A 144,179-nucleotide genomic window follows, 5' to 3' on the forward strand; every position below is an offset into this window, starting at 1 on the left:
ATATGTATAGCACTATGCTGGTTTATTAATTCATTTTCAAATAAGTTGTAGCATTCCAATAAGAACCTGACCTTAAAGATCAAACACACATATATTTCAAATGATTGTATTTATATACATAAATGGAAATTGAAATTACATTTTAGCTTAATACGTTTTGTTTCCATTTGTATAAATGAATATATGAGTACAAATCTAAATTTAATTCTAAAGTCCAATTTATTGCTTATCTGTACACTGTGGTTTCAAGTGGTAGAACACTGTTTTAAAAGAGACCTTTCCATTTTTATGTCACTCAACACTTTCCAAGTTCAGAACTGTTTCTACTGCCGAGGTTATAAACATTGATTGCTTCGGGGCATCGCATGACCCAATTTTAAATACTTTGAAAAAAATCTGATATTTTGTGACATTTTTTCAAAATGATGATTTCTCTCCTGACCTGAACTAGCCAACTTCCAATCCTCCATTGGCCAAATGACTTAGGTTTTCGATTCGGAGTCTGCCAATGAGTACATGGCTTTGAATGTCTGCAAGGCTTAAACATCTGAGCTGACCGAAAGAGAATATTCCCACTGTTTGCTAGCTTTTCCATTTTAGAGAATTTGGATACATCTTACACTGTTTCATCCTTGAGATATTAATTCTAGCCCTCATGCACCACAAATAAAAATGTATCTTAAAAATGTCATTGTGGCACGCTGCAGGTTAAGGGAAAGGAAGGGACAACGTAGACAAGTGCTAGAGAACAAAGGGAGCCATATCAGCTTCATGGAGTGAAATTGGTCTCACTTTGTCAGATTAAGAATGCATCACTTCTCAGTATGTGCTCACAGGTTAGTTATTGTACATTTAGAATTAGTGCCCTTTGTTCCCATTAGGATTATGGAGTACTATATTTCAAGATATTTCAGCCCATAATTTGTTCACTATCCTACCTCTAGCGGGGTGTAATGTCCGCAGACCAGACTACTGAGGGACATTGGGACATTCACCTAACTATTTTATCCAGCTAAGAGGCGGATTGGATTTCATTATTTTAATCTAACAGATCGGCTCTGTTTTTAGTAATGACATATCAGCATTTCCAAGTATATTGATGTGTGGAGTTCCTCTGGATTCCTGTCTCTTCCCCACGCTGTTCAATCTGTTTACGAAACCTCTATATGCGTTGTTGGACGATAAAGACATCTTGTACACCAATTATGCCGATGACACTCACATTGTACTTCAGAAGACGGGTGATTACATTGCTGACTCTGAAAGGATTAATATGATTTTTAACATTATTCAATGCTGGATGGCTCACAATGGATTAGCTTTTAACGTGGCCAAGACCAAGCTCCTCCTTGTTTGGATACAGCTTAGGCTTGACAAGTTAACTCTATCATATAAAAGCTTCTCCATTGGTGGCCATTTAATTGGCATGCTGCCCAAGGTTAAAACCCTTGTGGTGTATTTTGACTCGACATTGTCCATGAAGGGCAACGTGAATTATATGGTCTCCTCCTCTGCTTATTATCTGAGGCTGCTAAGCCAGATTCCTTCATTTATTGCAGAAAACCAGTGTGCTACTCAGAGTGGTCAGAAATGTGTGACGGACAAGTAAGTTGATTTTTCTTATTAAATAATAAGGGTGAAACAAATGCCTATCTTTCACTAACCTATCAAGGATTTCCCTACCTAACAAACTAAGACTAAAGGAAAATGAAATAATGTCCAAATTTATCTGTCCCTCATGCTCATACATGCAACACAATCATATAGGAATTATTTGGTTGTTTAAACTTCCGAAAATAACATATAAATGTAAACATAAGAATCATAACCATGAATCCTTATTACCAAGCTGAATCCCCTTCCCCTGGATCAATTCAGGATATTTCAAACCAACGGTCAAGGTCAGGAAAGTTCATTTCAATAGCCAAGTTCCAGTCCAGGTATAACACAAAGTTCTTTTCATTCCATATGTCCTTCACTTGTAAAACTAAAAACACTTCTTCACACAACAGTTTAATGGTCAAAATAATTCTTATTTTCTCTGAAGGCCAAATCACTTTTCTTCTTCATAAGAAACACATTACTCGGGATCTTTCATTCACAAAGATATATTTTAGTCAGGATGGTTATGCAAATGTTAATCAATGGACATTAGTGGAATTGCCACTTCCTTTCCACCATAACGTTTTAGCACATTGACAGTGCTATAAATCATCATCTTCCTGGTCCACTCATCTGCCAGGACTAACCACTATATGTCCTGTTCCTGGTTTACTCACCTGCCAGGATGAAAAAACTCCTACCACTTCAATTTGTACTTTTTTGCTGAGGTTTGATCCACACTTTCCACACTTTAAAACCTCAATGGGAAAAGTTGAAGAAACAACTGCTTCTTGGTTAAGTCTTTTGAATTACAACACAATGGGCCTCATTCCGAGCTTGGAGGTAAGGGAAAAACGATGCCGGTAAAGGATTACTGGAATCGCTTTCCACTACGGGCTATTCTGACCTGTCAGACCGCTATTTATGGCACCGTAAACTACAATGCCGTAATTATCGGTCTCGGGTCGCGCGAAATTAGCGGCATGGCGTAAACCGGAGCTGATCACAAGTAAGGAACACACGGAACACACGTAAATAACGGCCTCCTTAAGGCCGTAAAGTACCTTACCGGCATGGAGTACTTACAGGCATCTCACAGAAGGAGTAAAGAACCCTGAGCAGTGGTACCTAGAGCCACAGGTGCACACAATCAGCACAGGTGGAGGCAATGGAGTCTGCCATAGCAGAAAAGGATCACACCCACACATCACACCCCCTCCCACACCAAGATGAGACCAATAGTGGTAGCAGTACATGAAGCAGGAGGCCCTGCCAGCAAGGGCCCAACCACAAGAACTATACCAACAACACCAGGCCCCCCTGACTGAGGAGACACAGGGGGAGAAGGAGGGGGAGACAGGCCCAGCATGCAGCACCAGTGCAGCCTCTGTCACCACCCCAGCAGCCCCCATTCCCACACAGCAGGTCCGGACCCTCAAGGAAAACACTGAGCAGATACACACCCCCTACCAGCTTGACAGTGACACCATCACCACCATATTTGGGCAGCGAAATAACGAGATAAGCGAGCAGCATACAAATACACACCGCTATCCCGGCACAACTGAAGGTGTTGCCTGTGCCCCACACCCATGCCACAGGCACATACCAACACACAGTGGGGCCCATGCATGGCATGACACAACCGTCCATTACACAGACGCAGAAACAAGTGCTGGATCACCTCCCCAAGCACACAAGGGGCTACAAATCCCTAACATGGACTACCCAGGAGATGTACGACACAAAAGTTGGCCCCCATGCATTGGCAGGCATGCCAAATTACATGGGTGCCCCTGATAGCACCCACGTGGATTAGGTGGACCAGCATGGCATGCAGGTGGCGGATCGCAACTGCAAGCAATACCACTCCCCCAATGTGCAGACGGAATGCAACGCAAGCAAGAACATCACACATGGGTGTGCCCGACATTAAGGAACAACTCATTACTCAATGGGGCAGCTAGACTCCATGCTACCGTGCCGCATGGGGCGACATGCAGCATGATGTGCCTGGCTGCTTGGTGAGTCGTCTGACTGTGTCATGCCAGTGCATTGGTGCCATGAGGTGGGTGCCTGCATGAACAAACTGGGTCGGAATAATGAAGCCAGTGCACGATGTTCACCCCACCAAACACCGTGCCACAGAACCAGTGTAACGGCACTTGAGTACAGATAACCACATCGATGGAGTAAGGCGCACATCAAACACAACATTACCAACATCTGACAAAGCCAAATCCCACAACACATGTACCACTCTTTGGCGGCCCCCACAACCGTAAGGGCATATAGGAAGACACAATGCATATGCATCATGTGTCTGCCTCCAGCATGTCACCACACCGGAGAGTCATCCATGGGAGTGGATTGAACTGAGGGCAGCAGGGATACCACACCACATCACCGGTTCGGCACACCCATAGGAGTGGTGGAATTCACCATAGTATGGATCAGAGCAGTATGATGAATATGAGCCACTGACTACAGCCAACATACCCAACTATGGATTCACACAGTACACAGTACTTCATGGATATAACAGCAATACTGATGCATGCATCAACGATGCACGTACCACGAGATGTGCGTGCCATTGTTCATGGACCATCTCGTATACGCGCCCCCCTGCTGCATTCCATTGCACTGGACACATATTGTGGCCATGAATGGGCTGAATGCATCCATGGACATGTGCGTATGGGCATCAATGACCTGCTGCCATGTCAGACAAGTTCAGTTCTCCACCATGACAGACCAAACACTTACCTTAATTGGCTAGACATGCAGGTGCTGGTGGCTGTCCCTTGACACCATGGTACGGGACCCTTGTCAGAAACCCACAGAACAGGCCCAGGGAGCACTAAAATACTAGCCATACCCGTGCATGCGTGCAGATGAAGCAGTCACCTGGCTTGCATAAGGCACATATGAGATGCCGAAGCTGGACTGGTGGGGGACCCATCCACTGCAATGTGGTGTCCAAGACCCCCATGTCATGTGTAAAGCTGGACAAAATGTGCATATCCTGGAATGTGGCTCTGTCCCCTGACATGGGACTGCTAGCACCAGATGAAGATGGAGTGAAGGAGGAGGAGGAAGGGGCAAGACAGCATCATGGAGGCGGTGCACGGGAGGGACAGGGCGTGTGGCAAACATTGGTTGGACATAATAACCACAACACAAGTCAGCAGAGGGCGGCATCACATGGGCACACAGGGCACTGGGTGTGTGTATACTTGTAGACCATGCACTGTCAGACGTCATTAAACACATGCTCAATGATGAATGTCCACACAGGTTAAACTTTGCAACTCCAATGGTGTATTGAAAATATAAATGGATGAGTGTGAACATTCCCTCCACCCCCCTACTCACCTTCCCCCCAACTCCACAACAAACCCTCACCCCCCCATGCACCTCCCCCCAACTCCACAACAAACCCTCACTCCCTACCCACCTCCCCCCAACTCCACAACAGTAGTCCCGTGTTCTCCATTAAGGGCACATGTGGCAGCAATGCCGATTAATCCATGCTCCCGGGGCCCGGGGGAGGCATTTCCCGGCGCCGCATGGAACGCAGAGTGCGTCACGCAGGCTTGCCGGGTGGCTTGGCTGGATGAGGGCGTGTCCTCCTGCTGAGGCTGTTGATTGGTATTCGCAGCCTCAAGGGCATCTGCGATGCGTCCTAGGACGGCACATAATCTGTTGCTGCTCTCTGTGACTGCCTGACGCATTTCCCTGAGCTCATCTAGCCACTCCACCCTGGCGGTTGTCCTCCATGAACCCAGTGATGAGGGCAGTCAACTGACTTGCACGTAGTGCATCCATTGATGCTTGTTCATCCCTGCAGGGTATTGGGCCTACATGCCCTGGCATGTCCTCGACTGGGGAACTGGGGCCAAGATCAGTGTCTCCCTGTGTATCGGCACGTGCACCACGGCCAGGTGTTTCAGGCTCCCCAGAGTCACTGCACGATGCCTGGGGGACATTGCTGGGCTCCAGGGTGTGGACTGTGGGGTAGAACTCCTTCTCGGATGCCCCACAGATGGACAAGGGGCTGTGCACATTCTCCTGGGTTGCCTTAGCTGCCACCTCCCCAGCAATGCTAGACTCCTCCGACCCTGGGCTGGCCATTGTGGCAGGCGCCGATGCAGGGAGGGTTTGGGGTGGTGCATCCTCCACTGACCTTTGGGGAGCCGGGGTGGCTGCTTTTGTCCAGGCTGGTATGCGTCGGACCCTGCCTTTGCCCGTGGAGGTGGTTGGACGGCTTGTCTCGGGCTCTCCGCTCTCATGCTCGGTGCCTGTGGGGGTCGAAGAGCGGGACGACATGAGTGATTGTGTGAGACGCTAATTACATTGATGGCTGCATTCACATTTCAGTCATTTGGGGTTTGTGGCCTTTTGAGCATTGCAACAGCACTAGTACATATGCATGTGTATGACATGGACGCAGGTGTCGGAGTGACTCATCCTGCCCTGGTGATGTGCAGTCTGGCTCGCACACTGCCGAACCTGATGCACAGTGTGCATAATGGGATGTGCAAGTTAGTGCACTATGGTTGATGTGCGTTATGTACTTGCACTTGTCCCTTGATTGCGTGGCATTTGGCTCTGCATTATTTGGATGGGGGGGAAGGCAGCATGACAAGGTGGCTTTGACTGCCCTAGAGGGAGTATACATCATGTAAATGCCATTGCCATTGTTGTCTTTGCACACTCACCTCCATCGGCAGACGACGTTGCCCCGCACTCCATATCGCCGACGCCCTCTATCGATTCAGTCCCGATCAATGAGGAGCATGTCTCCTCCCATGGCTCCAGTCTCATTGGGGAACTTGGGCCCCCTCCGGTCTGCAGTGCCAGACTCCAGTTGGTGGAGAGTAGGCTCCGCACCCGCAAGTCATCCCATCGTTTGCGGCAGTCCTTGGGGTAAATTACGGTCACCGTTATTTACAGACGCTGCTGCTTCCATGGCGGTGTTGTTAAGTACGTCTCGAACATGCCTGCAGGGGGTTTTACTGGTCATTTAGCGGCATGCCGCTAGGTAATTTTCCGGCATGGCGAAAAGCGCGTGCCCGCAACGTCGTAATGCGCTGCAATTAGCGGCCTGTCTCCAAGCCGGTCTCGTAGTTTCCGCCATGCCGGAAAGTACCTGTACTTACCTCCAAGCTCAGAATGAGGCCCAATGGGTTTACAACTGCTTTCTCAAATTTAAGTTTCCACAATTACAATGATTCTCACACTGGTCCATTTGCCCCAGACAATGCAGGTTATTTCTCTCCCGCTTAATCCTTTCTGCAAGTAGGGCTTTTCTCCTACAATATCTGATTCCATTTTACAAAATTTATTGGCTGTTGGCAATATGGTTTACAACTTTCTTCCACATTTTGTCTTATGTTGGGATTGTTACATTGAAATAGCATTTATAGTCTTTAGCTTTGACAATGCCGGTTATGATGTCCCCAACCTTCTTTAGGAGACGTGTATCGCCTTTCTTGGCTTTGGTAATGTGGGTTACAATATTTTACTCTTTGACCTTTCTCATTAGTGAGATAGCATTCACTTTGCTTAATTATTGCCCCCTTTTGGCTTTGGCAATTCAGGTTGTAATATCATTCTATTGAACCGTTATCCTAAGGGAAGTTACACTTGCTTTGCTTAATTGTTGTCCCCTTTTGCTTGGATACTGTGGGTTACAATATTCTCCTTTTAAAACTTTCTCACTAGGAGAGTTGCACACTATTTGCTTTGATTTAAAAGTTTGGTATTCGAGAATGATTTCGCACTTCTGAGCACCCGGGATCACCTACATCAGTCAAACGTTCCAGTATGTGCTGACGTCTCCTTCTGACTCGTTGCCTCTGGGCTCATCGGGACTTCCCTTTTGTTTGACAGCTCCGGTCAGCTTTCTGCTGTTCATTCCGTCTGCCAATGGTGCTTACTCTGCTCCTCACACACTCTGGTGAAAAGCTCACACGAGTGCAATATGCAGGACAGGGAGAGCTTCTCTCTCCCTGGAGACGGATGTGCTCTTTCACGCTTGCCGCTGCGCGTTCTCTTAATTTTCTAAGGAATCTGCAGTCTCAGTACAGTTTCCTGCTCTCAGCAAAGCGCAGCACCGGCTTTTGCATCCTCCTGCTGTTTCTCCTGCTGTTTCTCCTGTTCTCTCATGGCCCTCACCTGAAGGGCCTTTAAATGTTTAAAGGTCCTGCTCAGGTGTGGCTCATTAAACCACTAGACGACTCATCAGTGTTTTTATTTTTTTTATTGTGGATCCCTCTTCCTCGTCTCAATAGTAAGAGCATTATGGGACTTGGAGTTCTTATTTGTTTTAAGATCATTTGCTCCACTTTGTTTTTCTAATTCAGAAGATGTACTTTTAATGGATGATTTTAAGGGAAATAATGGTTTTCTCTGGAATGTATAAACAAGAACAATGTAGAATTACAACTACTATCAGTAGTTGCATTAGCTTTCTGTCCCTTATACATAATTTTCAGACTTACAAAACAGGATTTCATACTTAGTACCTTGGGTAAGCCCAGGAGGGGAGGACCTACTGGTGCTACATGCCATTTAATACCCAGGCATTAGGAGACCCTCATCCTCAGAGGAGGATACATACAGAGTCTTTCTCTGACTGAGTCACAAGCTACGCTTGACAGCCTTCTCCTCCCATGTTATCCTTCCCCCTGACACCACCCCCAGGGTTAGGATCAGATAGAGACTATTTCCCATGGCTACATAGGAGGAGACTTTAGGTGGGGATTCTATGATGATTTTGTAGGATTCATCACAGCTACCCTGGTCCGGGCCATCGTAGGATCTTGAATTGATTATTTCAGCAGTCTACTTGTGGGTATCTCTCAAGGCAATCTGTCCAAACTGCAAGTTGTGCAGAATAATGCCGTAAGGATAGTGGCCTGTTTAAATTGAATTGACAAGCCCATGTTACAGAGTCCAGAAGGGCCTTCCAGTGGCTTCCAGTAATCAAATTCCATTAGTTCCGACTGCTTACTATTGGACACAAATCATTGTTTGGCAAGAGTCCAGTTTATTTGAAGCACTCATGGAATTTACCTGCTCAGGAGCCCTCATTATGAGTTTGGCGGTCTGAATATAAGGGCGCCAGTAGCAACGTACCGGCACCCTTTCTGGACCGCCAAACTATTAGTCTACTGTTTGGGGTATGGAACTCCCAGCAGGTCCGGCAGGCCTGACCTGCCGAGAGTTCAGACCCCTACTGGCAGGCTTTTCACTGAAGCACCGGCACCGTTACTAATTGTGCCAGTGCTTCAGGTTTCCCATTCACATGAAGTCCCACGGGACTCCATGGGAATGGGAAATAACGGTACCGCCGCCGCTTCTGATATCCCGGTAGCACTGGGATGTCAGGCGGTGGTAACACTGTTACGGGGTTGTCGGTAACCCACCACCTACAGGCAGGCTTTAAGGCCAACCTCGTAATGAGGCCCGGTTCCCAGATCTAGACTGTACAACATGCTAGATGTATCATGGTGTAAGCTTGAGAAATCAGACAGGCGTGCTTCTAACTATATGATTCCTTATATGTGGAATACGCTTCCAATTGGCTCTGAGTCATCACGTTCCCCTTTTAAGAAAGTTTGAAAAACCTTTTTTAAATAATGTGTTGGTTATGCTGGCTTCTGAATTAATCTTCTGGCATGTTTTAGTGTATTTACCTTGTATTAACCCTGCTTCTCCGTTTCGTCTTATTTGTTTTTATGTGCCTGCTGTTTTATCTTGTGTGCTTTTATCTAATGTTGTTCCTATGTTGTTTTAATTAGTGCCCGTTTACCTTCAGGCCTAAGACACTTTATAAATAAATAAATAAATAAATACAACTACAGACAGTTCCAAGATTCTCTGAACTGTGTGTGTATTGTGTCTGATTTCCAGAATCTCTTGACTGCCCACCTCAGTATCAGAAATAAATAGAAACGTTGCATCAGCTTATGCTCCTAGCATAATAAGTCCCTTCCCTGCAATTCTGTTACATATGTGGCAGATCAGTACATTTTCCAGCAACACATCTAAGGCAAGTGCAAAACAATAAGGGGGATCTGGGGCAACATTGTCTTGTGCTACTTCCGAAATGTTTAAAGGGTGATCTTCCTTTGTTGGCATACAAGCACCCCTTTGAGGAAGAGAACAGTGGTTTCACCCTCTCAATTGTGTTTCTATTGTTGTATTTTAATCAAATTGTTGTTGATATATGATTGTATTCAAATGTCTATTTTCCTGTTGCGTGATGAGAATGTTTGTATTTTGGGGTTGAAAAGTATCAATTAAATCAATCTATCTATTGAGGCAGTGCCACTTGTGCTCCCTGTGCATATGTTTACATTCTAGCCCACTGAATACCTCTTCCAATGTCTAGAGAGGCTACAAAGTCTTTCTCAAAATAATTGTCAACAAGGCCCTTGACCTCACGCAATAACCATGTCCTGGAAGATGCCACTCTTCCCTTCCAAACACTTGGTGATCTATTCTGATTTGCTGGGGGAGAAAATGCTCTTGTCGCACCCCCAACATTTTAGAAAATAATTAGCAATCTCTGTTTGATAGAGGTATTGAGGTATACGTGCTCCTTGTAGGTAGGTCTTTGTTAGGCTTTGTGGGGATAGTTCCATATATCTTCCATAAAGTCCCCTATGACATCTTTACTGATTCAATCTCAAAATAAATCTGTGAAGTAAGACGCTAATAGTGGAGTAAATGCTTCAAAATCATGTATCCCATCCATTGCAACAGGCACAAGGTGCTTGAGAGGTTTCCTTCAAAGATGCATCTAATTTCTGTCTTCAGATCCTCTCTCTGAAGTAACTGGGCGGCCACCCTCTTGGATGCATCACAGATGCTATCTCAGATTCCTGTTAGGTTCCTCCCATCTCTCAATCTGTTTTCTCCAGGGTTGGATGCATTTCTCTTTTCTAGGTGAGCTGGCCTATTATCACCTTTGGTTATGACCTGGGAGCCCGATTCGCTGGGTCTCACATGATCCCCAGCCTTCTGATATTTGTCTTGGGTGGTATCCTGGTAAGTTTGATCATTTCTTATGGTATTGTGCAACCTTTCTATTGGACAATGGCCCTTACCCAGAGAGAGCACGCATGGAGCATTCGGTGTCTCCGTCGACTCAATGTCTTTTCATTCACCGTATGTAATCCTGTCTTCCTTCGTCCCTCAACATGTAGGCATGTTTTGGCATGGGCAATTCCATTCTTGCTATGATGCCACTAGAGAGTCGTAATAGTCCCATTGTTCCATCCCCTCTACCATCATGTGTAGCTACATGCTGGAAGGGGTGATGTCATTCATTCTGTAATGCAGCTGGAGAATGGCTAATGCCCCAATATTCCACTTCTGTCCTTCCATTTATAGCCATGTGCAGAGATAGGTGATGTCAGTCATGTTGTAATGCAGCTGGAGAATGGCTAATGCCTCAACATTCCACTTATGTCCTTCCATTTGTATCCATAAGCAGAGATGGATGATGTCATTAATTCTATGAGGCCACTGGGGAATGGGTATAGTCTCATGGTCCCACCCCCCCGTCTCACCATGTGTAGCTATGTGGTGATGCCATTCATGCTGTGGTGCCACTGGAGAATGGTTATAGCGTCAAGGTTCCAACCTTGCCCCCCATATGTAGCCATGTGCTGGGATGGGTGATGCCATTCGTGCTGTGGTGTCTCTAGAGAATGGTTACAGCCTCACGATTCCACCCCAAGCCTCCATGTGTAGCCATGTGCTGGGATGGGTGATGCCATTCGTGCTGTGGTGTCTCTAGAGAATGGTTACAGCCTCACGATTCCACCCCAAGCCTCCATGTGTAGCCATGTGCTGGGATGGGTGATGCCATTCGTGCTGTGGTGTCTCTAGAGAATGGTTACAGCCTCACGATTCCACCCCAAGCCTCCATGTGTAGCCATGTGCTGGGATGGGAGATGCCATTCGTGCTGTGGTGTCTCTAGAGAATGGTTACAGCCTCACGATTCCACCCCAAGCCTCCATGTGTAGCCATGTGCTGGGATGGTTGATGCCATTCGTGCTGTGGTGTCACTAGAGAATGGTTACAGCCTCACGATTACACCCCAAGCCTCCATGTGTAGCCATGTGCTGGGATGGGTGATGCAATTCATGCTGTGATGTCTCTGGAGAATGGTTACAGCCTCAATGGTCCACATCTGTCCCTCCATGTGTAGCCATGTTCTGTGATGGGTGATGTCACTCGTGCTGGGACGCATTCATGCTGAGTCTTGGATGTTGTGCTCTGCTATCCAGAAGTTGAAGTCATAGAACGAGGGCTGCCACAACAGGGATGACCCTGGCTGAGGTTAAAAATGCCTGCAATATCACTGCAGTGGGATATGGGGTGTGCAGTTCAATCCACGTTTGGAGCTCCTGTGTTGAGTAGCCCATAAACAACTCAATAATTAAATACTGCAGTTATTCACAAATACAACATAGTAACTATGACATCATATGTATGTTGTTAGAGTGACATAGGTGCTCAGCTTAGTGACTTTCATGAGGGGCCATGGATATGAGTCCTGACTGTCGAGTGACAGTAGCAGTGCCATGTTTAGCAGTGTGAAGGATTGCTAAGTAAGGTTGTCTGATAATTTGTCAAGCAAACAAGCTTCATGTATTTATTTATTTATTCTTCATTTGTAATGCGCTTATACACATGTGCTTCGAAGCGCAGCAAGGCAGGAGGTGGGGGGGGGGGTAGGGAAATGTAGCGATCCTAATAGGCCTTATGGCATTCGGATCGTGCATGTGCAATAACAAGATCTGCATGGGGGGAGGGAGGTAGGTAAGTGTTGGAACTTGGTGTGAGGGCCCATAAGCACGGAGAGTGTTGGGAAGAGCAGGTGGACATGGCCAGGGCAAAGCAGAGAGTGAGGTGGGTCCACAACTAAGTGCGAGTTAAGAAGCCGGAATGGCTCCAAGGGATGCAAGCCAAATCAGCCAAGAATAGACGTGGGACCCAAGAGGGCAAGTGCAAGAGTGAGCAGAGTCACAGGGGAATACGTGCAGAGGTAGACTGGCAGGGGAGGGCCTGTAACCCTCTATGACTCTGGAGGAACCAGACCACCAGTCTCAGGCAGAGAGGAAATTAACAGGGGAGGGAGAAGGAAGAAGACAAAGGGAAGGATTTGAGGAGCTTCCAGAAATTAAGAAAATCTGGCTAAAATCTGAGAGGGGCAGGGAGGCCATTTCAGAGGGAGGCACCTATGGAGGATATAGATCTACCCCTCCACTCTCTGCTTGGAAAAACATTTGCAGAGAGTTGGAGCTAGAAGAGTGAAGAGCTCTAGTAGGGAGGTATTTAGGGAGAAAGTTGGATATAGCATGGTCACAGGCCCCAATAAGCCTTGTGGATGATGCAGAGGGTCTTGAATTTGATCCTCGTGGCAACTGGTACTGGTAGCCAGTGGAGACATTTAAGGGTTGGAGAGATGCAGTCCCTGGGCTTGAGGCCAAGGATAAGTCTTGAAGTCCTATTCTGGATTAGTTGAAGGGGGCGAAGGGAGGAGTTAGGAAGATTGAGGACGAGGCAGTTGCAATAGTCCAGCCTGGAGAGAGCTAGAGCTCTGGAGACATTGAGTTTCTGGGGGAAGTTGAGAAAGGCGAGAATGCCTCTGATGAGGTATAGCTGAAAGTGGGACTTCTTGGCTGAGTCCTTGATTTGAGGGGCTAAGGAGAGAGAGGAGTAAAAAATGACACTAAGGTTCTTTGTGTCACACAAGGGTGAGGCGAGGTGGCCCAAAGAGTGTGGCCAGAATGTGAGCAGGAAGGAGGAAACAGGGGTCCCAATGAGAAGGATATCTGTTTTACTGGCATTAAGGCATCGATCATTAGCAGTGCACCATGTCTGGATAGCAGACAGGTAGTCAGGAATGAGAGAGGAAGAATAGGAAGTAGAAGAGGGTAGCTTGAAATAGTGCTGAGTGTCATCAGCATGACACTGAAAATTAGGACATAATGTGGAGATTAGAGGGGACAAGAAAATATTGAAGAGCCAGGGTGAGAGGAAGAAGCCCTGAGGGAAACCACAGGTGAAGAGTGAGATGGTGAAGAGGAAAGGACCCAATTGAACCTGGGATGTTCGTAAGAGAGGAAGGAGGTCAACCAGTCCAGGGCCAGGTCCATGATACCAAGGGTATCACAGATCAGTTCTATCAGGGTGGCTTGACTGATGGTGTCAAAGGCAGAGGAGAGGTCAAGAAGGAAGAGAACAGAAAAAGAGCTGGAATCGAGATTAGTGAGCAAGTGTTCAGGGGTGTTCAGGAGAGTAGTTTCTATGCATTTGGCAGCTCTAAAGCCAGAAAGGTGGTCATGGAGGCAACCAGCAGATTCATTGTGGAGGACAAGCTGGGAGATGGCGAGCTTCTCCAAGTGTTTGGCCAAGAAAGGGGTGGTCGAGATGGGGCAGGGTAATTTGCTGGGCAGGAAGGATCAGCTGAAGGGTTTTTTGTGCTGAGAGGGTGCACAATGGAGTGCTTGAGGAGTGAGGGGAAGGATCCAGTGGCAAAGGAGTGATTGCAGAAATTGGCCAAGGCTGGAGCCAGGGAGACAGCGTTGTCCTTGTTAGTTCTGGAGGAGTAGGTTTGCACCTGTTTGGAAGAGTCTTTCATAGAGCGGACTTGTCTAGAAATGTATCAGGTGTAATGGGCAAAAAGAAAAAGGGAATAGAGAGGGAGGGGAGAGGGGGACAAGGGAGGCCTGAAAGAAGGGGGAGGGAGAGAGATGCAGAGTAGAGGTGAGTGAGGAGAGGATGTTCTGAGTTTTAGAGGTGAATTGGAAGGCAAGAGAAGTGCAGAGTTCCAGGGTAGGCACAGGAGAAATGGAGACTGCAGATGGGGTTGCCAGGTTCTTTTCAGATTTTTAAAAGTTCAGCCATGTGGTTAGTGACTGCAGAAATGTGGGCTTGGATATAGGCCCTCTTCTTAAAACAGATGGCGAGAATGTATAAACTTTGGAGCAGCCGGAGGGCCAATTTGTCTGGGGATGTGCTCGAAGCTTGACACATCTGCACAGCTACTTTGCACTTACTTTTCAGAACTGGCAGATTGGAGTCATAGCACAAGTTACTCTTTGAGCCAGGCTTCAAGCAGATACTCATGACAGGAGTAAGGATGTTGCAGATGGAGAGTTGAAGGTTAGAGAGGGCTGTGTCAAAGTGAACGGAAAATGGAAGGAGAAGGAGGGGGGTGAAGGTGGTGACAAAAGTGGCAGCTGACATCTCTTCATCGGTTGAGTGAAGGAGAAGGAGGCTGGCAGTGCGGGGGAAGCATAGCTGGGGGACCATGGATGTCCAAGTGAGAGGAAAGGAGGGCATGATCAGTCCAGGAGTGAGGAGTAACTACTGGGTTGGAACTGGGGAGATCTGAGGAGATGAGAGCATCCAAGGTGTGTCCAGCAGAATTTGTCGGAGCAAAGGGAAGAATGGAGAGAGACACAGAATTACAGAGGCCACATCATAGGAGTCGAGGTGAAAATTGAAGTCTCCAAGGATGAAAAGTGTGGAGGTGGCAGATAGGAGAGAAGCGATGAGGTCAGTCCATTCACAAAGGAAGTGGTAGACCTAGCCAGGGGGCCTCTAGATAGCGGCCAAAGACAGAGAGAGCCCAGGTGATACGTGAAGCCTGCAGACAAGGCATTCGAAAGAGGAATAAATCTGGGTGGGTTTGATGATGGTAGCAGGGCCCCACTCAGGGAAGATGAGGGCCACTCTGCCCCTGGATTGGTTAGGCCTGGATTTAGAGAGGATCTTGTAACACTCAAGGAGGAGAGTATCAAAACCTGTGACAGAGCTTTCCGAGGACCATGTCTCGGTGAGAGCGAGGACTTCTAAGTGGAGGTCCTCAAGGAGGTGGCAGATGTCAGATGAGTGTTTGACAGCATAGCGAGCATTCAGGGCGGCTAAGCGAAGCAGGTTGACACTTTTGAGGTCTTCCGAGGAGGGGTGCAGGAGTGGGGTAAACCCATTGGAGGTGGCAGAGGAGCCAGAGAGATGATACAAGGAGGGAAGGCAGGAGAGGAGGATGGTTGGTGAGGGATGGTAGGCACCGATTGAGGAGGATTAGTTTGGGCTGAGAACTTTGGGCCATGACAGTGCCATTCCGATAGACATTAATGAGCCCCCTGCAAGAGAGGAAGGATGCCAAGAGTACCTCCCAGCGGGTGCCTCCATTAATGGGAGAGGAAGAGATAGGGGAGAGTACAGAGATCATGAAGGGAACCCAAAGGTCTGGAGAGGGAACAAAGAAGAGGATGTTGGTAAGGGTCTGCCTGGAGGAGGCATTGACATAGGTGTCAGCGATGGGCAGGCAAAGGTTGGAGAACAGGAGATCCTTCTTCAACTTTTTCATCCCAGTCTTGGAAAGAGAGGAAGGATAGGTGATAGAGAAGCAGTTACAGAAGATGGGGAGATTGAGAGCACCTTGAGGTGAAAGGAGGGGGGAGAGGGAGGAACTGCAGAACACAACGCAACTAGCGGCAAAGCAATGTAAGGATCAGGCCAGGTGTGAAAGGAAGGGGTAGGGTTATAACATAAAGCAGAGGAGCACAAACAGTGGGGGAGAGAGCGGGGGAGCGCAGGAGAGAGGGATGGTGGGACCATAAAGTGAAAACAGTATTAATGGCAAGAGTACACAAGTTTTACTTTCACATGGAAGAGGTAAAACAACTGTTAAACACAGCCGGCAGTTAAAGGTAGGCAGATGTGACTTTCCTACAGACATGTAAAAACATAGATCTGCCTTCTAAAATACGCTAACAAGGTCTAACTATAAATGCAACGAGTAGTATCAGCAACTCATAGAGGGAAGAAAGGCATAGATTTATAGAGCAGGTAAGACATCAGAAAACAGTGGAGGGCCTAAAGTTTATGTGAAACCAGTGGTATCACAGCCCCCATATTTGGATTACAACATGGGGGTAAGAAAGTCTAGTAAGAAATATAGCAGGCAAGTTGTTGCACACAGAATCGGATTTTGCTGGCCATAACGCGTGTGTCAGGCAGGGGTGGCAGTTAAGAGCAATGCAGAGTGAGGCGCAAGGCAGTGGAGCACTGCCTCGTGTGAAGGCAAGGCAATAGTTTGTTCGTGCAGGCCAATGTACACCGAAGCAAGGGCATCAACCAAGAAGACCGGGTCTCCGACAGAGGGAACATAAAAACTGCGGCATTCGGCGAAAGAGGGAGGACAAATATGGTACAGAGCAATCCAGGGACATCAGGTCCAGGTCAAGGACGATGAGACCATATCCAAGGTGAGGGCCGGGGTGAGCAACACCTCAGCAAACCCAGCGGGAATCGACAGGTTTCTTATAACCACCCCAAGCTACATGGATAGATGGAAGGAAGGGGTACTTATCAGCGATAGAGGTATTCCGGGTCCGATGGGAGGCATCTCCAGGAACAGCGGGCAGGGCAAAGGGCCCTGTGATGTCCAGACATTCCTAGCCAGGGAAGGCCTTAGCCCTTGTAGGTGGCACTTAGAGGGTGACGGCTTTGCCTGCTGGCTCCTGGGCCTGTTTGTGATATAATCCTTTCAAAGACCAATCCGGCGAGGTGCAGGAAAGTAGATTGTGTGTATCAACATACCTCGTTACACCCGACGGCTATGTTGTAGAGGCCCGACCGTATAGGCACACAATGGGGCTCCTCGCAGCCGCAAGGTTCTGTGGCACAATGTTGCAGCAAAGAAGGCAGGATGAAAAAGTAGACCCAGCTAAGGAAGCCTTAACCCTGTAATACCCTAGAGGTGGTCCTTATAGGGGCCCGGCTTTGCCTGCCAGCTCCCAAGCCGGGATATGATATCATCCTCTCAGAGACCATTCTGGCTAGGCACAGGAAAGCAGATTGTGTGCATCAGCACACCTCCTTACACCTGGCAGCCATGTTGTAGAGTCCCGACCGGATAGGCACACAATGGGGCTCCTCGCTGCATGACGTTGTACCAAAGACGGCAGGATGAAAAAGTAGACCCAGCCAGGGAAGCCTTAGCCCTTGTACGTGGCCCTTCGAGGGGGCCAGCTTCGCCTGCTGGCTCCCAGGCACGGATTTGATACAATCCTCTCAGAGACCACTCTGGCTAGGTACAAGAAAGCCGATTGTGTGCATCAGCGCACCTCGTTACACCTGGCAGCCATGTTGTAGAGGCCCGACCGGATAAGCACACAATGGGGCTCCTCAGGCCACAAGGGTCTGTGGCATAATGTTGCAGCAAAGAGGGCAGGATGAAAAAGTAGACCCAGCCAGGGAAGCCTTAGCCCTTGTAGTTGGCCTTTAGAGAGGGCCTGATTTGCCTGCCGGCTCCCAGGTCGGGATATGATATCATCCTCTCAGAGACCAATCCGGCTATGCACAGGAAAGCAGATTGTGTGCATCAGCACACCTCGTTACACCTGGCAGCCATGTTGTAGAGGCCCGACTGGATAAGCTCACAATGGGGCTCCTTGGGGCCACAAGGGTCCGTGGCACGATGTAGCAGTAAGGAGGGCAGGAAGAAAAAGGACACTGAAGCCTAGACTGTTAGACACGGAGGAAATCTAAATCAGGGTGCTAGTTGCACAATAGGATCATGGGAGGCCAATGTGAATGGAAACACGTGATGTGCTGCCAGTATTAGCCTTACGTTATAGTTCAGTTGAGCTAGTGATGGGTGTAGTTTGTCGTGTCATTAGTTGTTAGTGGTCAGTACTTTGCCCATAAACGGTGGATGGAGCGTCCCTTCTGTGTTTCGGAGACAGACATTAGCCTGACTCTTATGCGCTCTGTGGCCCCTGCGGGAAAGGTGCAGGTGAACATATCAGCCCAGGATCCAGTGGCAGTTCAGCAGAAATCCACTCTGAAGAAGGTGTTCTTGCAAGTCTGGCTTTAGGGGGAGCGTTCTGTCTGCTCACCCCTAGTTGTATAGTTTTACATTGGGGCATTAATGATGCATTGCACTCACTTTCCCACACTGGTCATCAAAACTATTCATCAATCAGGTGAGGATAAAGAACACGCACCAAACCCCACGTGAGCCAGTGCAGGTAATGTAGCTGGACTTGAGGGTCAAGGATTTGCTAGTGATTTGTTCTTCTGTAACCATTCACGAGACACCGAAAGGCACATAAACAAACTCGCTGCAATGTCGTCACTGTACGAGACCTTGGATTCTATTTGACCTGTCTAATTCAATGATGTCTGCCTAATAAAATGGCCGCTATTGATCGCGCAGTAAACTCAGACTAAAGATGTCTCTTTGGGGCGTGGCTTGGCGCCGAGGCAAGATGGCCGCCTAGAGGATCGGCTCCGCCCCACATTAAAATAAAAATAGCATTAGGGAACATAATATTTAATTAATACTTACCTTATCTTCATGCCGAGCGTCTTGAACGTCCCGCTCGCACTCGGTGGAACTTTTCCGCGGCTCCGGCGTCGGAGGGGACTTCACACGCTGCAGTTCCAGTCAGGGGCTTCCGCATCGGAGGGACGTCGGAACGCGAACCGCCCCTCGTGAGGAGAGGGGCGGCGTCCTTCATCAGCTGACACCGCTGGCTGGGCCTAAACCTCGAGCACTTTTTCACGGGAACGCCACCTACTGGAGAAAAAAAAAAAAACAACATCTTTAAAGTAAGAAACTGCTTGTAAGCGCACACGCTAACATTTCATATAAAAGCGTTCTGGTGGGAAAGGCTTAGGGAAAAAAAAAAAAAAAAAAAAAAACGTTTAAAACAAACAAGAAAGACTGAAAAGTTTGAAGTATAATAGAGGCAACACAGGTTTCCAACCTTATCAAGGAAGATAAAAGTTATTAAAGGGGCGAACAGGCTCACAATACTAAGCACGTCAGTCAATCTCCCTTCTACAAAAACCCATTTCTCCGTTAAACCTTATATTACTACCATGCCTTCTAGTTGCAACTTACCGATATTGGTCTGTCAAGCAGGATTATAATCTCACAGCCGGTTTATACCTACAGCTCCACTAGTCCAAACCCTATCTATGGACAACAGCTATAAACAACAAATCTATTGCAACCTTCAGTAGTATATTCCTTATTATTCAGGGCTTTTCCACGTTTTGGTCTCTCCAGGTCAGAGGTAAGCTTTGGGAATAATATGGATGTAATAATTATATACTACTCGTCAGCATAAATATCTTCCACAAAAAAAAAAAAAAAAAAAAAAAATTTACACGCCATAACTACTCGCACATATTATCATCTTCTCAGTTATGGCAACCAGCAAGGCAAATCTAAAAAATGGCACCTCTACCAAAGACGCCACCGCCTCCTCAACTACTCTAAAAAGACCCAAAAATGACTCCCCACCTCCAATTGGATTCTCAGACTCCGCGATTGAAACCATTCTAGCTGAAATAAGGGCACTCAAACCCTTTATGGAAACCACTAACACAAAGTTACAACAACTTGATGAAAGGTGGATGGGAGTTATCAACAGAGTAGATGAGGCAGAGAAAAGAATTGGCGCGCTTGAAGATTTATCACCCAAGGTTGCACAAATGGAGAAATCCATCAAAGAACTTCAAAAGCATAACGAAGATTTGGAAAATCGGAGTAGGCGTAACAACCTACGCATCTCGGGCCTGCCTGAAGGAGCTGAGGGCACAGACCCCATTGCCTTCCTACAAAAATTCCTACCGGCCATACTACATTTGCCTTTGGAAACTACTTTTAATATACAACGTGCCCATAGGATTGGCCAACCCTCAGCCTCTCCCTCAGCTCGTCAGCCACCAAGAACGCTCATTTTTTACCTGTTAGAATACTCTCAACTGCAACTTATCATCTCCACAGCTAAAGAACGTAAATCTCTAATCTGGCATGGTAGTAAGTTATTTATCTCACAGGATGTGGCTAGAAGTACAGCCCAAAGAAGAAAGGTCTTTCTGGCGTTCCGGCCTGCCCTTAAACAACTTAATGTCCGATACGGCCTGTTCCACCCTTGCTCCTTTAAAGTTACATACGAAGGACGCTCTGCGGTCTTTGATGATCCCGCTGACCTAAGGCTCTTCATACAATCCATCAAAAATGAAAACATGGACATCTCTTCTCCAGCGACGGCCTCTAATTCATCTACTACTTAAAACTGGTTCCCCATCACTTGACTTTTACACTCATAAGTATCTAATTACCTAATGCTTTGAACTTACATTGATATTAACTATGTGGGGTGGGCGCTCTTTTGGGTCCTTCTTCCACAGGAAGTCGCTTTTTCCTAGTTAGCGACTCGGTAGGCGTTTCCTATCCCCCATATATATATCCCCTTAACTCCTTATCCCATGTCCTGTTTGATCCCCAAATTCATTCATTCGTCATGGTATACTATCGGTCAAGATGTGATCAAACCCCTATCTCCCTTCCCTGACCCTCAATGTTCCTTCCTTCAGCACAAATATTGGTGTATACATTATTTCAATCGAATGACAATGGTATATGTGTATTTTTGTACGATAGCTATAAGATGTATGAATATCAAATTTCCGCCAGCCAGATGATATTTAAATGCATAACATGGAATATTAAGGGTTGCAAGAATCCAATGAAAAGATGTAAAGTACTATCTCACTTAAATAAATTTAAACCAACAATAGCTTGTCTACAAGAGACACACTTATCCCTCAAAGAATCAATGAAACTCAAATCTCTTTGGGTGAAGGAGGTTGTTGCTAGCCCAGCTTTATCCAAGAAAAATGGTGTCGCGATACTTATTAGCAAAAAACAACCCTACAAAATCCTTGCCCAAGATGCAGATACAAATGGTAGATGGGTTTGGGTGAAACTGCTAATTGACACGACACAATTATCAATTCTCAACATTTACGGACCTACACTACCAGATCCCTCCTTTTGGAATAATATCAAACAAATGATTTTGAAAAATGATTTCGTCAACCTGATAATGTGTGGCGATGTCAATCAGGTTCTTGACCCCTTTTTAGATCGAAAATCCAGTTGCATATTCAAACCCAACAAAACTCACAAATCCTTTATAAATTGTCTAGGAGAGACAGGACTAATTGATTCATGGAGGATATCTCATCCTTCACATTTGGATTATACCTACCATTCTCCCCCACACAACACATTGTCACGTATTGATTATATTTTTGCTACTAAAACTCTTTCGGGATCCATTATAGACTCAAAGATTGCCAATATCATTATCTCTGACCACGCTCCTGTCATTACTTCCTTCTCCCTTACAGATATGAAAAAGGGTTCTCCTAGATGGAAACTTAACAATTTTCTTTTAAATGATCCTAAATCTATTCAATCCATCAACGCTTTCATTCAACAATACTTTAACGAAAACCAAGATCAAGATACCTCCACTGTCAATAATTGGGACGCTTTCAAAGCGGCCCTTCGTGGCCACATAATGGCCCTATCAGGCAAGAATAAAAAAATCAGGAAAAAACATCTCGACGATCTTTACTCTAAACTCACTATTGCAGAACAACATTATTATACTGACACTAACTCAGCCAATCTACGACAAGTTATTAAGATACGCTTTGAAATCAATAAAGAAATTACTGAGTTGGCGGCAGGAACCATTCTTAAGTATAAAACTAAGATCTATCATACTTCTAATAAAGCAGGTCAAATGTTAGCCTCTTATCTAAAAACCAAAAAAGAAAAAGTTCAAGTCTCTCACATTCAAGATAAGCTGGGCAAGATGCATCATAGGCCTGATGAAATATTGGAATGCTTTAGAAGATTTTATACGGAACTATATACTCCAGAATGCGCTATTCCCAGAGATAACATTGATTCCTTTTTGAACAACATCAGTAGAACCACCTACCCTGACATTGATCTATCTCATCTAGAAAAAGACATCACGTCTATCGAGATTACCAAAGCCATCCATGGCCTCGGAAAAGGAAAAGCACCAGGCCCTGATGGACTATCCACAGAATTCTATAACACATTCTCTCAATCCTTAACACCTAAGCTCAAAAACCTTTTTTCATATTTTATCTCGCAAAAATGTTCGTCGGGATCATTTTCTGAAGCTTTACTTATCATTTTTCCAAAACCTAACAAGGACCCTACTCTTCCTAGCAACTATCGACCCATTTCCCTTATCAATATTGAAAGCAAAATTTTTGCCAAAATACTTGCCAATAGAATCGAATCCTCACTCCCAAGTCTAGTTAAACCAGACCAAACAGGATATGTAAAGGGACGTAATATATCCTCTAATGCAAGACTCCTATTAAACGCCATCAACCTTGCTGCCAATGACAAAAAAGACACACAAGGCTATGCGGCCATTGCATTAGATGCGGAAAAAGCTTTCGATCGTGTCGACTGGAATTTTATGTTTCAAACTCTACGGTGGCATGGTTGTGGTGAAAAATTTATTTCACTGGTCAAACTGCTTTACTCTGCCCCCAATTCGGCTATTTACTTAAATGGTCAAACTTCCTCCTCCTTTCACTTACTAAGAGGAACGCGTCAAGGTTGCCCCTTCTCACCATTACTATATATCCTCTCTCTTGAACCACTTCTAGAATCAATAAGATCTACCACAAACATTCCAGGAATTCAAGTCGGTGCTTCAATAAATAAAATAGCTGCATATGCAGATGATATTCTTATATTAATTAAAAACCCCAAACTTCACATTCCCAACCTCTTGAGTATTTTATCACAATTCGGTCAAGTATCAGGATATAAATTAAATACACAGAAATCAGAAATTATGCCCTTAAATCCATACTGCCTTAAACATGATATCGTCACTTTTGGCCTCAAATGGTGCAATAGCTCAGTCAAATACTTAGGTCTTCGTTTTGCCCCAACTATCCCAAATACGATCAAACTCAACACTGAAACACTACTGGGCACCCTCAAGGATCTAACATCCAAATGGTCTCCACTATACCTCTCCTGGTGGGGGCGCTTAGATACTATCAAGATGATGCTTACTCCCATAATACTATACTATCTGCAACTTCTCTCCGTCCCATTATCCCTTTCCTTTTTCAAATCCATTTACTCTATACTACTTAATTTTCTATGGGGAAAAGGAAAAAGTAAGAGAATTGCCCTGACAAAACTGAAAGCCCCCTATGATATGGGGGGAGTTAGATTCCCTGACTTTAAATCATATCATCATGCATTTCTTATAAAACAATCTCGTCAATGGTTCATTGATCCTATATCCACTGATATCCCAACCTGGTGTACATTAGAAAAACAAGTAGTTTTACCACACGAAATCACGGACTACATATACATTTTCAAACATTCAACTAAAAAGATTTCAGACCCTATTAAAGCCTCAATATCTGCTCTACAAATCTTTCTTTTTCCTCACACTATCACTCCTAGTAAGCATCTTTCCCCACTATTATGGCATAATAAGAACATAGTAATTAATAACAAGATCCTTAACCGCAAAACATGGATTCAAAAGGGTATCAGATTCGTCCAACAGATTATAGATGACACGTATGTCCTTTCCTTTCAGCAATTCTCCACCACTTTTAACATTACTAAGAAAGACTTTCAATTTTATAACAACTTAATTAATTCCTGCCTTGATGCACTTGCCCAATTTTCCAATGAAATTCTTACTCCTGATGCCCTTAGACTAATGCACCTTACCACAGGTGGTGAAGTTCGAGCCTCAAAAATTTACAATATGCTCACCTCAAATTTTAAGATTTGCCCTATACGTCTGAAATGGGAACTTGATTTGGGCTTCATGTTTGAAGATGAAATATGGCATCGTCTGTTTGCTAAAATTAAACAAATATCGGTATCAGCAAATATATCACAACACTATTATTTCTTCATGCACAGAGCATTTATTACTCCAACCAAATTAGCTAAGTCTAATCCGAATTATAATGCTAAATGTTGGTCATGTGGCATATCTCCCGCCACGTATATGCATATGTTTTTTGAATGTTCATTTACTGTTAAATTTTGGCAGGAAATCTGGAAGCTTCTTAAATGTATCTTCTGTGTTGATGTGCCCTTTTCCTTTGTTAACATATTTTTAGGAAGTATAGCCATTACAACTTATTTCCCATCTGACTCTGCAAGACTTTATGACTTATTCATCTGTATAGCTTTAAAATGTATTACGGCTAACTGGAAAGACTCTAGTTCACTTTCCACCAAAATCTGGTGGAACACCATTTGTAACACTCATAAACTAGAGATGTGCATGGCCAATAATCACAACACAATTCCTAAATATAATGCTAAATGGTATTTTTTCACCAGGTATCTTAACTGTTTTAATGCAACTGCTCATGGTACATAAATTTACATTCTTATATTAGCATCATTATTCATATTGCCATACTTATTCAAAAATGCTAGAACTTGATAATGTTTGAAATGATTAGATTGTTTTAATGAAATAATCCAATATACCCATTCCCCCCCCTATCCTCTTCCCTCCTTATCCTTATATGTCTCTAGTCTGTCTCCCTGTACGTCTCCCCCCAAATCTCTATTTTCACTATATATAAATCACTCGTTGCAGACCGGTGATATAATTAATTCTAAACTACATGTTATATTAATGCGGTTTATATCTATTATAGTTCATATTACATTCGCAAGTGAATTTAACAAATGATTTAACCTTATAGAAATACTATTACAAAGGATCAAAATCAATTACTATGTCATTTCTCTGTTGTTCTTGTTTTATTCAAAGTCTGTAACCTGTTGATATCTGTATCAAAATCAATATTTTAACAATAAAAATCATTAAAATAAAAAAAAGATGTCTCTTTACTGCTGATCCAGAAAGGGCAAGTCCGGGTTTAGGAAGGTATTGATTAAGACGTAGTATACTTCACAGACTCACAATTGGATTTTATACGGGTGCCTTCGCTGTTTGTGAGATGTACTATTGCAATCCTGGGCTGTGACCGAGAAATACATATCACTAGACTGAAAACATGTCCCAAGACATGTTGTTATATTCAACAGCGGGAAATAAGAGAAATGTCCAGCACCCAAAGAGGCATCAAAAACTGGCAAATCCTGATGGAGCCTCTTCGCGATTACTAAGAGTTATGCAGTCATATATCAAAGGATGAGGGCATGGCGTTTCAAATGGCAGGTGCAGAAAACATACAGCGCCTGATCACGGGTTTCCCAACGATGGCAACACATGCAGCATTTGGAAACAGTGCATGTTTTACCACTGACATAAGTTTAGAGTTTCAATCCTGAAACCCTATTGTTCCACCAAACGCAAGCATTAATGGATGAGGTGTTATCATTCAATACCGCAGGTGGTATTATGACATTGCCTCATGGAATCCTATGGCATTATAACATGGGGAAGAACTGAAGGGGGCCCTTGAATCAGACTCCTGCAGACCCTTCAAGTTACAAGATGTGGTAATGGTAATTCCATTTTTTGGTATTTTCATAGGAAAAGCTGCCAAACTCCTAAAACTTCCACAGAGCCGGTGCTGGATCGCCAGTTCACCATTTGTCAGAGAACAACATACAACTCATGCATAGAAATATGCAAGCCATTCCATTATTTTTTGGAGGACAAAAAGCATACTTTTTAAAAAAAATCTGCAGTGTAAAAGACTTCCCTGACAACAATAACAATATAAACAATTGGGTCAGAAGATAGGCTGTCACTGTCAGTGCCCGAGATATGTTGTCAATACTGGTTTTCTCAGGAGTAGACAATTTCACATCCAGATCCCCCTCCTCCTCTCCTGGGTCTTCAGAAGAGGATTTGTGTCTTCGCCTCTTTCTTCTCAGAGATTTCTTTTTTGAGTAGAGATATGGCCTTCCTCGGGTGGAAGCCACTCTGTCACCCTGGAGAGACAGGGAAGCAAAGGACCCCCTCCCAAAGGCGTCAATGAGAGGAAAAAAGCAAAGCTAAAAAATAACTCTCTTTAGATGGTATAGAAGCAATCTTTGATGAGGGGTCTTTGATGACAGAAGCGGAATCCAATTTCGGATGTAGATGAAGGTGGTCAAGGTCACTTGTCCAGCGAAGGATGAAAAAATAGACTAGTACTCCAGGAAGGTATCCCACGTAACACAGCTTCCTTATTTGGAGGAGGAGAACAGCACCAATGAGCAGGCGGTGGATAATGCCCAGCAATCGGTAAGCCGGTCAAAACGGAGGGGCGAAGGAAGCAAAAGGCGAAAGAGAGAGGACCTATATGGTAACAGGAAAGAAAGGCAAGAAGAGCGAGAAATGAAAGCAAGAGGACTGGAAAAAGGAAGCGGAAGAAGGTGCCTCTTGCGATGAGGAAACCACAGTAAAGGAAATTGGGGAAAATTGAAAGGGAAGGAACAACAGAAAAAGAAGAGGGAGGAGCAGAGCACACCGTAGAAAAGAAGGAGACAGCGGAGCCGACGGAAGGAAAACTGGAGCGGGAAGCGGAAAGCACAGGTAGTGTGAAAGCAAGGAAGCAAACAGGAATGGAGGCAGGAATGATAGGGAGTAATTTTTTTTATTTTTTTTATTTAATTAAAGTGTTTATTGGTTAATTAAAACCCTATACACTACAAAAATATTATATCAACCAAACACAGTTACATATTACACATAAGAAAGCATACATCATATTGCTCGCTTCCAAATATAAAAGGCTGCCCCAATAAAAACCTTAATCTCTCCATCATAAATAACTGACCAGAATTGGTCAGATTCAATCCTTCGCATATCCTCTACAAAATTTGCATACCCTTTAAAATAACATTCCCTTAATTTGGTGCATGAAGTTAGAATATGTCTTGCTGTCTCCACCTCTATATTACAGTGCCTACACAATCTTTCTGCACGGGGAGTTTTTGTTCTTGCCCCGATTATATCATTACACGGGAGAATGTTCAAACGTAGTTGCAAGATAAATCTTCTCAAAGCTCTGCTTCCCGTGTTTAGCAGATATTGTCTTGGGGTGGCAGGTTTGAGGCCTTGGAGAGCATAAACAGAGTATCTGGGCTTATTATGAAGATAAGGTTGGTTTTCGCACAGATCCCAAATAAAAGCTTTATCTTTAAGACTTTTCTTAATACACATTCTGTTATCTTTTCCCATGAATTCATTATAGCCAAGGGCTTCTAGAAAAGATAATACTATTTTTTGAAGATTTAGCATATAGGAATTCTTAAATCTGCCTTCACTTTTATTTTGTCTTATAAGGTTAAGCAGACTTCCTTCATCCCCGTCCCCTGAGATTATTCTAAAATAGAGTTTGCAACATTCGATTTTCCACAGAGTCAAGAGGGATATGAGCCCCAGTTCGCACCTTATAGCTTGTATTGGTACTGAATTGGGGAGTCCTAGGGCTGGTCTCCAGATCTTCCCTTCAAGTAGGTGTAGTTTACTCAAATATTTACTTTCTACTGTTTCCAGCGCATACAGAATACCAGGTATAATGCAGCTTTTGTATATCTCAAGTAACCCTTCGATTGAGTGGCCGCCTTTACTGGTCATATATTTCCGTATGACTTTCCATTTCTTTAGTACTTTTAGATTAACCGCCTCCTGGAAAAAATGTATGCAGGGATTGCTCAGAATAGGCATCCCCAAATATGGATAGGCCTCAACAACCTCCAATTTAATACAGTTTATCTGCCATCTTGAGGAAAGTTTTTTCTTTTCTAACTTTCTAGCTCCGAATACCATTACCTTAGTCTTATTTATATTAATACTGAGGTTATTTGCTTCAGAGTAAGCTAGTAGGCCATTCAACATTCTTTGCAGCCCTATCGGAGTCTTATCCAAGAGGACGGTATCATCTGCATACATAAGGCCACATATGGGTTTCCCCGCCACTATTGGTGGGAAATTATTTATGATGGTAAAGCTTTCCCACATATCTGAAACATACAAGTTATACAATATAGGCGATGTGACACATCCCTGCTTCAGTCCAGTATTAGTAGCGATCTCCGGTGATAACATCCCTCCTTTGCCCAAACATATGGAGACAGTAGTTTCCCTATACATTTCTTCCAAAAAATGCAAAATTTTGGGGCAGATCTTTTTCTCTCTTAATTTCTTCCACAAAAGTCCCCTATTAACACTGTCAAAGGCTTTCGAATAATCAACGAAACACACATATAGTTTTTCCCCCTTATCCTTAGACCCTGCTATAATGTGTTTCAACATTATTAGATTATCGAGGGTGCTATATCCTTTGCGGAAGCCAGTTTGGAGAGCAGACAGAAGACCCTTTTCCTCTATCCAGTTATTCAAGCTGTCAACTAACAGGGAGCAGAAGATCTTACAACTACTGTCTGCCATGGCCAGCAATCTATAATTATCGGGCAATTTTCTGTCCCCTTTTTTAAAAATAGGGACTACTATAGCTTTCCTCCAGCTATTCGGTATGCGGCCTGTCTCCCATATACCAGTGAATAGCTGGAGCAAAGTCACTGCCCATTTCCTGGGATTTTGTTTTATAACAGCATTAGCTAACCCGTCTGGGCCGGGGGCACGTGAGGATTTCATTTTAGAGATCACTTTAATAATGTCCTGAATACCAAAGGGAAATGTATTATAGCTGTATGAATTTATACCAGTAGGAATAGCAGACATATCACTAATCTTGAAGTAGAGATCAGTAATGTACTGCTTCCAAGCCTCCTGGCTCACATTAGTATTTTCCCTACAATCTTCCTCCATCAAGAATTGTCGATATAGGTACCAACATTTTTTTGAATCATGGGTTTTACATATCTTATATAAACACCTCCAATTAACATTATTAGTACTATACTTATAATCCTTTAGGCAGTTTTTATATTGTGTCTTTATATTACTGGTTCTCTTACTTCTCTCTTCGTCATCTAAGTCACATGTCTGCTTGAGTTTACGAATCTCACCCGTCATTTCTTTTTTCCTGTCATAAATCACTTGATGAAATTTGTGGGAATGATTTTTTCCCTTTTTATTTTTCACAATAAGGTTGCTGTTTGTCCTCCGTATTATGCCCAACAAATTCGTTATCGAATTGAGGCCATTACGCGCAATATCCTGGCCATCAATGATCAGGCGATCAAACAGCTCATTAAAGATAATTAAATTTTTATCCGACCAAGTGATCCTGTTTCCACCTGCAGAAACTTGAATATCCATCACATTGCCCACATCCCAACTTTGCTTTTTCGGGCCATTAAAAAATGTACCCCTAATGGGTGTATGGTCACTCAAAGTGGTGTCTATGTGTTCAAAATAGATCGTAGATTGGCTTAGTTTTTTACTTACAAACATATAATCTAACCTATATCCTACCTTCCCATTTGTCCAGGTTGCCCCAGTACCAAAATATTCTAACCCCCAACTAGACATAAGGTTCATCCACCGGCATCCCTGCCCAAACTGGGTATTTAACCCATCAACCAGGTTGCCCTCCTGTGTTTCCAATGAAGCAGTAATGACCGTTTCGTCCCACAATTCTTTGCACCTATTTATCTCCCTTACAACAGAGTCACAGTGGGCGTTAAAATCACCCACTATACAAATTTCGGACTGAGGAGAATCCAGGGTCCAGCTTTCAATGGTATGGTTTAGAAGCTCCCCAATCTCCTGAACATCATCCCCCCCCGGTTGAGAGTAAATGTTAATGAGAAGGAAATTCCCTGATAACCTTCCCCTATCTATGATTGCACACATAACATTAGGTAAGTTCCCGTGCTTCTCATGAGGTTTAAATGAGAGATGGTTTTTTACCCCAATACATAACCCTCCATACGGCCGGCCCTTTTCACCTTTGGCAGCAGCTTTACTCCAGATATTATATCCATCAAGTAGAATTTCCCCAGTTACCCAGGTTTCTTGTAAAGCAAAAACATCACTCTCCAACAACAATTGGATACCATCCTTGTGTAATAGGGAATTAAAACCTCTACTATTCCAAGAGAGGAGATTGAATTCATTAATACATACCTCATCTCAATTCTGAGTAGTAGTATTTCCCTCCAAAGACTTTACTTCTACGTTTTTAATTCTTGGTTCCATAGTAGTAGGTAAAGCTCCCACCAAATCCATGTTTTTATCATTCCGATCATTATGAATTGCGGAGTGGCATATCACAATTTCATAGTTATTGCCCCATACTCCATTAGAGTATTCCCTTATAAGGTCAACAAAAACCGCAGATCTAAATTGGACAATGACCCAGTTTTCCCAGCTTCCATATTCTGGCAGGATAATAGATTCAATATCCCCTGAGTTAATATTTTGTAACTGTGGAATGTGTGACAGTTTATTCAGTAACCAAGCCCGATTTAAAAATGGGCTTTCATCAAGAGTGGATTTTTCTATGATTTTAATACTTTTCCCCACTATAAGTAGGGGTTCTTCATTTATTCCCACAAAATTTGCCATACTTGTTTTTTGGTTACTATGCATGGCCAATCGTTCCATCTCTTTGATATATTTTTCCCTCTCCCTTTTTGTGAGAGGCATAATATTGTTATTATATGGGATTTCAACATATTTAAAATTATTTTCTATAGGTACCATGTCCTCAAATTCACTTTCCTCTATTATATCATCCTTACCCTTTAGCCAGTTTTCTAGTCCCTTACTTTTAATTACCACTTTTTTCCCTTTGTCCGACTTCCGCTGATATTCAATAATTTCATAGTGGTTCCCCACTTCTACGCATTCAGAGTCTGAAGGGGCGGTATTTGCTAGAGCCAGGGAATTTTTTTTTAACAATCTTAGTAGTTTTAGTCTTGTCCATCGCCATCCTTTTACGGGTGGATTTTTTATTTTTTCTATTTCGCCTAGTACGCCTCCTAGAGCCTTGAGCTATCCTTATTTCTACCTCTCTCACACTAATACTAGTCTTATCAGCCGAGTTTTCCCTTGAATTAAGTTGTTCCATATGGGAAATATTAGTCTGTACAGTGGTATTCTCATTTTCTTTTTCAACCACCAAAACCAACTCACTCAAGTCTCCTAACACCTCATTAGACTCCACGGTATACCTTTTCCCCTTTTTAAAATCATTTCCACAGTATTCCTCTATCATAATCCCAAGTGATCTGGTATTATCAATATTCTGTAGTACCAATGATTTTGTGTCACTCTGTTCTTTAAGCAATTTAGTGCAAATGGTCAAGAGGACATCCATCATGGTAGTTAGGGCATCCAATTTCTCACCAGATTTAAGTGAGTTTTCACTTACCCTACTTTTATCACTGTTAACAGAAATTTCAGAATGGTTACTCATAGAATTATAAGACTCATTGCTCAAATTAAATTCATCATCTCTCTGTGCAAATTTATCCAAATCTGGAGAAGCTGACAGATTTGTACCGATAATATTATTCATATTGGTATCCTCTACTGCAGAAATTTCCAGATTTGTTCCCGTTCCCATAGATTGACGCCTGAATTTATGTACTAATGTCAACAGCGAATTATTATCAATCATAGAGCTATTAGAGGGAGGAGGGGGAGGTAATACATTGTCAATCCTCGAGCTATTAGAGGAGGGAGGGAGGGGGAATACATTGTCAATCCTCAAGCTATTAGAGGGGGGAGGGAGGGGGGGTACATTGTCAGATGCCGTTACTTTTTCTTTTATAGTAAAGAAGCTGGGTATCTTAGGTTGTTCTAATACGTCTTTAGTCTCACAAATAAGCTCATTCTTACTTCCCTTTTTTAATTTTTTCCCTTTACCAGGCTTCTGGGTTCCTAATTTGATATTAGATGTGGATACGCTTTTCTTCCCCTTTTTAGATCTCAAATTATGTGAGCATGGGCTTTGGGCCATGTTAATAGAGCGTTAGGGGGGATATATATAAATAAGATATGAGAAGGAGTAAATATTAATCCCTGAGAAGGCGAGTCACCCAAAAATTAAATCAATCCTATCACAAGTAAATCTATAATAAATGTACCTAGGACCTAATCAATTCAATAGTTAAAATGCACTCCGTTTCTTAAAATTAACAGGGGAGAAGAGACCTTCGCAGCCCCTGAGGTAAATTAAACTAATATCAGGGATCAGCAGATAATAGAACTATAAAATGAGCAGCCAATACCATCAATTAGAATGGGAGCGAATAAAAACCAAAATTATACAATTTCGTATAGGAAAATAATTAGTTTGTTTGGTTAAAATTATCGTCACAAGTCATATAATGATGAAAGTTAATGAATGGTTGAAAAGTAGAGTTAAAATGTCAATAAATGGGATATCAAGGTGCCAATCCAAAAGAACCACCCGGAGTGGGAACGCCCGACAGCTTGAGGAGCGGCCTTAGTCCGACTCTCCCCCCCAGCCAGGTGTTAACAATGTATATTTCACTGAGATAACTGATTTGCTTACTTAGGATCCTGTATTTTAATCTTCCTTCAACAGCATCGGCACGGCACGCACAACAGCCGTATAACAGCCAGAGGGCTTAACTCCACAGGGCTTTACGCCACAAGGGTGGTTTAGGGTTGGTTTTGAGGCCCGGTGGATGTCACGTGATTCGTCACGTGAGGCTGCAGCGCCCAGCCTCCTCCAGGAAGCAGGCACCAGTGTAGCAAGAGCAGTTAGCTCGCAATGCTACTCGAACGCAATGTTAGGCAGCAGAACGTTGGCGTTTTCAGAAACGCTTTTACAAATTTCGGCAGCACACACCCCTCGGCTGGTTTAGGGTTGGTTTTGAGGCCCGGTGGATGTCACGTGATTCGTCACGTGAGGCTGCAGCGCCCCGCCTCCTCCAGGAAGCAGGCACCAGTGTAGCAAGAGCAGTTAGCTCGCAATGCTACTCGAACGCAATGTTAGGCGGCAGAACGTTGGCGTTTTCAGAAACGCTTTTACAAATTTCGGCAGCACACACCCCTCGGCTGGTTTAGGGTTGGTTTTGAGGCCCGGTGGATGTCACGTGATTCGTCACGTGAGGCTGCAGCGCCCCGCCTCCTCCAGGAAGCAGGCACCAGTGTAGCAAGAGCAGTTAGCTCGCAATGCTACTCGAACGCAATGTTAGGCGGCAGAACGTTGGCGTTTTCAGAAACGCTTTTACAAATTTCGGCAGCACACACCCCTCGGCTGGTTTAGGGTTGGTTTTGAGGCCCGGTGGATGTCACGTGATTCGTCACGTGAGGCTGCAGCGCCCCGCCTCCTCCAGGAAGCAGGCACCAGTGTAGCAAGAGCAGTTAGCTCGCAATGCTACTCGAACGCAATGTTAGGCGGCAGAACGTTGGCGTTTTCAGAAACGCTTTTACAAATTTCGGCAGCACACACCCCTCGGCTGGTTTAGGGTTGGTTTTGAGGCCCGGTGGATGTCACGTGATTCGTCACGTGAGGCTGCAGCGCCCCGCCTCCTCCAGGAAGCAGGCACCAGTGTAGCAAGAGCAGTTAGCTCGCAATGCTACTCGAACGCAATGTTAGGCGGCAGAACGTTGGCGTTTTCAGAAACGCTTTTACAAATTTCGGCAGCACATAGGGAGTAATGCCGGAAGGCAAAATTTAGCAAAAAGTCACAAAAAAGCACAGCGCGAGTACCCGGAGCTAAGAGCGAATGGTTGCAATGCGCTGGAGCAAAACAATGGGCGTGGTTAAATGCGTAACCACAAACAGAGGACAGAAACGCTAGAGCATTAAACAGGAAGTAACAGAAAGAGAAGGGAACCTTCTAATGGTGACATAGTCGCCAATTGCTCCACAAACGCCAAGGAGACAGGCGTGAGGAGCGCATGACATATGTTTGTTCCTCACATGCGGTCTGGTGTGACATCGGGAGCCAAATAGATGAGGTCTGTCCCATAGAAGTCCAGCCTGCCGGCCAAGAAGGTACTGGCCGTCAGGAAGACGCCCCCACAGGAGCAGTGCAATACAGTGGAAGACCGTCGGGGGAATGAACCCCCCTGCTTCAAGCAGAGAGCTCCATACAGCCAATAGCAGGAGGATTGGTGCCCTGGATGATACCACTGAGCTGAATCAAGCAGGTCCAATGGATCCAGGGAAGACACGCTGGAGCCTGAAGGCGGAATGCCAGTGGAACAGGGTAGAGCAATGGTAGGAGAGTCTGAGAATTGGAAAGAGAAGGAGAACAGGACTTGGATGAAGGAACAGGAGAAGAACAGCAGGATGAGCGTGGCAGAGTGCACAGAGGAATACTCACGAGAACACAGAGTCCACTACAATGAAGAGTGTTTCCAGGTCAGCTCCCTCCCCCGAAGCCGAGTAGAAGCGCCATGTTGGAGTGCACGCATCAGCTAATCGGAGACAAGACCGTTACCATCTCTTGCACTGAAAAGGCATAATGGAATTCCAACATTTCCCAATAGCGAGGAAACATGACACAGGTTGACTTCTCCTGCCTCGTGGTTGTGAAGTCTGAGAACAAAATGGAAGACAAAGAAACACTTCAATCTGTAGAACTTTTTATCTGCTCAGTGGGCGAAGAGGGAGACAATCCGGCTTTCCATCTGTTGTGTAGAATGTGATGAAGTAGCTTCTAATAAAAAAGATCAGAGACTGTCTACAGTCCAGTGAAGTGTGATAGTCCAGGGAATCATGTACTCAGAGATGGAAAGAAGGGTGGACATTTCCAACATGTTTAATTGATTTGTATAGGTTTGAATTTTTGGGGAGTTTATTTGGGGAGATCCACAATGAATCAATTCTACTCTTTTTTTTAAAATTATTTATTTGTTTTTGGTTTTAACAAGAAAACCTTTACAAAAATAGAAAATTACGATGGCAGTTGTTTACCAAATTAAAATACAACTAAAGAATAAAAACAGTGAAGACCACCAGGATAACACAGAATGACAGATCGACCTCATTTTTCATGCTCACTAATCGACCTACAGTTGCACTTTGCTAATATGGAAAATGTTTCCAAGACCTTTACTATTGCCACAGTGAGCATGATTTCTTGACCAGAAATGAGTCCCGTGTTAAACTCTCCTCTCTGGTTACAAATCTCCCAAGCAGCTGTAATCTTGTGTCCCAAGTGCCTTCGCACTCTAGCAACAAGTGTCTGAGTGATTGTAAGTTCGGTGAGTCACATTGTCTACAGAGCTTTTTTGCTTTATCTCCCTGATTTCTTTGGACCAAGATTTCCCTGGTGTAAACTATATTTAATCTCAGTCTGAGAAAATTATTTCTTATGTTTTGTTCTGGGAATTTTTGGAGGTAGCGTGGAATCGTGCCAATTTTTCTCTCTACTTTAAAAAAAAGTTTGGTGGCTTGAGATTCCTCACTCCATCAATCATTAGGAACCAGTCACACATTTCGAGTTGTTTTTTAACCTTCATGGGGTTTTGAATAAGTGTTTCTGTTGTTAGATCCAGCCTCAGCAGGGTACTTCCCACTTTTCCCTCCAGACCAAGAAGTTGTTTCGACTTTGTCTTTTTACAATGTTCATGCACGTCGAAGTAGAGGGTGGTCGCTCTTGCTGTTATTATCTCACGGTAAAGAGATAAGAGTTTGCAATCCACTCGACAGGCGAGGGAAATCAGGCCCAATTCAAATCTCAGACTGGCTAGAGGGGTACATAATGGGAGATGTAGTGTTGTTTTCCATAAATGTCCCTCAATTTTGTTCCAGTCATAGTCCACAGCAAAGGTTTTGCTTCCAGGCCATAAAGAAGAACTGGGACTGCTTTCCCTATGTAGTATTTAATAAGTGGAGATATTGAAAATTTACAAAATTTCCCATAAAGGTTCTTCATCTGAGCATTAATTTTAGACGTTTTTTCAAGTATGACTGGTATCACCATGCCCAAAGTTGGAAAAGCTAAGATTTCATATCCGAAGTAAGTGAGCTCATGGACCTGAGGAATTTATTTACCATCTAAGATCCAGTTCCTGGAAGGCAGAGCTTTCCTAGGGTGTTTGAATATAAGTATTTTAGATTTGGATGGTTTGATTATCAGGCCGTTTAACTTGGCATATTCACTTAGTTTGGACAAAAGCCGCTGTAGGCCAATCGCTGAGCCATCCAACAAAACAAGGTCGTCCGCATAGTCCAACCAGTGTATTCTTCTCCCATTTATCCTAGGGCATGCCATTGATGCTGAAGCAAGTGTGGGATGTTTTTACCCATGCATCCGAGCCCTACCACAAAAACTGTGCAGTACTGGCATTGAAAACATCATGATGGCCAGAGCTTCCCAGAAAATGCCCAGGGAAATGCATGAAGAATAGGCTGCCACCCATTTTTGCCGATGTTATGGGCACAGAAGGGCACTGCCTAAAACCACCAATGGACTACCCACACAGTAGCCTGAAACCATTGGGAATGGCAATGCTGATTGCCAAAAGCAACCTAGAACTGTGGGGAATTCATTTCTTAAATCCCAAAAATGGTTGCATTACCAGTACTCACCACTATCAGAAAGCCGGCGTTTTAAAACCACCAGACTTTGGTGTAAAACTGAATAAATGAACCCAAAGCAGGCCAAAGAAAGACTTACTAAGAGGTGGATACAATGTAAAGTTATATTCTGAAGTGACTTGAAGGTTTATAACAAGACTGGCTGAGCTCTGCAGGTCTGCAGCGGCTTAAACTGAAACTGGATTTAAAATGACCAAAAATCGAAATGTGTAAATAAACTGAGGGACAGACTTGTGACTGCCACATAGTTTGTCACTGTTAAAATGTCATAGTTTTGAACTTAGAATCAGCATTCTAGCTGCATATGTAAAAATTGTCTTGACTTAAACTGGGGAACAAAAAGTGACATTTTATCTGAAACCTGGCTTAATGAAACTGAATTCTGCCTACCAGCTACCCCCGACAGGAGTTGAGACTTGCACAACAGCTGTGTTCCCAGGCCTAGCTGCCTTTTGCTGTTCCCACCAAAAGCGATATGACACTTCTCTGATTGAATTACCTGGGCTCTGCAGGAAATTGAACAAAGCCCTGTCCTGACTCAGGCAAATGTTTTATTATGGGGGTAGTAAAAGTGGCTTCCTCCTGGAAGGAAAGGGGAGGAGCACTGCCTGTGAGAGCAAGCTAGCTTGGCAGAACTGGAAAAACCAGAAATTCAACCTGGTGCTGGGGGAAACCACACCCCTTTGGGGCCAGAACATAAATCTAAAAAGATGGATCATTCATAGAGCGGACTTGTGAAAATTTTATAAGTAATATCATTATTCTTGTGATTTTTTTGTGCACATTTGAAGACGTGGTAGGACCCGGTGGTATGTTCAGGGGGGTTTTAGCTCTAAATGTATGTATGTTAAAAATCTGACACTCCACCACCTCATGCCCACACACCATGGGCACATCTGTGTAAATGCGGGGAAAAATCCAATATTGGTAACCCGACTAAAAAGTGAAATATGTTGCCATTTTTGAACCCAAGCTCCTAGGAAGAGCAGATTTGGGACAGAGACTACCTCATGTGATAGGTAATATGTACATGCAATGACAAACCACTATGTATTTGAGAAATGTGCATTTTGAATCAAATATAGATTTGTGGGCAAACTGACCACGGGAGGATCCTCTGACCCATAAAACCTACAGCATCACTCTGACTCACAGTTCCTTCCCCAATCGTGGGAGAGGGGAGAATTGGGCCAATGACAAGTTGAAAGAGGGGCTGGCTAGTGATGCTGCACACACACCCTCTTTCAAAACACATAAAAGCAGACAGTCAGGACAGATAGAGACATTCAATTCCATTTGCTGCGGAGCATGCTGATCGACGACTTCACATCCAGAGATCCAGACTTCAAATCCATCAATCTCCAGAGCCTGTAGCAGTACCTAGAAAGCAGAGCAGTATCTAGAATCCAGAGAGGCTAGACCAGCAGAGCAGAGCTGACCCAGACCGCTGTTAGCAGAACCAGAGAGCTGACCCAGATCACTGTGAAGAGACCCAGACCAGACCGGAGTCCAGTCCAAAACCTGACCAGATCCATGGCGAGGCCTAATTCAAAAATATATTGTGAGTACCTAGCAGAACTGTGCAGAACCAATCTCTTAGTTAAAATAATATAATTCAATCTATTTTAATCTAACCAGAACTGCCTCCTAGAAGTTGTCACCTGTCATTTGCAAAGCTGTCACCTGTCATTTTCTAGCTGCAAGCTGTAACCTGTCGCTTTGAACTTTTAAAAATGTCAAATCCGAAAAACTACCTTTATTTAATCGTCCGTATCTCTGGAACCGTTTGGGCTAGGAACTTGGTTTAACTTTCCTCTGAAAGCTTAGAATCTCAACTTTTCAACAAGCCTAGAAGCGACTTCCTACTCCTCATACTTTTGCCGTAATCACGATTCTCGCACTCGTGAATTTTACCGCGATTTGCGATTTGGTAAAAAATCCAGCCACGTGTGAAAACAGCAGCTTCCTTGCTTTCCTTGCTAAAAAATCGTTTGCCTCTTAAGAACCATCCCTGAATCATTGCTAGAGTGAGCCTGGACTAATATTAACTAGATACCACTCACCCTGAACCTCTAGAGGGAATTAAAAGCATTTTAGCATATTTTTCACTTCATTGCCAGCACATATAAAAGCATTTTAGCATATTTTTCACTTCATTGCCAGCACATATAAAAGCATTTTGGGCCTGTGTTTCAAACTTCTGTAGTCTAAGCTTGCTGGGGTGAACTGAATTACATTTGATTGCATTTCTGAGAACTGTGTGCTTTCCTTCCATTTCCTTGCATTGCATAAAGGGGGGAGTGGATTGCCAGAGAAAAGTGATTACATTGTTTTGTTGAAATCATATTGAGTATTTCTGTACTGCAATTTCATTCCACCCTGCATCCATTTGAAACCATAAAAGTATTGTTGCTATCTTATCCATCCTATAACCACTCATCATTGATTATAAAGAAGTGTGCTAGTGCCGGACTATCCATTATTGATTACTGCTCAGATTAAGTGTGATATTCAATTATTAATTTATTATAAAGTGTGATATATATATCTATTGTTTAAATTATCAAATAAACCCTTTAAACTTGCAAAACAGAACTACTTCTTGGCTCAGTGGGGTAAGGGGGATTCCAAGAGAGGGGTGTTATATAGGGGTAGTCATCCAGAACGCATGAACTGGACGTAAAGATATATCAATAAGGGTTTCCATTCAGTATCCCAGACTAGGCATTGACTTAGCTGTAGTGTTGAATTGAATCCTCTTACAAATGGAAATCTCCAAGGTCGGACAAAAATAGATTGAAGAATAAGGGGGCACCCAAGCACCCCTGTTGAACTCCCTTGAGAACCTGTATTACTTCTGAGAGATTGCCGGCGTCATCCAGCCTCATCCTGACAGTAGTGTTCTTGTGTAGCTCTATGAGCATCGCCAACAGGGGTGCTGGAATCCCCCAGATGTGAAGCTTCTGCCAGAGAAGAGTCCTGTCCACTAGATCGAATGCTTTGGATAGGTCGACCCAGGCCCCGAATAGCAGAGTGCCCTCCTTCTCATTAGATCTTTCACTTAGAAGGTTCAGGAGGAGACCAAATAGGCTGGTAGAAAGTCCTTTCCTGAAGCTTGTTTGGTGCTGGGAGAGGATCTGTTTGGAGTCCACCCACGTTGTGAGTTCTTTCAACAGTAGTTGCATGAAGAGTTTGCTATCTATATCCAGGAGGGCGATAGGTCGATAGCTTGCTGGGCTTAACCTATTCGCCCCCCTTAAAGAATGGAATAATTATTGCGCTCTTCCATGACGAGGGATAAGACCTGTTCTTAAGGATTTCCTGGAATAGATGGTATAGCAGCTTTGCCCATAATTTAGGATGATTTTTTTAGTACCTGGTAAGTGAGTCCATTAGGCCCAGCCGCCTTTGACGTGGAAGAAGAAGCAATCAGCTCCTCAATATCTTGTATGTTAAATGTCAGTGCCCAATTGGCAAATGGCCCAATGAACGCTCTGGATCCCGGGTGTTCAAAGTTTATAGACAAAAAGTCCACCCAATTTTGCTCTGATACCAAATTGCATAAGGAGCTGTTGTGGCCAGACTCCAATTGATTGAGCGCCGCCCAGAAGTTTCTGCAGTTGTTGGCATTAAGTAGATAGAGCATTCTCTCCCCATCTTCTTATGCTTTTTGAAATCTATGGTTCTTTGTCCAGTTTTTGTAGGATTGCTTAGCCTTCTTTAGTTTTTGCATACAGTCAATAGAGCCCTCCACTCCATTTTTCCTTATATGGCGGAGTGTTTGTCGCAGGATTCTCTTCTGTTTGTGTGTTTCTTCATCAAATGATGGATATGTGTGTTTCTTCATCAAAATGATGGATATGTATTTGTTTCCCTGTGGCCTTTATCTCATTTGGAGGACAAATTGACCATACAAAATTCCCGAATTTCTCTGGATGAGATTCCTCAATCCATACTGGGGAGGGAACTGCTTCAAGAAGTGCATTCAGTTTTTCCCTCCTTATTTGTATTTAACCACTCTCAATTTGCCGTTCAAGCCTTCAAGGTCCTGGGGCTAAGCTGGTGGGAAACATTCTGCATTTCCGGGAACCGGAGTTCCAAACTTGCATGGTCGCTACCTCCTTCCCAGTTGAGTGTGAGGCTGGGGCAGTGAATTGTGAGACTCGATGTGACAAAAATATAGTCTAGAGTGGATTGGGAGGACCCCTGACGCCATGTAGGATCTCCTGTTTCCGCACCCCTCTTTTTCTCATATATCCTTTCAAGATCCCAAGATGAGAGGAAGTCCCACCAGTATTTGCCCTTCCGTGATATTCTCGGCTTAGATTGACCAGCCCCCACACTCCCTGGGTTAATATGGTCTGCGTTAAAATCCCCTGCGAGTATAACTTGGGCTCCCTTCTAGTCAGTCTTTGCTGTCGTGAGTGTAGTATGCAGAGCTTCTGTAAACTCTTGGATGCTCGTACTGGCTGGGTTCCAATAAATATGAATGAGTACGAAGATTATACTAGGTGAAACTGCTAGTTCTAGTTCCACTTTACAGGCTTGTATGCCTACCACGTTGTTGCACAATGGAACCATTTTTTTGATGCTTGAGTTTTTAAGGACTATTAAGAGACCTCCTGCTGGCCTCCCTTTCAGTTTTTGTGACGCCCCAAGATTTAGAACTGTGAAACCCTCTATCTCAATGTGGTTAACGAGCCAGGTCTCCTGGAATAGCAGGATATCATTGTTCTGCAGCAGATCATGTTTTAGTTTCTTTTTCTTTAAGAAACTAGGACCTCTTGTGTTCCAGGAGACTAGTCTTAAGCCCTTTTGTCTAAAGACTATTTTGCTCCTCCCCAAGTTTCAAAAAGATTTGTGAGATTATCTCAGGGAGTTTCGTCATTAAAGTCTCATTTAGTTTATGCCCAGGTGTGATGCTCCTTGATGGTTCTTTTACTGATCCGACCACTCCTGCAAAGTTTGAAGCATCCTCCGATCCTATGCGTGTGTTAAGGTAGTCGCTGGACCTGTCTTCCTCTTCTGACTCATAGACTGACAGGCCTGCTCTGACCAACTCATTTTTATTTCTGAGAAGAGCCTGTTGGACTCTTCTTGATGTTCATCCAACCTCCACAAAGAATTTGTCATCAGCTGCAGGAAATTTAACATGTTCTATGTCTTCTGAAGCGAAGAGAAATAGGTTATGGTTTTTTCTGATTTCCGACAGCAGAGCTGATTTACAAAGTGATATGTACCTGTTTGGTCTCTCCGGTCTTAGCCAAACCTTTGGAATTGTGAAGATTGCAGTTTCTGAGTCTATTTTTCTTGCAGTTGTGGTGTGAACAAATCTATCGGGCTCCTCTCTTTCTCCCCTCTGCGGATAGGGCTCTAGGTTTCTAAATTTACCTGAGCCATTCCAACAGTGAGCTTCATTTAGTGCAGATCTAATTGGCACCTCATCAAGGATAAGGGAAGGATCGGAGGGGGGGGGTACAAAAGTGGGTGTTAGAATGGCAGCTTTCACAACTGGATTTAAAAAAATAGGGGCCAATTTGATATTAGTGTTTGAATTTTTTTGTGGGCCCATACTGCTGACTTTTTCTTGTTTCTCTCTATGAGTTTTATTTTGTAAAAATATTGGTGCTAACTTAATGTTTGCAAAGCCTGTTTTGAGATTTTGATTGGTGGAGGCTGCCATCACAGGCGATATTGGCTCAGTTTGCATACCCATATTTGAGGTTTGTGCCTTGATCCCACTTGGTCCTTCACCATTTCTTGCATGCACTATTTTGTTCAGTTTTTTCCAAGGCCCCCTTTGCTGATACTTAGTTTGATTGAACTCGTATTCTGAGGAGATTCTGTAGCTGGGGGTGTTACAGCCGCAGGATCTAATAATTTCTCCCCAGTTGGTAGTGCCAGTTTTTTCAGGAATTAATTTGTTGCTGATTTTTTGGGGGCTATTTTTTTTTGTTTTTTAGTTTTCTCCAGCTGTGGGTATGGTCGAGTATCCTGAACACCACCCCTCTTTTTCTGCCTTTGCCGTTTTCTTCTCTTTAAGGTTTGTGGAATCCCAGGACCCCGATCAAACAATCATGAGGGTTTGTGACATTTGCTTTAATAGGACTCTCTAATATCTCCTCTGTTTCTTCTAGGTCTACATTTGCAAGTCTTCTGAATTCTTCTAGAACTGAATCTGACAGTGGAGTATCATCAAAACAGTCCAGGGGACCATCTTCTAACTGTGTCAGGCTCTGGATTTTTAAATTTTGAACTTCCACGGGGAGTTTTTTTAGGAGTTCTTGAGTTATGAGATTACCCTTTGCCTCCTCCTTCAACAGAATGTAAATTTGGGTAATGTCCAGTCCCTGTTTCACTCCCTCAATTTGTGTATCTTTTATAATCGGGATCAGAATTGTGTTCATGATGTTATTTAGCGCCGTCATTGATGATTCATTCTTTACGACTTCATTCGAGAGTTCCAGCAAAAGACCTCCTTGGTTAGTACCTCTGTTTTTATAAGTTCAAATACTGAGACCAAAGAGTTAAGTACGAAGCTCAGGGCTTCTAGCGTGCTTTCATTGGCTGGAAGGGGCACCACTGGGAATGGAGATATGGGCCCTTCTTGTGCGTCCTGGGATCCGGGCGTGCCTACACTATTATCTTGGGTGTTGTTTGATGGCAGCAATATTCCCCGTGAACAGTCTGTAGAAAGATATCTTTCATCGTTCTCATGATTTGAATACCGTAAGCATCCCAGCGCCAAACAGCCGCACACCAGCCAGTAGGCTTGTCTCCGACGGGCTTAACGCTGCAAGGGTGGATGGCTCGGTGTTTAAAGGTTTGAAAAGTCACGTGATGCGTCACGTGCTCCACACAAGCCCTGCCTCCTCCGGGAAGCACACAAGCACCAGCAAGAGCCCCTTCACGGCTCGCAATGCTGGATGACACAGGTAAAAGCGTTCGTTTCACAGCACAGTAAAGTTCCAATAATGCTGCAACGTTCAATTCTACTCTGCTTACGTGAGCATATTGATGTCATTCCATGTCAGTGAGTGGGGAATATCTAGGAGCCACGGAAAATGTCATGTAAGTACTACAAAGCAGGCTCTGTGCCCACTTGCATTTTATATGCTGACTGGGCAAATCTCACTTAGCCTTCAGCTGTACTTGATCGCATAACCAGTGCTCCCATTTGAGCTTTCCCAAATCTAACTGAGTTTATCTCGATGGGCCTCTTCCCATGTACACACACCTGCGGCTCCGTTCCTTTCTTCTCCCCAAACCCTCTTCCTATTCTCCTGGGAAGTGACACAAGCCAAACCAGTGGCTGGGAATGCGGGCTTGAACTGTCGGTATAAGCCTGTATTCAATTTCTGCCTACAGCATAAGTCCTCAGAGCTGCCACCACTTCCCTCTTGCCCTATGAGGTACCAACCCCTGGAGTTCATATTCCCCCTCACTCCTGCAGAATTTCCCTTCTCCCCCTTGGAACCTCACACCCCAACCCTGTTCTCCCATTTACCAATTTATTGCTGTACTGTGCTGCGTCTCTCTCACATCATGGAAATAGTAAAGGGGCAATGCCCTGTTACTATTTTCTGTCTGCCATTTTTGTTTAGGGTTTTTACTTATGGGAAATTGTCATGTGCAAATCATCCAAAGCCAGTTTCCCATAATAAATGTTAAAAACAACGCTATTACCATCCCGGTCAAAGTCCCAGGATGCAAACAGTGTTTATGTTGCTGTACTCAGGCCGGCGTAATTCTACTTGCTACCACCCCCATTTTGACTTGTCCTACATTAACTTTGGAGAATGGGCTGTTAACGGCTAAGACCACCTGAGCACAGTAAGCGTAACACTACATTGCGCCCTAAGTAGATGTTATAACTGCCTTCCTTTCTCAACCGGATAGAGCATTTTGTAGAATTGCACAAGCTAGATCTTCTGAACCTTTGATATGCGTGCACCACATACATAAAACAATCCTGCTGCCAGCATTTGTCAATAATTCACTGGTTCTGAGTGTACGATGCCCTCACTGCACCATAGCTCGGTGGGTGAGAAAGCAACAGTTATTCTTACATCAAACATCCAAGCTAACCACATCCAGGTGCTCTTTAATGACCACCATGCATAGCAAACTAAACCTTAGAGAACTACATGTATGTAGTAGTAGCTCTACTGTTGTGTTGGCTTATAGTAGAACAGAGTGAAGAACGAATGGGCCATCGTTTAAGGTATGCCCTGGTCTCGGAGGAGGCTGACTCATTGCCACAGTGTACAGGGATTCTGACAACTTATTCATGGAAATGTTGAATGGAACATTTATAACAGCTTTTTAATGGAGACATTTTCCATTTCAGTGAGAAGGTTAGGGAAAGTGAGTTAGCAGTATGGTTGAGTTAGGGTTAGTGTTAAAATGGATGGGGAAGGCATACCCTTGAATAAGGTATTGCTTGAGGACACTGGTCATAAATGTACATTCTTAAGTATCACAAATAACCAATTAAAAGGCCTTTTGCTTGTTAGTATGGGGCAGGGGAGTAACCTTAACTGTTTTCAAAGAAGTTGGAAGCAAAGTGTAGCGTGGAAAGAGAATACCAAAGATTGGCCATGTACTGTCTTGGAGATGAAATGCAAGGCATCTTGTGGAGTCAGCCTAGGGGCTGCAGGTTCTAGGCTAGATGAATACAGCCCTCGGTAGTTCCTTATGTGGGACACTCTTAGGCATGAGGAGCGCTTTGTCTTCAGTAAAACAATGCTATAAAATCACCCCAAAACCTCGAAGTTACTGAAGCACAAGCAGCAGGAGGCTTTACTGTAATGAAGGATGGAGTACAGGGGGCATTTTATGAGAGGATAACATGTCACTGAACATCCCTAAAATACTATGGTCCTGTGGAGGACAGGCCTTCCCAGGAACAGTGGTGGAGGCTTTGAAGGTTACAAGGAATCAGGACCATGCAAAGTGGCGCCACACTCGGAAGCCATCTTAGCAGTTCGGAAAACATACAGAAACTGAGCGCTGGATGCCAAGTGGTTAATGATTTTGATCCTACTGCTACAGCTTCTGATTCAAAGGCGACTGATTCTGGGTGAGGAAGCCATCACAGGGGCTGAACAGCAGTGGGTAGGACAAGGTATGTGTATCCCTGTGGGAGTGCTTGACAAGAGGCATAATACCATCAAAGCAAGTCCTGTAGAAGTCCCGCTTGGCCCGAGGTCCTGAAAACTTGCAGCGTTTTGGACTTGCAGCGTTTGGATTTGTTTACCGTCCTACATTGCCCAGAAGGCTAATTGCACATTATACGTGCCCCGCCTATTTAAACAGATGCCTCCTTTTTATGAAACAAGGGATTCATTATTCATCTCCGTCCGCTTTTTCTGGCTGTTTCAGGTTGTCTATATTTGAATGCATCTTATTATCACGCCTCTATCATTCGCCGGTGCACTGCTATTTTGTGGTGCTATGTTTAGTGTGATTTCTTTTGTTTAGCCTGCAGATATTCCTTGTAGATACTCCTTAGTGAGTGAAAGCCCTGCGCTCTTACGATTCATTATTGAAGGCCAAAGAGTTTTGTGTTTTTTTTTGTTTGGTGTAGAGGTTCGGAGCCTCAGTCTAGCAGATTAAAATGTCACGAGTCATATACACTCTAAAATCCGGTATGCCTATCACGCCGGATCAAGCCTCTGTAGAAAACAACACGTGTGGGACGCCTGCAAGTGGCTCCCTGACAAAACCCAGTGAAAAAAAAATAAAGTGCCACACAGACCTCTAAGAAAAGCATTATCCTTACCCCAGTGGCCCAAACACTGTTTCATAATAGAGATATTCGTATATTCTACAAAAAAATAAAAGCCAAATGTCGGTTACTGATCAAGCCGCTCTGCAAACAGAGCTTGCTGATCCATCTGTGACCCATTTCATGCCATCTGGGAGTACAAATACAAATAACGCAGATCTTAAAGTGGGGAATCCCAGTGCTATCATTTCTGATCAAACTATTCTGACTATTCCACAGACTCCTCTGAAAATTATACAGAATAAGAGAACGTTCGCTATAGTCCAAGAGGAAGCTTTGACCGGTGATAAATCTTGCCTGGTTCTGAGTGTGTTGTGGAAGTCTCTGATGAAAGTGTAAATGAATCCCCAATACTTGCATGGGTGCCATATCACTGCATGCAAGTATTGGGGATCTCGAAAGCTCTCGGCTGTCTAATGTTACTGATTACCATCTTCCGTGTTCAATGGACTCATCCAGACAGGTCGTATATGCAGCCTACCCCTCGGCGCTGCCTGTCAACTGGCAAATCTGGTGATTCAGCTGGCAATCTAGCGCTCATTGAAATCACTTTAGGGGCAGTTTATACAACCATAGCGAGCCTCTACAAACTCTTCAAAGCCATGGACAGAAAGATCTCTCAACAATCTGTAAAAATAGATCAAATTAGTGAATGGATGAAATGTGTTTCTCATGACCCTTCGAAAGCAGACATGATTATGAATATGGCTCAGAGACTCACAGTTCTAGAGAACAATTACGTATCTATTAATTCAGGGCCTCTTCAGCCCTTGACGTCGGTTTGGCCCATGATCCCCAAGATTTTTCGACCTGTGGAGTGTGTAGATGATATGAATGCCAAGAAGAATGACTCATGGGTCAGTGTTGACTATCCTGTGAAAATTGTGCCTACATAGCCAGTAAAGGAACACAAGAGCGAGCTTCCCATCCGGTTCAGACAACCCAAGCAGGTATTGCTATACATATGACTGCACAGTCGGAAGGAGGGAGTATTCCATATGTGGCGGCCAATGTTCCAACTGTGGCCACGGAGCCAATGCAGGTGGTACCTACAACTTGTCCTGTAAAAATACCCGAGCTTCCTACTCTTGCTCCGGCCTGTGGGTATGAACCCTTAAATGAGCTTGTAGAATTACTTGAAAAAAAATCATCTGAGTCTTATCCACCACAAAAATCCTACTCTGCTATTGCTAATCCAATTGTCCCGGCTCGAGCAGATAATTCTTGTATAGGCAACAACCCTGCCTCTGCACCTGTGCACGATTTGGGCCTCGAGGAGTGCATGGCAAGAATAAAATCTGTGGTAGATGTCTACCTACTCCGAAGAATAACTGAGGCGTTGCTAGGGGTTATTCCGTTGAATGATAATTCACGGCCTTTGCAGAAAAAGGGCTCGCCCGTGGTCCCATCTTTAAGGATGCTCCTATGATGAGATCGGAAGGTAATTTAAATCTTAAGCCTAGTTCTGACGAGCAGAAAATCACCAACAAAAATAGGTTTGATTCCTTCCATACATTGATTCTGAAGTGCCGCGATGGTCAGTTCGAGAAGTATGATCTCTGTTGCTCGAGTGTCCTAAATATCTTTGGAGACATTCAGGCGTTAGAAGATCTTTCCTCAAGTGACTTCGGTCAAGTTGAATTTTTATGTGATAGAAATCTTTCAATAGTACGATTGTGGATCAAATCAGGGTTGGTTCGTAACACATTATGGAAGGCTAAAATGGAACTCTTTAACATGGGCTTTTTGCTGGCCCTAGATCCAGCTCGTCCGAATCATAATTTGGCTGATAAAAGTTTAGGTAAATCTACTCCACTGCCAGAGCCAGACTGCTTATGCGCCTTCTGTGCTGGAGAGAATAGCTTGCAGCAAGTTTTGCTATCTAATAACCAATCATAACCATTAACTAATGAGAAAAGGGAGGACATCTTGCTGGCAAGCTGGAATAGGAGAGGCTTTCTGCATTTAAAATGGGCAGCAAATGATGAGTTACACTGCTTTGACATTGTGGCATTACAGGAAACCTGGATGGTACAGACTCCTGTATGGGATGATCATGATCTCATTCTGTTACCAGTCGTTACATCAGGCAAAGGCAGACCTAATTCAGGCTTGCTGGTAGCAGTGAAATCTAGCAGGGAATTTCACATTTCTGCTTGGTTGTCACCAAACAATTTTATACAACTAGTTAGAATCACTAATGCAACACAAACGTATGCTTTGGTTAATCTATATCGTAACCCCGCCCGGATAACAGATGATGCCTTCTATCATGCCTTGTCTACCAATTTTGAAGAAATTGCAAAGAACACTAATATTTCTGCTATCTTGGTGATGGGTGACTTAAACCTCACGTGTATTCAGTCAGAAAATAAGAAGTCTAGTAAAGAAAGTCAGAGATGGATTCGGTTTGCGGATGAGTTAAATCTTAAAATGGCCAATGGAGCCATTCAAGGTGATATCCTGCCAAACCGTACATGGGAAAGAGGTGGGTCCATGTCCACGATTGATTATATTTTTTTGAGTAACAACATTTTTGCAACTGCTAGCAAATTTGCAATAGTAAAACAAATCAAAAGTGATCATCACTTACTATCATTGAATTGGTCCATTTCAGATCAGGGACTCATTAAATCACAGAAGTGGAACAAACAAATGATAGTGGTTAATAATGCAAAAAATCGATTTAGATGGACAAAAGACAAGTTAACATCATTGAATGATTCCATCATGAATGGTCAAAGGTTGAATGGGTTTGAGTCATATGTAGATGTACTAGATACATTTAGGAACATCCTACCGTGTACTAGTAGACATTTGAAGATACATAACCAGGGCTTTGATCTTGCGCTACAACAGAGTAAAACTGTCTATAAAAGAGAGCTACGGCAATTACATAAATTACCTATGAAATGAAATGAAATGATATTTTATTTATATCACGCTCGTACACAAGTGTTTCAGAGCGCGACCAGGCAAAAAGGGCGGGGAACAAGGGAGAGAAATAAACTGAAAAAACAGCGATCTTATTGGCCCAGTGACATTTAAGAAAGCGCAAATGCATGGCAAAGGAAAATGGGGGAAAAGTGCAAGGAGGGGGAGTGGAGAGTGCGAAGCAGAGGAGAGAAAACATAAATAAATATTAAATAGAATAAATAATAAATAAGGGATTTAAACAATAGTAGGGCAGCCAGCAAGTGGCAGGTGAAAGTTAGTCAGAAATGTATTTCTGATAAGTACAGATGAAACGTGGGAGGGGGACTGTATGGGAACCCTAGTGCAGATGGTGGCCTGGAGGCAGTGCAGGAGGGTGGCAGGGTGAGCAGATACCTGGGCCCGAAAGAACAGAGGCTGTCCAGGTGCACAATGCCATTAGAAGAAACAGATCAACAGGGGAGAAGGGGGGCAAAGGCAAAGGCAAAGAGGAAGGTCTTGAGAAGTTTCCGGAACCAAAGATGTTTTTCCTCAAGTTTCAAGGTGGCCGTGAGGCTGTTCCAAAGGGAGGCACCAGCCGAAGACAGGGATCTACCCCCAGCTCGTTTTTTTGCAAACCGACTAACCCTGAGGGAGTTAGAAGTAGAGGAGCGAAGAGCTCGAGAGGGGAGGTATTTACGGAGGGATAGTTGAAGGTATATTGGACCCAGGACTGGCAGATAGAGATAAGGCAATTAAAGCAGCTAAATGTTCTTATCATAATTGGGTTCGATCTAGGAAAGCTCATATTTTCCAAATTGATGGTGAACTCTTCATGTCAGCTTGTAATAATAAGAACTCAGCACAGGTTTGGGAATTGCTGAACAAATGCAACACTAACACTCAAGTTGATCATCAAATAAATGGGGTCCCTGAAGCACAATGGCTCTCGCATTTTACCAACATTTATGCTGATGAGCACATGAGTGCCTTTACTTATACAAATAGATCTTCCCCTAGTTGGTATTTAACCTGTTCTGAAGATATTGTGAAAGATTTCATCAATAAATCATCCTCTTCACGAGCATCAGGCCCGGATGGGCTCACAAATTATGTGTTTAAGCAAAATCTGCAACAATGGGCGGCTATTCTTAACAACACTTTTCAACATATTTTGTCATCTAGAAAGATACCCAGGTCCTGGCGCTCCTAATTGATTGTTCCTATATACAAATAAGGAGATCGCAAGGACCCTAAATGCTATCGACCAATTGCTCTGCAGGATGCGCCTGGAAAAATATTCTCACGCTTGGTCCTAAGGAACTTCAACACATGGACCACTAAGGTGCATCAGCATGATCCAAATCAAATTTGTTGCTGGGTTGGGGACCGCTGTTAACTTGATCACCTTGAATGCTATCAATGAATTGCTAGTCCAAGCAATCAGGCAACCGATTTATTTCGCGTTCATGGACCTACATTCCGCTTTTGATTCAGTTTCTAGATCTAAGCTTATGAATAAACAATCAAAGCGGAATGTCCACCCACGTTGAGCGATATCATCTGTGCTCTTCACTCAGAGACTGCTGTGCATATAAGACTGAACTCCGAGGGTTTGCTATCAGCTGCGATAGTGACAGAACAAGGGCTGAAACAGGGATGTATTTTTGCATCAGCTCTTTTCAATTTTTTCATCAATGATGTCAAATGGATCTTTGATAAGATATTAGCTGATGCCCCAAAAATGAATGTAGTTGAAGTAAAAGTCCTTTGGTATGTAGACGATCTTGTACTAGTCTCTTAAACACCTATTGGTTTACAAAACTTGTTGACAGCCCTCTGTAATTACTTCTGCATTAATGAGTTGGTTGTCAACAGCAAAAAAAACTCAAATTGTCATGTATGCACCAAGAGGTTCCCGCCGAAATAGATTGGAGTGGAAAATCAAGAATACCACCATCGAGGTTGTCCCAAATTATGTATACTTGGGCCTTATCTTTGATGGCCTTCCTTCTGCACATTCCCACTTGGATAAAATTGAACAAAAATTAACTTCGGCCATATGCCGGGCAAGATTAATTTTGTTTAAATACGGTAAATTCTCCATTAAGTCAGCCATAATGTTTTAGACTCAAAATGTAGTAGCTACTCTACTATATGGCCTGGAAACCCAGAAAATAATTCAACCAGGCTTTCTGAAACAACTGGAAGCAAAATTTTGGCGTGCAACCTTCGTTTTCCACAGTGCATTCCAGGTCCCTGGATGCGCTATGAGCTGGGGTTAACTTCATTAACGGCCATGTACAATGGGCATTTATGTAGCTTATTTTGGAAATATCTGCTTTCTGACATGAATGATTCTACGTTAGCAATTGTATCTAGTTACTTGCTGTCATCGTCTCATGACTTTCCGAAACTGTGGTCTAAGCATGTCATGTAATGGCTAATGCCGACATCACTATTGACACTCTTGTGTTCAATCCAGACCCTGAAAAGAAAAAACTGCATATGATGGACTGTATAGACACAAGAGCAGAAAGTCTAAAATATAAAGATGTTAATAATCACATGTTTGGCCCAAAGAGATACAGAGAGATTGAGGGGCCGATTCATGGAACAAACGTGCGCCGAAAATCTTCGCGCAAGCAGGCGCAAGCGGAAAAAAAACAGGCGCACGCGCACGCGTGCGATACATGGAAGTCCCTGCGCGTGTTTACCACGGGATGTGCGCCAAACCCGTGCATGGTGCACACGTCACTGCAACATCCCAAAAGACGTGCGCGATGCGCACAGTGAAAGCGCACAACTTCGGCGCATACACCAGAAAGTAGGCGGAACACGGGGCGTAACGCGCGTAACTGGGGATGTACTGCAGGGAAGCAGACGGAACGCCCACACGCACCCGAACCACACGTATTCATGGAATCGAATAGGGCAAAACCACGCACAGCGAAAGACACGCACAAGCCGATACACGTCCGCCACACAAAGGCAGGCGGTAGCGTCCCTGCGCATTACAAAAGTGGCAACATACAGCAATTGTGCGAGCGGGGCACGTGTATTTCGGGGTTGCGCGGGAAGTTACACACGCGATTGAGCGGGATACGTGTATTCCGGGGGTTCGCGGGAAGTCACACACGCGATCGGGCCTGGGGGAGCGTGCTACGTGTATTTCAGGGGTTCGCGTGAACTTTTTCACGCGATCGGGCCTGGGGGAGCGTGCTATGTGTATTTCAGGGGTTCGCGTGAAGTTTCTCACGCGATCCGGCCTGGGGGAGCGTGCTACGTGTATTTCAGGGGTTCGCGTGAACTTTCTCACGCGATCGGGCCTGGGGGAGCGTGCTACGTGTATTTCAGGGGTTCGCGTGAAGTTTCTCACGCGATCCGGCCTGGGGGAGCGTGCTACGTGTATGTCAGGGGTTCGCGTGAACTTTCTCACGCGATCGGGCCTGGGGGAGCGTGCTACGTGTATTTCAGGGGTTCGCGTGAAGTTTCTCACGCGATCCGGCCTGGGGGAGCGTGCTACGTGTATTTCAGGGGTTCGCGTGAACTTTCTCAAGCGATCGGGCCTGGGGGAGCGTGCTACGTGTATTTCAGGGGTTCGCGTGAACTTTCTCACGCGATCGGGCCTGGGGGAGCGGGCTACGTGTATTTCAGGGGTTCGCGTGAACTTTCTCACGCGATCGGGCCTGGGGGAGCGGGCTACGTGTATTTCAGGGGTTCGCGTGAACTTTCTCACGCGATCGGGCCTGGGGGAGCGGGCTACGTGTATTTCAGGGGTTCGCGTGAACTTTCTCACGCGATCGGGCCTGGGGGAGCGGGGTACCACTCACCGTCTGCCTTGCGTGTAGAAGAACGTGTAGCCAACACCCGCTGTGAAGTAATAGCGTGTGAACCCCAACGGATGGAAAACACACACACCGCACGAAAAGCACGTACAGAACATAAATGCACGCGGGATCACCAAGCCCTGCCAGGGCAACGCCCGTGCGCAAAACGTCACCGACGCGCTTACGCTGCAAGGGCCTTGGGTCCAATGAAATCGCGTACGCGTGCTGACGCGCTTACGCGCTAAGGGCCTTTCCTCGATTTTCACGCTGACGTGCAGGATTTTCACGTGCCAAATCACTCCGTATCAAGCTGGCCACGCGAAAACACACGGAAGACCACGCTCCTGCCCAGAAGGCCGAATCACTGCCCCCCAGTGCTCCGAGCAGCCTCCCACGTGCCATCTGCTGCTGCCTGCCTGCCTGCCTGCCTGCTGCCACCGTGCCCTGCCATTTGGTGCCTGCACATCAGCCATCTGCAGGGGTCCAGTTGCTGTGTCCACCCCTGCTGGAACAGAAGACTCCCGACTCGGATAACATCGCTCCACAGCCCAGCCCCAGGACCCAGTTGCCCACCCACTCCTGCCCCTGGGGTTGCCATGTCGGGCACATCAACATCTGGCACCAGTGGCAACCCCCAGCCAGAGGGGCAGAGGGGCACCAGCTTCACTGCCACCGAAGTTGGTGTCCTGGTGGAGAAAGTCCTGGGGCAGTATGATGCCCTCTTCGGATCGTCCCGCGCCAACAAGGAAGGACGGGACAGGATCTGGGCCGACTGTGTGGTTGCCATCAACGCGGAGGGGGTGGCAACCCGCACCATCCAGAAGGTCAAGAAGCGCTGGGAAGACTTGAGGTCCAGGACCCTCAGGAAGGCCCGGCGCCTCGTGGAGGGGGGCCGGGGCCGCATGAGTTCCATCCAGTTGAGGGTCCTGGAACGCGCACACCCAGCGCTCCACGCCCAGGTCCTTGAGAGGGAGACACGTCTGGAGTTGAGCGGTAAGTGGCCAAGCATTGCTGTGTGAGACAGGGCATGTAGCAGTGTGCTGGTTTTCTGATACTTGCCTGCATGTGTGACATAGGCCATGTACGCATGTATGTGTGCAGGGACATCATGGGAATGCATGTGCGACTTGTAATGTGTGAACCGCACGGTTGTTGCATGTGTTTGAATGCGACATGGGGAGCCCTGTGCAGATTGCACACATGAGAGCATGGCAGTCTCTGTTCCTGGACATGGGTGGGGGCGAGGGATGGGTGCTGATGCCAGATACATATGTGGTATCCATGTCTGTGTGCCTGACCTGCGTGTCTGTGACTTGTGAGTGCCATGGATGCATGACACATGTCTGTGACAATGTACAGATTCACTGATGCAGCCTAGTCATCCTTGTATGCACTGTGATTGGGGTGTACGGGGCCAGATGGATGTGACTGAGGTCAAGTGTGTGCATGTGATAGGCATGACCCATGATGCATGTGAGTCCCATTACATTGTATGATTCGAGAGTCCATTGGACATGCATTGAAATGTCCATGGCACGCATCATGACTGTCACTGTGTGTGTTTTGCCTGGACTGACACATGTGTTGTGGTGTGACATGATGGAAGTGTACTTTGACAGTGGCACTCATCTGCTATTGCTTCCTGTCTAGGGGACCATTGTACAGTACCCTGATGCTTGTGTTCTATGTCTCCCTCTACGCAGCGGCTAGTGAAGGAGAGGGCGGAGACGGCGCTGTGGAGCAAGGCGGCGGGGATGCCCCCACGGCTGCAGCGGAAGGGGTGGGTGAGCCCCCACAGGGGCCTGCTACGGCAGTAGACGGCGAGGAGCCATCCAGGTTGGTGGTTTCCACAGAGGAGGAGGAGGCCGCCACTGAGGCGCACATGGGGCCTGGTGGGGGCATCCCTGCTGGTGCAAGTGGTGCAGTCCAGGGGCAGGGGCAGGAGGCAGCAAGGTCACCGTGGAGGGGCCTGTGCATGTCGCTGTCCCTGAACCTGTGGGTGCACCACCTTGCACCAGCAGGGATGCCCCGTCCCAGGCCCGTCCGCAGGTAGAGGGGATGTCCATGTCATCTGACTCCCCTCCACCTGCGGACGAGGGGACCCCTGGCCGTGTGGAGAAGGTCCTGATTGGGGTCGCGATGCGCACGGCTGTGATTCGTGATGCCGTGCGTGCTTTCCAGGAGGAGCACGCACGTCATCACGAAGAGCACCGTGCCGACGTGGCCCAATTGGGATCGGCCATGTTCGGGGGTTTCCTGCATGTGTCGGCCAATCTGGCGGCCCTCTCCTCCTCTGTGGAGACCATACGCCAGTCGTTCTCCTTGCCGTCTTCCGGCCCAGATGCCACCAGGGCCCCCTGTGGACCTGCCCTGACCAATGCAGCCAGCTCGGTGGGGATCCCATCCCTGCCACAGTCGGGAGTCAGAGTTCCAGCAGGGGTGGACAACACAGCAACTGGACCCCAGCAGATGGAGGATGTGACGGCATCATCGGGCAGGGCACGTGCACGACGGCGTCGGTGGTTTCCATCATCCTGGATGCCGTCGTGCTGGCAGAGGCAGTGGCGTCGGAGGCAGCAGCAGGCTCGACGTGGGAGGCATCATGGCTCGGGGCCATCACGATCAGAGGGGCAGGCATCGGCCGGAGGGCAGGAGAACCCTGGGATGGTAGTGTCTTCCGTGTGGGAGCAGTTGGTCCAGCGGATAGGTGCGGAGCGGCAGCGGGCGGAAGAGGAGCGGCTCACCATGGTCAGGGCGGAGTTCTCCATGCGTCGGGCGTTGAGGCGGACTGAGTGCCTCGAGGAAGCTCGCAGGGAGTTTGAGGTGGACATGGGGTTATCCCTGCGAGACCTCGGGGCCAGGACAGAGTCGCGCCTCCAGGACATCGACATGGAGTTCGATGATGCCCTGGCCGGCAACATCACAGAGTGAGCCGCAGGACTTGCCCGCTGCCATTGTATATAGTTATATAGTTAGTGGTAGGTTTCCTTTAGAATTTGATTTTTTTTTTATTTGGTTGCGATTGGACAATGCGCCACTTTTTTGTATATAGTTCAGTTTTTAGTTAGTTGACATAGTTAGGTTTCATTTGGTTGGGCTCATGGACCCGGATTGTCTTGTATATAGTTCTTCTATGGATTTTTGGATTATTTGGATTTTTTTCATTCATCTTCTTTTTGTTGTTTTGCTTTGTGGTTTTTCTAATTTCATTTCCATTCTTGTTGATTTTCAATACATTTTTATTTTCATCCTTCAATGTGTCGTATCATCTCATTACTTTCATGCATGTCATGTTGGGTGTTTTAACATTCACTTGCAGCCATTGTGTGTGACAGACATGTGTTCATTTGCATTATTTACATTGGGTGTGTAACATGTAATTGCCTTTGATATGTGGCTGGATGTGATAGTTGGTTGGGCCTTTTGGCAGGGGAGGATGGCCATTACGGACATGATTGGGGATTGTTGGGACCCAGGTGCAGGGGGGCATGGATGGGACATGGGTGGGGGCCTGCTGGCAGGTGCCCCACAGTGCTGGGGGGTGTGGGGGGGTGGGGGACATGAGTTGGACATGGGTGGGGGCCTGCTGGCAGGTGCCCCACAGTGCTGGGGGGTGGGGGTGGTGGGGGACATGAGTTGGACATGGGTGGGGGCCTGCTGGCAGGTGCCCCACAGTGCTGGGGGGTGGGGGGGGTGGGGGACATGAGTTGGACATGGGTGGGGGCCTGCTAGCAGGTGCCCCACAGTGCTGGGGGGTGGGGGGGTGGGGGCATGGATGGGACATGGGCGAGGGCCTGCTGGCAGGTGCCCCGCAATGCTGGGGGGTGGGGGGGTGGGGGACATGAGTTGGACATGGGTGGGGGCCTGCTGGCAGGTGCCCCACAGTGCTGGGGGGTGGGGGTGTTGGGGGACATGAGTTGGACATGGGTGGGGGCCTGCTGGCAGGTGCCCCACAGTGCTGGGGGGTGGGGGGGGGTGGGGGACATGAGTTGGACATGGGTGGGGGCCTGCTGGCAGGTGCCCCACAGTGCTGGGGGGTGGGGGTGGTGGGGGACATGAGTTGGTGTTCATTAGTTCAAGGAGACATGTGCCTTTGCTGGGGGGCATGCCCATGTTGGGTGGGCTGCCTGCGGGACATGACCAGGGATGCAGGGTAGTCCCCTGTGGTGTGGGCTGCCTGCAGGGGCCGTGGAGGGTGTACAGGGAACACCTGGGAGGACCCACACTGTCAAATCACATGTAGGACTCCCCGGCACCCCTGAAATACACGTACCCTGCTGAAATCGCGTGTAGAACTTCCCGCGCACCCCTGAAATACACGCGCCCAGGCTATTCGCGTGTAAAACTTCCCACGCACCCCTGAAATACACGCGCCCAGGCTATTCGCGTGTAAAACTTCCCGCGCACCCCTGAAATACACGCGCCCAGGCTATTCGCGTGTAATACTTCCCGCGCACCCCTGAAATACACGCGCCCAGGCTATTCGTGTGTAAAACTTCCCGCGAACCCCTGAAATACACGCGCCCAGGCTGTTCGCGTGTAAAACTTCCCGCGCACCCCTGAAATACACGCGCCCAGGCTATTTGCGTGTAGAACTTCCCGCGCACCCCTGAAATACACGCGCCCAGGCTATTCGCGTGTAGAACTTCCCGCGCACCCCTGAAATACACGCGCCCAGGCTATTCGCGTGTAAAACTTACCGCGCACCCCTGAAATACACGCGCCCAGGCTATTCGCGTATAAAACTTCCCGCGAACCCCTGAAATACACGCGCCCAGGCTATTCGCGTGTAAAACTTCTCGCGCACCCCTGAAATACACGCGCCCAGGCTATTCGCATGTAGAACTTCCCGCGCACCCCTGAAATACACGCGCCCAGGCTATTCGCGTGTAAAACTTCCCGCGAACCCCTGAAATACACGCGCCCAGGCTATTCGCGTGTAAAACTTCCCGCGAACCCCTGAAATACACGCGCCCAGGCTATTCGCGTGTAAAACTTCCCGCGCACCCCTGAAATACACGCGCCCAGGCTATTCGCGTGTAAAACTTCCAGCGAACCCCTGAAATACACGTAGCCCGCTCCCCCAGGCCCGATCGCGTGAAAAAGTTCACGCGAACCTCTGAAATACACATAGCCCGCTCCCCCAGGCCCGCCCGATCGCGTGAAAAAGTTCACGCGAACCCCTGGAATACACGTAGCACGCTCCCCCAGGCCCGATCGCGTGAAAAAGTTCACGCGAACCCCTGAAATACACGTAGCCCGCTCCCCCAGGCCCGATCGCGTGAGGAACTTCACGTGAACCCCTGAAATACACGTAGCCCGCTTGCCGTGCTGGTACAGGGTTAGCGCAGCCCTTTGCGCTGGATTGGGGATTTTGATGGCTTTTCCCTGCGCGGAAGGCGTTCTTGGGGGCGTAACTGGCGCTGCTGGAAGGTCGCTGCGCCACTGTGCGCCACGGCTGGTTTTGGTGGCTGGAATCCATGAATACGCTCTGCGCGGAAATGGGTTTTGGCGCACGCGGCTGGCGCAGGGATTCGCACGCGCACACTGTGCGCCAGCCGCGTGCGCCACTTGTGCGCTGAATTCTATGAATTACCCCCTGAATCTTATCTCTGTAAAGCACCTACTCCTTTAGTGAGAAATGCCATATTACGCTTTATTTTTAATTTATGGCCGACACGTGATGTGCAAGTTCGGAGAAATCTAATTCATATTAAAGACAATTGGTGTCGCTTTTGTAAAAATCATTCCATTAAGGAAACTCTGGAACATGTGACTGTAGATTGTCCAGAGCTCATGGAATTGAGACAAATACATTTCATTAAGCACATGGCCTATTTTGCACAAATGAAACCAGAAAATAGATGGGTTGCAATAGTAGCAACTAAAATTATGAGTATCAGAATTGCCACAGTTAATTTTTTGAATGCTTTAAAATTGGAATAATTGTTGTAAAACTGAGTTGGATAAAAGTATGAAATAATAACAGAAATAACAAATACAGTTGTTGCAGTAAGAGTGTACACTGAGAGACACATCAAGCGAAATTTTATGTGAAATATTGCTGCTGTTGAGCTGAAAGAATATTACTATAGGCTTATTTTGTTGTATTCTCTTTTTGATATTCCCTTGGTGGTTGTTTTAAGAGTGTTCTATTTTTTGTCTTCCTTTTTCTCTTTCTTTCTTTTCTCTCTTATTTTATCTAAACATCTGAGATCTAATGTTTAGCTGCAACAACCTGTTTTTTGTTCTTGTGTTTCCGTTTGTGTTGCTCTTATTTGCTCTTTTTTTAATTGATTGTCTTGTGTTCAAACAGTTGCTTATTTTGGTTATAATGATTGCCAGAATTTTTGTGATAATTGAAAAAGTTGATTAATTTCAGCTAAATTCAATAGAAAAAAAAAGACCATGTAAGGTGATTCAAAATAGGTGCCTGTACCACGAGAGTGCACATGGCAAGGGACACTGATATTGTGTGTTAGTGCTCACAAAGATGCACTGATATCTCTGTGTGAGTGCTTGGGAAGAGGAGTTAATCCTTTTTGTGCGAGTGCTTAGGAAGAGGCGCTGGCACCTCTGAGCGATGTGATGAATCCTACAGAGTTCTTACAGAATCCCAGCCTAAAGTCTTTCAGAGGTGCCAGGAGAAAACAGTCGCAACCTGATCCTAACTCTGGGGGTGGTATTAGCCAGGTGGACTACCTGGGAGAAGAAGGCCTCCAACGGATTAGGATGTATCCATTAGGAGAGACACAGTATTCATCTTCTTCGGAAGTTGAGGTTTCCATAATACCGGAATGCCTAATGGCTTGTTGTCATAGTAAGGCTTCCCTTCCCAGAGTCAGCCAAATTGTCAATAGTGAAAACCCTTATGGTCAACCTGGGAATGATATATGTAAAGATCAGAGAATCAATACCATTCCTTCTGATAGTTATAATTGCACCTTAGTTTGGAATTATAAAACCAAGAACCAGCCATTAATTCATTTCAAAGCCTCCCCTAAAGGTAGAATCAATAAATCATTGAAATAAAGTGATTTAGATTGGGTTAAAAGAACTCAGAACAGTAGGGACTTCAAGTCCCATAATGCTCTAGTTACTGAGACAAGGAAGAGGGTCTCAGAGGTGCAGAACTGCAATGGCCAGTCTAGTTGTTTCAATGATGCACACCTGAGCAGGACTTTTAAATATTTAAAGCCCCTTCCGGTGAAATCCATCAGACAGCAGCAGTGGGAGCAGTAGAAGCAGAAAGAAGATGACAGAGCCACCACTGTGTTTGCAGTGAGTCACGGTGCAGAGAGAGTCATAGAAGTGGAGTCTTTGAAGTGCAGAGGATCAGCAGCGGGAATCGGTGCTGTTACTGGCTATCCCGTAAGAGAAAAAAACCTCTCCTGGTCCTGCATCCTACTCCGGTGGTTGGCGATCACCGGAGTATGCATGGAGCAAAACAGGTTCCCTTTTCGGAAAGCGCGGGCTGTGGGAGTGTGACCAGAGCTGTCAGACACCCAGGATCCGACCAGAGAAGAAGTAGTTAAAGCAGAAGCCGGTCGAACGGAGGCACATGGAAAGACCGGTGAGTTGGCATTCATTAGGTAACCCTGGGGTAGTACACAATAGGCAGCTGGCTGCCAGCCACCCTTTTGAATACCAAACTAATGAAATCAAGCATTTTTGGTATAACACTCATATTGAGCGAAAGCGAGTGGAGAAATATTGTAACCAACATTACCAAAGTAAAGAGGGAGCAATATTTGAACACGATGAATGTAATCTACAAAAAGAGAGATTACCTAAAAGGGAAAATAACAACCAGGATTGCCTAAGCCAAAGAAAGGCAATATAAATAAAAGAGGATACCGTTTCTGTAGTCACTTGAAGGGGAAAATAATACCCATCATTGCCTAAACCAAAGAAAGCAAATCTAAATACATGGGGACACAGCTTTCCTTAAGGGGAAAGCCTGAACAAGAGACATTGCCAGCAGCTAATTGATGTTGTAGAAGAAACCGAAAGGTGATAGGAGAGAAGCCCTCTTTGTAGAAATCATCAAGGGAGAGAGGAACATAACCAGCATTGTGTGTGGCAAACAAATCAGTGCAACAAACAGCATTAATGTTTAATGTATGCTTATGGAAGACATTGTTAACCCCAATGTTGTTGTTGAAAGTCAAAGACTTTTCTAAAGTTTGAAGCAAACCTCACTCAGAGTACTAGGAGTTATATCCTGTCTGATGAATATGCCAGGACAGGGACTATTAGTGGTTAGTCCTGGCAGGTTAGTGGACCAGGAAGAATATAATTGAAGTACTGCAGTGTGGTGGAAGGTTGTGGGGGAAACACACTCATAAGTCCACTAATGTGTTATGATGAACTGTGGTAAATCCATCCTGACTAAACCTTATTGTTTATATAGAAGAAATGTGAAAGTGGTTGTTCTTCAAAGAAGAGAAGTTATATTGAAAACTGACGAAGTGTGAAGACAAAGTTTTTTTGGTTTATTATGAAAGAGCTTGTGGAAACTTTGGACAATCATTTTTGAAGAGCGATAAAGCTTGTTTAGCAATAAGACAATCCAAGTGCCAAGAGAAAGACTTATGGAGTTTAAAAACTGTGTGTTGCATTTCAAGCAGATATTGGCTATTGAAAAGAACTTTCTTGATTGGAACGTTGGTTTGGAAAACCCTGAATTAATCTTGGGGGAGGGGATCCAACCCTTGTTACAGGGATACATGGGTACAACATGTATGTTTAACATTGCTGTTATTTTGTTGAGTTTGAATGGCCATATGATATCTGTTTGATTTTGTTGTATGCATAAGTGTGAGGGACAGATATCTTTTGATATTAGATTATTTTCCTTTAGTCTTAGTTTGACAGGTAGGGAAATCCTTGTTATGTTAGGGAAAGTGAGGCGTTTATGTTAATGTTAAAGGTATTTGTACCGTGCACCGTCACTACCAGAGTGGTCCTCAGACGCACTGGTGGATCTGAAAAGAAGGGTGTGAAAAAAAGGGGGGAGTGGGTGGGGTTAGTAGGGTGTAGTGGGATTAGGGGGGTGAGAATTGTGATGTCCTGTTGGTAGCTTCAGTTCGGTTTGTACCATTTACTGAGCTTAAGTTCCTTTTTTCACCTTTGCCTACAATTGCCATCATCTAACAGGATTATACCATTACTCATATCTTCCACGTTTACACTCTTAATGTTTTCCGGAATGATGCCTCTTTTCTCTTTATTTCATTTAATTTCATTTATTCGTAATATACTTATAGCCAAAGGTGTTGCATATGCCTTGTCTCGCAAACACTAATGTATAGGCACATTATAAATGCCATTTCAAAAAATGCCAAATCATACAACATAAATTACATACATACACATCAACATTATACATTTCCACTTTAAAATCGTACAAAATTAATCAACATATCACAATACTAAATACAATTCAGTTTTGGTAGCTCATGGGCCTTGGAGAACAACCTCATTCCTAATATAAAAATCTAAATAACTACTCTAAAACATGGTTCTAAAATACGTCAATTATGACAAACCTTTAAAAATCATCAATATTTTCTAATAAAATGTCACCATATAATACATAAAATTCATATCATCGCCTTTCATAAAATATGCCCATATTTCAAACATAGTGCTTCTATCGACTGCATTGTCATACAATTTCAAAAAGGTTTAGCAAGTCGTACTTAGACTCACAACTGACAAGCAGATGTTCTAATGTCACCACTACATTACACCCACATAGGCGACACACTCTTTCTGTTTGTAATCTCCCATGCCTTGCTCCTACAGCTTCTAGGGTTTCACAAGCATTACAAGTCATCAATAAATACGCTCTAAATACAATTGCATTAAGATATGCTATGGCATAAAGAGGCAGATTCGTCTGTGTCAACCAATATTGATAGTGTTTCCCACTGACTTTCTTAGTCGCTAATTCGACCAAATGGGACTCTTGACTGTAAACTTGCATTTTCTTTTTTAACCAGCATTTAAAACGTATAATGGTAGAATACCTGTCTATTTTTAAGTAGGGTGGCATATATGTACCTATCACAGTATCATTGTCTATCAACAACACATTTTCTAGACACATAAACATTTTTCACATGCATTCTGTAACAGCCCCTTTCATTTCGAATTCTAAATAGATAGATTCCTAGGCATTCTAAATATTTTCCTAATCAAGACTGCCTCATGTTTTTTAAGATCATTTAAGTAGTTGTGCCCCCAGATCTCACATCCATATAACAGAACCGGCAATATTTTAGCAGAATAAAACAACAAGATGGCATGCGTGGAAATTGGGACATTATTTCCTATAAATGAACTTATTGCATTTGCAGAATTCATACATTTTTCTTTTGTAGCTTGCCAGTGAGAATCCCACTTCAATGTTTCATGTAGTGTCACACTCAAATGTGTATATGCCTTCATTTGTTCCAATTTAATATTTTCAATATACCAAATATATTGTTTAGTGACTTTATTCACATCAAATACCATAACTTTGCTTTTTTGTACATTTACTTTCAATCCATTTAGCTTGGCATATTCCGATAGTGCATTTAGTAAATTTTGGAGACCACTCACCGTGAGATTGACCAATAGCAGGTCGTCCTTATATGCAAGCCAACTTATCTTGGCCATTCCAACCTTTACTGGGCTAATCAAAAAGTTCATAAAATGAACATACATGTCAGCCAGGTACAGGTTAAACAGGGTTGCTGCCACTATGCAACCTTGTTCTCCCCCTCCTCTATAGAAGCTGAAAGTTTACCTCTGGCATCTAAACGAATGGGAATAATAGTGCCAGCGTATAACAGCATTAACATTTTAAATGATCCCATGGGTATACCCCACAAACTTATCTTTCTCCATAGTCTATTCCTAAGAACAGTATCGAATGCCGCACTAAAGTCGATAAAAGCACAGTTGACATTACGGCCCATTGTTTCCATGAGTATTCAATAGCAGATGTCAAAATGAATTCATTGTGTATCGTGTTTGCTTTTATTCGGAATCCTATCTGGTTAGCTGGCAGGATTTTCTTTTCTTTAATCCATGAATTCAACTCAGCTAACAAAACCCTGGCAAGTATCTTTGAAGAAATATCCAAAATTGCTAGTGTGCGATAATTGTCAGGGTTACCCTTTTCTTATACACAGCCAACAAGTGGCTGATATGCCATGTTTCTGGGATAGTCTAATTTTGTCCTATTTCTTTAAATAGTATGTGGAGTGTGTGGGATAAAATTTCAGGTGAATGTTTCAGCAGGGCCTTACACACCCTATCAGGGCCAGCAGCTTGAGACCTATTGAGCATTTCTATTATTAACACAATGTCTAGAACACTCGGTTCACAACTCCATGTCACATTTGGTAAAGGAAAGGGTTGATCACGTTCAACACCAGATCCTAAGGTGGACTTAATATGGTCAATCCACTGCCTCTCCAATATACAATTTATGGTCCTTTCTCTTTTTTTGCCCCGCGCAGAGTATCCCATATAGCAGTGTTATTTTGTTTAATGGCAAGATTCGCTATTTTTTTCCACTGTTCTTGTTCTTGATTTCTTTTATGATTTTGCATACATACTCGATATACCTGTTTACATCCCTGTGTCTGTTTTGCTGTAGCACGGTTCTTGCTACTAGGTGTCTCAAGGCTTATCGCAGTGGCTATTGACTGACAGAGTAATTTCTTAGCTCCTGAAATGGCCTTATCACAATATTGGTGCTTTCCTATGGCCTTATTTGTACGCTCCAATGTAGATATATAGGACCTTATTGGGCTTCTAGCCATGCCAATATTTGCCATCATGGCCGAGAATAGCTCAATTATGTTGGGCCCATTCATATTACCCCACATTGGACGCGCCTTGAAACACTTGTGTATAGGCGCGTTACAAATGCCATATCATATCATATCATATCATATCATTGCACAATAAAAAGTGGGACCATTTCTTCTGCTCGTCGATTCACACATGTGAGGTTTTTATCATGCAACTTCATTCTGTTCTGGGCTTCATTTATAGCTAATTGATCATTGTAGTCATAAATCGCTAGTGATTGTTTTGAAACTATGTGAGCTAATAGGATACATAGTGGAAAGTGATCACTCTCATGATGATGCACTATTGCCATGTCAACTGTGAGTAAAAGACCCCTGCTGTTAGTAAATACATAGTCTATTGTTGACACGGCACGTCCACCTCTCCGTGTGGAAGCATTCTTTTTTCTTTATTAGTAAGATTTTATTCTGAAATAAACCATAAAAGACAAGTAAATGCAAAATGTTTTCGTACTTGCATAAATAATATTATCATGTATACAATATGTTAATTCAAGTAAAAATATTAATTCTAATAAAATTGATTAATGTATAATCATAAAATAATGGAAAAGGTACAAATATATTCCATGACATCTAGGGGAAAAGAATCTCAAAGCCCATACAAGGCGTGCCTATCTTTTAGCCGATCACTTAGAAATAATGTTATTAAGCCGGTGTTCCCTTTGACACATACACAATATCCGTGTCCATGTGTGGCCTAAACGAAGAGATTGTGATTCATTTTATGTGTTTCTGTCCTTGCTTAATCTCTTTGAGAACGCGCTCCCTCGCACCTATGCTACGAGCGGCAGGCAGCCGGACGCTAGCTTATCCAATGGCTTTCTGCAAGCACACTGGTAACAAGGAAGTTGTATTCCTTACTTCATAACGTATCCATCGAAGTTGGTTGCTAATGGGAAACCTGTATGACACCCGTTTTGGAAGGAGATTCTTTACATTAAGTAGTGCATTACCCATGTAATGCTTGCTTGTGTATGGACACGGATATTGTGTATGTGTCAAAGGGAACACCGGCTTAATAACATTATTTCAAAGTGATTGGCTAAAAGATAGGCACGCCTTGTAGGGCTGTGAGATTTTTCTCCTCTAGATGTCATGGAATATATTTTAACCTTTTCGCTAATTTTATGATGATAGATTAATCAATTTTATTCGAATTGATGTTTTTACTTGAATTAACATATTGTACACATGATAACATTATATATGTAAATACGTAACCCTTTTGCGCGCACTTGTCTTTTATGGTTTATTGCCAAATAAAAACTTACTAATAAAGAGAAAAGAGGCATCATTGGAGAAAACATCAAGAGTGTAAATGTGGATGATATGAGTAATGGTATAATCCAATTAGAAGGTGGCAATTGTAGGGAAAGGCGACCATTGATATGTATTTTAGAGAACAGGAAAAATAGGTGTGTGAGGAGAAAGCCGGGATGCCGAGTGGCCTGCAAGAAGACAAGGAGCTGACTGTGAGACCCTTCCAAAAGCTCTCTATCCTGAAGAGCCTTCAACCCCCACCACCCTCAACACTGTGTTTTGAGACTGCGCTATAAATGTTCTTTTATAACGCGATTAACAACAGAGATTGATTTCTAAGTGCAAGACAAACGCGTTGCCCCTGAGCAATCCCCCCTCAGCATACTATTAAAACTAAAAGAAACACGGTGGAAGGAAGCACATCTTAAACTACTACCATTGCTTTCAGAAATTACCTCCCCCACATGTTGAAGCATCATGCACCCTCCCCTTTCTAATCTCCCACCATACACACCTTTTTATTGACAATTCAAACACTATGGCAATGCCCAGAAGACAAACGCTGATCGTTGCGTTGCAGGGCTATGTGGTGACATGGGATTGGCTGCGTTGTGCCATGCTGGCTATTAAAATTAACAAATCTGACCAATGGCTGCAAGATCGCTCAGCAAAATGTGACATTGGGCCAGTGGTCTCCCACCTTTGGCTCGCCAGATGTTTTGGGCTAGAACTTTCATTAGCCCAAGCAATCCCAGTTTATGGTGAGGGATGAAGAGAATCGTAGAACATCTGGAGAGCCGCAGGTTGCCAATCCCTGCACCAGAGCATTGGCAGCAGAGCCCAGGTTCAAATCGCCAGGAGGGGAAGCAAAAGATAAATGTGCTCTTTGCCTGCTATTGGACGGTGCTCCAGGTAACAAAAAGTAGGGTAGCAATGACTACTTTGCCCAAAATGTTTAAGGATTGTTGTGCCATTTAGTTTGTGCCCACTTCAACCTTTTGTAGTATTAACCATAATACCTTCCCTCGAAGCCTTACCTGACCAGTAATGGTGCCTGAGACCTCGTTGAAGGTATTTACTTCGCTCAAGTCTATTGGCTTGAGCTGCAGGCCATTATCGTTGAGAAAAGCCTGCAAGGTCAGCAACTATTTCACATCAGTCAATAATGAGTAGTCCACAATAAGTAATCAACATGAGTCTTTGCCTTTTTGTGCGTTAATAGTACAACTTCTGTTAACTATCGCAAACAACACAACACCTTTCAGGTCTCAAGCAGGATGTCGTCAAACCAGAGCCGTCATTCTTCTGTGCAAAAGAGAATGAATGGAAACTAATGAAGGTATACAACCTAACCTCCCTCTGCCATGTCCATAATGAGGACTAAGTTTAACTGTAAGCTTAAATAGTCTCAGTAACAATTTTCAAGAAAATTAGATATTTTATTACAAAGCCACTGGCTTCAAATATATTCATCGAAGCTTCATTATACCATTTTCAGCTATGTGGTCAATTCTTTTAAATGTAACTATAACCAGGGGGCGTGACGGGCACTTCCCCTTTGGCCAATTTCTTGGCCATATGAACTGATATGGATCGCAAACCTCATCATTTCCCAAATGTAGACAATGAGATGGAGCTGCGTCACTCCCCCTGATGGTCACGCCACAGGCTGGACTCTCACTTTAGCGCTCGCTCTCATCATGGGCGCTCTGCATTGAGACCCAGCATCACTTCCCTCTTCACCCAAGCTGCACCTGACAGACATGGCCAGGCATGCTGAAAGCCGCCAGCTCCCTACCTTACTGCCACACTGCATGTTCCCCGCTTCCCCCGCCTCCTGTCTTACCCGGCCAAATGGCCACTCAATTTCTTTGTTGGCCTGCGCCATCTGTTTTGGCCCAGCCCAAGTTAGCAAGCCCGGCCCCTTCCTCCTCACTCAACACCTTTCTACGTGCATAGTTGTCTGGGAAGCAACCATTTCCCAGCAAACACCCAGGTAGATTGCATCCCAAACACGGGTCTTAAGAGCTTTATAACCCTCCCTTCGGCCGGACCAGCAGTTCTGGGTCAGTAAATCTCATTAAAGGCCCCCACTGTGCTCAGTCCTTTCACCCTATCTTCAGGACCCATAACTCCCAGTATGACCCTCTGTCAGTGTCTATAAACCTTTATTATTGAACCCACTAGGATTCTGTTCCAGATATCTTCTTGCATAGACATTTTAGGGAGTGGTGGCACGCTTGCTAAATCTGCTCCAAATATTAAGGTGCCTGTGTGGCCCTGACACAGTTCCCCTCAGGGCAATTTGTAGTGAGCTAATAAAGATGCAGTCGTGGGAATTTCTAAGCTCTATAAACGGACTGGAAGCTGATACATGCCATTTAGATATGGTACACTCTTGAAAAATATACATTTATTCTAATGCTGTGCAAAGAATATTGCATACTACTTTTTTTGTGTTCATTTGAAAATGTCAAAAATCACATCTGAGGCTGAGAACATTATTTATTATCAGGTTTAGGCAATTATATCATCTCAAACCTTTTGGAGCGATGGGATAATACGACTACATTGAGGTCATCTGTTTAAATGATTATCAGGACAGACATTATTTTATTTATTTTATTTTAGTATTTGTAGAGCGCACTACAGCCCAGAGGCAACGAGGCGCTATAAGGAGATTTAAAGAAGGCTTGCTTGAGGGTTACAATAAGCGGCCCCAGAAGGTATACTTAGGTAGATTCAGTTACATGGTTACAGGCGATATACAGTCCAATTACATAGTTACAGCAGGTATACAGTGAAAGTTACAGTTAGTTACTCATATTCTTTTCTAGGTAGCACGAGGCATAACAGAGAGTGTGCTAGGTGATATAGTGGAGGTGCAGACCTAGACTGACAGGCTCTTTTAGACAAAGAGCTGGGTTTTTAAGGCCTTGCGGAAGGCTGTGTGAGAATCAATTGATCTCATCTGAGCTGGGAGGTTGTTCCATAGGGTCGCTGCCATAGAGGGGAAGCTGGTTCCTCCTGCCCGTACTCTGCGCGTGTGCAGGACAGTGATGCGGTTAGCATAGGCTACTCTAGACGGTCTGGTGACTGTTTGTCTGGTAATCCTCTGTGTCAGATAAGGGGGGGCCTGATCGTGCAGACATTTATGTGTACGGGCTAAAGTTTTGAGGAAGGGGCACGCCACAGGTGGTGTGAATGTAGATATGCACACTTATGGAACAAGAACATCCACTTGATCAGGTCATACCTGCAATAGTGTGATGACGTCCGCAGATGGCCTGTGGAACAGGACGATTTCTGCAGTCTTTCTTCTATCACTATGGGCACGTAATGCCACCTATACGCCGCCTGGGAGCCTCCTAGATAGGATGAGGCTTTGCAGTGAGGTGTTTGGTCAACTCAGTGACTCAGAGGCGAATATCGAGTGACCAAAAGAGATCCTAATAGCACCAGTGAGAGAACCTTCTGGACGCTTAAGAGGCGCGAGGACCCAGAAGTGGGGAGATTATCATGGACACCAAAGTGGGCAAGGACTCGCAGCGTGAAAAAAGCTGTGCGGGTGCCAATGCACTCAGAGAAGCGACAAGGGCAGAAAAACAATGGGATCTCTGAGAAATGGAGGTTAACAAGACAACGAATACAGGAACAAAGAGTAACACGGATTGATGCTGAAACCTGAGGGTCGAAAGTCAAAGAGCCAATACAGAAACTCTGTGTCACAAGGAGTGATGCCTGTCGGATCCTGTCCTGCAGGATTTCTGAACTCAATGAAGAAGCATTAGTAATGCCAACAGTTTGGGCTTTTGTGTAGTGATATTGATGTGTTATTTATATAGTGCTTATGCCTAAACGGTCTACATAGAACATATATGCATACCATATCACCGAACCGGAGTCGGTGCTCGTTTAGCAACCTCTGAAGGATGAAAGGCTGAGTTGGCCTTGTCAGGATTCAAACCTGCGACCTGCAGATCACACATAGATTGCAGTAGCAAACGCTCAACCCGCTGAGCTATTCTTACTGGCCAGCTATGGCAAAGGCACTTGCCAGGCACAGCCATAGTGTTTTTATCTGCCCATTGATTGTTGCAGATGCAAAAAGGTGGGAGTACCTGTGCATCTAATAGCAGTGCATGGCCAATACCTAATACTTATAAACAAGCCAAAACTGTTGGCTTTGCCAATGTTTGTTTTTAACAGGACGTCAGTGAAGGACATGCACAGTTCTTATAACTTGAGAGGCTGAAGGCAACCTGGTTAAGCCATTTTTATTATACCAGCAGTGGATTTACAACTCCAATTGTTATTAACCTTCAGGTGTCTGCTTGTGGCAGGCCCTTTCAGTGCAAAGTTTGATTGTAAGGCTTGATAAATCTAGCTCCAGGTGTTTCCATGAAGAGGTGTGTTCGGCTAGGAGGGATAGGAACTGGGTGGGAATGGCCACAGAGATTAGCATGACCATGACCATGGTTAGTCAATGGGTGGAAAAATAACCAAACAACACCTGCGAGCTGTGTTATTTCTCCCTATCTGTACTCTTATGCACTAGTTCAGGCGTATAGGTGTTGCAAACAGCACCTAATAGCCCAAACAAAAAAAAGGTGGCACAAGAAGAGTTGCATGCTGGAACCTGATGTTCAAGACTTCGAGGGGCAAGGCATCGGGTCAACAAGAAGAGATGCTGATACCAAAGATTCTGCTGAGTAGATATGTAAGCAATAAGCCCCGAGCCGCTGGGGCATTACTGAGTCAGGTAATGCCTTGGGGCCTTCGTTAAGGCCCTCGCTTCACTCGGGCCTGACTCGGTAATGCCCCAGCGGTGAGGGGCTTATCGATATTAGTACCACGGCCCACAAGACCGGGGTACTAATAACATTGTTTTTCTGTTCCGAAACACTGTTGCATTTCGGAAACAAAAAAAATTGAAATGTCATAAAAAAATGTCTGCAGGGAAGGGAAAACGGAGTCTGTTTTCCCTTTTCATGGCGGCCATCAGGAGCGGATGTGTTGGGGCCATAAGTTTTCCCAGCGCGTTCGCTCCCCAAAAAGGAGAAAAAAGAAGGTAAGTGTGGTTGGGAGGGCAGGGAAAGGATTTTTTGGAGCGGGGGTGGCAGGAAGGGGGAAACACTTACTGAATCCCCGGTGGGGGGAGATAGCAGCTTCCAGCCGGTTGGTGGCTTGCAGCAGGGATTAACCCATTCCAAGTCTCCTCATTGGCTGAGGGAGTGCCACATTACCCTGCCGGGGATGAAGATTTGAGGGATTCTGCATCTGGTAAAGCCCTGGCGATGGCCCATCAGATTGCGTGTAACAATCTGATTGTCCATCGCCGGGGTTCTAATATACATTGAGATATGAAGACCAATGTTACAGTAGGCTTTAAGCAAGTGAGTACCACAAGAAGCATTGTGCAATTAGTCTTGAATTCCATGCTCCTCAGAGGCATTGACATGATGAGAGTGAAGAGGCATATTGCCCTGAGATGATAGAAATCCTCTACCACAGCATATGAGAAATACTGTGACAACTCAAAGACAAAGAATGGATTTCCCGAACAACTGACAACAAACCCAATTTATCATTGTTAATTAACTATGCCTCATAACGTGTTTGGCTGTATCCCGGCGCTATATCCCCTGGAATATTGCCCAAAGGAATTACCGTTACCACCACTTGGTCCAGCGGAATTTCTGCCAGATTACAAGTGGTGGTGGCAGTATAATTTCCCATTTACTTTCAGTCCATTGGACTCAATGGGTCTTTTTTTTGCTGAATTAACGTGGCGGAAATTGCGTTGTGGTTATTCTGCCGATTCTGCCAATTTTACAGCAGTGATTTGGAGGATTTACCTCCAGAATTGTCCTGCAGGCAAATCCTCCACTCCAGGCCCCAACTCCTAATTTGACATAGTGGTAAAGTTGGCGGTACCTGAGTTACCTCCACATTTTTCACTTACCGCCAAACTCATAATGAGGCTGCACATGCCTTATCTAACGTCATCATATATGCAAAGTGTACTGAAATGGGTGCAAATTGTTCTTCTGAATGTTTTAGGACTAACTATGATAACCAGAACTTGTTCGTCCCATTGGGAGATATTGGACTTGTCCACCACTGGATATTTAAATAGGCTATTCATTTAAGTTAGATGAGGACCCATGACAAGATTAGGATGTACATGGAGTGCTCCTAGAAGGTAATGCAAGAAGGAGCTGCCAAAGGAAGATCACTAGAACTCTTCCTTGCCTCTGCTGTAATATTCATCTATCAACCATCACAACAGGGGTAACAGCAGAGACTTTGAACAGGTCCCAGTTTGGCTTGAAGGCATGAAAGAAAGTTTACTTTAAGTTCTGGCTTTCAGTGAGAATTGGTGAAGTTGCGATCACTCACAAATTATTGTATTTCCTGAAAGCTTCTGAATTAGTTATTTACAATTTTCTAAAATGTGTCTATCATGATCTCACTATTTTTTCACAAAGCCTAACTTCTGTAGTATTAGAATGCATAATGGTAAAACAGGTGGATTTATTCATGGTGTTTTTGTAGGGTGCAGGTGCAGCAAGGATCATGCGGGGTCCAAGCTAAGGGACAACATTGTTTACTTTAACTAGTACATACGCTACTGTGCTGTGATGCACACCAGCAAAGGACATACGACATATTAGAGCGGTCTCTGTGACATGCAAGTCCTTGCTCAACAGTAAGGCGGATCTGATCCTAAGGAAATAACTTGCTTGTGTTGGATGATCACAGTATGTGTACTCCTGGTCTCATGGATTTACTGACGAGTAAAAGGGAAAGGTATAAAATCAGTTTGGCTTTATGGAGAGTCAACCGTTGGATTCTACCTGACAGCGTACTGAGTTCATTTTAGAGGTCATCTCATTGTCCCCATTTGATTGTAGAGTTGTTCTTGCAACACCTTATGGTCAATGGTGTTGCTCGAAGCTGATAATTCCAGTTAATTAAGGCTACCACTTAAGGCTACCACTTTCTTTTCTTCTTTAAGGTGGTTTGGAAGTCAGGACACGTTTCCAAGTGTGACGATTTCCCGTCAAGATCTTGAACTTGGACCTGGAAAGTATTTTTTTATTTCTTTTACCAAAATAAGATTTTTACTTATTTTACTGGAGTACTAGAGACTGTTTCTTAAGGTGTTTTTCAGAAGCTACCAAGCAATCTTTTGTGGCCTTAATATGAAGCAAACCCCTTCTGTATCTTGCAATAAATGTCTTGCTTCATTACAGTAAACCACAATCTCCCAGAGGCTTGCCATCAACCTCTCGTGACATTGGAAGTGGTTTGAACAGTTCTCAAAGCATACACCTAGCCCCTTTGCTTCATATGTAAATGGAGGACTTTTCAGAGGCAAGTATTTGCTTCATCAGCAGTTCAAATAGCTCCCAACAACCCATATTTCAATGTGTATTGGCCTCTTGAGTTACTTAAACAGTTATTGGAGACATACCTAAGCCCTTGGCTTTGTAATCAGCAATGACAGCTCTTGAAGGCACACCTAGCTTCTTGGCTTTGTCAGGGTTTGGCCCACTCTCAGGGGCATACACCTATCCATTGGCTTTGTCAGTAACTTAAACCTTTCTCTGAGGCATTACACCTAACTTTTTGGCTTTTTGTAGTGTACATATTTGTAGTGTCCATCATCTCAGGATACTGGTAAGCAGCAGGAACCACACTGGAGCCATCAGGTAGAAAGTGGAATGAGCTTTTTTGTAGTTACTGGGTAATAGTTTGGTAATAGGGAGGGAGTAAGGTGGATAAATCTTTAGGCTATCATCTCCCATCCCGAAGTCCCTAACTGATATATGTGGACACTGAGGACCCGCAGGGTTCCACTACACCAACATTCTATTAGCTTGCATTGCATTGGCAATACAAGCACATACTACACATTGCCAGCAACTTGAATGGTTCTCAGGAGTTATACACCTAGTTTCTCAGCGTTGTCTTTGAATTGAACTGTAGCAGAGGCAGTTGGTAATCCTTGGTCCTGATGACATCTGAGGACCTTCATCATTTCCTGTTTTGCTGCTCCAGTGGTCTTTCTTTCTCCAGGTTTGAATAGTCCCTCCTGAATACAACTCCTCATTGCAGATCTAGTGCATATAAAGGAATAACTAAAATGTGCCCCCCCCTTTGTTTCAGGAGCTTCCCTGAACTTCTTGGTTGTGTTGCTAATTTGCAAGTGTCAGGTTTTTTGGCCAGTGGAGGTCTGTTCATCTACAAAGACCAGTCCTAGTAAAGAGGACTTTGATTACATTTGTGCTACTTTGGAGGATATCATGTGCAGTGAGCAGTTTCAAAACATTTGCATGGAATGGTACTATGCTGTGGCGACCTTCTTAACCCACCCATGAAAAACTTTGCTATTCCTGGTTGGACAGCCCTTGATGAATGCCTGAGTAAGTTTTTGTGTTGGGACTGAAACATGTTGGGCTGACTATGTAACCACATAAATTGGACCATTATACAAGTGTTTGGGTGTCCAAATGTGGATGGATTGAATTTTGAAATTGTATGTTTTTTATGTACTGTACTATGTATGTGGTGTTTATAGTGGGTTTTGTGTAGTTTTATAACATTTTCCAATTGATTTTTTAAATAAATTCTTATTCTCTGTCTGTGATTTTCTTTTAGATTTATGTTGTCAAGTTTTAGTAGTTTGAGAAAGTGTGAGTCACCTTTAGTGTGAGTCCATATTATTGTATGTCCTTTTCTTTTCCTTTTACATATGCTTTCTGACTGCTCACCAGCACATTCAAGCCAGCTTTATGATGTCACAAAACGAATTCCCATGTAAATGCATCAGCACATGCAGGGATCAGATCACCGGATAAAAGACGCCCCTGCCACTGCATCTCCAGCACAAAACTCTTCCCAAAATATTAAATAAATATAGTATCTAAGATGAAAAATGAGGTTATGCTCTTGGGTCTGGCCTACCTGCTTAAAGGCCCAGTTTGGACACATCCATACCAGACCCTCCTTGGCCTGCTCAATTATGGCAGTAAAGTATAACGGGGTTTATCTGGGCCACAGGCTTTCCTCTCACAGACCAAGTCAACAAACTGGTAAGAGTATACCTTTTTTACGGGCGTGGCAGATCAGGAAAACACTTCAGTCTGTTCCCAAAGAGCTGCATGCTCTTGTGATGGGTGATCTTATCAATTTCCATTTAGATTGCACCACTGCATCAAAACACTGGAGCGTTTTTGATTTTCAATCTCTTCAAATTTGCCAGGGTGTCTAGTTATCGTAGACCGCTTCCCTGACTGCCTGTTCAGCAGAGAATCAATTTCGAAGTCCTTTTTCTTATCTTACTTCTGAGTGTATTCATGACCTCGCCAGCCCCGTCAGCCCCCACTTATGCAATAACATTTCTCGGTATTGTCCTATGAGATCTCTTCGCTCTGAAGTTACACATTTATTGATCTCGCTTCCATTCTCGAGGCCAAAGAAGATTCTTAGTATTAAGCCCTAAACCTTGGAAACAGTTTACATGGAATATTTGGAAATCAGAATCTCCTCTACTGTTTAGGAACAACCTAAAATCCTTTCTTATTCACTAAGGCGTCTTGCTGTGATGAGGTTCCTGTGAGGGTGCCTCTGTCAGTGCCCAAGTCCAACCCTGCAGTACAGAGCCCGGAATGCAAGCTTGCCTCCCAGGTCCCGCCCCTCACCCTGATACCTCTGCTAGTGCCTGAATCCCGCTCTGCACTAAAGCACGCAGAGTGCTACCTTGCTTGTCAAGTCCCGCTCCCCACTTGGTTAACTCCATTAATATCCAAGCCACCCCTTATTAACCGGTCCCGAAGAGCAGGAACCATAAAACACCACCCTGGAATCAATGGCCACTACTCACGGGTGAAGAAGAAGAAACGCTTCAGGCCCCACACATGTTCCCGAGGTTGCAGAGGGCAGAACAGTTCGGAGCTGAGTTGGGAGGAATTGCAGCGGTCTGGATACGGGTACCGCTCATGGGAGTGGAAGGGGCATGGAGGCCAACCAATTCACAGATTTGCATCCAGGAAGCCCGCTGATATGGCAGGGTCAGATAAAACACGGAAGTTATGAGACTTTTCCTTGTTCTTCTTTTTCTGTGATCGACAGATGGAGAGAGACCCGGACGTATGGAGAGAGAGTGACAGAGGCATGCACTGGGCGTATTGAGCCCACTAGACACCGAACCAGACGGCCTTCGTACACCCGACCCTTGCAACTAATTGTTAACTGTTTTCAAAACCCTTTGAGTTCTCCCGGGAACGTATTCTCGTGTTCGCATCCTGAATAAAAGGAAATATTCTTTAGTTGCGACCACCCGGATTCTACCTGATAATTTTACAGTACCCCAAACATTGGGTTATAAGTGACACAAATAAAAGAATAGAAATACAAATATAACATTAAAAAAAACATAAAACATGATTATCTGCATCTTTGGGTACGGGGTTCACGGGCTTCCCCATTCGGACATCACTAGGCATCAACGCAGTGGGCTAGTGGTCTTCGTGCTGGATGGAAACTTCCTGGAATTATGCAAGTCAAATCAAGTCTAGTGTATTCTGAATGTATACAACAAATATATCCATGCACACAATGACATAAGATACATCTAACATACAAATGCCTTCCATGCCACCTGCACCAAGATATTAAATACAGATAAAATAGTAACATCCCTCACAATAAATTAAACCTGATACAAAATAAAATAACTTAATACATGACGTAGTCTATCCCTGAAAGAAAAATCAGAACATTCAGACTGATTATAAGGTTGCTGGTATCGTGGCGATAGATCTGCCAAGATACCAGCAAATGTAACCAATGTTTCCACCACTCGGTGCAGCGGCATTACCGCTGGATTACGAGTGCCAGAGTGACTGTTTTAATCCCCATTCATGGATACCCAGAGCACTCCATGAGGGGATTTGCCATCATTACGGGCACTGGCAATACCGGTGCCAGTAATGACAATGTTATTTTTTGCTGGTAGGGCGCCTGCCTTACCTACAGCTCTTAGCTGATCCTAAGATGGAAGATCTGACCCTTTGCGTAGGTAGGACTGACAAAAGCCACTTTGCATGTAAGGTGAAAAGTGTTGTACAAAAAAAATAAGTGAGCCAACCGCTCTGTATCACCCCACTGATACATGCCCCTAGAAATGACCTTCTGAATATCACTTTGTAGTAAATAATGTTACGTGCAAAATCCAAACCCCAGGTGAAATTTCACAGTTACAGATAACAAGTGAGTAGGTTCCATGAATTCGAGGTTAACCTTCCACTCTGGAAGAGTCTTACATTACATTTGAGAAAGGGCCATTCAACTGGCTGCTGATGGGGATGTAATGTTATAAGTCACCCATTCGCTATATGTTTTGTTTTGACATAGAACACATTCACTTTTACTATTGTAGTTGGATGGTTTCAAACTTCTGTTAATCATAAGGCCAGGAATGCATAATTATGATTCTTGAGCCCAGGGGACCTGTGACATTCCACCTTCAATACATTTCTGCCAAAGTCTCATGATAGATACTGTCTTTTTCCATGGACCATAGCTTTACCAAACAGAGCAGTAGGTTCATTCTAACTGTATCTAGTTTGGCACCCAGTTCAAATCTGATACAAGAGGGTGACTTTTTTTCAGTAGATATGGCAAAGCATGATTAAATTGCATTTTTCGGGACTCTGCCCTGCTGCTGTTGATGGGAGTGTCAGTTCCTACAGCGGTGACACTGAAGGTTGTTGATGTGAGGAGGGCTAACCTCTGTAGTGAAAGCTCCCTGGAGTGGTAGCAAGGACAGACCCACCAAACGTGAAGATCTTCTGGCTGCTTCAGGGTTGAGGGAAGCCCTTGTTTCAGCAAATACTCACAGGCCATAACATTCACAGAGGCGCCTGTGCCAATCAGCGATGGGACATTGAGGCTGGTCACAGTAATGATGCACCTGGGCCAGTGACTCGATTTCAAGAAGTAGCCCAGAACTGTGGACCCATGCGAGTGTTCTTCCTGGTTCCCATCTAATTTGACTTCGTAAACAGGTTTTAAAATACCCTGAATCAGCTGAGCATATGGCTTTATGTGCAAACCAACTGGCGTAGGTGCACTTGTTAGGCACCTGGCAACTCGGTGCTGTGTTTAAAACATTGTATTAAGATTATTAAGAATACAAGATTAGTACAATACTTAGAACATCATAATATAATCAGCTAAACATTACAAAAACATCAGAACAAGATGTTCGCCAATGATGTGATTAAACAACACGCAAACCTTGTATAATGAATATAAGGAAGTATGCACTAATGCCGTTGGCTGCAGATTAGTATAAACTAGTAGTTATATAAGGTACTAATGATGAAAAACCTAAATACAAACACTAGACTGACATGACTAACATAAACACGATGAGGGGAGACGGAGGGGAGCAATGGTTATTGAGATATATGAAAACCAGTTTTGTAAACTTTTCTAAATACCTATAACTTTACACTACCTAGAAAATCTAGAAATTGTTGCCATTTTAATTCATGTTTATACAGTAGTTGTGGGGATGAAGCATTACATTTTTCCATTCTATGAATATTGCAAACTGAATTCCACCATAATTTAAAATGAACACTTTTGAGATCCTTCCAATTGAAGGTAATAGTCTGAATAGCAATGATCAAAAAAAGCTCAAACAAGTAAAATGTATTCTTGTTTATAGCGGGGTGGATACTTTTGCTTCCATGAAATAAAACTGTAAAGGAAAACACTAATTGAATCTTAAAGATGTGTTCTAGAGTTGCCCACACCTGCTTCCAAAATCTTTGAACGTGTATACATTCAAACATAATGTGTATGAAACGTTCCTTGATTGCAAAGACAACTCCAACAATTATCCTCTTGGGATACGCCCCCTTTGAATAGCATTACTGGGGTCGAATATGCTCTGTGATGGAAGAAAATCATTGTTTGGAGCAGGCTAGCAGAAACAATTGTCTTGGAAACATTAGACCACACATGGGGCCAGCTACTCTGGGGGTCGCTGAGAAGGCAGTCTTGATTCCATGCCTCTAGACACTTGAGTAAAATTGCATCAGTTGGTGCAGATGAACTGGCTTTGTATAACATGGCCACTGTGACATTAGGGTTAGATAGATTAATCTTTGGGTAGAATAGGTACATGCATTATAAATAAGGGTATTATAATTTTCCATAATAGCCTCAAATAACCTAGAATATTTCTGTAAAAGGGACAATGGTGTATTACATTTGGCTATAAACTCATCAAAATGAGAGGAATACCTTTATTAAGCAGTTGTCCCACAAATTTAATGCCAAGAGAAGAAAAGCCATGGTCTCCAGCAAAGGTTCATTTGTTGATTTGTATCAGGGGATTCATCCAAATATATTGGGAAATAAACTGGGATCTTTTTGAAGTTAGTGGTAGTAAATATGATCGAAGCTATGTAATAGAGACATTAATACTAGTACTATTGCAACATTTATTGTTATTTTTGATATAAGGACAGTCCGTTAGGGTATGAGGAGAGACCATCGCTTTCTCTAAAGCATACCAATTAGGCACATTACGAATTGTAGGGATAAACCACGACTGAACTTGTAGTAAAATAAAGGCTGAGTGGTAAATTTTATAATCAGGAAAACTTACTCCTCCCTCTGTTCTGGGCTTCTTAAGCTTGCATAGTGATATTCTTTGTTTCTTTTTCCCCCGGAGAAACCTGAGGATACAGGTGTCTAATGATTTAAAGAAAGAAGTAGGAATATAGATATGAAGCATGTAAAGATAATAGTGTACAATAAGGGAAATCATAATTTTGATAGTTTTGATTCTACCCCACCAGGATAGCAAAAGGGGAGTCAAAAATGGTGTAAACTCCTTTACTTTAGTTAGAATATTGGTTGTGTTTTGTTTAATTATATCTTTCATTGAGGGTGCTATTTGGATACCTAAATATTTTATATCAGCTGGACACCATTTCATACCAAACCTTGTGATGTGATGTTTGGTGTAATGTATATTGAGTCGTAGAATCTCTGATCTATCCATATTAAGTTTCTAGCCTGATGATACTTTCTGTTGCTTTCACTTCCCTGTTACCTGGTTTCTCCCTCTCCTCCTCACCTGATGATCCGGTCTGCAAGTTGGTGGTCAGTCTGGGCCTCCGAGCACTGTAGTCCGTCTTTCTTTTTTGCTGAGAGGGTCTCTCCAGGAAAGAAGCCACAGTGAAGCCTCCAACCCGCCTTCCCTGTATACTCCCCTCTGGAGGGAAACAGTGGGGGAAAAAGACAGACAAGGCACAAAAAACCCTGTTGATAGAGATGGAGCAGTAAAGACTCCCACTGCAGAAAAATGGAGATTGGTGAAGGAAGATGGGCTCCTTATGACATGAATGGTAAGTAAGCTTCCCCACATTGTAGAAGGGGAAGCAGGTAAGTAGAATAGCCGATCAGAACAAACACAGGCTCCGTGAAGGCAGAGAGAACAGGCTAACACTAGACAAGGAACTGCGAGGCGGAAAGAAGAGGAACGGAGAGAAGGGAGGCACCACGGAGTAGCTCCGGTGCGAGAGGGAGAGCTGGAGCGAAAGAGAACATGGCGGAACCGTGAAAGAGAGAGAGAGAGAAGGAAGAACAGGCAACAGCGGTGAAGCCACAAGGGAGGTTCACCGGGAAAAACTGTAGAAAGAGGCAACAGGCCCAAAAGAGAAAAACTCAGTGTTAGGGCAAAAAAGCCGCATCGAGAGATCCGCAAGAGTTGCAACACAGAGCATACCTGACAAAAACAACTAGAACGCAGCCAGCATTCAAACATGATGAGCACCTCCATCCCTCAAGCGATACCTGGAGCACAAGCGCCATGGAGTAAGGTGCATGACACCTGATGCCAGAGAAAATTGTGTAATGATACTATTCAAATGACACTTGTCATATAAATTCAAAAGATTAACACATCATCTGCACAGGCCTCTGTTTTAATTTTGATACCTTTATATTGAATTCCACATATGTTATCATCTTGTCGGACTGCTCTGAGGAAGGCTTCCAAAGCTAGAATAAATAAAAGGAGTGATAGGGGGCAACCTTGGCTAGTACCCCTGTAGACATGAAAAAAAGGGGATATATGATTATTTATAACAACTGATGTAGTGGGGTTATAATAAAGTACTTTAATAATGGATATGAAAGAATTAGGAATAACATGCCAAGTAAGAGTTTTGAATATGTAGTTCCAGTCTACTCTGTCAAAAGCTTTTTCAGCATCAAGGGCGAATGCTGCATACGGATTTGGGGAGTCAAGAATGACATTAAGAATATTCGTAAAGAGTCTGATGTTCGCCGAAGATGATCTGCCTTTGACATAACCCACCTGATTGCTTTTAATTAAGCGTGGAAGAAAAGGGATGCATCTGTTAGCTAGATGTTTGGTAAAAACCTTACAGTCAGTATTGATTAAAGAGATGGGCCTATAATTCTGAACCAGTTCAGGATCTTAATTGGGCTTAGGGAATACAATAAGCATTGCTTCGGAAAATGATCGTACTTCTTTCTCATGTGCAAAAATGAGGTAAAGAGTTCATCAACTCTGGGGACTAGTATATCTTTGAAACGGACAAAGTAATCAATTGAAAAACCATCTGGACCAGGCGCCTTACCCTTCTTGAGATCATTAATGGCTTTATGTATTTCACTGGAGGATATGGGAGAGTCCAAAGATTGTAAATTAGGATTTATATACAAATTACCATGTATAAGCTTAAGGAAATCTACAGCATCAGTATTATTAGGTGCTACCTCTGAAGAGTAACATTTTTGATAGAAACTCGAGAACACTTGCAGAATATCTTTATCATTCATAACTCTTTTACCGTTCTGATCTGTAATAACAGTGACCTTTTCTTTGTCTTTTTTTGTTGAGATAAAACGCTAGAGATTTCCCTGTTTTGTTTGAGAACTGATAAATCTTGGATTTATACTTCAAAAGGTTAGCACAGGAGTATTCAGTCACTAAATTGTTATATTGTATTCTTATAATCTTCTGACGAATAGGAGCTGCGTTGGTCCGAATATATTCTGATTGTAGGGATTTTATAAGTTTAAGAATGTCTTCAGATTCTTTTTTGAGTTTCTTTTTCTTGGCTGGGGAATACAATATAATGTGACCCCTTAATACTGCTTTATAACAGTCCCAATTGTTATGTATAGAAGTGTCTGCTGAGGGGTTTTCACTGAAGAAGTTAGTGTGTTGTTGATGAATAAACTTCACAAATGGTTCATCTTTTAAGAGAGCTGAGTTGAACCTCCATCTATTATTATGAGGGGCAGTCTGTGCACTAGATAATCTAATGTGAACAGAGGCATGATCAGGCAATGTGATGCTTTTGTGGCCTCTAATAGATGATTAGTCAGTGATTTGGATGTGAAGACACAATCAATTCTTGAAAAGGAATTATGGGGTGGTGGATAAAAAGTATAATCTAGGTCTGATGGATGGGTGATATGCCAAATATCAATGAGACCTAATTCAGAGATGAAATTATGAAATTGTACATAGGATTTATTAGATTTAAAACACACATTGGACTTTTTTTTTATCAAGAAGAGGATCTATAACTTTGTTACAATCACTGCATACAATAAGATTATTAGAGTGAGATTTGAGAATATGGTTCCTTAACTGAGTCCAAAATATAGGATCTGGATTAGTGGGACCATAAACATTTAAAATAGAATATTCTAAGGAGTCAATAAGGAGTTTAACTAGTTTCAATCTTCCTACATCATCAGACTCTCTGGATAAATGCTGCACTGAAGAACACTTTGCCTACCCATAAACGTTTCAATGTATTAGCTTCTTCAAGCAAAAGGTGGGATCTTGTAGACATGCAGCAGGTGGCTTAGTCCTATTAAGGTACGAGAGGATTTTCTGCCATTTGATAGGATTGAGTAGTCCTTTAAAATTACATGTGGCAATGTTAAGTGTCATGTATAATGATAACAGCAATATAGAAAAAAATTGTAGTTAGCAGTAAGGTACTGGTAATATGAGACATAAATGGGAAAGAAACACAAGGAAAAGGGGATGACAAACAGAAAGAACATGGAATTTGCAACCTTCCTTTCGAACCAACATGTGTATAACCAAGTAGTGGCTAGCTGGATACAGCCACTCCAATCTATGTTTGTGAAAGATCAGTATGTGGTAAGGTTAGAGAACCAGTTCCAGACGGGTCCGTCCTTCGCCACATCCCGGTGAGATGGTTAAGTTATTAGAAAAAGAAGTAGTGGAAAATATTAACTTTAAGTAGATGTTGGTCTAGTAGTGTCCATCTCCTCTCTTCTATGGCTTTGTATAAAACTTGTGTAAGTCACTTGGATTTTGAAAATGTATACGAGTGACCATTTAGGGTAACCTCTAGGGATGCTGGGGGGATGATCCTATATCTGGCATTAAGTTGCCTCAACGCAGTTCTAAATGCTAATAACTCCTTTCTTCTCGCTGGTGTGGCATTGGACACATCTTGAGAGATAAATATCTGTGTGCCTTCCCAAATGAGTAGCTTCTTTTCCTTGGCCTTGTCCATGATGAGAAGGACATGCGTATAGTCAAGCACTGCGAATATTAGAGTTCTCTGAGTATTCCCAGACAGTGTTTTAGGCCCAACACAATGGGCTCTTTGGATGTTGAGCTGCATAGATGTGGGAAGATCCAGAAGCAAACGAAACATATAGTAAAGGAATTTAGTAGGATTGTCTTTTACACTGTTTTCTGGAAGGCCAACCATTTTAATACTATTCCTCCTGTTTCGGTTTTCTAAATTATCTGATTGTTTCTGTAGAGGTAACCACATTCTCACACTGCATCACCCTTCCCGTGACATCTTTGGTGTTGCTGAGTCTTCTCTCAACTTCATTTATCCTTGTTTCAAAAGAGGACCAGTTGTCGTCCAGTAATTGTAATTTGGCTGTTGTGGCTTCCATGAATGGCTTAAGTGATTTGATTTTGTCTAGAATGGCTTGCATGACTGGATCATGAATGTCTTCTTTCGGCATAGGAGAGTCACTTTATTGCCTTTTGGGAACATTGCTAGCAGATGATGATGACAAATCCTTTGAAAGTTATTTCTTTGAGGTAATTCTGAGACCCGCAGACAAAGTACCAGATATATGCAAAGCTCCTACTTTGAACAGGATGAATGATATGAAACACACTTCCTAAAGCATGTGGCACAGGGTGACCCTTCTTAGAGGAAAAGCAATATAGTCATAGGCTTATTAACAAGCTAGACAGCAATTGTACAGCCTGGTTCTGTGTAAAATTGCACACAGACAATTACTATGAAGAGCCTTCATCCAACAGTTCCATTCTAGACATCCAGAGCATACAGGTTATCCAATGTTGTCATTAGAAATTCTTGTGAGAGACAAAAAGCAGTATATTCCTTCAAATATAAATAATTGTCATTATAAAACTCAGAGAGAAACAAGCCAAGAGATGCTTATTTTATTCTAATCTTGTTAAAAAAAAGTGTATGCAGCCTGAAAATGATTTCTCATATTTAAACATATAATGTCTTGATAAATAAACACATAAACAGTGTTCATGTATATTCTTGTACCTTTAAATGGGAGTATGTGCCTTTAAATCCAACATTTCCTTTGTTATGGTGAAAACGCCCTTCCTCGTGTTAGCCTAGCCGGAGTCTTTAATGACGCGACAGCCGACCAGCTGACTAGATGCGTCGTATGCTGTGCAACGCGACCTCCCTGCTGTAGGTCGCGCCCGCGGAGGTGCGCATATGAAAATATCTTCGGAATATGGCTTGTTTGGATTCTGCTCGAAGTGCAACCCAGACCGCACCAATAATGACAGCAGGCAAGTGGTTTTATATCCTTGTTTGACCATATGGGGCACCAGTATGCATATGTAAAGAGAACCGGGACGGGAGCTCCGGACGACCATCTCCATCAATGCTTGGCCATGCCCCCGGCAACTCACTGCTAAACATGTTCCTAGTCTTCACTGGCCATGAGACTGAAATTGGTCATCAATGAGGAGAAAGAGCCACTTGGGAGCCTCCTACAGGTACTGTAGATGTCCTCACACAAATGGGAACCCTTTGCCACATAATTCCTCACCCTCTGAGATCCACAACGTGCATAAACAGTCTTTCAGGCCACAAGGCCCAGCATGATGCAGATGAGGCGCCTGTCAGGTAAAGACCCGGTAGAATCATGGCTCATGTTAGAGGGCATTTCTAAGTATAATGGCAAGGAAAGAGCACTAGCACACGGCCTCTCTCCTGTATTATCATTGTTCATGGACAACCAGCATCTCCCCAAAATACTGTATAGTCTTTTAATTAAAGCACTTTCTACAGTATGACACCCTTAAGTGGGCATTGATGTGGCCTGAATAGGCGCTGACATGCACAAGACAGGAGTCCTTCAATCCAAACAGCTGCACAGTGCATGCTCACTGCTGGAAAGAGGCGCCCCCCCACCCCACTCCTCACCCTCCATCCCACACCGCTACTCAAGACAGAGAGCCAGAATGGGACGAACGCCCAGATGCAGCACCTCAGAGAACGCGCTTTCATCGCAATATGCCGTGTGACGTATGTCAGTCGGGGGTTCTCCACAGCATAAGTGCGCTAGATCAGCAGCATGAAACACTCAGAGCCTTTATTGTGCTAATCTATTACTGCCTCGTACGTGCACAAAGGCACGCTTTATTCCATAGGTGTTTTGATATGAAATGCATGCTTGGGTGCAGCAATCCATTCACGGTTCCCAACATGGAGCTGAGACCAACCCTCAAACATCAAAATCTGCCACTCTAAGTCAAAGCACGCGTAGCGGGCACTAAGGCTTACTGCATTCCCTATGCGTCAGTGCTTTAAATGGGCCGGGCCTAACCGGCCCTCAGTACCTGCACTTTTAATGTTTGACCATATGAGTACCTGCACTTCTCATAGCTTGAAGTAGTGTACTGGGACTCAACTATGGGGCTGGGTGAAAATGAAAGCATTTAATTTAACTGTACCTTGACGAAAGACTAAGCTTCCTCTCCCTCACACACATTTAATTGGGCTTTCCCTGTTGCCCATGAGGTTCTATGTGGAGTATGGATCACTTTGTTTGGGACACCCCTGCAGGGGCAGCACCTCAAGAAAGCCTGGACAATTTCTTTTTTTCAACGTTCCTTTGATATTGTCAGTGCATTTTCTAATATGTAAATGTATGCGTGATTGAAATTGGCAATTTAACGTTTTGGCCTGAAAGCCCACACACTTCTAGAGTTACCTACCCAACATGTCCCTTATTACTCGCCGAAGTAAGCAGCAATTAAACTTCCCCTTTTAAAGCTTAGTTCATATCTATGATGTTTGGCATGCATTCAAGAAAGTTTGCTTTTATATGGACATTCACATTTTCTTAACACTGTGCATAACAACAAACTGGGAGTTTGTGTGAAAGAATCCCAGCTTCACTGCTTAACCAAAGTGTGTGATCCTTGGCAAACAATTTAATCTCACTGGGCCTTAGCTGTAAATATTGGACATTTTCAAAGCCTGCCTACTTTTGTACACCACCATACTTTTGTTGAAACAGGCCGAAATCAGTCTGAGATTGATAAGGGTCCTTCAGAGCTGGTCACATTGGGCTGACAGAATACAATTTAAAGTTACTGACTTAACAGTGACGCTTACACTGAGATTTTGGTTGCAATCCCAGGTGTTTCAATAGGTTTTTCCCCCAAGAACAAGGCTTGGAAAAAATACAATTACACTTCCACGGAGGCAGAGTTTTTAAGAGGATTCAATTCAACACTACAGCTAAGTCAATGCCTAGTCTGGGATACTGAATGGAAACCCTTATGGATATATCTTTATGTCCAGTTCATGCGTTCTGGATGACTACCCCTATATAACACCCCTCTCTTGGAAGTTTTCCCTGACCCCACTGAGCCAAGGAGTAGTTCTGTTTTGGAAGTTTAAAAGGTTTATTTGAGAATTTAAACAATATAGATATATATCACACTTTATAATAAATTAATAATTGGATATCACACTTAATCTGATCAGTAATCAATAATGGATAGTCTGGCACTAGCACACTTGTGAATAGGAACAGAAGAATAAGGTGGTAGAGAATGCTTTAGATAAGTTCAGATGGATGTAATGTTGAATGAAAATGCAATACAGAAAATACTCAATATGATTTCAACAAAACAATGTAATCACTTTTCTCTGGCAATTCCCTCCCCCCTTTATGCAATGCAAGGAAATGGAAGGAAAGCACACAGTTCTCAGAAATGCAATCAAATGTAATTCAGTTCACCCCAGCAAGCTTAGACTACAGAAGTTTACAACACAGGCCCAAAATGCTTTTACATGTGCTGGCAATGAAGTGAAAAATATGCTAAAATGCTTTTAATTCCCTCTAGAGGTTCAGGGTGAGTGGTATCTAGTTAATATTAGTCCAGGCTCACTCTAGCAATGATACAGGGACGGTTCTTAAGAGGCAAAAGAATTTTTAGCAAGGAAAGCAAAGAATCTTCTGTTTTCACACGCGGAGAAATTTGCAAATCGCGGTAAAATTCACGAGTGCGTTTTTCGTGATTACAGAGGAACTACAAGGACTAGCACTATCCTTTTGGGGTCCTAGGACAGCCTAGGATCTCAGCTTCCAGATGAAAGTTACTGCAAGTCTCTAGGACGAACGGTCACGGAGATATGAGCGATATGGTAAAGGTCGTTTTTCAGATTTGAAATTTTAAAGTTCAAAAAGACAAGTGACAGCTAGCAACTAGAAAATGACAGGTGACAGTTAGGAGGCAGTTCTACTTAGGTTAAAATAGCTTGAATTATATTATTTTAACTAGGAGATTGTTTCTGCACAGTTCTGCTATGTACTCACAATATATTTAGAAATAGGCCTCGCCACGGATCTGGTCAGGTTTTAGACTGGACTCTGGTCTGGTCTCGGCACTTCACAGTGATCTGGGTCAGCTCTCTGGTTCTGCTAACAGCGGTCTGGGTCAGCTCTGCTCTGCCTCTGGTTCTGGATATTGATAGATTTGAAGTCTGGATCTCTGGATGTGGTATGGTCCGGCAGAGCGCGTTGCAGCAAATGGAATTGAAGTCTCTATCTGTCCTGACTGTCTGCTTTTATGTGTTTTGAAAATGGGTGTGTGTGCAGCATCACTAGGCTCTACCCCTCTCCACTTGTCATTGGCCACTTCATCCTCTTCCCCTTGATTGGGGGAATGAAATGAAGTGTCATCATGATGAGGTCTGTTTATGGTACAGAGAACCCACCCCTGTCAACTTTACACACAATCTATATTTGCTCAAAAAGACATATTTTCACAGGTACACATTTGTTTAAAATTACATGCACCCCTCACATATCACAGGAGGTATACCCTGTCCAAATCTGCTCTTCCTGGGAGCTTGCATTCAGAAATGGCGACATTTGCACTTTTTAACTGGTTTTGCAATATCGGACATTACCCCAAATTTATACACATGTGCGCAAGGAGTATGGACATTACTTGATGAAGTGGCAGATTTTTAACATGCATACATTTTAAGTAATACCCTCTTAACTGCTAGCTTGCCCCAGATCATACCACCGGTTCTAAAAACCTCTTAAAATGTGGGCAGAAAAATCACAAGAATTATGGTATCATTTAAATAATTTTCACAAGTCCGTACTATGAGTTATTCATCTTTTTCTAAAACCATATTCTGGCTACAGGGGTGTGGTTTCCCCCCAGCACAAGGTTGAATTTCTGGTTTTTCCAGTTCTGCCAAGCCAGCTTGCTCTCACAGGCAGTGCTCCTCCCCTTTCCTTCAGGAGGAAGCCACTTTTTACGGCCCCCGTAATAAAACATTTGCCTGAGTCAGGACAGGGCTTTGTTCAATTTCCTGCCGAGCCCAGGTAATTCAATCAGAGAAGTGTCATATCCCTTTTGGTGGGAGCAGCAAAAGGGCAGCTAGGCCTGGGAACACAGCTGTTGTGCAAGTCTCAACTCCTGTCGGCAGTAGCTGGTGGGCAGGATTCAGTTCCTTAAGCCAGGCCCCAGCTAAAATGTCACTTTTTGTTCCCCAGTTTAAGTCAAGACAATTTTTACATATGCAGCTAGAATGCTGTTTCTAAGTTTAAAACTATGACATTTAAACAATTGCAACCTATGTGACACTCAAAAGTAGGTCACTCATTTCTTTTAAACATTTAGATTTTTAGTGTCTTTCAGTCCAAATTTACTTAAACTGCTGAAATCCACAGCTCAGCCAGTCTTGTTATAAACCTTCAAGTCACTTCAGAATATAACTTTACATTGTATCCACCTCTCAGTAAGTCTTTCTTTGGCCCCTTTTGGGTTCATCTATTCAGTTTTACACTAAAAAGAAAATCTGGTGTTGTTTTAAAATGCCGGCTTTCTGATAGTGGTGAGTACTGGTACTGCAACCATTTTTGGGATTTAAGAAAATGAATTCCCCACAATTCTAGGTTGCTTTTGGCAATCAGCATTGCCATTCCCAATGGTTTCAGACTACGGTGTGGGTTGTCCAATGGTGGTTTTAGGCAGTGTCCTTCTGTGCCCATAACATCGGCAAAAATGAGTGGCAGCCTATTCTTCATGCATTTCCCTGTGCATTTTCTGGGAAGCTCTGGCCATCATGATGTTTTCCATGTCAGTACTGCACACTTTTGAGGTAGGGCTCGGATGCATGGATAAAAACATCCCACAGAGTATTAAAGAGGGTGTGCGAACATGACTGAAGTGAGAGTGTGGGGAGAAAGATAAATAGAAATGGACACAAATAGAGAGTGAGATGCGAAAAGCGAGAGACCCAGACAGTGAAGCAAATGGAGAACTACAAAGATGGAGCGTGAAATACAGTGTGAGATCTATTGATATGAGGCTTGGCAGGGACCTGGTGTGAAAGCAATTTTAAGAGCATTCCGAAGCTGATCCCCAACCCACTTAAAGCCTAGATTGGGTGCACATACACTATATTTTTCCATTGAAAGCACTATTATGCGTGGTGATGTGAAATGCATCAGTCACCACATGAATGCATGCATGCATGCATGCATGCGTGTAGGGACCGGTCCACTGCTCCAAACACAGAGCCTAGACATGACACCTTATAACACTACGTCAAAGAAGGGGCTGCACAACTATCTGAGTCATGCAGGGGTAGACTGGCATATAGGGAACTCTGAAGATTTCCTGGTAGGCCTCTGCACCTTGGCTGAGGTGGACTGGCCAATAGAGAACTCTGATGATTTCCTCATAGGCCTCTGCACCCTGGCTGAGGTGGACTGGCGTATACAGAACTCTGCAGAATTCTCTGTGGGTCTCTGCACCCTGGGCCAGGGTGGACTGGTCTATAGGAAACTGCAGCTTTCTCTGTAGACCTTTGCACCCTGGGCCGGGGTGGACTGACCTATGCAGATATTTGGAGATTTCCCCGTAGGCGTCTGTACCCTGGGCCAGGGTGGACTGGCCTATACGGAACTCTGGAGATTTCTCTGTAGGCCTCTGCACCCTGGGCCTCTTTTGTGTGGTTACCTATTTTATTTCCAAATGTTCTCATAGGAAAAGGGTTGGGCTTGCTGAAATTGTATACTATGGGGCTACTTATAACATTATGTCCAGAACCTCTTTTGGTTCCCAGGCATCCCGGTGCAAGAGCTATGATACCAGAAATCACCTCCGCTTAAGGGCCACAATCACCATTTCAGCCTGCATATTTTTGTCTAACTAGTGTGCAACACGAGATGACATTATTCATATAATGCTTGCATATTCTCTCCGTTATTGTCTCCGTAGTGCACGAAGTATTAGCATAATAAGTGTCAAACACGCCCTTGTAATGAAATAGCATATTCGCTCTCGATGGCGCGTGCATTCTTTGCTGGCCTATCTGGGAACATTCTAACATATTGGAAGCAGTGACGCATGCTTAGGCACTTGTAATGGCCGCCTGCAAACACCGCAGTTGTCACGGGTGAGCTTGATCAGGGTCTGCCAGCCTGAGCTGCTTCTTGCTTAACATAAATCAGGATTTCATTCTTTGCGAGGGACCGAAAGTCACAGGTTAATGAGGCTCTTTTGTCAGCTGGCAGATGGCTCTTAAAGGTGCTGCGCATTAGGGAAACCCCCCGCTGCGAATGCCTTTTATTTAAAAACCATCTTCCTGCTGCAGCTTCTCGCGGAGCACCGTATGTGCAGTGCTGTTCTCTGGCGTCACTTCTGTTGCACTTTGAACTCGGGCACGTGCTGCTCCCCGATTGGCTACGATGCACAGATTTTACGCTGAGACGCCAGACAACTTCAGCCTTCACACAGGGGCCCGGAAGAGAGTAACTGTCACCATTTATAGTCTCTAGGGTGCTCTTTACTATGCTGGCAGATTGTTTTGCCCCGAACACTGCATTTGGTAATGAACGTTAGTGCATGTGGTAATCAGTAAAATTCGATAGATGATTGGAATACCGCAAGCCGGGCTGTGCCGGATTAAACCCTGTGGAGGCCCCTACAGAGTCGAAATTCTGGGCTCCCCCTCTCAAATTATATCATAATTCGTTTTAAATTTTCTGCACTGCTTTATTTTGATCCGTTGTCGGGGGCCCTAAAAAGAATGGGGCCGGTAGGCCGGTGCCTACTCGGCCTAATTGATAATCCGGCACTGCAGTCAGGTGCTAATACAGACCTCTCAATTCGCACACTTTTGGCAGGTGTGACCCACCACCAGGAAATCACTGGTCCGTTATTGTCTCCGTTATTGTTATTGTATAAATGTGAATAAATAAATAAATAAATAAATAAATCGTAACCCATCCATCTGCAACACACTAAGGAATACAATTCTGGCCTGGTTGCGTAAAGCAACTGGGCAGGGTGTGGATTTGAAGATAATGCGTAGACTTGAGATCAATGAATGGTGTACCCAGGAAAACAGGGATTGTGTTCTGGTCGGCTGTGGGGCAAACAATTTAACGCTTAACAAACTAGGTAGAAATACACCATAATTCTGTGTGTATAATAACCGAGCGTTACAAGGATCACTGTTCAATTGAATAGACGGGACTACATTACTGTTGCCTCCACTATCTACATGTCTGTTTCTTCAAGTATTCAACATGTGATTCCGTCACCCTCGCATTAATCTGTGTCACTGAAGAAGAACACGCGCGCCGCGAAGTATTGTACACTGCCGTGGTCGAAGCATGTCATGTCCGACATTGTTTTTTCCTTCAAAACAGCATCTGGACATTGACAACATTTAAATAATGCAGAGGTTGAATTCCCCTATTATTTTTCAGTTACTGTTGTTTATAAGTGTTCTATTACACAGTGACATTTGCATTTTTCCTCTTTCTACATGTTCTAGTTAGTGGAGATGTGTGTTCCATTGTGATATGAATGTTGATGAATGTATGCATTTTAATTTATTTTCTCTTTTTTTGTATAGTGGCTAGATTGATATACTAATTTTATATTTACTCTTTTTTTTCCCGGAACAAAATGAAAACCTGGTTATTCCTGCAGTCGAACTAGGATTTCGCCACACACATTCTCGACCATGACCCGGCGCCGTCCCCAACCTCACCCGTGACATATCACCTCTTGCTACCTAATCTATGTCTTGAACCTGCAACTTTGTTTACTTTCTCTGCTATTTGTGCATATGTGCATACATCTGTACATTCTCTGTTTAATTACATTGTATTTTTGTATTGCAACTATGTACCATGTATGTTTTTGTAACTATGTACCTAAGTAAAGCGACCAGATACCCTCGGGTTCAGTGCGCTATATAAGCAAATAAAACAAACAAACAAAAATACCATTTGGAAAGACTCCTCAAGGTGGACTTTTAAGGAGTCTTTAAAAAGTGCATTAAATCATAAACTCATCTCTTATCGTTTTTTTTTTTTCACACATTGACTTTGGACGGGTAATTGTTCTGCCCGTGCAAACAACCCCCACACTTGATCATGACGACCGTGCTGCTTCCACCCAATAGCTCTTCTACCTTTACTGGCTAAACTGCTGAATGTGGAGGTTATTCATGGGTTCCAGAATCGCGTGGAATCTAACCTTATATATGACACATTGTAGGCCTGATCCCAGCCAGGGATTAGTGCTGACATCAGGAAGATGGTTGTCAGAGCATTGGCACTGCTGGATTCTTCACCTTCCTTTGACACTATCGATCCCCCCATCCTTCTGGGCCAAACACAGAGATGTGTCCCTCAATCGGCCCTGGAATTGCAATGATCTAGTCTTTCAGATAGGGGCGTATTAGACCTTACCACTATGGGGAGTGTGACAGTGCTGGCTAATGATTTCTTTCTAGTAGAGGAATGCAAAGGGTTTCCATTGATTTGTGTGAGTGAGCACAGTGCATCCAAACCATTACGAGAGGTCCTACCTACAAGAGCGTTTTTTAAATAATGGATTGGAATCTTGCATTGTACACCAGAAATTGCAGAAAAACTGGATTAAAAACCCATACAAGTTGCAACCAGTTCTGAAGGGAAACACATTTTTAAAAAAACTGTAATATCTGCCATGTCCTCTCACCAGTAGTGCACTGTAGCATGTTGGAACACATTTTCATTCTGGCTGCTCCCGAATAAGAACCACGATGCCTGCCTCATGATTATGTGCAGAATATACCAATATTTCTTTGCAAAACACACCTTTCAGTGCCCAAAAATATATGCCAGTATTGCCACTGTAAGAACACATTCTTGATGTGCCCAGTATAAAATAACGTGCCTTTGGAAGAACACATTTCCATGCTGGTTGTGCCCAATATAAGCCAACACACAACTATGACAATACACGTTCGTGTTTCCAACAGTGGAAAGAAAAGTGCTGGGATTCTCAATGTTTTCTCCTGCTAATCAGCCTTTCAAACCTGGTATGTGACCATTTTGTTTGTACACGCACTCTAGTCCTTGAATATATGGTGAAAGTCCTGGGTACTGAGTGAACAAACATTGTTTATCCCCAACGATGTTTATACCATCAATGTAATCCATGGATTCTGTCTATGCCCAATACATTGCAGCATTGCCTCGGTAGATCAAGTCCATATTGTATGTGTCTACATTATATGCCAGCTTTGTTCTATGAACACTTCCATGGCCCCTCCAAGTACCTGCCCACACATGCACTGCACCACACACACACACACACACACAGACACAACCAAGCAAACACACTTTCACATGCACACACAAAAAAAACATTGAAGAAGTTAACCTCTAACAGTTTGTGGCAAGATGAAACACGCATTGGCAAAGTCGGTAGATTAGGGGTTTTCTGGTGTTCTTTGCATTTTGCATTTATTGGAACTCGGGTGCTACGAGGAGAGTGCAAAGTTTCAAAGGAGGAGGCAATAAGGGGTGCAGGTGTGCAAGAGAATGAGAATGAGAATGGGAATAGAGTAAGGGAGGACACTATTGATAGATGGTGCCATCAATGATGAGCAAGAGGAAATATGAGTGAGACATTTTGAGAATGAGAGAGTAAGAAATAAAGTATGTGTGTCAGAGGAAGGATGAGAAGGTGAAGAGCGAGAGTGTAGGGTGGGTGAAAAGAGGGGTAGGGTGGGTGGGGGATAGAGGGAGTAGGGTCGGTGGGTGTAGAGAAAGGGGTATGGTGCGTGGCTGGGTGCAATGACAGAAGGTGGAGAGTTGAGTAGAGAAGGAAGGGTAGGACTGTGGGGGCATATAAGTGGGGTAGGATTGGTGAGGATAGAGAGAGTGGACAGGATTGGGGTCAGATGGTGCTAGGGTGTGGGTAGAGAGAGTGGGGGCAGGGTGGGTAGGGGTAGAGAGAGATGAGGTAGGGTGGATGGGTGGCGGTAGAGAGAGTTGGGGTAGGTGTGGATAGAGAGAGTAGTGGTAGGGTGGGTGGGGGTCGAAGGAGTGGTGGTAGGGTTGGTTGGTGGGGGTAAAGAGGGTAGGGTGGGTGGGCTTAGTTAGGGTGAGGGTGGATTTAGTATGTGTGGGTTGGGGTTGGTAGGATTAGAGAGAGTGCATGGGGTGGGTGGCTGAGGGTAGTTGCTTGGGGTAGAAAACATGAAGAATAAAGCAGACTCAGGATTACTTGTCAAAAATAACTCAAAATAGCCCAAACAAAACCCATCCAGCACATGTAATTAGGGTGGGTTAGAGAGAGTAGGACTGGGGTGGGTGGGGTTGCAGGGAGTGGGACTGCGGTGGGTGGGGTTACTGAGAGTGGTGGTGGGGTGAGCAAGAGGGAGTAAAGTGGCTGTACCTCAGGAGGACTAAGACAACTGATTCAAAGTTGTAAGAAGCCTGGAAAAGGCTCTACTGTATTCAAAATAGCCCAAAATAGCCCAATACCACAACCTTACAAATCACTGCAGGCTGGGCAATGGAAAGCCCTGCACCTGACTTGTTTCTTACAAAGTTGTTGATTGGAACACATATTTTGTATTTGTATTTGTTTTTATTTGTATCGCTCACCTAACCCTGAGGTAACTGGGTGCTGGAAAACTCAGCATGTTACAGGCAAACAACACAAGGTAGATACATATTTACATGAAGTATAGGTACAGTAATGGCAGAAGGATCAAACTAGGTTACAGTTTAAGTATTGGTTGGCCTTCGAGGTAAGTATAGATATATACAGTCATAGCGACAGGTCGACTGGGTTACATATTAGTCTGACCCTATAAGGCAGGAACATATACAGACATAGCGACAGGTCGACTAGGTTACATTTTAGTCTGACCAAGTACGGTGGGTGCGGGTGAGATGGGGGGCATCAGGATACTTAGGCCAAGCAAGGGTTGTGATGCACGAACACTGTGAGGCTTCATCATTTGGGTTCAGTTGGTGGTAGGCTTATCAATAAACCAGAGTTTGACATTAGTTTTGAAGGCATTGAAGGAAGGGTCTAGTCTGATGGTTGGGGGTAGTGAATTCCAGAGGTTGGCTGCTTGAACAGGGAAGCTGGCTCCTACTGCAGTTTTGAGGTTGAATTTGGGGACTGAGAGGCGGTGGGTGTGGGATTGTCTGGTGAGATGGTTGGCGTGTTGAAGGGAGAACTTGTCTGTGAGGTATTTAGGAGCGGTGTGAGAGATACATTTGTGGGTGATTGCCAAGGTGCGGAATTTGTCGCACTGGGAGCCAGTTAGCATTTTGTCTGTGGCTGGAGATGTGGTTGGATATTGAGATGTTTAGGGCAGATCTTAAGGAGTTATTTTGTAAGACGTGGAGTCTCTTGAGATTCATTTCATAGGTGCCTGAGAAGAGAGTGTTACAGTAATCTATTTTGGAAAGAGCAAGGGCTCTGGCTAATGTCAGGCAGCTGGTGAGGGATAGGTAGAACTTACAGGCATTGATTAGCTTGGTAGTGTAAGCAGTTGAGGCAATGGCGCTCACTTGTTTTTTTAGAGATAAGGTGGAGTCGAGGTAGACACAGAGCATCTTTATTTCTTTTGCAACTTTGATTATATTATCATCAATGATGAAGGACGAGTATTGAGGGTCAAGTTTGTTCAGGCGTGTTTGGGTGCCTACGATCAGGAGCTCTGTTTTTTCAGCATTACGGCAAAGGCCATGTGTTGCCATCCACGCCTGGATTTCCAAATAGATGTTATTAATTAGTTTGGTGTCGTTGGCGTAGTGTCCTGACAGAGTGATGAGGACCTGGGTGTCATCTGTGTAGTTTATGTAGATGACACCCATGTCATCAAGGCGGTCGAAAAGGAGCTTTGTAAAGATGCTATATAGAGTTGGGGATGTACATGATCCCTGGGGAACCCCACATAGGATGGGGATGGGATCTGCAGAAGCAGAAGGAGAGAAGACCCTAGCGGTATGGTTGGAAAGGAAGGATTTGATCCAGGAGGAGGCGTTGGGAAAAAAGCTGCAGCAGAGGTTAAGTGGTCGGTTAGGATCTGGTGGTCGACCAGATCAAATGCGGCGGAGCGGTCTAGCAGGAGGAGCATGACCAGATTTCTTTTGTCTCTCAGCTCGTCCATCTGAATTTTCAGATCCAGGAGGAACTCCTCATTGGAAGAGTTTGGACAAAATAAACTTTACTGAGTAGGCATTTTCATGCTGTGGCATTGCCGGCTGCTATGCCAACCAGATATTCTCAGTTCAGAACCCCCGTTACTTCTCTCTCTTCTGGAACAATGGTTTCTGTAGTTCTTTGGTACAAGCGCCACACACATTTCACCAAAACCATACATGACACGTTCTTTGCCATCTGGAACCTGATTCAAAGTACATATTCAGGCAACTGCTTTTATAGTCTCTCCCACAGCACACAAACAGTGAAGGGATGCCAAGTCTCACGCAACTCAAAGGAGTCACCAGCAATAGCAGAGCTACGCAGCTGAAATATTTCTCCTGCCAGCATCAATGTACAAAGAGGCAGAGTTTCAGTTCTCCCTGGGCACACAGACCTACATGGTCTGTGAGGTTTGGGTGATAGGATGTGTCTGTTCAGAGTAAAGTTAAGTTTTGCCAGTGGCAAATAATACTTGTCTTGGGCTTGGCTTCACAACATGAAGCAACAGCATCAAATCGGCCATGCTGGTCAAACTCGACACCCTTCAGAACAAAATCCGAGCTCACCCTCAGTCTCTTAACCGTCAGCGTCAAAACCTTGCAAACCTAAATGCGAGCGAATCTCCCCTCTTCTACTTTAAGGACGTCACTGAAAAGGAAGTCATTGACCTTCTGAACTCCAATCAACCATTTAACTGCAAAGGGGACATCTGCACCGCCCATCTCATCAAAGAATGCGCCTTTACCCTCACCCCCTTTCTCACAGCATTCATCAATGCCTCATTTTTCACGGGGCATGTTCCAACCTGTCTTAAGGAAGCCTGGGTATGCCCACTCCTAAAGAAACCCTCAATGGACACAACTAACCCAGGGAACTATAGACCCATCACCACAGTTCCGTTTCTTTAAAGATCCTTGATAAAGCAGCATATCTGCAAGTACAAAAGTTCCTCGAAGCCAATAGCCTTCTCGGTGTCCAGCAGGTTGGCCTCCGCCCAGGCCACGGAACCGAAACAGTCTTGTTAGACCTCAAGAATCAAATGGACAACAGAAGAGATTCCGGCAAACCAGCCCTTTTCCTGCTCCTAGATTTGTCAGTAGCTTCGAACCTCGTTGCCCATGAAGCCCCCTGCATCATCTCTCATCTGCTGCAAACTTCTCCCCTAATGCCACAGCATGGATCACCTCATTCCTCCAAGATAGAGTCATAAGGTTCTTCTCCGACCAAGCCTGCGCACATCCTAACATCATTAAGTGCGGAGTCCCATAGGGTTCATGCATTTCCCCCACCCTGTACAACATATTCACATCCTTTTTCCTTGTTCCTCATCCTTGACGCACTAGGCATCACTTACACAAACTACGCTGACAATACTCAGGTCCTCATCCCACTCTCGGGCGACTACGAGATGACACCAAAACCATCAACTCGTCTACTCTACCATCCAAACCTGGATGGTGGAAAACTGGATTTGTCTAAACGGGGACAAAACTGAACTACTTCTAATTGGCTCCCCACAAACCTTAAGGAAACTCGACGACCAATATAGTGCCTTCACCATCGACTCTCAAATCTCTGTCTCCCAAGCCATCACAACGCTTGGAGTCTACCTGGACTCCAACCTCTCTATGAACAGACAGGTTAACACCATAATATCTGCGGCGGCGTATCACTCCAAACTACTAAACACAGCCAGACCCTTCCTCTCTGAGCATAACTGCCTAACCATAGCTAGAGCCATAATTGGATCCCGACTTAATTACTGTAATGCCCTGCTGGCCGACACCTCTGCAAAAAAACATTGAAAAACTCCAGTTTGTCCAAAACAACGCGCTCGGGTGGCCATCGGAAAGAAAGAGTCATCTTCAAAACATTGGCCCTCACACACAAATGCATCCACAACACAGCCCCCATATCTCTCTCAAAGAATCTCAAGACCACACACTTCTAAACCCACGAGAACCCCATACACCAACCGAATCACAGTGCCCAAGGTATTGCGGGCCCGCGCCAGAGGTTCAAGCTTCTCCTTCATTGCTGCCTCCCAGTGGAATAGCTTCCGACCACCTAGACTTCCATAAAGCAATAAAAACCATGCAGTTCATATTAACCTGCCATCACCCCCTATGACTGGGTGCTCCCTGTTCGCAATTAGTGACTGTAACCATAAATGACTCATGTAACTACAACACAGTAATGTACTGTCTCATCTTAACCGCTACACTCATTGTAACCTGTAGCAGTGTATGTAACATGTAACCAAAACACATGCCTGTAACCGTGCCTCAGTGCCTCCAGGCTGCTAGTGCGCTTTATAAATTTAAATAAATAAAATAAATAAATAACATGCCTTGGTCCACAACTCATGGAGAGCTTTTCAATATCATACCCAATATGGGCTGTGGGCATTCTCATAAAGGCCTGCGACTCCACGGATTGTCAATCTGGTTCCCTCCTGTAGCTCTGCTTTCAGAGCAGTCTCATAAAGTGTCCACGGTGTGTCTATTAAGTCTAAGAGCCTTCACTCAGGATTTGGCCCTGTCACTGCTGCTTTTTAGGTTGGGCTATTAGGTGGTGTTTGGTACCACCTATAATCTGAAATGATTGCATTAGAGTACAGATATGACGAGAGCGTGTAGGTGTTGTTTGGTTATTTTTCCACCCATTGACTGACCATGGCTCTGATAATCCCTGTGGCCATTCCCACCCAGTTCCCACCTAGGCCTACCCAAAACACCTCCTCCTCTATGAGCTTGCTTTAATCAAGTCCTACCATCAAACTTTGCACTCAAAGTGCCTGTCAGTGTTTTCTCAAAGCAGTCGTCTGAGATGTAATGGCTTGAGGTGTAAACATGGCACTGATGTAATATAAATGTCTTAACCAGGTCTGCCTTCAGCCACTCGATTTATAAGCACTATGCATGTCCTTCAATTAAGTCATGTTAAAAAGAAACATTGGCGAAGCCAACAGTTTTGGCTTGTGTATAAGTGTTAGGCATTTACCAGACACTGCAGTTAGATGCCAACAGCACCATTTTGCACCTTCTACCAGTGATGGGCAGTTACTACCACTATAGCAGTGCCTGGCAAGTGCATTTCCCATGCTTACACAAATGCCCGAACTGTTACAGTTGCCAATGCCTATTAATGTATACTTTTAGTCTTTGCCACACCTTCTCCATTGCTATGGCACTATATTTTACAGCTATGCCGCCAATAACAGGCATATTTTTGTATTACCTGATAAAAACACACACACAACTGCACATCCCAAAATGTTTGCATCATGCATGACAGCAGGGACCAACTGTATGAATGCTAATATAGCATAATGGGCCTCATTACAAGTTTGATGGGGATTTGGCAGTATATATCTGCCAAATTAGAGCCAAACTCTCTTACCGGCGGTGTTAATCCCAATCATTTGGCTCCATGGGATTTCAGTGGAATTACCGCTAGCTGTAATTCCACTGACCTTTGACCTTAAAGTAACAGACTTACCTAAAGCATGACATTGGAGAAAACCTTCCCCACTTTAAGGTCAAACTTGTAGTTTGTCAGTGTGGGGAAAAATTCCTTAATTCCATTCCGGCCACAAAAAAGGAGCAGAAACGATTTTACCATGTTTCCCCACACTGGTGAATTTATGATGAGGCTCAAATGTCATGAAAGCAGAGGTTTGAATCGGAGGTCATTTGAACACAATACGGGACATCTCTGGAAAAAAGAGCGAGGCCCGCCACACACTGTCTACTGCCAGTAGCGTTTAATTCTAAGCCTTGAGTATAGCTCCTAGGGCTATAAAGACCCCCTCAAAACCGTAGATCACTGGTCACAACGTGTAGCTCATCTGCAACTGGCCTATTTCACAAACTTCCCAGACAAAATCTATTTTGTGACACTAGCCCGTGGTCTTCCCTGTTACATGAATCCACAAATACTTATTGACAAAATGAAAACACCCGTGTGTGGCGGGGAGGGTAGTTGAGTGCAAATTAGCAGCAGTGTGGGACAAATGCCAAACAGTATGGAAGAAGGTTCCCTAATGTGTTTATCACATATACTTTAAAACATTTAGATATTATACTTTTGATTTTTCTCCCCTGTCAATAAAGAGTCCGAGTACTGCTGTACCAAAACCAGAGAGCCTCATCACAGGTTGAGCGGTAGCCCATAAAGATGGCGTTAACGCTAATACCGCCGCATTTAAGGGTCCGCCCAATCATGAGTTGGACACAAAATATGAGTTGAAGCTGATGGTAAAAACCAGCATTTTCCGCCGTTTTCTGGCTCTACCAGCGCAGCGCTAATTGAAATGGTGCTAATAGCACCACCAAACCCATCGCATCTAATGGACCCAATGGAAATGGGGACTTAACGCCCCCCTGCAACTCAGGATCCGGCGCAAATTGCACCGGACCAAGTTGCGATACCGCCCAACTTGTAATGAGGCAATCTTTTGTCTTTATGGGGGTTGCATTTCAAATCTAGGTAAAAGTGTGAGGCTAAAATTATGGCACAGGAATATATATGCCTAGTGATAAAGGAAATCCCTGCCCTCGAGAGAGAGCCCCCCCTTGCCTAAAAGTTGTGCCCGCCTGGCATGGGACACATGAGTGATTGAGTGCGCTTCCATGATGCCTGTGATGGGAAATGGCTAGTAAATATCTGCTGTAATAGTTCAATTACCTCCCCCGCTTCTGCAGCTGGAATCCTGGCACGCTGCCACCCCATGCTCAACACGCATGGCGTGTTACATAAAGGATGCTATGCTAATCAGAGCATCACTCGGTTGCGCCGCTGGAGCGGGGCCAGCGGATCAACTCGTCTGCAGTTGGAAAGCTTCCAACTCCTGTGCCGGTGCTCCGCATCCATGCCCGAGCGCAAGTGGGCCTTTGCGGCAGCTGATTTACCGCCAGCGCTCCAGAGGGGCATCCATTTTCAGGATGGACACCTGTCCCGGGTGATGGGCAAGCACACCATAAAATCTGTGTTTCATTAAAACCGAATGACATGGTATAATCATCATCCTTCTTGATCTGAAACCCCAGAAGCCAACCCACGATGACAAAATTGTCCCTTTGCGTGTTAATCCCGTGCAAATGCCATAGATCTCTATTGACCCGCAGCATTCGTCTGGTGGCTATTATTTTAAAGATACAGGCCGTCACTTCCGCCCGGAGCGTCCTGCTGGCTCGGATGAAGCTGAAAATACCTGTCACAGGTCAATTTTCAGAACGGTTCCTTTCCTTGCAGGGGCCCTTCCGATATCCGCCGCACTTTCCTTGGGCAAGGAGCGGAAGGAATTACAGCCCCCTCATCGCCACAATTGCACACTGGAGTGTTTTGTGTGCCTGCCAAAATTTCATGCGACAAAATCAATTTTGAAGGCCTGTAAAGCAGGTGAAGCTAAAATAAGCATTGACCGCCTCCCGTGGGCCTTGTCATTGTCTCAGCAGGAATAATGGGGGTTAACTTCCGGTGGACCGCGTTTCTATTGCCATGCAGAGGAGAAATACAGCAGATCACATCCTATATTTGATGATATGATAATAAATCTTGTTAAACCAGTGGTTATGCTTTTTAGATCTTGTATGAGGTTAACACATGTATGCTCTCATCTCTCTGTGGATTGTTCTCTCGCTATCTTGCATTTGTCATGTGTGGAAAAGCCAGTCGTGAGGAAATTACTTCCGGCCAGGAGAAACAGGGATGTGAACGTTATCATTTGTTTAATCCCTGTGTTTACAAAATGGCAATGCATATGCCACTCACAGGCAATCACCTATTTTCATCTATACATGTTTTTGCTTTATTACTATAACCAGGTTATATGGAGCGCATTACAGGGGTATACAGCAATACAGATACACAACAGAGAGCTTCACAGAGGTGTACAACATTACAGATGCATAGCGAGGCGCTTTTCAGAAGTAACAATAGAGCAGATATATAGAGGGGGTAGGATACAGAGAGGCAGAGAGGTAGGGTACAGCTGTACAGTGCTATCTTCCAAAAGGGGGCTTTCCCCAAGTCTTGGACATGATTCTTTGTGAATGCCATGTTCAGTAGTAATATCTGACCACTGTTAAGACTGACATATATATAATTATATAATTATATATATTAATATATATAATTACATGGCCACGGTAGTGACCATGTAGTTATGGTTAAGTTGCTGTTTCCATAAACAGTAACTTAACCATAACAAAAAAAAGTATATGGCCCACTCTGAATTTTTTTTGCAAAGTTTGGTGAGGTTTGGTCCAGGGGGGGCAAAATTATAGGGGGGGTCCCAAAACTTCTTTTTTTCCCACAGACATAATGGGAAAAAACTTTGCTCACGCCCACAGCCCAAACCACTGGACGGATTTACACCAAATTTTCGGCAGGAGCGGCAGCTTGGTCCCGAAAGCGTGCTTTTTTTTATTTGGTGTAAATCCGTCCAGTAGTTTTTAAAAAAATGACAAAAATGTAAGTGAAAAAAATTAGTGATATCTGTGTCCGCTTCGCGGACACACTTCCCTGTTCGCTCCGCGGACAGGACAGGGATTGGGCAAGCGGCTTGCGTGATGTCTGCAGACATGTGACGTGCTCTCCCATTGGCTGTGGTGAAGTGTGCAGTGCGTCGAATTTTCAGTGATGCCCACCATCTTAGTTTATCGTTCGGATTGAGGCAACAGAGACCCTGCATACAACCCGTCCCGGGCTGCTGCAGACAGCCAGGAGACACGCCATCCCCACACGGTGGCCTGCGGAGGGCCAAGGAGCGGTAATCCCATACCCCCCCACCACCTGCTCATGCCCCGTGTCTCTCTCTTGTTCCCCCCACCCCCGCTCAAGCCCTGTGTCTCCCTCCTTTTGCTCCCCACCCCCTGCTCATGCCCCGCGTCTCCCTCCTTTCCCACCCACCCCCCGCTCATGCCCCATGTCTCCCCTGTTCCCCCCAACCCCCGCTCATGCCCCATGTCTCCCCTGTTCCCCCCACCCCTGCTCATGCCCCGTGTCTCTCCTGTTCCCCCCACCCCCCACCATGCCCCGTGTCTCCCTCCTTTTCCCCCACCCCCGCTCATGGCCCGTGTCTCTCTCTTGTTCCCCCCACCCCCCGCTCATGCCTGTGTCTCCCTCCTTTTCCCCCCCACCCGCCGCTCATGCCCCTTGTCTCCCCTGTTCTCCCCCACCCCCCGCTCATGCCCTGTGTGTCCCTCCCATTCCCCCCACCCCTCGCTCATGTCCTGTGTCTCCCCTGTTCCCCCCCACCCCACCGCTCATGCCCTGTGTCTCCCCTGTTCCCCCCACCCCCCGCTCATGCCCCGTGTCTCCCTCCTGTTCCCCCCACCCCCGCTCATGCCCCGTGTCTCCCTCCTTTTCCCCCGACCCCCCGCTCATGCCGTGTCTCCACTGTGCCCCCCACCGCCCTGCTCATGCCCCGTGTCTCTTTCCTTTACCCCCCACCCCCCGCTCATGCCCCTTGTCTCCCCTGTTCCCCACCACCCCCCGCTCATGCCCCGTGTCCACCTCCATTCCCCCCACCCCCGCTCATGCCCCGTGTTTCCCTCCTTTTCCCCTCCACCCCCCGCTCATGCCCCGTGTCTCCTCTGTTCCCCCCACCCCCCAATCATGCCCTGTGTCTCCCTCCTTTTCCCCCCCACACCCTGCTCATGCCCCTTGTCTCTCCTGTTCCCCCCACCCCCTGCTCATGACCACGTGTCTCCTCTGTCCCCCCAACCCCCACCCCCCGCTCATGCCCCATGTCTCCCCTGTTCCCCCCACCTCCCGCTCATGCTCACGTGTCTCCCCTGTTCCCCCCACCCCACACTTATGCCCCTTGTCTCCCCTGTTCCCCCCCACCCCTCTCATGCCCCGTGCCTACCTCCGTTCCCACCACCCCTGCTTATGCCCCGTGTCTCCCCTGTTCCCCCCACCCCCCGCTCATGCCTCGTGTCTCCCCTGTTCCCCCCCACCCCCTGCTCATGCCCCGTGTCTCCCCTGTTCCCCCCCACCCTCCGCTCATGCCCCGTGTCTACCTCCGTTCCCCCCACCCTCCACTCATGCCCCGTGTCACCCTCCTTTTCCACCCCACCCCCCGCTCATGCCCCATGTCTCACCTATTCCCCCCACCCCCACTCATGCCCACGTGTCTCCCCTTGTTCCCCCCACCACCCTCTCATGCCCGTGTCTCCCTCCTTCCCCCCCACCCCCCGCTCATGCCCTGTGTCTCCCCTGTTCCCCCCACCCCCCCGCTCATGCCCTGTCTCCCTCCTTTTTCCGCCCACCCCCCGCTCATGCCCCAGGTCTCCACTGTTCCCCCACCCCCTCGCTCATGCCCTGTGTCTCCACTGTTCCCCCCACCCCCCGCTCATGCCCCTTGTCTCCCCTGTTCCCCCCACCCCCTGCTCATGCCCCGTGTCTACCTCCATCCCGCCCACCCCCGCTCATGCCCACGTGTCTCCCTCCTTCCCCCCCACCCCCTGCTCATGCCCCGTGTCTCCCCTGTTCCCCCCACCCCCCGCTCATGCCCCGTGTCTCCCTCCTTTTCCCCCACACCCGCTCATGCCCCGTGTCTCCCCTGTACCCTCCCAACCCCCGCTCATGCCCCGTGTATCCCTCCTTTTCCCCCCCACCCCCCGCTCATGCCCCTTGTCTCTCCTGTTCCCCCCACCCCTCGCTCATGCCCACGTGTCTCCCCTGTTCCCCCCACCCCCCGCTCATGCCCATGTCTCCCTACTGTTCCCCCCACCCCCGCTCATGCCCCGCGCCTCCCTACTGTTCCCCCCCACCCCCCGCTCATGGTCCGTGCCTCACCCCCGCTCATGCCCCGTGTCTCCCCTGTTCCCCCCACCCCCCGCTCATGCCCCGTGTCTTCCCTGTTCCCCCCACCCCCCGCTCATGCCCCGTGTCTCCCATGTTCCCCCCAAACCTGCTCATGCCCCATGTCTCTCTCTTGTTCCCACCCAGCCCCCGCTCATGCCCCGTGTCTACCTCCATTCCCCCCACCCCCCACTCATGCCCCGTGTCTCCCTCCTTTTCCACCCCACCCCCCGCTCATGCCCCGTGTCTCACCTATTCCCCCACCCCCACTAATGCCCACGTGTCTCCCTTGTTCCCCCCACCCCCCGCTCATGCCCCGTGTCTCCCTCCTTTTCCCCCCCACCATCCCGCTCATGCCCCTTGTCTCCCTCCTTGTCCCCCACACCCCCGCTCATGCCCCGTGCATGTCTCCCTCCTTTCCCCCATCCCCCGCTCATGCCCCGTGTCTCCACTGTTCCCTCCACCCCCCGCTCATGCCCCTGTCTCCCTCCTTTTCCCCCCACCCCCCGCTCATGCCCCTTGTCTCCCCTGTTCCCCCCACCCCCCGCTCATGCCCCGTGTCTACCTCCATTCCCCCTCACCCCTGCTCATGCCCACGTGTCTCCCTCCTTTCCCCTCCACCCCCCGCTCATGCCCCGTGTCTCACCTATTCCCCCCACCCCCACTCATGCCCACGTGTCTCCCTTGTTCCCCCCACCCCCTGCCCCGTGTCTCCCTCCTTCCCCCCACCCCTGCTCATGCCCTGTGTCTCCCCTATTACCCCCCACCCCTCCGCTCATGCCCCGTGTCTCCATCCTTTTCCCCCACACCCCCCGCTCATGCCCCGTGTCTCCCTCCTTTTCCCCCCACCCCCGGCTCATACCCTGTGTCTTCCTCCTTTCCCCCAACCCCCTGCTCATACCCTGTGTCTCCCTCCTTTCCCCCCCACCCCCCGCTCATGCCCCATGTCTCCCTCCCACACCCGCTCATGCCCCGTGTCTCCCCTGTTCCCTCCCACCCCCTGCTCATGCCCTGTGTATCCCACTTTTTCCCCCCCACCTCCCGTTCATGCCCCTTGTCTCTCCTGTTCCCCCCACCCCCGGCACATGCCCACGTGTCTCCCCTGTTCCCCCCCACCCCCCGCTCATGCCCCGTGTCTCCCGCCTGATCCCCCCCACCCCCCGCTCATGGTCCGTGCCTCTCTCTTGTTCCCCCCACCCCCCGCTCATGCCCACGTGTCTCCCCTGTTCCCCCCCACCCTCCGCTCATGACCCTTGTCTCCCCTGTTCCCCCCCACCCCCGCTCATGCCCGTGTCTACCTCCGTTCCCCCCACCCCCGCTCATGCCTTGTGTCTCCCTCCTTTCCCCTCACCCCCCCACTCATGCCACGTGTCTCCCCTGTTCCCCCCACCCCCCACTCATGCCCCCTATCTCCCCTGTTCCCCCACCCCCCGCTCATGCCCCGTGTCTCCCCTGTTCCCCCCACCCCCGCCCATGACCCGTGTCTCTCTCTTGATCCCACCCACCCCCCGCTCATGCCCAGTGTCTACCTCCATTCCCCCCCACCCCCCACTCAATCCCTGTGTCTCCCTCCTTTTCCACCCCACCCCCCACTCATGCCCCGTGTCTCACCTATTCCCCCCACCCCCACTCATGCCCACGTGTCTCCCTTGTTACCCCCACCCCCGCTCATGCCCCGTGTCTCCCTCCTTTTCACCCCCACCCCCGCTCATACCCCGTGTCTCCCCTGTTACCCCCCACCCCCCACTCATGCCCCATGTCTCCCTCCTTTTCCCCCACACCCCCACTCATGCCCCGAGTGTGTCTCCCTCCTTTTCACCCCCCCCGCTCATGCCCCATGTCTCCCCTGTACCCCCACCACCTGCTCATGCCCCGTGTCTCCTTCCTTTTCCCCCCACCCCCCGCTCATGCCCCGTGTCTCCCCCGTTCCCCTGCACCCCCGCTCATGCCCACGTGTCTCCCCTGTTCCCCCAACCACCCTGTTCATGCCCTGTGTCTCCCTCCTTTCCCCCCCGCCCCCTGCTCATGCCCCATGTCTCCCTCCTTTTCCCCCCACCCGCCACTCAGGCCCCGTGTCTCCCTCCTGTTCCCCCCACCCCCGCTCATGCCCTGTGTCTCCCCTGTTCCCCCCACCCCCGCTAATGCCCCGTGTCTCCCCTGTTCCCCCCCACCGCCGCTCATGCCCCGTGTCTCCCCTGTTCCCCCACCCCCGGCTCATACCCTGTGTCTTCCTCCTTTCCCCCAACCCCCTGCTCATACCCTGTGTCTCCCTCCTTTCCCCCCACCCCCCGCTCATGCCCCATGTCTCCCTCCCACACCCGCTCATGCCCCGTGTCTCCCCTGTTCCCTCCCACCCCCCGCTCATGCCCCGTGTATCCCTCTTTTTCCCCCCCACCTCCAGTTCATGCCCCGTGTCTCTCCTGTTCCCCCCACCCCCGGCACATGCCCACGTGTCTCCCCTGTTCCCCCCCACCCCCCGCTCATGCCCCGTGTCTCCCGCCTGTTCCCCCCACCCCCCGCTCATGGTCCGTGCCTCTCTCTTGTTCCTCCCACCCCCCGCTCATGCCCACGTGTCTCCCCTGTTCCCCCCCACCCTCCGCTCATGACCCTTGTCTCCCCTGTTCCCCCCCACCCCCGCTCATGCCCCGTGTCTACCTCTGTTCCCCCCCCACCCCCGCTCATGCCTTGTGTCTCCCTCCTTTCCCCCCACCCCCCCACTCATGCCACGTGTCTCCCCTGTTCCCCCCACCCCCACTCATGCCCCCTATCTCCCCTATTCCCCCACCCCCTGCTCATGCCCCGTGTCTCCCCTGTTCCCCCCTACCCCCGGCCATGACCTGTGTCTCTCTTTTGATCCCACCCACCCCCCGCTCATGCCCAGTGTCTACCTCCGTTTCCCCCCACCCCCCACTCATGCCCCGTGTCTCCCTCCTTTTCCACCCAACCCCCCGCTCATGCCCCGTGTCTCACCTATTCCCCCCACCCCCACTCATGCCGACGTGTCTCCCTTGTTACCCCCACCCCCGCTCATGCCCCGTGTCTCCCTCCTTTTCACCCCCACCCCCGCTCATACCCTGTGTCTCCCCTGTTACCCCCCACCCCCCACTCATGCCCCATGTCTCCCTCCTTTTCCCCCACACCCCCACTCATGTCCCGAGCGTGTCTCCCTCCTTTTCCCTCCCCACCCCCCGCTCATGCCCCATGTCTCCCCTGTACCCCCACCACCTGCTCATGCCCCGTGTCTCCTTCCTTTTCCCCCCACCCCCCGCTCATGCCCCGTGTCTCCCCCGTTCCCCTGCACCCCCCGCTCATGCCCACGTGTCTCCCCTGTTCCCCCAACCCCCCTGTTCCTGCCCTGTGTCTCCCTCCTTTCCCCCCCGCCCCCTGCTCATGCCCCATGTCTCCCTCATTTTCCCCCCACCCGCCACTCAGGCCCTATGTCTCCCTCCTGTTCCCCCCCACCCCCGCTCATGCCCCGTGTCTCCCCTGTTCCCCCACCCCCGCTCATGCCCCGTGTCTCCCATGTTCCCCCCCACCCCCGCTCATGCCCCGTGTCTCCCCTGTTCCCCCCACCCCCGCTCATGCCCCGTGTCTCCCCTGTTCCCCCCCACCCCCGCTCATGCCCCGTGTCTCCCCTGTTCCCCCTACCCCTGCTCATGCCCTGTGTCTCCCTCCTTTCCCCCCCACACCCAGCTCATGCCCACGTGTCTCCCCTGTCTCCCCCCACCCCCCGCTCATGCCCACGTGTCTTCCCTGTTCCCCCCACCCCCCGCTCATGCCCACGTGTCTTCCCTGTTCCCCCTACCCCCCGCTCATGACCCGTGTGTCTCTCTCTCTTGTTATTCCCCACCCCCGCTCATGCCCGTGTCTCCCTCCTTTTCCCTCCCACAACCTGCTCATGCCCCTTGTCTCCCCTGTTCCCCCCACCCCCCACTCATGCCCACGTGTCTCCCCTGTTCCCCCCACCCCCCACTTATGGCCCGTGTCTATCTCTTGTTCCCTCTCACCCCCCGCTCATGCCCCGTGTCTTCCTCCTTTGCCTCCCCACCCCCTGCTCATGCCCCGTGTCTCCCCTATTCCCCCCCATGCCCGGATCATGCCCTGTGTCTACCTCCGTTCGCCCCCACCCCCCGCTCATGCCCTGTGTCTCCCTCCTTTTCCCCCCACCCCCCGCTCATGCCCTGTGTCTCTCCTGTTTTCCCCACCCCCCGCTCATGCCCTGTGTCTCCCCTGTTTCACCACACCCCCCCGCTCATGCCCAGTGTCTACCTCCGTTTCCCCCCACCCCCCACTCATACCCTGTGTCTTCCTCCTTTCCCCCAACCCCCTGCTCATACCCTGTGTCTCCCTCCTTTCCCCCCACCCCCCCACTCATGCCACGTGTCTCCCCTGTTCCCCCCACCCCCACTCATGCCCCCTATCTCCCCTATTCCCCCACCCCCTGCTCATGCCCCGTGTCTCCCCTGTTCCCCCCTACCCCCGCCCATGACCTGTGTCTCTCTTTTGATCCCACCCACCCCCCGCTCATGCCCAGTGTCTACCTCCGTTTCCCCCCACCCCCCACTCATGCCCCGTGTCTCCCTCCTTTTCCACCCAACCCCCCGCTCATGCCCCGTGTCTCACCTATTCCCCCCACCCCCACTCATGCCGACGTGTCTCCCTTGTTACCCCCACCCCCGCTCATGCCCCGTGTCTCCCTCCTTTTCACCCCCACCCCCGCTCAGACCCTGTGTCTCCCCTGTTACCCCCCACCCCCCACTCATGCCCCATGTCTCCCTCCTTTTCCCCCACACCCCCACTCATGTCCCGAGCGTGTCTCCCTCCTTTTCCCTCCCCACCCCCCGCTCATGCCCCATGTCTCCCCTGTACCCCCACCACCTGCTCATGCCCCGTGTCTCCTTCCTTTTCCCCCCACCCCCCGCTCATGCCCCGTTCCCCTGCACCCCCCGCTCATGCCCACGTGTCTCCCCTGTTCCCCCAACCCCCCTGTTCCTGCCCTGTGTCTCCCTCCTTTCCCCCCCGCCCCCTGCTCATGCCCCATGTCTCCCTCATTTTCCCCCCACCCGCCACTCAGGCCCTATGTCTCCCTCCTGTTCCCCCCCACCCCCGCTCATGCCCCGTGTCTCCCCTGTTCCCCCACCCCCGCTCATGCCCCGTGTCTCCCATGTTCCCCCCACCCCCGCTCATGCCCCGTGTCTCCCCTGTTCCCCCCACCCCCGCTCATGCCCCGTGTCTCCCCTGTTCCCCCCCACCCCCGCTCATGCCCCGTGTCTCCCCTGTTCCCCCTACCCCTGCTCATGCCCTGTGTCTCCCTCCTTTCCCCCCCACACCCAGCTCATGCCCACGTGTCTCCCCTGTCTCCCCCCACCCCCCGCTCATGCCCACGTGTCTTCCCTGTTCCCCCCACCCCCGCTCATGCCCACGTGTCTTCCCTGTTCCCCCTACCCCCCGCTCATGACCCGTGTGTCTCTCTCTCTTGTTATTCCCCACCCCCGCTCATGCCCGTGTCTCCCTCCTTTTCCCTCCCACAACCTGCTCATGCCCCTTGTCTCCCCTGTTCCCCCCACCCCCCACTCATGCCCACGTGTCTCCCCTGTTCCCCCCACCCCCCACTTATGGCCCGTGTCTATCTCTTGTTCCCTCTCACCCCCCGCTCATGCCCCGTGTCTTCCTCCTTTGCCTCCCCACCCCCTGCTCATGCCCCGTGTCTCCCCTATTCCCCCCCATGCCCGGATCATGCCCTGTGTCTACCTCCGTTCGCCCCCACCCCCCGCTCATGCCCTGTGTCTCCCTCCTTTTCCCCCCACCCCCCGCTCATGCCCTGTGTCTCTCCTGTTTTCCCCACCCCCCGCTCATGCCCTGTGTCTCCCCTGTTTCACCACACCCCCCCGCTCATGCCCAGTGTCTACCTCCGTTTCCCCCCACCCCCCACTCATACCCTGTGTCTTCCTCCTTTCCCCCAACCCCCTGCTCATACCCTGTGTCTCCCTCCTTTCCCCCCCACCCCCCGCTCATGCCCCATGTCTCCCTCCCACACCCGCTCATGCCCCGTGTCTCCCCTGTTCCCTCCCACCCCCCGCTCATGCCCTGTGTCTCCCTGCTTTTCCCCCCACCCCCCGGCACATGCCCACGTGTCTCCCCTGTTCCCCCCCACCCCCGCTCATGCCCCGTGTCTCCCGCCTGATCCCCCCCACCCCCCGCTCATGGTCCGTGCCTCTCTCTTGTTCCCCCCACCCCCCGCTCATGCCCACGTGTCTCCCCTGTTCCCCCCCACCCTCCGCTCATGACCCTTGTCTCCCCTGTTCCCCCCCACCCCCGCTCATGCCCGTGTCTACCTCCGTTCCCCCCACCCCCGCTCATGCCTTGTGTCTCCCTCCTTTCCCCCCACCCCCCCACTCATGCCACGTGTCTCCCCTGTTCTCCCCACCCCCCACTCATGCCCCCTATCTCCCCTGTTCCCCCACCCCCCGCTCATGCCCCGTGTCTCCCCTGTTCCCCCCACCCCCGCCCATGACCCGTGTCTCTCTCTTGATCCCACCCACCCCCCGCTCATGCCCAGTGTCTACCTCCATTCCCCCCCACTCAATCCCTGTGTCTCCCTCCTTTTCCACCCCACCCCCCACTCATGCCCCGTGTCTCACCTATTCCCCCCACCCCCACTCATGCCCACGTGTCTCCCTTGTTACCCCCACCCCCGCTCATGCCCCGTGTCTCCCTCCTTTTCACCCCCACCCCCGCTCATACCCTGTGTCTCCCCTGTTACCCCCCACCCCCCACCCCCCACTCATGCCCCATGTCTCCCTCCTTTTCCCCCACACCCCCACTCATGCCCCGAGTGTGTCTCCCTCCTTTTCACCCCCCCCGCTCATGCCCCATGTCTCCCCTGTACCCCCACCACCTGCTCATGCCCCGTGTCTCCTTCCTTTTCCCCCCACCCCCCGCTCCATGCCCCGTGTCTCCCCCGTTCCCCTGCACCCCCGCTCATGCCCACGTGTCTCCCCTGTTCCCCCAACCACCCTGTTCATGCCCTGTGTCTCCCTCCTTTCCCCCCCGCCCCCTGCTCATGCCCCATGTCTCCCTCCTTTTCCCCCCACCCGCCACTCAGGCCCCGTGTCTCCCTCCTGTTCCCCCCCACCCCCGCTCATGCCCTGTGTCTCCCCTGTTCCCCCCACCCCCGCTCATGCCCCGTGTCTCCCCTGTTCCCCCCCACCGCCGCTCATGCCCCGTGTCTCCCCTGTTCCCCCACCCCCGGCTCATACCCTGTGTCTTCCTCCTTTCCCCCAACCCCCTGCTCATACCCTGTGTCTCCCTCCTTTCCCCCCACCCCCCGCTCATGCCCCATGTCTCCCTCCCACACCCCGCTCATGCCCCGTGTCTCCCCTGTTCCCTCCCACCCCCCGCTCATGCCCCGTGTATCCCTCTTTTTCCCCCCACCTCCCGTTCATGCCCCGTGTCTCTCCTGTTCCCCCCACCCCGGCACATGCCCACGTGTCTCCCCTGTTCCCCCCACCCCCCGCTCATGCCCCGTGTCTCCCGCCTGTTCCCCCCACCCCCCGCTCATGGTCCGTGCCTCTCTCTTGTTCCTCCCACCCCCCGCTCATGCCCACGTGTCTCCCCTGTTCCCCCCCACCCTCCGCTCATGACCCTTGTCTCCCCTGTTCCCCCCCACCCCCGCTCATGCCCCGTGTCTACCTCTGTTCCCCCCCACCCCCGCTCATGCCTTGTGTCTCCCTCCTTTCCCCCCCACACCCCCACTCATGCCACGTGTCTCCCCTGTTCCCCCCACCCCCACTCATGCCCCCTATCTCCCCTATTCCCCCACCCCCTGCTCATGCCCCGTGTCTCCCCTGTTCCCCCCTACCCCCGCCCATGACCTGTGTCTCTCTTTTGATCCCACCCACCCCCCGCTCATGCCCAGTGTCTACCTCCGTTTCCCCCCACCCCCCACTCATGCCCCGTGTCTCCCTCCTTTTCCACCCAACCCCCCGCTCATGCCCCGTGTCTCACCTATTCCCCCCACCCCCACTCATGCCGACGTGTCTCCCTTGTTACCCCCACCCCCGCTCATGCCCCGTGTCTCCCTCCTTTTCACCCCCACCCCCGCTCATACCCTGTGTCTCCCCTGTTACCCCCCACCCCCCACTCATGCCCCATGTCTCCCTCCTTTTCCCCCACACCCCCACTCATGCCCCGAGCGTGTCTCCCTCCTTTTCCCTCCCCACCCCCCGCTCATGCCCCATGTCTCCCCTGTACCCCCACCACCTGCTCATGCCCCGTGTCTCCTTCCTTTTCCCCCCACCCCCCGCTCATGCCCCGTGTCTCCCCCGTTCCCCTGCACCCCCCGCTCATGCCCACGTGTCTCCCCTGTTCCCCCAACCCCCCTGTTCCTGCCCTGTGTCTCCCTCCTTTCCCCCCCGCCCCCTGCTCATGCCCCATGCCTCCCTCATTTTCCCCCCACCCGCCACTCAGGCCCTATGTCTCCCTCCTGTTCCCCCCCACCCCCGCTCATGCCCCGTGTCTCCCCTGTTCCCCCACCCCCGCTCATGCCCCGTGTCTCCCATGTTCCCCCCCACCCCCGCTCATGCCCCGTGTCTCCCCTGTTCCCCCACCCCCGCTCATGCCCCGTGTCTCCCCTGTTCCCCCCCACCCCCGCTCATGCCCCGTGTCTCCCCTGTTCCCCCTACCCCTGCTCATGCCCTGTGTCTCCCTCCTTTCCCCCCCACACCCAGCTCATGCCCACGTGTCTCCCCTGTCTCCCCCCACCCCCCGCTCATGCCCACGTGTCTTCCCTGTTCCCCCTACCCCCCGCTCATGACCCGTGTGTCTCTCTCTCTTGTTATTCCCCACCCCCGCTCATGCCCGTGTCTCCCTCCTTTTCCCTCCCACAACCTGCTCATGCCCCTTGTCTCCCCTGTTCCCCCCACTCATGCCCACGTGTCTCCCCTGTTCCCCCCACCCCCCACTTATGGCCCGTGTCTATCTCTTGTTCCCTCTCACCCCCCGCTCATGCCCCGTGTCTTCCTCCTTTGCCTCCCCACCCCCTGCTCATGCCCCGTGTCTCCCCTATTCCCCCCCATGCCCGGATCATGCCCTGTGTCTACCTCCGTTCGCCCCCACCCCCCGCTCATGCCCTGTGTCTCCCTCCTTTTCCCCCCACCCCCCGCTCATGCCCTGTGTCTCTCCTGTTTTCCCCACCCCCCACTCATGCCCTGTGTCTCCCCTGTTTCACCACACCCCCCCGCTCATGCCCCGTGTCTTCCCTGTTCCCCCACACCCCCCGCTTATGCCCCGTGTCTCTCTCTTGTTCCCTCCCACCCCCCGCTTATACCCCGTGTCTACCTCATTTCCCCCCACGCCCCGCTCATGCCCCATGTCTCCCTCCTTTTCCCCCCACTCATGCCATTGTTTCCCCTATTCCCCCCACCCCCCGCACATGCCCACGTGTCTCCCCTGTTACCCCCCACCCCCGCTCATGCCCCGTGTCTCCCTCCTTTTGCCCCCCACCCCCTGCTCATGCCCCGTGTCTCCCTCCTTTCCCACCCACCCCCCGCTCATGCCCCATGTCTCCCCTGTTCCCCCCACACCCCCTCATGCCCCATGTCTCTACTGTTCCTCCCACCCCCTGCTCATGCCCCGTGTCTCCCCTGTTCCCCCCACCCTCCGCTCATGCCCCGTGTCTCCCTCCTGTTCCCCCCCACCCCGCTCATGGCCCGTGTCTCTCTCTTTTTCCCCCCCGTGCTCATGCCCTGTGTCTCCCTCCTTTCCCCCCCACCCGCCGCTCATGCCCCTTGTCTCCCCTGTTCCCCCCGCCCCCGCTCATGCCCTGTGTCTCCCTCCCGTTCCCCCCACCCATCGCTCATGCCCCGTGTCTCCCTACTGTTCCCCCCATCCCCGCTCATGGTCCGTGTCTCTCTCTTGTTCCCCCCACCCCCGCTCATGCCCTGTGTCTCCCTCCTTTCCCCCCCACCCCGCTCATGCCCCGTGTCTCCCCTATTACCCCCCCACCCCCCGCTCATGCCCCGTGTCTCCATCCATTTCCCTCACACCCCCCGCTCATGCCCCGTGTCTCTCTCCTGTTCCCCCCACCCCCGCTCATGGCCTGTGTCTCTCTCTTGTTCCCCCCACCCCCCGCTCATGCCCCGTGTCTCCCTCATTTCCCCCCCACCCGCCGCTCATGCCCCTTGTCTCCCCTGTTCCCCCCCTCATGCCCTGTGTCTCCCTCCCGTTCCCCCCACCCCTTGCTCATGCCCCGTGTCTCCCCTGATCCCCCCCACACCCCCGCTCATGCCCCGTGTCTCCCTCCTTTCCCCCCCACCCCCGCTCATGCCCTGTGTCTCCCCTATTACTCCGCACCCCCCTGCTCATGCCCCATGTCTCCATCCTTTTCCCTCACACCCCCCGCTCACGCCCCGTGTGTCTCCCTCCTTTTCCCCCCACCCCCCGCTCATGCCCCATGTCTCCCCTGTACCTCCCCACCACCCGCTCATGCCCACGTGTCTCCCTCTTTTCCCCCCACTCCCGCTCATGCCCCGTGTCTCACCTATTCCCCCCACCCCCACTCATGCCCACGTGTCTCCCTTGTTCCCCCGACCCCCCATTCATGCCCCGTGTCTCCCTCCTTTACCCCCCACCCCCGCTCATGCCCTGTGTCTCCCCTGTTACCCCCCACCCCCTGCTCATGCCCCGTGTCTCCCTCCTTTTCCCCCACACCCCCTGCTCATGCCCCGTGTGTGTCTCCCTCCTTCCCCCCCACCCCCTGCTCATGCCCCATGTCTCCCCTGTACCTCCCCACCCCCCACTCATGCCCCGTGTCTCTCTCCTTTTCCACCCCACCCCCCGCTCATGCCCCATGTCTCACCTATTCCCCCCACCCCGACTCATGCCCATGTGTCTCCCTTGTTCCCCCCACCCACCGCTCATGCCCCGTATCTCCATCCTTTTCCCCCACACCCCCCGCTCATGCCCCGTGTGTGTCTCCCTCCTTTTCCCCCCACCGCCCGCTCATGCCCCATGTCTCCCCTGTACCTCCCCACCCCCCGCTCATGCCCACGTGTCTACCTCCGTTCCCCCCACCCCCGCTCATGCCTTGTGTCTCCCTCCTTTCCCCCCCACCCCCCCACTCATGCCACGTGTCTCCCCTGTTCCCCCCACCCCCCGCTAATGCCCCGTGTCTCCCCTGTTCCCCCACCCCCCCGCTCATGCCCCGTGTCTCCCCTGTTCCCCCCACCCCCGCTCATGCGCCGTGTCTCTCTCTTGATCCAACCCACCCCCCGCTCATGCCCCGTGTCTACCTCCGTTCCCCCCCACCCCCCACTCATGCCCCGTGTCTCCCTCCTTTTCCACCCCACCCCCCGCTCATGCCCCGTGTCTCACCTATTCCTCCCACCCCCCGCTCATGCCCCGTGTCTCCCTCCTTTTCACCCCCACCCCCGCTCATGCCCCGTGTCTCCCCTGTTACCCCCCACCTCACGCTCATGCCCAGTGTCTCCCTCCTTTTCCCCCACACCCCCGCTCATGCCCCGAGCGTGTCTCCCTCCTTTCCCCCCCCACCCCCTGCTCATGCCCCAACTCTCCCCTGTACCCCCCCACCACCTGCTCATGCCCCGTGTCTCCTTCCTTTTCCCCCCACCCCCCGCTCATGCCCCGTGTCTCCCCCGTTCCCCTGCACCCCCGCTCATGCCCACGTGTCTCCCATGTTCCCCCCAACCCTCCTGTTCATGCCCTGTGTCTCCCTCCTTTTCCCCCCCGCCCCCTGCTCATGCCCGTGTCTCCCTTCTTTTCCCCCCACCCGCCACTCAGGCCCCTTGTCTCCCTCCTTTTCCCCCCCACCCCTGCTCATGCCCCGTGTCTCCCCTGTTCCCCCCACCCCGCTCATGCCCCGTGTCTCACCTGTTCCCCCCACCTCCGCTCATGCCCCGTATATCCCTCCTTTTCCCCCACCCCCCGCTCATGCCCCGTGTCTCCCCTGTTCCCCCTATCCCTGCTCATACCCTGTGTCTCCCTTCTTCCCCCCCGCTCATGCCCATGTGTCTCCCCTGTTCCCCCCCACCTCCGCTCATGCCCGTATATCCCTCCTTTCCCCCCCACCCCCCGCTCATGCCCCGTGTCTCCCCTGTTCCCCCTATCCCCGCTCATACCCTGTGTCTCCCTTCTTCCCCCCCCGCTCATGCCCACGTGTCGCCCCTGTTCCCCCCCACCCCCTGCTCATGGCCCGTGTGTCTCTCTCTCTTGTTCTCCCCACCCCCGCTCATGCCCTTGTCTCCCTCCCGTTCCCCCACCCCTTGCTCATGCCCCGTGTCTCCCTACTGTTCCCCCCCACCCCCTACTCATGGCCCGTGTCTATCTCTTGTTCCCGCTCATGCCCTATGTCTCCCTCCTTTGCCCCCCCACCCCCCGCTCATGCCCCGTGTCTCCCCTATTCCCCCCCACCCCCGGCTCATGCCCCGTGTCTACCTCCATTCCCCCCCACCCCCCACTCATTCCCTGTGTCTCCCTCCTTTTCCCCCCCACTCCCCGCTCATGCCCCGTGTCTCTCCTGGTCCCCCCACCCCCCGCTCATGCCCTGTGTCTCCCCTGTTCCTCCCCACCCCCTCGCTCATGCCCCGTGTCTCCCCTGTTCCCCCACATCACCCGCTCATGCCCCGTGTCTCTCTTGTTCCCTCCCCCCGCTCATGCCCCGTGTCTACCTCCGTTCCCCCCACCCTCGCACATGCCCCATGTCTCCCTCCTTTTCCCCCGTCTCATGCCCCGTGTTTCCCCTATTCCCCCCACCCCCCGCTCATGCCCACGTGTCTCCCCTGTTACCCCCCACCCCCCGTTCATGCCCCGTGTCTCCCTCCTTTTGCCCCCCACCCCCGCTCATGCCCCGTGTCTCCCTCCTTTCCCACCCACCCCCCGCTCATGCCCCATGTCTACCCAGTTCCCCCCACCCCCTGCCCCGTGTCTCCCCTGTTCCCCCCACCCCCCGCTCATGCCCCGTGTCTCCCTCCTGTTCCCCCCACCCCCGCTCATGGCCCGTGTCTCTCTCTTGCTCCCCCCACCCCCGCTCATGCCCCGTGTCTCCCTCCTTTTCCCCCCCACCCGCCGCTCATGCCCCGTGTTTCCCCTATTCCCCCCACCCCCCGCTCATGCCCACGTGTCTCCCCTGTTACCCCCCACCCCCCGTTCATGCCCCGTGTCTCCCTCCTTTTGCCCCCCACCCCCGCTCATGCCCCGTGTCTCCCTCCTTTCCCACCCACCCCCCGCTCATGCCCCATGTCTCCCCTGTTCCCCCCACCCCCTGCCCCGTGTCTCCCCTGTTCCCCCCACCCCCCGCTCATGCCCCGTGTCTCCCTCCTGTTCCCCCCACCCCCGCTCATGGCCCGTGTCTCTCTCTTGCTCCCCCCACCCCCGCTCATGCCCCGTGTCTCCCTCCTTTTCCCCCCCACCCGCTGCTCATGCCCCTTGTCTCCCCTGCTCCCCCCACCCCCTCTCATCCCCTGTGTCTCCCTCCTGTTCCCCCACCCCTCACTCATGCCCCATGTCTCCCCTGTTCCCCCACACACCCCCGCTCATGCCCCATGTCTCCCCTGTTCCCCCCACCCCCCGCTCATGGTCCGTGCCTCTCTCTTGTTCCCCCCACCCCCCGCTCATGCCCACGTGTCTCCCCTGTTCCCCCCCACCCTCCGCTCATGACCCTTGTCTCCCCTGTTCCCCCCCACCCCCGCTCATGCCCGTGTCTACCTCCGTTCCCCCCACCCCCGCTCATGCCTTGTGTCTCCCTCCTTTCCCCCCACCCCCCCACTCATGCCACGTGTCTCCCCTGTTCCCCCCACCCCCCACTCATGCCCCCTATCTCCCCTGTTCCCCCACCCCCCGCTCATGCCCCGTGTCTCGCCTGTTCCCCCGCCCATGACCCGTGTCTCTCTCTTGATCCCACCCACCCCCCGCTCATGCCCAGTGTCTACCTCCGTTCCCCCCCACCCCCCACTCAATCCCCGTGTCTCCCTCCTTTTCCACCCCACCCCCCACTCATGCCCCGTGTCTCACCTATTCCCCCCACCCCCACTCATGCCCACGTGTCTCCCTTGTTACCCCCACCCCCGCTCATGCCCCGTGTCTCCCTCCTTTTCACCCCCACCCCCGCTCATACCCCGTGTCTCCCCTGTTACCCCCCACCCCCCACTCATGCCTCATGTCTCCCTCCTTTTCCCCCACACCCCCACTCATGCCCCGAGTGTGTCTCCCTCCTTTTCACCCCCACCCCCCGCTCATGCCCCATGTCTCCCCTGTACCCCCACCACCTGCTCATGCCCCGTGTCTCCTTCCTTTTCCCCCCACCCCCCGCTCATGCCCCGTGTCTCCCCCGTTCCCCTGCACCCCCGCTCATGCCCACGTGTCTCCCCTGTTCCCCCAACCCCCCTGTTCATGCCCTGTGTCTCCCTCCTTTCCCCCCCGCCCCCTGCTCATGCCCCATGTCTCCCTCCTTTTCCCCCCACCCGCCACTCAGGCCCCGTGTCTCCCTCCTGTTCCCCCCCACCCCCGCTCATGCCCTGTGTCTCCCCTGTTCCCCCCACCCCCGCTCATGCCCCGTGTCTCCCCTGTTCCCCCCCACCGCCGCTCATGCCCCGTGTCTCCCCTGTTCCCCCACCCCCGGCTCATACCCTGTGTCTTCCTCCTTTCCCCAACCCCCTGCTCATACCCTGTGTCTCCCTCCTTTCCCCCCACCCCCTGCTCATGCCCCATGTCTCCCTCCCACACCCGCTCATGCCCCGTGTCTCCCCTGTTCCCTCCCACCCCCCGCTCATGCCCCGTGTATCCCTCTTTTTCCCCCCCACCTCCCGTTCATGCCCCGTGTCTCTCCTGTTCCCCCCACCCCCGGCACATGCCCACGTGTCTCCCCTGTTCCCCCCCACCCCCCGCTCATGCCCCGTGTCTCCCGCCTGTTCCCCCCACCCCCCGCTCATGGTCCGTGCCTCTCTCTTGTTCCTCCCACCCCCGCTCATGCCCACGTGTCTCCCCTGCTCCCCCCCACCCTCCGCTCATGACCCTTGTCTCCCCTGTTCCCCCCCACCCCCGCTCATGCCCCGTGTCTACCTCTGTTCCCCCCCCACCCCCGCTCATGCCTTGTGTCTCCCTCCTTTCCCCCCACCCCCCCACTCATGCCACGTGTCTCCCCTGTTCCCCCCACCCCCACTCATGCCCCCTATCTCCCCTATTCCCCCACCCCCCGTTCATGCCCCGTGTCTCCCCCTACCCCCGCCCATGACCTGTGTCTCTCTTTTGATCCCACCCACCCCCCGCTCATGCCCAGTGTCTACCTCCGTTTCCCCCCACCCCCCACTCATGCCCCGTGTCTCCCTCCTTTTCCGCCCAACCCCCGCTCATGCCCCGTGTCTCACCTATTCCCCCCACCCCCACTCATGCCCACGTGTCTCCCTTGTTACCCCCACCCCCGCTCATGCCCCGTGTCTCCCTCCTTTTCACCCCCACCCCCGCTCATACCCTGTGTCTCCCCTGTTACCCCCCACCCCCCACTCATGCCCCATGTCTCCCTCCTTTTCCCCCACACCCCCACTCATGCCCCGAGCGTGTCTCCCTCCTTTCCCCCCCCACCCCCCGCTCATGCCCCATGTCTCCCCTGTACCCCCACCACCTGCTCATGCCCCGTGTCTCCTTCCTTTTCCCCCCACCCCCCGCTCATGCCCCGTGTCTCCCCCGTTCCCCTGCACCCCCCGCTCATGCCCACGTGTCTCCCCTGTTCCCCCAACCCCCCTGTTCCTGCCCTGTGTCTCCCTCCTTTCCCCCCCGCCCCCTGCTCATGCCCCATGTCTCCCTCCTTTTCCCCCCACCCGCCACTCAGGCCCTGTGTCTCCCTCCTGTTCCCCTCCACCCCCGCTCATGCCCCGTGTCTCCCCTGTTCCCCCACCCCCGCTCATGCCCCGTGTCTCCCATGTTCCCCCCCACCCCCGCTCATGCCCCGTGTCTCCCCTGTTCCCCCCACCCCCACTCATGCCCCGTGTCTCCCCTGTTCCCCCCCACCCCCACTCATGCCCCGTGTCTCCCCTGTACCCCCTACCCCTGCTCATGCCCTGTGTCTCCCTCCTTTCCCCCCCACACCCAGCTCATGCCCACGTGTCTCCCCTGTCTCCCCCCACCCGCCGCTCATGCCCACGTGTCTTCCCTGTTCCCCCCACCCCCCGCTCATGCCCACGTGTCTTCCCTGTTCCCCCCACCCGCTGCTCATGCCCCTTGTCTCCCCTGCTCCCCCCACCCCCTCTCATCCCCTGTGTCTCCCTCCTGTTCCCCCACCCCTCACTCATGCCCCATGTCTCCCCTGTTCCCCCACACACCCCCGCTCATGCCCCATGTCTCCCCTGTTCCCCCCACCCCCCGCTCATGGTCCGTGCCTCTCTCTTGTTCCCCCCACCCCCCGCTCATGCCCACGTGTCTCCCCTGTTCCCCCCCACCCTCCGCTCATGACCCTTGTCTCCCCTGTTCCCCCCCACCCCCGCTCATGCCCGTGTCTACCTCCGTTCCCCCCACCCCCGCTCATGCCTTGTGTCTCCCTCCTTTCCCCCCACCCCCCCACTCATGCCACGTGTCTCCCCTGTTCCCCCCACCCCCCACTCATGCCCCCTATCTCCCCTGTTCCCCCACCCCCCGCTCATGCCTCGTGTCTCGCCTGTTCCCCCCGCCCATGACCCGTGTCTCTCTCTTGATCCCACCCACCCCCCGCTCATGCCCAGTGTCTACCTCCGTTCCCCCCCACCCCCCACTCAATCCCCGTGTCTCCCTCCTTTTCCACCCCACCCCCCACTCATGCCCCGTGTCTCACCTATTCCCCCCACCCCCACTCATGCCCACGTGTCTCCCTTGTTACCCCCACCCCCGCTCATGCCCCGTGTCTCCCTCCTTTTCACCCCCACCCCCGCTCATACCCCGTGTCTCCCCTGTTACCCCCCACCCCCCACTCATGCCCCATGTCTCCCTCCTTTTCCCCCACACCCCCACTCATGCCCCGAGTGTGTCTCCCTCCTTTTCACCCCCACCCCCCACTCATGCCCCATGTCTCCCCTGTACCCCCACCACCTGCTCATGCCCCGTGTCTCCTTCCTTTTCCCCCCACCCCCCGCTCATGCCCCGTGTCTCCCCCGTTCCCCTGCACCCCCGCTCATGCCCACGTGTCTCCCCTGTTCCCCCAACCCCCCTGTTCATGCCCTGTGTCTCCCTCCTTTCCCCCCCCGCCCCCTGCTCATGCCCCATGTCTCCCTCCTTTTCCCCCCACCCGCCACTCAGGCCCCGTGTCTCCCTCCTGTTCCCCCCCACCCCCGCTCATGCCCTGTGTCTCCCCTGTTCCCCCCACCCCCGCTCATGCCCCGTGTCTCCCCTGTTCCCCCCCACCGCCGCTCATGCCCCGTGTCTCCCCTGTTCCCCCACCCCCGGCTCATACCCTGTGTCTTCCTCCTTTCCCCAACCCCCTGCTCATACCCTGTGTCTCCCTCCTTTCCCCCCACCCCCTGCTCATGCCCCATGTCTCCCTCCCACACCCGCTCATGCCCCGTGTCTCCCCTGTTCCCTCCCACCCCCCGCTCATGCCCCGTGTATCCCTCTTTTTCCCCCCCACCTCCCGTTCATGCCCCGTGTCTCTCCTGTTCCCCCCACCCCCGGCACATGCCCACGTGTCTCCCCTGTTCCCCCCCACCCCCCGCTCATGCCCCGTGTCTCCCGCCTGTTCCCCCCACCCCCCGCTCATGGTCCGTGCCTCTCTCTTGTTCCTCCCACCCCCGCTCATGCCCACGTGTCTCCCCTGTTCCCCCCCACCCTCCGCTCATGACCCTTGTCTCCCCTGTTCCCCCCCACCCATGCCCCGTGTCTACCTCTGTTCCCCCCCACCCCCGCTCATGCCTTGTGTCTCCCTCCTTTCCCCCCACCCCCCCACTCATGCCACGTGTCTCCCCTGTTCCCCCCACCCCCACTCATGCCCCCTATCTCCCCTATTCCCCCACCCCCCGCTCATGCCCCGTGTCTCCCCTGTTCCCCCCTACCCCCGCCCATGACCTGTGTCTCTCTTTTGATCCCACCCACCCCCCGCTCATGCCCAGTGTCTACCTCCGTTTCCCCCCACCCCCCACTCATGCCCCGTGTCTCCCTCCTTTTCCACCCAACCCCCGCTCATGCCCCGTGTCTCACCTATTCCCCCCACCCCCACTCATGCCCACGTGTCTCCCTTGTTACCCCCACCCCCGCTCATGCCCCGTGTCTCCCTCCTTTTCACCCCCACCCCCGCTCATACCCTGTGTCTCCCCTGTTACCCCCCACCCCCCACTCATGCCCCATGTCTCCCTCCTTTTCCCCCACACCCCCACTCATGCCCTGAGCGTGTCTCCCTCCTTTCCCCCCCCGACCCCCCGCTCATGCCCCATGTCTCCCCTGTACCCCCACCACCTGCTCATGCCCCGTGTCTCCTTCCTTTTCCCCCCACCCCCCGCTCATGCCCCGTGTCTCCCCCGTTCCCCTGCACCCCCCGCTCATGCCCACGTGTCTCCCCTGTTCCCCCAACCCCCCTGTTCCTGCCCTGTGTCTCCCTCCTTTCCTCCCCGCCCCCTGCTCATGCCCCATGTCTCCCTCCTTTTCCCCCCACCCGCCACTCAGGCCCTGTGTCTCCCTCCTGTTCCCCTCCACCCCCGCTCATGCCCCGTGTCTCCCCTGTTCCCCCACCCCCGCTCATGCCCCGTGTCTCCCATGTTCCCCCCCACCCCCGCTCATGCCCCGTGTCTCCCCTGTTCCCCCCACCCCCGCTCATGCCCCGTGTCTCCCCTGTTCCCCCCCACCCCCACTCATGCCCCGTGTCTCCCCTGTACCCCCTACCCCTGCTCATGCCCTGTGTCTCCCTCCTTCCCCCCCACACCCAGCTCATGCCCACGTGTCTCCCCTGTCTCCCCCCACCCCCCGCTCATGCCCACGTGTCTTCCCTGTTCCCCCCACCCCCCGCTCATGCCCACGTGTCTTCCCTGTTCCCCCCACCCCCCGCTCATGACCCGTGTGTCTCTCTCTCTTGTTATTCCCCACCCCCGCTCATGCCCGTGTCTCCCTCCTTTTCCATCCCACAACCTGCTCATGCCCCTTGTCTCCCCTGTTCCCCCCACCCCCCACTCATGCCCACGTGTCTCCCCTGTTCCCCCCACCCCCCACTTATGGCCCGTGTCTATCTCTTGTTCCCTCTCACCCCCCGCTCATGCCCCGTGTCTTCCTCCTTTGCCTCCCCACCCCCTGCTCATGCCCCGTGTCTCCCCTATTCCCCCCCATGCCCGGATCATGCCCTGTGTCTACCTCCGTTCGCCCCCACCCCCCGCTCATGCCCTGTGTCTCCCTCCTTTTCCCCCCACCCCCCGCTCATGCCCTGTGTCTCTCCTGTTTTCCCCACCCCCCGCTCATGCCCTGTGTCTCCCCTGTTCCACCACACCCCCCCGCTCATGCCCCGTGTCTTCCCTGTTCCCCCACACCCCCCGCTTATGCCCCGTGTCTCTCTCTTGTTCCCTCCCACCCCCCGCTTATACCCCGTGTCTACCTCATTTCCCCCCACGCCCCGCTCATGCCCCATGTCTCCCTCCTTTTCCCCCCACTCATGCCATTGTTTCCCCTATTCCCCCCACCCCCCGCACATGCCCACGTGTCTCCCCTGTTACCCCCCACCCCCGCTCATGCCCCGTGTCTCCCTCCTTTTGCCCCCCACCCCCTGCTCATGCCCCGTGTCTCCCTCCTTTCCCACCCACCCCCCGCTCATGCCCCATGTCTCCCCTGTTCCCCCCACACCCCCTCATGCCCCATGTCTCTACTGTTCCCCCCACCCCCTGCTCATGCCCCGTGTCTCCCCGGTTCCCCCCACCCCCCGCTCATGCCCCGTGTCTCCCTCCTGTTCCCCCCCACCACGCTCATGGCCCGTGTCTCTCTCTTTTTCCCCCCCGCGCTCATGCCCCGTGTCTCCCTACTGTTCCCCCCATCCCCGCTCATGCCCTGTGTCTCCCTCCTTTCCCCCCCACCCGCTCATGCCCCGTGTCTCCCCTATTACCCCCCACCCCCCGCTCATGCCCCGTGTCTCCATCCATTTCCCTCACACCCCCCGCTCATGCCCCGTGTCTCTCTCCTGTTCCCCCCACCCCCGCTCATGGCCTGTGTCTCTCTCTTGTTCCCCCCCACCCCCCGCTCATGCCCCGTGTCTCCCTCATTTCCCCCCCACCCGCCGCTCATGCCCCTTGTCTCCCCTGTTCCCCCCCTCATGCCCTGTGTCTCCCTCCCGTTCCCCCACCCCTCGCTCATGCCCCGTGTCTCCCCTGATCCCCCCCACACCCCTGCTCATGCCCCGTGTCTCCCTCCTTTCCCCCCCACCCCCGCTCATGCCCTGTGTCTCCCCTATTACTCCGCACCCCCCTGCTCATGCCCCATGTCTCCATCCTTTTCCCTCACACCCCCCGCTCACGCCCCGTGTGTGTCTCCCTCCTTTTCCCCCCACCCCCCGCTCATGCCCCATGTCTCCCCTGTACCTCCCCACCACCCGCTCATGCCCACGTGTCTCCCTCTTTTCCCCCCACTCCCGCTCATGCCCCGTGTCTCACCTATTCCCCCCACCCCCACTCATGCCCACGTGTCTCCCTTGTTCCCCCGACCCCCCACTCATGCCCCGTGTCTCCCTCCTTTACCCCCCACCCCCGCTCATGCCCTGTGTCTCCCCTGTTACCCCCCACCCCCTGCTCATGCCCCGTGTCTCCCTCCTTTTCCCCCACACCCACTGCTCATGCCCCGTGTGTGTCTCCCTCCTTCCCCCCCACCCCCTGCTCATGCCCCATGTCTCCCCTGTACCTCCCCACCCCCCACTCATGCCCCGTGTCTCTCTCCTTTTCCACCCCACCCCCCGCTCATGCCCCATGTCTCACCTATTCCCCCCACCCCGACTCATGCCCATGTGTCTCCCTTGTTCCCCCCACCCACCGCTCATGCCCCGTGTCTCCATCCTTTTCCCCCACACCCCCCGCTCATGCCCCGTGTGTGTCTCCCTCCTTTTCCCACCACCGCCCGCTCATGCCCCATGTCTCCCCTGTACCTCCCCACCCCCCGCTCATGCCCACGTGTCTACCTCCGTTCCCCCCACCCCCGCTCATGCCTTGTGTCTTCCTCCTTTCCCCCCCACCCCCCCACTCATGCCACGTGTCTCCCCTGTTCCCCCCACCCCCCGCTCATGCCCCGTGTCTCCCCTGTTCCCCCACCCCCCCGCTCATGCCCCGTGTCTCCCCTGTTCCCCCCCACCCCCGCTCATGCGCCGTGTCTCTCTCTTGATCCAACCCACCCCCCGCTCATGCCCCGTGTCTACCTCTGTTCCCCCTCACCCCCCACTCATGCCCCATGTCTCCCTCCTTTTCCACCCCACCCCCCGCTCATGCCCCGTGTCTCACCTATTCCTCCCACCCCCCGCTCATGTCCCGTGTCTCCCTCCTTTTCACCCCCACCCCCGCTCATGCCCCGTGTCTCCCCTGTTACCCCCCACCTCACGCTCATGCCCAGTGTCTCCCTCCTTTTCCCCCACACCCCCGCTCATGCCCCGAGCGTGTCTCCCTCCTTTCCCCCCCACCCCCTGCTCATGCCCCAACTCTCCCCTGTACCCCCCACCACCTGCTCATGCCCCGTGTCTCCTTCCTTTTCCCCCCACCCCCCGCTCATGCCCCGTGTCTCCCCCGTTCCCCTGCACCCCCCGCTCATGCCCACGTGTCTCCCATGTTCCCCCCAACCCCCCTGTTCATGCCCTGTGTCTCCCTCCTTTTCCCCCCCGCCCCCTGCTCATGCCCGTGTCTCCCTTCTTTTCCCCCCACCCGCCACTCAGGCCCCTTGTCTCCCTCCTTTTCCCCCCCACCCCTGCTCATGCCCCGTGTCTCCCCTGTTCCCCCTACCCCGCTCATGCCCCGTGTCTCCCCTGTTCCCCCCACCTCCGCTCATGCCCCGTATATCCCTCCTTTTCCCCCACCCCCCGCTCATGCCCCGTGTCTCCCCTGTTCCCCCTATCCCTGCTCATACCCTGTGTCTCCCTTCTTCCCCCCCCGCTCATGCCCATGTGTCTCCCCTGTTCCGCCCCACCTCCGCTCATGCCCCGTATATCCCTCCTTTCCCCCCCACCCCCCGCTCATGCCCCGTGTCTCCCCTGTTCCCCCTATCCCCGCTCATACCCTGTGTCTCCCTTCTTCCCCCCCGCTCATGCCCACGTGTCTCCCCTGTTCCCCCCCACCCCCTGCTCATGGCCCGTGTGTCTCTCTCTCTTGTTCCCCCCACCCCCGCTCATGAACTTGTCTCCCTCCTTTTCCCCCCACCTGCCCTCATGCCCCTTGTCTCCCCTGTTCCCACCACCCCCCGCTCATGCCCCGTGTCTCCCTCCCGTTCCCCCACCCCTTGCTCATGCCCCGTGTCTCCCTACTGTTCCCCCCCACCCCCTACTCATGGCCCGTGTCTATCTCTTGTTCCCCCTCACCCCCCGCTCATGCCCTATGTCTCCCTCCTTTGCCCCCCCCACCCCCCGCTCATGCCCCGTGTCTCCCCTATTCCCCCCCCACCCCCGGCTCATGCCCCGTGTCTACCTCCATTCCCCCCCACCCCCCACTCATTCCCTGTGTCTCCCTCCTTTTCCCCCCACTCCCCGCTCATGCCCCGTGTCTCCCTCCTTTTGCCCCCCACCCCCGCTCATGCCCCGTGTCTCCCTCCTTTCCCACCCACCCCCCGCTCATGCCCCATGTCTCCCCTGTTCCCCCCACCCCCTGCCCCGTGTCTCCCCTGTTCCCCCCACCCCCCGCTCATGCCCCGTGTCTCCCTCCTGTTCCCCCCACCCCCGCTCATGGCCCGTGTCTCTCTCTTGCTCCCCCCACCCCCGCTCATGCCCCGTGTCTCCCTCCTTTTCCCCCCACCCGCTGCTCATGCCCCTTGTCTCCCCTGCTCCCCCCACCCCCTCTCATCCCCTGTGTCTCCCTCCTGTTCCCCCACCCCTCACTCATGCCCCATGTCTCCCCTGTTCCCCCACACACCCCCGCTCATGCCCCATGTCTCCCCTGTTCCCCCCACCCCCCACTCATGGCCTGTGTCTCCCCTGTTCCCCCCCACCCTCCGCTCATGCCCACGTGTCTCCCCTGTCCCCCCCACCCGCCGCTTATGCCCCTTGTCTCCCCTGTTCCCCCCCACCCCTCTCATGCTCCGTGTCTACCTCCGTTCCCCCCACTCCTGCTCATGCCCCGTATCTTCCCTATTCCCCCTACCCCCCGCTCATGCCCCGTGTCTCCCCTGTTCCCCCCACCCCCCGCTCATGCCCCGTGTCTCCCCTGTTCCCCCCACCCCCTGCTCATGCCCCGTGTCTACCTCCATTCCCCCCACCCTCCACTCATGCCCCGTGTCTCCACTGTTCCCCCACCCCCCTGCTCATGCCCTGTTTCTCGACTGTTCCCCCACCCCCCGCTCATGCCCCGTGTCTCCCTCCTTTTCCCCCCACCCCCCACTCATGCCCCTTGTCTCCCCTGTTCCACCCACCCCCTGCTCATGCGCCGTGTCTACCTCCATTCCCCCCCACCCCCCGCTCATGCCCACGTGTCTCCCTCCTTTTCCCCCACCCCCTGCTCATGCCCCGTGTCTCCCTCCTTTCCCCCCCACCCCCTGCTCATGCCCTGTGTCTCCTTCCTTCCCCCCCACCCCCTGCTCGCTCATACCCCGTGTCTCCCCTGTTCCCCCAACCCCCGCTCATGCCTCGTGTCTCCCTCCTTTTCCCCCCCACACCCGCTCATGCCCCGTGTCTCCCCTGTTCCCTCCTACCCCCCGCTCATGCCCTGTGTATCCCTCCTTTTCCCCCCACCCCCCGCTCATGCCCCTTGTCTCTCCTGTTCCCCCCACCCCTCGCTCATGCCCACGTGTCTCCCCTGTTCCCCCCACCCCCCGCTCATGCCCCGTGTCTCCCTACTGTTCCCCCCCACCCCCCGCTTATGGTCCGTGCCTCACCCCCGACCCTGCCCCGTGTCTCCCTCCTGTTCCCCCACCCCGCTCATGCCCCGTGTCTCCCCTGTTCCCCCCACCCCCGCTCATGCCCCGTGTCTCCCCTGTTCCCCCCACCCCCGCTCATGCCCCGTATCTCCCTCCTTTCCCACCCACCCCCCGCTCATGCCCCGTGTCTTCCCTGTTCCCCTACCCCCCGCTCATGCCCTGTGTCTCTCTCCTTCCCCCCACCCCCCGCTCATGCCCTTGTCTCCCCTGTTCCCCCACATCCCCGCTCATGCCCCGTGTCTCTCTCTTGTTCCATCCCACCCCCCGCTCATGACCCGTGTCTACCTCTGTTCCCCCAACCCCCGCTCATGCCCCATATCTCCCTCCTTTTCCCCCCACCCCCTGCTCATGACCCGTGTCTACCTCTGTTCCCCCAACCCCCGCTCATGCCCCATATCTCCCCCTCCTTTTCCCCCCACCCCCCACTCATGCCCCGTGTTTCCCCTATTCCCCCCACCCCCCGCTCATGTCGACGTGTCTCCCCTGTTACCCCCCACCCACCGCTCATGCCCCGTGTCTCCCTCCTTTTCCCCCCCACCCCCCACTCATGCCCCGTGTCTCCCCTGTTCCGCCCCACCCCCCGCTCATGCCCCGTGTCTCCCCTGTTCCCCCGCACCCCCCTCATGCCCCGTGTCTCCCTCCTTTCCCCCCCGCTCATGCCCTATGTCTCCCATGCTCCCCCCACCCCCCGCTCATGCCCCGTGTCTCCCCTGTGACCTCCCACCCCCCGCTCATGCCCACGTGTCTCCCCTGTTCCCCACCCCCCCACTCATGCCCCGTGTCTCCCTCCTTTTCCCCCCACCCCTGCTCATGCCCAGTGTCTCTCTCTTGTTCCCCCCACCCCTCGCTCATGCCCCATGTCTCCCTCCTTTTCCCCCCATCCCCGTTCATGCTCCGTGTCTCCCTCTTTTCCCCCCACCCCCTCTTATGCCCCGTGTCTCCCTACATCCCCCCCGCTAATGCCCGTGTCTCCACTGTTCCCCCACTCATGCCCTGTGTCTCCTTCCTTTTCCCCCATCCCCCACTCATGCCCATGTGTCTCCCCTCTTCCCCCCACCCCCCGCTCATGCCCACGTGTCTCCCCTGTTCCCCCCCACCCCCCGCTCAAGCCCTGTGTCTCCCTACTGTTCCCCCCACCCCCCGCTCATGGCCTGTGTCTCTCTCTTGTTCCCCCCCACCACCCGCTCATGCCCCGTGTCTCCCTCCTTTTCCCCCCACCCCCTGCTCATGCCCCGTGTCTCCCCCGTAACCCCCAACCCCCCGCTCATGCCCCGTGTCTCCCTCCTTTTCCCCCCCACCCCCGCTCATGCCCTGTGTCTCCCTCCTTTTCCCTCCACCCCTGCTCATGCCCCGTGTCTCCCTCCTTTTCCCCCCCACCACCCGCTCGTGCCCCGTGTCTCCCTCCTTTTCCCCCCACCCCCTGCTCATGCCCCGTGTCTCCCCTGTTCCCCCCCACCCCCCACTCATGCCCACGTGTCTCCCCCGTAACCCCCAACCCCCCGCTCATGCCCCGTGTCTCCCTCCTTTTCCCCCCCACCCCCGCTCATGCCCTGTGTCTCCCTCCTTTTCCCTCCACCCCTGCTCATGCCCCGTGTCTCCCTCCTTTTCCCCCCCACCCCCCGCTCAGGCCCCGTGTCTCCCTCCTTTTCCCCCCACCCCTGCGCATGACCCGTGTCTCCCATGTTCCCCCCACCCCCTGCTCATGCCCCATATTGCCCCCCTTCCCCCACCCCCGCTCATGCCCCATGTCTCCTCTGTTCCCCCCACCACCGCTCATGCCCTGTGTCTCCCTCTTTTTCCTCCCCACCCCCCGCTCATGCCCCGTGTCTCCCCTGTTCCCCCCCACCCCCCACTCATGCCCACGTGTCTCCCCTGTACCCCCCACCCCCCCGCTCATGCCCCGTGTCTCCCTCCTTTCCCCCCCCACCCCCGCTCATGCTCTGTGTCTCCCTCCTTTTCCCCCCACCCCCCGCTCAGGCCCCGTGTCTCCCTCCTTTTCCCCCCACCCCTGCTCATGCCCCGTGTCTCCCATGTTCCCCCCACCCCCTGCTCATGCCCCATATTGCCCCCCTTCCCCCACCCCCGCTCATGTTCACGTGTCTCCCCTGTCCCCCCACCCCCTGCTCATGCCCACGTGTCTCCCCTGTTCCCCCCGCTCATGCCCCGTGTCTCTCCTGTTCCCCCTACCCCTGCTCATGCCTGTGTCTCCCTCCTTTTCCCCCCACCCCCCGCTCATGCCCCTTGTCTCCCCAGGTCCCCCCACCCCCCGCTCATGCCCCTTGTCCCCCCAGTTCCCCCCACCCCCCGCTCATGCCCCTTGTCTCCCCTGTTCACCCCACCCCGCTTATGCCCACGTGTCTCCCTTGTTCCTCCCCATCGCCTGCTCATGCCCCGTTGAAGGGGCCCCTGAGGGACCCTCGGATGTGGAAACAAGGCACAATCACCACACACAAACTGGTACGCCAGACACAAGGTTGTATTCCCAAAATCTAGGGTTTATTGCAAAAACAAATAGTCTCAGTTGGCCAAATGGTCCCACGCCCCGCGACGTGTGTCTAACAGACCTCAGGGGTTGCAAGAGAGCCAAAATCGTACATCAGTTACATATATACAAAATGAGCATTTTACAATCAGTAATGACACATTTGACACGTTCGATGCCACCCCTAATTCATTCCCTTTGAAGTGTAGGCGATGATTGACCATGGTGACGAATATGACACTTTAGATCACCATATTTAGTAACAGTTTGCAATCTTGAATTTACAGACACTATTCTTTATTTGTGAGAACACAGTGCTTCTGTTTTCATGTACAAGCTGCGCGTAGGGGGACTGGCACATTCCAGTCCTTACTATCTCCTGGTTTCGAGTCACGCTCTAGAGGTCAGCTTGCTCTCCGGGGGCTCACAGCGCTCAGAAGGGGGGGCCGTAAAGAAGAACATAATTCAAACCCTTTAATATTAGTTTTGTGCATTGCTATTCTTTTAAGGAGATTCACTGGCATCCGTGTACTGATAAGAATGCCTTGCTCCCAGCTTCCAAGGATATGTGAAGGAGGAAAACAGGCTTTTCTGTCTGGCTCCTCGCACAATGTTTCAACATGTCTTTAATAACCTTGGACCATTGAAGCGGAATAATATCTACAGCAAAGCAGTTTTACTCGAGGCAAAATTGGCGATGTTAAAGAGAAACATAGAGAAAACAAAATGGCGATTCTGGTTACCTTAAAATGGCCGCACTCTAGTTGAACTAATAGCTAAGTAATAAGTAATCGGCATACATTCTTTATACTTTAAATGAGGCGGTTGGTCTTCGGCCAACCAATTATCCTGCATTGCCTTCTGTTCGAGGGGTGTCTACTTTTCTAGACTGATAAACCCTCCTCTTGGCCGTATGCCAAACGCCTCATCCATACATTGCATCTTCCTCCGTGTGATGAGGCCAGAGGAGGCTGAGATATATCAGAGCCAATTAACTACAAATCCCCTAGGCCTATGCTAAGCAGGAAGAGTATATGGATGATGTCATAAGTGAGGGGAGGGCCATAGCTATGGGAAAGACATCTGAGTGCTCCAATGAGAGATAAAGAGATGGCCTAAGAAGGTGCTTTACTTCAATACTGGAAGTTTTTTGTTGTGGTTTTTCTTTAGCCTGCCGAGAAGGGTGAGGAGGAAAAGGCTACCTCGGAGGAGGAAATCGAATATGAATGGGCCTACTGAGTCAGAGGGGCCATGAAGGTTAAGTCAAGATACGCTCCTGTTGAGCATCTTGTGAAGTTGTCATAGTTAACTATAGTTTGCAGCAAAGATTCAGCGGAGAATCGAGAGAGAGGGATAGAGACTCCGTGTGGGGAGAGGGCCGCTATATCTGCTAACGGAGTCCCGTAGTTTGGCCCGGCTCGCTGAGGGAGAAGGGGAAGAGGAGCGGAGACAAGCCCCCACCTCTGCGGAGGAGGAGTCCGTTTGCCGAAGACAGCTGAAGCCAGGAGATCAGCTGTGAGGTCGATCAGCTGGGAGGACACCGCGGAGCAGTGTCGAGGCCCCCACCTTTGCGGAGGAGGAGCCAAGGAGTCAGCCCGACGGCCTGACGAAGACCGTGAAGCCGCATTGAAACCGCCACCGCTGCGGAGGAGGAGTCAGACAGTGCTACGACGGCTGAGGCCGTATGATCAGCTGTGCGTCTGCACCGGCACAGGCTGAATGAAACAGCGATGATGGAAGGCCCAGGCAGCTAACGCTGTCTCTGGAGGAGGTACAGTGATAGGGTAACCCCCTATTGCAGAGCAGAGGCTCCCTCCCACGGCCGAGTAGCAGGAGAAGAGGCCGTGACATGAAATGAGGTGAGGAGAAGGCGGTTGGGACAATCTGGTACGACGTCAGGAGAGGCGGCAGAAAAGTTAAGACATTGATAATAAAAAAAGACAGTGCCTAAGCCATATTGTTACGAGGCCACAAGGGGGTCAAGGGAACTGTAAAGAGAAAGAAAGTTATAGGAGAGGCCACGTGTGAATACGGAGGAGGTCAATCAGCATAGAAGATATGCACAGGAAGTTATAAGGTCACTACTCCTCTCATTAAAAGCTTATGGTCAAGAGAAGCAGAAAGACTGATCCAGGAAAGTAGGAGTCACCAGAGTCAAGAGCAACCCAGTCGTTCAGCAATATTGTTTGTTCCCATGTTACAAGGGAAAAGGAAATAAGAAACAATTAAAACAAAGTTCAACCTCACATTTGCCTATTGTGTAGTCTATTCCCACTCGCTTTATAACACTCCGACTAAGTGTTTAGATCAGACTCGGAATCTGATTCGAACTCTGACTCATATACGCTCTCAGATTCCTCCTTTTCATCATCGATATTAATTGCAATGACTTCTTTAATTGTTTTGGGTTCATTATCATTGTGGGTATTTGGTCTAGTAATGGGTTTTTTGTTCTACCATTTGAACACATTCCTCACTAAATTCTGTGCATACTATGGGGAGACAATGTATGCAACAACAATACGTCATGAATATTCCTAAAATTGCTACTAAGATTGCAAATAGCTTCCATCCCCAGGACCGTAACACTTCCCAGAACCAGGAGCTCCCTCTCAGGAGGGTGAAGGTCAGAGCTTAATACATGCAATTCTCTTATTGCTTCGAAAATCGTGGGGGAGGAGTCACTTACAAATACACAACACGCTGATCCCACGATTTTGCAAACACCACCGCGATCAACTAAGATTATATCAAGGGCCATTCTGTTTTGCAGTGACATCAATCTAATTCCTTTTTCTTCAATAGTCATATTATATAATATGTCGGTGGTTCCATTCATTGTTTCTTCCAATATTCTAGACCGTCGTCTTATGTTATAGGAGTTTATCGCATGGCCCCAAAATGGTATGAATGATTTTGCTATGTCCCCTACAATCAACCCGTCTTCAATATTCTGGCGAGGTCGTGACCTGGTCAGTTTGGTTATGTCTGATGTTTCTAAAAGAAACACCCCAGGAAACAGAAAGCCTAAATAACACGTGCCTCCCCAGTTCCTAGGTAACCAAGGATATGCTTTTTCTCCACATATAAAGTACACAGGATCTCCCACATATATTGGTTACACTTCTTTATCAAGGAATGCTATGTTCCTGCATCTGGTAAATGTTCCTACCTGGAAAGAACCCTTTTTCTTTAAACAGAATGGAACATAATGAGGGTTATAATTCACGGTATATGAAGGGGGGTCTGCATCCTTATTCCCTTCTGGGTTCATGTGGAACGTGATCACAGAAGATTTATAATGTACAGACAATCTATCCCGTGGCATTATTGCTGGTGTAATTAATCGTCTTTTATGGAATATGGAGCAACCCACCGGTTTCATAATCACTTCCTCGGATTCATTCATGTTTGTTTTGTCTAGTTGACCAGTTTCACTTTCCTTCCATTTCCCATAATATAAGGCACTCAGAGAAGCATAACATGCAGAAGTCAATGGCAGGGGCTGTACACACCATCCTATTCCCTTACCACCATGCTGCGGCAGGTGGGCACAGACCCAACAGTTGTTCTTTCTTAGTATTGAGTGTGTCATGTTCATTATCAATAATAATGTGTTGTTCCCATATCCTTCCCTATGTCTCTCTTCCATTGGGGACAAGGTATAGGAAATCACATGGACTGGGCTTTCCGTCGTGGAAATGTTCACAATAGGCAACAGTACCTCAAGGGGGTGCATTTCTTCTAGGTACCATAATACTGATATGGTCAATATTGGGGCTAATATACTCATTATACACAATATTATCTTTAAACCCAACATACAATTCTTTCGATCATGTCCCTTTTTCACCTTTCTATGTACTGCGTTTAACTCGCATTAGTGCAGAAGGCTGGCTCCGGCATCTTCCCTTGTCGTTCTGCTCTCGCCGTGTTCGTCCTGAATATCCCCAGCCGATGCGCTTGTTGGGTTGTCAGAGTTCAATAAATGTCTACAGTCCTTCCATGCCAGTTCTCGTTCAGCCTGGTTTGCTTATCTGTTTGGTAAGATTCCCGTGCATATGCCCATTGCTCTAGAGTTTCAGAGCAGTTGCCTTTGTACCATGTGCACCTCGCTTGTTCGCTCGGGTTCCGGACACATGGATTTAGCACTGAGGAGTTGCGTTTGTTGAGCTGTCTAGCTTGCACAACTCTCACGCCACTCTCCTCTAGGCATCCGGTTCCTACTTCATCCGAGAATAGGAAACAGAGGCAATAAAATCACAAAAAGCTGAAGCTGTGATCACTCCTTTTTCTGCTCCACAGGTTATACCGATTTGTTCCGGTATCGTGTGGTCGACAAATTGTGCGGGTGCACTTCCGGTCTCAAGCTTGGAGTCAGCCTGGTGCACAATAGCAGATGATGATGAGTGCCCAGGCGACGATGCAGGCTGCGGCGAAACAGAAGATGGTGGGCGCCACAGAGGCATATGCTTGATATCGGCCAGCAATGATGCAGGATCTGCTGGACAGCGTTGGGGCGCCCTTTGCCCTTCCTCTCTTATGGCAATCTCATCAGGCTTTGTTTCAGGATCTGGCAGTTTTTGTGGTAAAGAACTGGCAATTGCATTTTTCGTTTCTGGAGCTGCTGCTGTCTCTTTCTGGTCTTTGTCACGATCAGTCAAAGTGTCAAATGGCGGTGGGACTTTCTTGGCGTGCGTGGCGTGAATCCACGCTTTCCACCCATCCACGCGTATCGCTGTCTGCGTGGTCAAAAGAATTTGGTAGGGCCCACGCCACCTGGGTGCTAGCGATGTTTTCCGCTCATAATTTCTAATCAGCACCCAGTTTCCAGGCTCCAATGCATGTCCTGGACCAGTATACCTCACCGGTAATGCCACCTACACCTGCTGATGAATCAAATGCAGTTTTATTACTAACAGATTACAATAAATGCTGAGTACAGGGTATTCTACCTCTCTCATTCTTTTCGACTGGGGTGCACACCACACATTCACAGGCCTTCACATTATGATTTTGTATGGGGAGAGCCCAGTTCTGGCTTGCACTGATTTTCGCATACACAGTAATGCTATTGGCAATGCATCTACCCAACTTAGCTTGCTGCCTGCACAAATCTTACTTATTTTGGATTTCAGGATGCCGTTATGATGTTCAATAAGTCCGGCACTCATGGGATGCCTGGAGCAATGGACTCGCTTATCGATTTGGAGACCTGCACAAATCTGCAATATTACTGCACCTACAAAATGCGGACCATTGTCCGACCATATGACACGGGGCGGACCGAAGCGAGAGAAATACTCTTTTAGCATTACTTTCGCCGTGCTCATGGCTGTGCAGTCTTTCAATGGATACGCTTCCACCCATTTGCTGAATGCACATATGGTCACCAGAACATACTTCAGGTTTTGGCATCTCTCCATTTCTATGAAGTCAAAGTGGATCACTTCGAATGGCATAGAGGGAGGTCCGAAACTTCCTGTTGGAGTCACCGTTCCCTTCCCCACATTGTGCTGTAGGCACGTTATGCAGTTCTGTACTAGCCTTTCAACATTCTTTTTTATGAGAGTATTTTCCCAAACTGTGGCTAAATGTTGGACTATTTTCTTCATACAGATGTGGGTGGGACTGTGAGCCATTGTTACCATCGCATTTACATAAGCATTCGGCAACATCCAATTCCCGCTCTTCTTGTCCACCCAACAACCCTCCAAGTCTAATTCGGCAGAGCCCTCGGCCCATCCCTGTATTTCGTCGGCGGTAGCTTCCACCTGCATCTCTCTAACAGTTACAATTCCATTTTCTATCATACAGGGTACTTCCTTCGATTGTACTGTTAACATATTTGTATTCAAATCAGTGGCAGTTTGTTTCGCAATTCTGTCTGCAAATGCGCTTCCTTCTCCCACTTTGCATGTCACCTTTTTATGCGCCTCGCATTTCACTATCACCAGGTGCTTTGGACACGTAAGTGCAGACAGTAATCGTACAATCAAAGGGCCATGTTGAATTCTAGCCCCATGTGATGTTAGGAACCCTCTCTCGGCCCACAGTCGGCCGAAGTTATGATCCACGCCAAAGGCGTACTGGCTAGCAGTGTAGATATTTACCCTCTAGTTCTCTGAAATTTCACAAGCCCTTGTTAAGGCAATTATCTCTGCTGCTTGGGCATGGTTGTATGGTATTCTTTTACTCTCCACGATGCTTTTTAACGTGGTGATAGCGTATGCGGCGGTTGAAGTGCCGTCAGGTAATTTAAAGCAAGAACCATCACAAAACAGTTCTCCATCTGGTTCTTTTAGTGGCGTATCGTGTAGATCAATTCTCCCTTTTGTTTCTTCCTCAGTAACCATTAAGCAATCTTGGGGAGGTGATTCAGTCTCATCAATGTTTTCCCCGGGCATTGGCATTAATTCTGCTGGATTCAAAGCGCTACACCTCATGATTTGGATGTGGCGGGCGAACAATACAATTTCATATCTAGTTAATCTAGCAGAGGTGAGGTGTTGCGTCTGCGTTCTATTGAGTAGAACATCTACGGCATGTGGCACCATTAGAATTAAAGTGTGCCCCAATACCATCCCTTCTGTTTGTTTCACTGACGCAGCAGCTGCTGCAACAGCTCGCAAACATTGTGGTAGTGCGCGCGCTACATGGTCCAGCGCGGAAGAAAAATAACGGCACAGCCTATTTCTTCCACCTTGTTCCTGTGCTGTGTTAGGACAGACAAAGCACATCCTTCACATATCATGCACAAACTACCTAAAAACCTTTTCATAATTCGGTGTGCCCAAAACTGGAGAAGAACTCAAAATGGTTTTTAGCGAGTCAAATGCTTTCTGACATTCTTCATTCCACTGCAAAGGCATCACAGCATCTTTTTTTGTCAATTCCACCATTGGTTTTACAATTAAGGCGAAGTTCACAATCCATTGAGGGCAATATGAAGCCATGCCAATTATAGCTCTGACTTCCTTTTGCGTCTTTGGAATAGGCATACCAGAAATGCTCTCTATCCTCTCTGTCGTTAATCTTCTCCCTTCCTTTTAAAGTAAGTAACCCAAATAAGCCACTTCTTTCTGACAGTACTGGAATTTCTTTAAGCTTGCTTTATAGCCATGCACAGCGAGATGGGTCAATAATGAGACAGTACCTTTTTTATAAATTTCTTCTGTGTCAGCAGCGATAAACAAATCGTCAATGAATTGCAACAACACACAGTCTGCCGGTAATTCTAACATGTCTAGCTGTTCTTTCAATGCTTTACTGTATATGCTCGGACTTTCAGTATAGCCTTGTGGAATGCGTGTGAATGTGAATGATCGTCCTCCTAAAGTGAAAGCAAATAAATGCCTGCTTTCTCTGTGTACTGGAATGCTAAAGAAAGCGTTCTTCAAATCTATAACACTAAAGTATTCTGCCGATGCAGGGATCATTGTCAATATTGTAGTGACATCTAGCACTAATGTGAATTGGGGATCTACTACTTTGTTTAGTGCACGGAGATCAATTATGAAACGGTACTGTACCTCACTACCCCCTTTCTTATACACTGGAAGAATGGGGATGTTGCATACACTGCCTGTAATTTCTTCAATCACTCCCAATTTCATCAAATCAGAAACAATACTTTTCAATCATTTCTCCCCTTCTGCTGAAATTTTATACTCTGGAATACGTGGTAACGTCACTCCATCTTTCAAAACAATTTTTAATGGCTCTATTTTCAAGCATCCCACATCATTGTCATTCATGGCCCAAATACAAGTTGGCACCTCACTCAATTCCCATGTTAAAGATTTCGTCACAAATTCTGAAGTCGGCCCACTCTGAGGAGAAATAGTCAAAAATACCCCATATGGTGTGCAGTGGATAACCGCACTTAGCTTTTTCAATAGATTAAATCCTAGGAGGTTTTCCCCACAATTCTCTGTCAAAAGAAATGGACAATGTTCAGTAAAAGGCCCTATTGTCACTGCTACTGATTTGGACTCGGGATTTATTACTGGGGTACCTGCGAACCCTACTGAGATATTTTGTCGCCCTGACAGAGGTATATCTGGAACCAAGTGATGATCTATCGAGCACCTCTGTGCCCCCGTGTCTACGAGGAATCTATGCTCTTCATTCCCAACTTTCATTTCTACGTAGGGTCCTTTCTGATTCACGGGAATGGATACTGGTTCCGACCCCTGCCTGGGCTGTCCTATTCGGGTAACAACACATCATCTGAGGTGTAATCACTACTATTAATATAGTATGCACCTGTCTGAGTATCACAAATATTTCCGCCTCTTCCTCTGTTTCCACTTTGATTCGCCTGATGATTTTGACTCTGAGTAAAAGCATTTTGATTCGGCGCCTGGCCCTGATTTTGTGCACCATTCCCTTGACTATTCTGGTGATGCTGTATATGGTTTCTATTATGGCCATTTGTTCCTGGATGCCCTCTGTGCTGTCTCCTCTGACCATATCTGCCTCTATTTTGCAAGTGTGGACATTGTGCCCGCCAGTGTCCTTCCTCCCTACAATATGAACATTGGTTTAACCCTAGAGGCCTTCCATGCATATTCAAATTGCCCCTGCTCTGCACATTTCTCCTTCCCCTGTTATGTCCTGCTACCTGCTGAAGTAACACTCTTGTTTTCAAGTTTGTTCTATCCTTTGCTTCTCTTTCTTTCTCAGTATTTACCCAGTTCTCATAATATTGGGCCATGTGTAATACTTCTCCTAACGTTTTTGCTTGCCATGCACTTTCTGATGTCATTATCAAATTTTGAATTGGGAGTATTAATCCCCTCACATATTTATCAGCAAATAACCTTTTTCCTGTTTCCGTGCTCACATCCTGCCCACTGAAATCTGTAAATACTTCTTCGAATCTGTTAAAATAATCTGTGGCCAGCTCATCTTTACCTTGAACGCACGCATTCATTTTATCCCACTGAATTCTTTTCTTTGGGACAAATTCTTTTAACTTTTGTACTATTCGTGCCAGTAATGCTAACATATTCGCCCCTGGCTGTGCACCCACCTCTTTATTTCTATCTTCCAGTATTAAATTTGCCCAAGTGGCACCATAGGCCGTCTCATCAACTACCTTCCTTATTCGTTTCCATATATCCGCTGGCAGAATCACGGGGAATATTAGATCTATATCACTCATAGTGAACACAGAGGATTGCAATATAGACTCTACTTCTTTATAAAAACCTGATGGATTTTTCCATATGTCAGGGATCGTTTGTTCTATATTATTTATTTCCTGTCTAGAGAAAGGTACATGCACATATTGGGCTGTGTAATGTGCTGGAATTACCTGAGGTGGCGCATTGCCTACCCCGGGAGCCTCTATCTTCGGTACAAAGGTAGGGGGCACTTCTCTCATGGGGAATGCCATACTCACTGTTCCTCCCCCCTCTCTCATATGCAACAATATTCCCAAATCGAGGGATAAAGCTGTCTCTCCTGTTCCCCGTTCCATTGCCCTTTTATATACCGCCAAAAGTTCAGGAGGGCTGACCTTTCTCTCACTTATATCTTTGTTTATCAAATATTCAACCATTGTCTGTAACACTCTTCTTTTCATTGATAGAGTGTATTCATCAAATATTCCATGCATTTCCATTGTGGGAGTACTACGATCTGAAATCCATTTTAGTGCCTCTCGTATACATACTTTTAGTTCTGCACTAATGTATGCTGCTGGTGACAAGAATCGCTGCTGTCTACCCCTCTCAATGTCTTTCCTCCTGTACCCCGGTGTGGCAAGTATTTCAGAATATTCTTCATCAAGTTCATTCTTTAATTCAAACAGTCGCTTCACATGCTCTTCTATTTCCTCATCGCTCCCTCTACAACGGGCCAATACATTCAAATCCAACAATCGCTGAGGTGGTAACTTCCCAACTAACTTTTTCCATTGCGCTGACAAATATTCCCCCATGCATTCCAACAATAACTGTTTTTCGTTGCTCTTCCTGAAGTCATGTATTGACGCCAACGTGGCCGTCCCATCGTTCTCGTCTATATACATTTTCGCCTGCTCTTGCAGCTCACGCTTTCTCTCCTTGCTAATCGTGCTGCGAGTCACTCTCACACACTCGCTTTGTTCTAATTCGCTTATGGGGGGCACAGTCGGAACAGAAATACCCCCTTGAGCGGAAGGTGTGGAAGGGGCAGTGGGCACGGGAGAGATCTGCTGGAGCTGTGATGGTTGCGAAACACTCGGGGCTGGCTGACAAGAGGGCGGTACAATTACTAACGCTGCCTGTGACTGTATTGGAGTTGGGACAGGCTGAGCAATAGGAGGGGGTTGGATGGCGGCCACTGACGTGGTCTTCTTAGTTTCACTTCTCAGGCCTTGTTTTGTCTCGGTTAGTATTTTGTTTATTAATTCATCTGATGAATGTAACTCTCTGTGGATATATTTTTTCAATATTCAACTGGTCGCGTCTATTTGCCTTTCTCAAACTATTGCTCCACTCCTCCTCCTCTTTTTCCTCCGCTCTCTCTGCTTTTGGCTTATGCCTGCGTGCATGTTTCTCTCTACTTCTAAATCGGAGCATTGCTTCCCTCCTCCAATCCCTAAGGATATCAAGTGCTGCAGGACGCGCTTTCTTACTTATCAAAACCTTTTACAGGTTATCTATCTGATCCATCTCAAAACTTCCATTCCTCGGCCATTGAAGGTCTTCCTGCTTTCTGGTTTGCTTATGCCAAATTTCACAAAACATTATGGCTCCCACACCATACTTCACATACATAGCATAACCCAGCGTTCGCCCCGGAGGCGCAACCTGGCCAGTTTCCAAAGTTTGTTCGCCGTAGTGGAAAAAACCTGCTAAGGTGGACAATACCCCAGGCATGTTTTAACCTTACCCTTGGCTAATCAAACTTACTCTGGGCGTTTGATTTTGTAAAATCAACTCTCAAGCAATATCAGGATTACTTACGAATCGAGACACGACTCACCTGATTAGTCAATTTGTCTTTTCAAGACACAATTCGTCCGTATACTGACGCAACCAATGGCGTCGTGTCTACGTATCACGGCACTGCTTCGTTTCG

The sequence above is a fragment of the Ambystoma mexicanum genome, chromosome 12, assembly GCF_040938575.1.
Source record: "Ambystoma mexicanum isolate Mex_15411 chromosome 12, UKY_AmexF1_1, whole genome shotgun sequence".
Taxonomy (NCBI): domain Eukaryota; kingdom Metazoa; phylum Chordata; class Amphibia; order Caudata; family Ambystomatidae; genus Ambystoma; species Ambystoma mexicanum.